The sequence below is a fragment of the Nicotiana tabacum genome, chromosome 1 (assembly GCF_000715075.1).
Source record: "Nicotiana tabacum cultivar K326 chromosome 1, ASM71507v2, whole genome shotgun sequence".
Lineage (NCBI taxonomy): Eukaryota > Viridiplantae > Streptophyta > Magnoliopsida > Solanales > Solanaceae > Nicotiana > Nicotiana tabacum.
The window spans coordinates 49,713,837-49,825,666 of NC_134080.1; the positions used below are offsets into that span (position 1 = coordinate 49,713,837).

The 111,830-nt window shown below is 38.4% G+C and overlaps 1 protein-coding gene across 1 annotated transcript; it reads right to left on the reverse strand.

The window, feature by feature from the left end:
- Positions 1-48,398: 48,398 nt before the first annotated feature.
- On the reverse strand, positions 48,399-91,217 carry LOC142162679 (uncharacterized). The gene is made up of 8 exons (XM_075219189.1): positions 91,041-91,217; positions 90,816-90,871; positions 51,159-51,483; positions 50,349-50,909; positions 50,178-50,282; positions 49,048-49,431; positions 48,793-48,914; positions 48,399-48,552 (listed from the first exon to the last, which is right to left on the reverse strand). Exons 1-8 carry the CDS (start codon positions 91,215-91,217, stop codon positions 48,399-48,401), a joined length of 1,884 nt encoding a protein of 627 aa, XP_075075290.1.
- Between the last annotated feature and the right edge of the window lie 20,613 nt (positions 91,218-111,830).

The following is a 111,830-nucleotide window of genomic DNA, read 5'->3' on the forward strand; positions in this document are numbered from 1 at the left end:
TTCATGTCTTAGATAAATAGGCGCCCACCTGTATAATGAGAGGAATATTTTCATGTCTTAGATAAATAGGCGCCCACCTGTATAATGAGAGGAATATTTTCATGTCTTAGATAAATAGGCGCCCACCTGTATAATGAGAGGAATATTTTCATGTCTTAGATAAATAGGCGCCCACCTGTATAATGAGAGGAATATTTTCATGTCTTAGATAAATAGGCGCCCACCTGTATAATGAGAGGAATATTTTTATGCTTTAGTTAAATAGGCGCCCACCTGTAAAATGAGAGGAATACTTTTATGTCTTAGATAAATAGGCGCTCACCTGTATAATGAGAGGAATATTTGTATGCTTTAGTTAAATAGGCGCCCACTTGTATAATGAGAGGAATACTTTTATGTCTTAGATAAATAGGCGTCCACCTGTATAATGAGAGGAATATTTTCATGTCTTAGTTAAATAGGCGCCCACCAGTATAATAAGAGGAATACTTTCATGTCTTAGTTAAATAGGCGTCCACTTGTATAATGAGAGGAATATTATTACGCATTAGATAAATAGGCGCCCACCTGTATAATGAGAGGAATATTTTTCAGTCTTTGCATTTTCAGGTCTTGAAACCAGCAACTCACCGGAAAACCGAAGGTTGCAACAAGAGATCCCAGCGCAAACTCAAGCACATGAGCCAAAAGGAAGATAAGACAAATCTCGAGAAGAGCGGCTTTTGAACATCAAATTATTCCCCAGCATGGTAAAATCTTAAGGAAGGAAGCCGTATCCCTAGCGAACAGAACCAGACAGTGGAAATTGGTATTCAGAGAAGCAAAAGACCGGTATCATCCCTGTCAGTTCTCGAAAGAAAAGAAGCACTGGAATAGACGCAAGCCGACAAGAAAGCAAGGCGTCAAGAACAAATGGAGGATAGATGGGCTATTGTAATCCGTTATCTAGCCTAGCTTCTTGATTTTCTTTTTAAGCACGATGTAATAAGGAGATCGGTAAGAAGTAGTAACAGCAGGCGGCAGCAGTAACAACAAATCACAGTCCCATGGTAGTCCCAGCTACCAACACTTCCCGAACTACATTAACCCGATTCCCCTTTAGCCAAGGATATGTAGGAAAACCTTTGAAGCAAAGGTTCGGTTAAATCTTCTTCTCAAAAAATGCTTCACATGGAGTACTCCAACAGGGCAAAAATCGTTCGTATCCGCTCACTTCATCTTTGCACGAAAGCTCTTTGTGTTTTCGGTCAAAGAGGGGCAGCTGGAGCACGTGATTTTTGCTTCACGGAAACTACTCCAAAAGAAATCGAAAAAGAAATAAAACAAGTTACCTTCTGGTACAATTTTGAGAATTTGTGTGACATTTTCATAATTGTCTATCCGTAAATGCTCGCCTTGATATAGTTAAAAAATACAAAAATACATGTTGCATGCATTTAGGAATTAGTGGTGCATTTACGAATTAATTAACCATAATTTGGTTAAAATAAAATCACAAAAAAATATGCACGTGTATTTCTTGTCATTGTGTGATTTTATTTTTTTAATATTGTGTGTTAATTATTATAGGTGTTAAATAATATGTATGTAATTGTATTTTTGATTGTATGACTTATTTAGGATTTTTGTTTAATTTTGATAATTAAAAGAAAGAAGGAAAATGGGTAAAAAATAAGGGAAATCGGGATTGGGCCACCCTAGATGGACCCAAATCCAGGCCCAAATCAACCCCATACCCGGTCCAATTTGGTCAAGCTCCCAGACGCCTCAAACGGCGTCGTTTTGGTTCCTTCTAATCGGAGCCATTGGATTAAATCAATCCAACGGCCAGGATCTCATCTCCCTTACCCATTCCCTGAACCCGACCCGTTGCCTGGTTCGAACCGACCCCCTACTTAACCAAACGACACTGTGTTGTTAAGCTCCCCTAATCCTGGCAATCGATCTTGATTGATCCAGCGGCCAGGATTAAACCACCCATCCCGTATATAAATCCCAATCTGTCACCCCACGCCCCAAACCAAACCCCCCTGCCCACTGTTCATCTTCGTCCCCAGAACCTCCATCTCAAACCCAAGCCGCCTTAGGATTCCCCCACCATAAACCCGGCCACCACGGCTCCGATGACTACCAAAATAACACCCCTAATACACCCAACCACCCTGAACATGAATCCATTAACCATTTACCTCGAATCACCCTGCAACTTCTCAAATCTTCAATCAAAGTTCGAGCAAAAACCAGATCTACACCCACCGACCCCAAACTCATACCACAACACCTCCTGGCCTCCCTCACACCCTAAACGCTGTTGGTTCCGTTCAAATCTGAGCAGAACTGAACGAACCCCAAATCAGACCATGAAGAACCCTAAAAAGACCAAAAGTTGAGGTCTGTCCGAATTGAAAGACGATGTGGGGTCTTATCGACCTTAGTCGAAGTGTTCTCAGTTGAGAACACTCGATTAAGGTCCGTTCGACCCCAAAAATGGTCGAGTCCGAGTTCAAGCCTGGTTCGTTTTGTTTTGAGCTCCCAAGATAAGTTTCCTTGTCCCTTCTGTCAGTGTTTGAATTTCTATTTGTGTTTGTTAGCATGTCTAGCTAATTTGATGATTCTTTCTGTCATTTTCTTTCAGTTCTGTCCATCTTCAAGTAGACCTCTTATTTAGTCAATTCTTTTGTTCATTTGTTAATCTATTGTGATGAACTGTATGTGCAACTTGATTAAAATCATCCAATAGTCAGTTAATACTTAGGTTCCCTGTTTTGCCCCAGAGATGTGAATCACTCTGTCTTTATGTTTTAGTCTGTTTGTTGTTATCCATTGTGTGCATATAGTCGATTGAATAAGTGTCGTCAATTGAGTTCACTTGAGAAACCAGAAAATCATGAGTCTGCTCATTTCAATGTGATTACTAGCATGTTCCTCTTACCTATGGTGAGTCTTGTATCAATAGGCCTGTTGCAGTAGTGCTTCGATCTTAGTTTGCATCCTCAACTGCCTATTGGATCAATTGGTTTTGAGTTGGTCAGGATTGACTCCCAATATGTCCAACTCATACCATTTGATTGGCACCCTTGTTTGATTGAGTTTGAATCATTGGTTGAACTTAGGATGAGAGTTGGGTATAGCTGTAGAAATCTAACAGACCAACCTAAAATCAGTATTGAGTTTAAGTTAGTAGTTAGTGATTAGCTAAATTCAGAGGGGTTTATATACTGACTATTAAAGTTAGGGTAATACAGTAATATGCAATTGTTAAAGGTAATTTTGGCATTTGACAGAGTTTAATCAGGGGTTAAGTTAAAATCATGTCAAGTGGTAATTAAAATACTATTAACCTAATGACAATAGGGAACAAAACAACAAGCATGGGAATTTAGTGAGTATTATAATACACCCATGACTCTTGATTAAAACAAATAGGACAAGCATGGGGAACAATATAGTGGGGCTCAAGAAAAGACACTTAGGCATGGGGGATTAAGGGGTATGGGCAGACCTAGAGGCTGTGAAGTTCTAGGCAGACCTTAGGGGGTCTTTTTCAGGTTATAAATAGAGTTATTTTTGGCTAAGAAGGGGCTGGAGAATTTTGCTGGAGAGTTAAGTTTAGAGGCTGAACAGCTTTGAGTGGGCTGGACAGTTTTTAAGTATTGAGAGATAAAAGAAAAAAGCAAAAAATAAGGCTGGATTTTCAAACCTTGAATAGGTCAGCCTAATTTCAGAGTAATAGAGAGTTAAGAGAGTGCTGGATTTTTGAACATAACAAATCAGAGGCTATTGCTTTTTGCATCTGTTTCCTTCTCTGCCTTGCCTGTACCTGTTTTGGGTGCTGCTGGGCTGCAAACTGATTTCTTTGTTTTGGGGTTTAAAAGATCTGACTGCTGGGTGGTTGCTGCTGATTGTTGTCTTTGTGTTGCTGCTTTTCTGTTGCTGCTTTTCTATTGCTGTGTGTGTGCTACTGCCTTCCACTGATCATTCATCTTCTTCTTTTGCTTTCCTATACCAGGTACACGACTGATACACTGACAATGTAAGCTAAAATTTGAAGCATGAATACAAAGAAAATTGGAAGAGTTGAAGTTATTTCAAATTAGCTTTAGAAATGTATTGGAAATAGGTTGTCTGCATGATAATTTACTTTCTCTAATAGAACTATGTAGTTAGCTGTGATGTAACTGAACCTTTGTACATATCATTTAGTTGGAAAACTCTATGTGTTGCTTATAATTAAAAGGGATTAACGTTGTAGTAGCCATGTTCTATTAGTTCATTATTGTTTTGTCGAGAAGCATGTTAGGTACCCAATAGTTACTTCCTTAAACAAATGGACTGTTTTAAGTTGGTAGGAATATGGCTTGATTAAGACAAGCAGTACATTGCATTTCAGCCCCCCCCCCCCTTTATAAATGTCAAACATATATCAAATAAGTTGAATAGGCCCAATTGGAATAAGGGTGGCCCAGGCCGAGTTTAACGTCATGCATATTGGGCCTGGGCCCGTAATATCTAAACGACTGCCCATATACACGTTCATGTTCGAATTTTGCAAATCATATTCGGAACCCGACTATAACTAACATGTAAGCATGTAAATAAAGTTGAATTGTTCTTCTTCTTTCATTATTAGAGACAAACTCAATAGAAAACATAGCCACTATAGGACGACCTTCTAAATAAAATGAGACGAGCCTCGCCAAATAAAACGCATAGATTGCGGGGGCCTCACAAAATGTATGTGTCGATTCCTTAGAACTCGGGATAGGCCGCTTAGCGAACTCAACGGCCTTACCCAAAATAACAACACGCTAGTTCTTTAGGATGCGTCTTAATTAATCTTACTCTCTTAAATTCGGGTGCACATTTATGTGACCCAAATCCAAATCTCAGCGGAATCGAAATGTGTCTCTAATCACGGGTACATTAATTGTGACGTGTTTTGAGATGCATGTCCATGACGTTGCAAATTCCTTTAAAAAATAAGAATGAGATGAGCCTCGTCGAATAAAAATACAAAATTGCGGGGCCCTCAGTAAATATTTGCTTTAAAATTGCTTAGACTTTGGGATGGACCGTTTAGTAAAATTTCACGGCCCTACCCACAGTAAATGATACGCTAGTCGCTCTAGGCACGCCTTTAATAATTTAATTTTCTTAAACTTGGGTGCACATTTATGTGACCCAAATCCAAATCTCAACGGAGTCAAAGTGTTTCGACGACCACGGTTACATTGATTGTGACACGGTTCGAGATACATTTCCACAACGTTGCAATTCCCTGTAAAATAATAATAAATAATAATAATGAAAGCGGTAAAGAGTAAAATCTGCACATAAGTTCGTATTTGTATAAAATCAGATAATCAAGCCGAACATGACAGTTGAGCGATCGTGCTAGAACCACGGAACTCGGGAATGCCTAACACCTTCTCCCGGGTTAACAGAATTCCTTATCCGGATTTCTGGTTCGCGGACTGTAATATAGAGTCATTCTTTTCCTCGATTCGGGATTAAATTGGTGACTTGGGACACCCTAAATCTCCCAAGTGGCGACTCTGAAATAAATAAATAAATCTCGTTTCGATTGTCCTTTAATTGGAAAAACTCTTTCACCCCCTCGCAGGGGCGGAAAAAGGAGGTGTGACAAAGTCATCGACTTCATTTGGGACCACATCATATACTGGTTGAGATCGTGTGCGACAACAGGAAAAAATTCATCGGCAGCAAACTGACCAAGTTTCTCGAAGACCATAAGATCAAAAGGATCATATCAACACCCTATCACCTTAGTGGGAATAGACAAGCAGAATCGACCAATAAAATCATACTCCAAAACCTCAAAAAGAGGTAAACCGGCGCCAAAGAAAAATGAAAAAAATCTTTCCCGAAGTCCTATGCGCATACCGTACAACCTTGAAGTCCAGTACCGGGGCCACCCCGTTCTCGCTGGTTTACAGCACCAAAGCTATAATACCGATTGAAGTCGGGGAACCAAGTGTCAGATTCTGATACGAAACAATGGAATCGAATGACGAGGCCATGAGTACCAGCCTGGAGCTATTAGATGAAAGGCATGAAGTCGCCCTTATCCGATTGGCCGCCCTAAAATAGCGAATCGAGAGGTATTACAATCTAAGAGTCAACCTTTAACATTTCAACGTCGGGGACCTGGTGCTAAGGAAGGTCACACTAAGCACCCGAAATCCCAACGAGGGGAAACTAGGGCCAAACTGGGAAGGGTCGTACCAATTCTCAAGATCATCGGAAAGGGATCGTACAAACCCGAGGCGATAAATGGTGAACGACTACCGAATAACTGGAATATAACTCACTTGAAATGGTACTAATGCTAAGGTATGACCCCATTCATTCCTTTTTACTTATTTTTGAACTAACACTTGTGGGTAACCAACAAGGAGCAACACAGATTTTTAGGTCTGAAAGAACGCGTTGCACTCTTTTTCCCTTGAACCGGTTTTGTCCCAAATGGGTTTTTCGCCAAGGTTTGTAATGAGGCAACAATAGATTGTGCTAACTTAGAATAGAAGGCCGGTCACAAATTGGTGTCAAATATCGCATCATTAGTATATGAGGTTTCTCTCTATGATCAACCTCAAATATTGGGGGGCATTACCCGCAGATATCGACTTTAGCAAGGACTGAAACTTCGTGATTGAAGGATCTCGATCGATAGAATGTCTTGTAAGGGCCAAACATTCAAATGAACCGTTCCCCCATAGACTACTCGAGCCCTGGCACAAAGCATGGGCACATGTATAACTATTATGCATAAGAATAAAAAGAAGTCCCTTCCTTACGAGTAAATATCCTGTCCCTTAAAAAAATTCTTGCATTTCTCAAGGAATTTCGTTCATCCGATACCCTAAAGGTATCGGGCCCAAGGGCCACCTTAATCCGAGTTCAAACAATCACTCTCACTCGGGGACTACCTTCCAAAAACAAACTCGAATGGTCTGGGTAATCGGAGCTCGGGGGCACAAGACCTATTAGAAAACGCCTGAATCTTAAAGGCTACGGCCATCCACACTTGGGGACTATTATCTTAGGCAATTTCGGATAACTCGGGGTGAAAAGCCCACTGGGAAGCACCTAAACTAAAAAGGCTACGGCCGAATTAAAATGGCTCGGAGACGTCTGAGACCCGTAACAAAAACATCAAGGCCTTAAAATTTCTTAACCGGTTCAAAAGGCTACCCCTGGAAAACTACAATCTAAGAAATTATAAGTATGTTGGGGAAAGAATTTCCGGTCACACCGAACCCCCATGATGCCTTAAGCAAAATAATGTTAAAGGCAAGGCTTGTTCAAACCTCCGAACATAACCTAACCATTTCGTGCTAAGACATTTTAATCTTTGCAACCATAAACAATAAAGCAAACGGAAAAATTCAGAAATTGCTAGAGGGAAAAAGCCTTATATACATATCAAAAAAATTCTTTACAAAGGGCCAAACAGCCTCGATGCAAATATTTACAAAGACCAAACGTCCTCAATAAAAAGGCAGAAAACAAAAACATCTTAAAAGAGCCTAAGTGGCCTAGTCTTCATCGAGGGACGCCTCTTCACCTTCGGGGTATCCTCCGCCCTTGGATCCGCTCAACCCCTCGGATTCTTCATCATCCTCGGTATAGGACAACTTCGTGGCCTCGACTTCAAGCTCCTTGGCACTCTCAATTTCAGCCAATAAGTCGAAACCCCGAGCATGAATTTCCTTGAGGGACTTCCTTCGGTATTACCGCTTTGCGTGCTTGATGATATCCTTTTCTCGAACCAGGGACGCCTTACTATCGTCCTTATAAATAGCCACCATCTCGTCGGCATCAAATTTAACCACTTCAGCCACTGACTTGGCCATTTCAAGCTCCTTGGCCAGATTTTCTCGATCGGAGACTGCCGAATTTAGTTGAGACTGGTGCTCCTCAATATTTTTGGCTTGCACCAAGGTTTTTTCCTTTATAGCTCGAATTTGGACCTCAGTCGAAGCCAATTGTGCCCGGGCAGTCTCCTTTTGCCTAGCCAAGCGGTCCATATTGCTTTTCCATTCTTTTGCCTCGGCTTTTACCATATCCACCTCTACCCGGAGCTTCTCAATCTGATCAAGCTTCTGTTGGACCTATGGGTTCGGACCGTTAGTCACCGTGTCTGACTCATCTTCACTAAAGCCAAATACTTTTCTTACCTGCTCAATCAGGTTGGCATGCTCTTTTCGAGCCACCTCTAGCTCAGCTCATAGGCTCTTAGCCTCCCCTTCACGTTGTTCACTGAGAAGTTTGTAAGTATCTCTCTCTCAGTAAGCCCTCGAATCACGACCTCATATTGGTTTAACTCCTCCCGATATCGGAGAAAAGTATCATGATGAAGCACTGAGGCCTACAAACACAGAGAAAAAAGTTATGATCATCTATAAATTGATCTAAGTACAAATTGGAAGTCATCCAGAGGTATCTAAATTTACCCGATTTAATGCCTGTTGAGCTTCATTGAACAGGAAAGGCGCTTCCACCTCGTTAATATTGGCTTATTCATCATTGATCACCAAGCACCAAAGGTAATTAGCCACCCCTATGGGTGAAGAGAGGACCCGGGCATCCTCCGGAATAGACATAATGACTGATCGCTTCCGGTCAGGATTCACAATCGGAGTTGGGAAACAGTTGAGTAGTTTTGGACTTGAGGAAGGCCTGTTCGTTCCCGAAGATGGACTCTTCCTCAGTACCTCTAAGTCACCCAACCTTGTGACGTCCTCCATTACAGTAGAGTCTACGCCATCAAAGAAATTGTGGAAGGGGTCTACCGACCCCTGGTGCCCCTCATTGGGGGTCCTTTCAGCATCTGAGCCTCGTTAAACATGGACTCATGTCACGACCCCAGTTCGCCCTCCGTGAACTATCGTGACGTCACCTAGTCTCTACGACTAGGTAAGCCTAACAAATACGGAAAAGAAAACAATTGCGGAAAGAAAATAATTAAAAACTGAGATAACAAAATGAAACAGTGTTTAAGATGCCGCCTAGCATATAACAGTACAAAATCTCAACCTAACACTCCCAAAATCCGGAACCCCATAAATCACAAGCTAAGAATTTACATAAAAAACTCTAACTCCAGAAATATCTATCAACAAGGAAAATACAGAAGGGCTATACTAGTACAAAGAATAGAAAGGGACTCTTCGGTCTGCGGACACGGCAGATATACCTCGAAGTCTCTATGAAAGCGCCTCGCCTCAAGTGTGATAAGACTGAGTGGAAGTACTTGGATCTGCACATGAAAAACATGCGCAGAAAGGGCATGAGTACACCACAGCGGTACTCAGTAAGTGTCAAGCCTAACCTCGGTCGGGTAGTGACGAGGAAGGTCAGGGCCCTAATGAGGTTACATAAAATACAAGGTATAACAGTATAGAATAAGACAGTATAATTAAGTACGATAGTAAAGAGTAACACATGATAGAAAGAACTACAACAATTATAACAGAGACAAGACAATCACGGAAAGGAATACAGCTCAACACAGAGATAACAACCGGGGATCTCTCGGTATCCCGAGGATCTCTTAGTATCCTCACTATGTGTGTCGGGGATCTCTCAATATCCCGAGGATCTCTTAGTATCCTCAATATATATGCTGGGGATCTCTCGATATCCCAAGGATCTATTAGTATCCTCAATATATGTTGGGGATCTCTTGGTATCCCGCATTACAGTCCAAATCAATACATATATATATATATATATATAGGATACCGTCCCGTAGTCCTAAAATAACCACGCAGCAACAACATGAAGAATACTCAATTAAATTTAATTGCACACCAAGGTAAAACAGGTATTTCTAACCTAGCATGCTACATATAATCCAAATAAGGCAGTTTGAGCAAGTAAAGCAATTAAGTCAATTAGACATGCTTCCCTAAGCTAACAACAGGCTTAAATTTCAAGTAGTATAAACAAGAAAGGAAACACAATTAAAATTACTTAATGAAAACAGGATTTTCAACAATTAGCACAAGTACGCACTCGTCACTTCACGTACAAGGCATTTCAAATATCAACAATACCAAATCCTAAGGGGAGTTTTCCCTCACACAAGTTTAGACAAGCTACTTACCTCGAACAAGCTCAAAATCAAGCTGAAACCACGTTCTTGCCATGAGTACTCGACTCCAAATGGCCTAAATCCATTCAAATCAATTACATAATGTAAATAGCACTTCAAGTAACTGATTCAACTAATAAATTCTAAGCTAATACGCAAAATTAGGTAAAATGACCAAAATGCCCTCCGGACCCACATCTCGAAATTGGGTAAAATTTACATTTTCAGAATCCTCATGCTCTCAAGAGTCTCACTATACCAAAATTATCCAAATCCAATGTCAAATCCCCAATAAAACTCGAAATTTAAGTCTAAGAACTTTCCCCCAATTTTCCTCCATAAATTCAAAATTAAAGGATGGATTTAAGTGTAGATTCATTAAAATTTTTCTAAACCGAGTAGTAATTGCTTATACAAATCGCCCAGGTGAAAATCTCTTCAAAAATCACAATTTTCCGAGCTCCCAAGTCAAAAATATGAATTATCGCTTAAACCCTCAATTTTGAAATTTAAGTTCTGCCCAGACGCGTTCTTCTTCGCGAATGCGAGACAACAGTCGCGAACGCGATGCAATAAAAATTCTACTGGACAGTCTTCCTCTTCGCGAACGCGATGACCACCTTCTCTTCTCCTACGCGAATGCGTAGGTATAAGGTCCCACAGCTTCGTGAACATGGGATTTCCTTCGTGAACGCAAAGCATTAATCCTTCACCAGCCCCAGCTCCTCTTCGCGAACAAGAGACCCCACTCGTGAACGCGAAGAAGGAAACCAGAATTGACTGCTGCAACTTTTTCTGCAATTTTTTAAGTTCCAAAAATGATTCGTTGAGCATACGAAACACACCCGAGGCTCCCGGGACCTCAACCAAACATGCCAACCAATCCTAAAATATCATTCAAACTTGTTCCAATCTTTGGAACGCTCAAAACAACATCAAAACACCAATTTAACATCGGATTCAAGCCTAAGAGCACCAAAAACTCTCAAATTATGCTTTCGATCAAAAAGTCTATCAAACCTCGCGCGAATGACCTGAAATTGTGCAAGCATGTCACATTCAACACTATGGAGCTATTCCAACTTCCGGAATTCCATTCTAACCCTGATATCAAAATCTCACTATCGAACCGGAAACTTCAAAAATTCAATTTTCGACATTTCAAGCCTAAATAAGCTACGGACCTCAAAAATACAATCCGAACATGCCCCTAAGCCCGAAATCAACCAACAGAGCTAACGGAACAGACGGAATTCCATTCCAAGGCCGTCTTCACACTACTTCGACTACGGTCCAAATTCTAAAGTTTAAGCTTTCATTTAGGGACTAAGTGTCCCAAAACACTCCGAAACTTAAAACCAAACATCCGGGCGAATCAAAATAGCAGAAAAAAACTCAGGGAAAGCAGTTAGTAGGGGATCGGGGCATAAATTCTAAAAACAACTGGTCGAGTCGTTACATCCTCCTACACTTAAACATTTGTTCGTCCATGAACGAGTATAGAGACATACCTGAAATAGTGAAAAGATGCGGGTAACGGCTGTGGATATCCTGCTCGGTCTCCCAGGTCGCCTCCTCAACCGGCTGACCCCGCCACTGAACCTTCACTGATGCAATGTTCTTTGACCTCAGCTTTCGAACCTGCCTATCCAATATTGCCACTGGCTCCTCAACATAAGATAGATCCTTGTCCAACTGGACTGAACTGAAATACAACACGTGCGACGGATCACCGTGATACCTCTAGAGCATCGAAACATGAAATACCGAATGAAATCCTGCCAAGCTGGGGGGTAGGGCAAGCTCATAAGCAACCTCCCCAATGCACCGCAATATCTCAAAAGGACCAATAAACCTCGGACTCAACTTCCCTTTCTTCTCGAATCTCATAACGCCCTTCATAGGCGAAATCTGAAGCAAAACCCGCTCACCAACCATATAGGAAATATCACAAGCCTTCCGGTTCGTATAACTCTTCTGTCTGGACTGGGCTGTATGGAGTCTATCCTGAATCACCTTAACCTTCTCTAAAGCATCCTGAACCAAGTCTGTGCCCAATAATCTATCCTCACCCGGCTCAAACCAACCCATCAGGGATCTACACCGCCTACCATATAAAGCCTCATAAGGTGCCAGCTGAATGCTGGACTGTTAGCTGTTGATGTAGGCAAACTCCCCTTATGGCAAGAACTGATCCCAATACCCTTCGAACTCAATCACACACGCACGAAGCATATCCTCAAGAATCTGAATAGTATGCTCGGACTGTCCGTCCGTCTGAGGGTGAAATGTTGTACTCAACTCCACCCGAGTACCCAACTCATGCTGTACGGCCCTCTAGAACCGTGATGTGAACTAAGTATCTCTATCTGAAATGATAGAAACTGGAATACCATGCAGACAAACAATCTCCCGGATATAAATCTCCGCCAGACGCTCCAAAAAATAGGTAGTACACACAGGAATGAAATGTGCAGACTTGGTTAGCCGATCCACAATCACCCAAATGGCATCGAACTTTCTCAAAGTTTGTGGGAGCCCAACTACAAAGTCCATGGTGATCCACTCCCACTTCCACTCTGGAATCTATATCTGCTGAAGCAACCCACCCGGTCTCTAGTGCTCATACTTCACCTGCTGACAATTGAGGCATCAAGCTACAAACCCAACTTTATCTTTCTTCATCTGCCTCCACCAATAATGCTGCCTCAAATCCTGCTACATCTTCGCGGCACTTGGATGAATGGAATACCGCAAACTATGGGCCTTCTCTAGAATCAACTCCCGAAGCCCATCAACATTGGGTACACAAATCCGACCCTGCATCCTTAATACCCCATCATCACCAATAGTCACATCTCTAGCATCACCGTGCTGAACCTTGTCCATGAGGACAAGCAAATGAGGGTCATCAAACTGACGCTCCCGGATACGATCAAACAAGGAAGATCGAGAGACCACACAAGCTAGAACCGACTGGGCTCTGAAAGATCCAATCTCACAAATTGGCTGGCTAAGACCTGAACATCCATCGCCATGGGCCTCTCTACTACTAGTAAATAAGCTAAACTCCCCAAACTCTCTGCCTGGCAACTCAAAGCATCGGCCACCACATTGGCCTTGCCCGGGTGATACAAAATAGTGATATCATAGTCCTTCAGCAACTCTAACCACCTCCTCTAGCGCAAATTAAGATCCTTCTGCTTGAACAGATGCTTCAAACTCGGGTAATCAGTATAAATCTCACAATGCACACCGTACAAATAATGACGCCAGATCTTTAAGGCATGAACAATAGCAGCTAACTTAAGATCGTGGACGGGATAATTCTTCTCATGCACCTTCAATTGTCTGAACACGTAGGCAATAACCCTACCGTCCCACATCAATACTGCTCCAAGGCCAATCCTCGAGGCATCATAATAGACAGTATAAAACCCCGAACCTGTAAGCAATATCAAAACTGGGGTTGTAGTCAAAGTTTTCTTGACCTTCTGAAAGCTCGCCTCACACTCTTTCGTCCACTGGAACAGAGCACCATTCTGGGTCAGCCTGGTCATAGGGGCTGCAATAGATGAAAAACCCTCAACAAAAGGACGGTAATAACCCGCCAAGCCAAGAAAAATGCGGATCTCTGTAGCTGAGGATGGTCTGGGACAACTCTACACTGCTTCCACTTTCTTCGGATCCACCTTTATCCCCTCACTAGATACCACGTGACCCAAGAATGCCACGGAATCCAACCAAAACACACATTTCGAGAACTTAGCATATAACTTCTTCTCTCTCAAGTTCTGAAGCACTATCCTCAGGTGCTACTCATGATCTTACCGACTCCGGGAATACACCAAAATATCATCAATAAAGACAATGACGAACAAGTTAAGATATGGCTAGAACACACTGTACATCAAATGCATAAAGGTTGTTGGGGCATTGGTCAGCCCAAATGACATAACAAGAAACTCGTAATGACCATATCGAGTCTTGAAAGTAGTCTTTGGGATATCTGGCTCCCGAATCTTCAACTGATGGTAACCTAAACGTAAATCAATCTTAGAACAGAATCGTACGCCTTGATGATGGTCAAACAAATCATCAATACGGGGCAAAGGATAACAGTTCTTCACTGTAACGTTGTTCAACTGGCGATAATCAATACACATACGCATATAACCATCCTTTTTCTTCACAAACAAGACTGGAGCACCACAAGGTGATACACTAGGCCTAATAAAACCCTTATCAAGCAATTCCTATAACTGATCCTTCAACTCCTTCAACTCAAGAGGGGTCATACGATACGGAGGAATAGAAATGGGCTGAGTACCCAGCAACAAATCAATGCCAAAATCAATATCTTTATTGGGTGGCATGCCCGGAAGATCATCTTGAAACACATCAGGAAACTCCTATACTACTGGGACTGAATCAACTATAGGGGTATCAATACTGACATCTCTCACATAAGCTAGCTACGCGTCACACCCCTTCTCAACTATTCGCTAAGCCTTAAGGAAAGAAATAACTCTACTGGGAGTGTGATCTAAAGCACCCATCCACTCAACACGCGGTACACCTGGCATAGCTAGCATCGCGATTTTGGCATGACAATCAAGAATAGCATAATGGGGCGACAACCAGTCCATGCCCAAGATAATATCAAAATCTACCATGTGGAGCAACAATAAATCGGCTCTAGCCTCAAAATCACTAAGAAAAACCAAACACGACCGATAAACGCAGTCCACAATAAGAGAATCTCTCATAGGAGTAGAAACGTAAATAGGGGAACTTAAAGAATCCCGAGGTACACCCAAATGCGGAGAAAAATAAGAAGACACATAAGAATAAGTGGAGCCTGGATCGAATAGAACCGATGCATCTCTGTGACAAACCAGGACAATCTGTGATGACAGAATCGGAGGCAACAGCCTCGGTACGGGCAAGAAGATCATAGTATCTAGCCTGGCCTCCCCCTTTAGGGCGACCTCTACCTCCCGGACCTCCACCTCTAGCTGGCTGAGTAGGTGGGGTAGCAACTGGAGCTATAACTATAGCCTGAGAACTCTGCGGGGCACGTTGTGGCTGAGAAGTCTGTAGAGGTGCACTCCTCCCTAGTCTAGGGCAATTCCTCACCACATGGTGTGTTTCACCACACTCAAAAAAAACTCGGGTAGGATGTGGCAGTTGTGATTGGCTCGGGCAAATCTACTGGACGGGCCTCTGAAAGCACCCCACGCAGGAGGCGCACTAGATACTGGAGGTGCATAATAAGGCTCTTGAGGCCTAGGAGGAGCTGGAATACCACTGGCTGTTGGAAGAGCTGAATGAACAAGGCGACTCATATAACCCCTATCATAACAACCTGCAGCTAGGGCACGGGCACCAGAATAATAGCCCGACTCTCGAGACCTCTTGGCCTTCCTCTCCTCTCTATCCCTAGCATGCATACCCTCAATCCTCCTAGCAATGCTCACCACCTGCTGATAAGAAATATCCATCTCCAACTCACGAGCCATGCTAGATTTGATGCTGGGAATAAGCCCCTCAATAAACCGGCGAACCCTCTCACGAACAGTAGAAACCAAGGCTAGGGCATGTCTAGCCAAGCTAATGTAACGGACAGCATACTCCGGGACAGTCATGGCATCCTAGCGCAAATGCTCAAACTCTGCGGGCCATGCTCCCTCAGGCTCTGAGGAACATACTCTCTCAGGAACATATCTAAAAACTGAGTCCAAGTTAGGGAAGCGGTGTATCAGGACTGTCTAACTCATAGGTGCGCCACCACTCATAGGTGGCTCCTCGAAGCTGGAAAGTAGTGAAGGAAACCCCGCTCGATCCTGATATACCCATGGTACGGATAATACGGTAACACTCATCTAGAAATCCCAGAGCATCATCCGATGCTAGACCACTGAATACCGGATTCTTGTACTTCTTGAACCTCTCAAGCCTCAGCTGCTCATCCTCGAAAACCGTCGCCCTGTCCTCGAGCTAATCTGGGACTACAGGCTATATAGGAATAATATCTGGAATCTGATCAACATGCACTCACTGCTCAGGAGTGAGGGCGGTGGGAGTTTGTGCTCCTCCCCCGGCCTGATATGTGGCTGCAGCAAGGGGAAGCAACCATGCCTAAGCCAAAGTGGTGTACATGCTCATGAACTGCGCCAGAGTCTCCTAAAGTCCTGGAGTAGTAGTAGCAATAGGCGTATCAGGTGCTTGGGCTCCGACTGTAACTGTTGGTGGCTCCTCGGTAGCAGCTCACGCGGGTGCTCTGGCTGCATTGTGTGCGCGTCTTCGGCCTCTACCCCGGCCCCGACCTCTAACGGCTGTAGTAGGAGGCGCGGGTACCTGATCATCTCGGGTAGCACGTGTCCTCACCATCTGTGGGAGAATAGAAGACAGAAGTTTAGAGTTGTGATATCAAAAAAAATCTCGCACGACAAGGAAATCAAATGAAATGGAATTTTCCTAACACTTACATAGCCTCTCGTAGATAAGTACAAACGTCTCCATACCGATCTACGAGACTCTATTAAACTGGCTTGTGATTCATGACTGCTATGAACCTATAGCTCCGATACCAACTTGTCACGACCTCATTTCACCCTCTGTGAACTATCATGATGGTACCTAGTTTCTAAAACTAGGTAAGCTTAACAAATTCCGAAAAGAAAACAATTGCGGAAAGAAAATAATTAAAAATTGAGATAACAAAATGAAATAATGTTTAAGATGTCGCCTAGCGTATAACAGTACAAAATCTCAATCTAACACTCCCAAAATCTGGAACCCCATGAATCACAAGCTAAGAATTTACATAAAAAGCTCTAACTCCAGAAATATCTATCTACAAGGAAAATATAGAAGGGCTATATTAGTACTAAGAATAGAAAGGGACTCTTCAGTCTGCGGACGCGGAAGATATACCTCGAAGTCTCTATGAAAATGCCTCGCCTCAAGTGTTATAAGACTGAGTGGAAGTACTTGGATCTGCACATGAAAAACATGTGCAGAAAGGGCATGAGTACACCACAACGGTACTCAGTAAGTGTCAAGCCTAACCTCGGTCGGGTAGTGACGAGGAAGGTCAGGGCCCTACTGAGGTTAAATAAAAAAAATATAAAGTTTGACAGTGTAGAACAGAACAGTATAAATAAGTACAACAATAAAAGTAATACAGGATATAAAGGACAACAACAACTATTACAAAGGCAAATAAAAACGGAAAGGAATACAGCTCAACACGGAGATAACAACCGGGGATCTCTCGGTGTCCCAAGGATCTCTTAGTATCATCAATATGTGTGTCGGGGATCTCTCAGTATTCCGAAGATCTCTTAGTATCCTCAATTTATATGCTGGGGATATCTCGATATCCCAAGTATCTCTTAGTATCCTCAATATGTGCTGGGGATCTCTTGGTATCTCGCACTACAGTTCCAAATTAATATATATATATATATATATATATATATATATATATATATATATATATATATATATATATATATATATATATGTGTGTGTGTGTGTGTGTGTGTGTGTGTGTGTGTGTGTGTGTGTGTGTGTGTGTGTGTGTGTGTGTGTGTGTGTGTGTGTGTGTGTGTGTGTGTGTGTGTGTGTGTGTGTGTGTGTGTGTGTGTGTGTGTGTGTGTGAGAGCAGGTATTTCTAACCTAGCATGCTCCACAAAGTCCAAATAAGGTAGTTTGAGCAAATAAAAGCAATTAAGACAATTATACATTATTTACTAAACTAATAGCAGGCTTAAATTGCAAGTAGAATAAACATGAAGGGAAAACACAATTGAAATTACTTAATGAAAATAGGATTTTCAATAATTAGCAAAAGTACGCACTCGTCACCTCACGTACAAGGCATTTCAAATTTCAACAATACCAAATCATAAGGGGAGTTTTCCCCCACACAATGTTAGACAAGCCACTTACCTCGAACCAGCTCAAAATCAACCCGAAACCACGTTCTTGCCATGAGTACTCGACTCCAAATGGTCCAAATCTATTTAAATCAATTGTATAATGTAAATAGCACTTCATGTAACTGAATCCACTAATAAATTCTAAGTTAATACGCGAAATTAGGTAAAATGACTATTTCACCAAAATGCCCTCCGGGCCCATGTCTCGGAATCGGGTAAAATTTATATTTTCAGAATACTCATACTCTCACGAGTCTAACCATACCAAAATTATCCTAATCCAATGTCAAAGCCCCAATCAAAACTCGAAATTTAGGTCTAAGAACTTTCCCCCTATTTTCCACCATAAATTCGAAATTAAAGGATGGATTTAAGTGTAGATTCGTGGAAATTAGTCTAAACCTAGTAGGAATTACATACCGAAATCACCGAGGTGAAAATCTCTTCAAAAATTGCAATTTCCCGAGCTCCCAAGTCCAAAATATGAATTATGGCTTAAACCCTCGATTTTGAAATTTAAGTTCTGCCCAGACGCGTTCTTCTTCGCGAATGCGAGACAACAGTCGTGAATGCAATGCACTAAAAATTCTACTGGCCAGTCTTCCTCTTCGCGAATGTGAGGGTCCACACGTGAACGCGATGACCAGCTTCTCTTCTCCTACGCAAACGCGAGACTACCTACGCGAACACGTAGGTATAAGGTTCCACAGCATCGCGAACGCGGGATTTCCTTCGCAAACCCGAAGCATTAATCCTTCACCAGCCCCAGCTCCTCTTCACGAATGCGAGACCCTACTCGCAAACGTAAAGAAGGAAACTAGAACTGACTGCTGCAATTTTTTCTGCAATTTTCTAAGTTCCAAAAATGATCTGTTGAGCATCCGAAACACACCCGAGGCCCTCGGGACCTCAACCAAACATGCCAACCAATCCTAAAATATCATTCAAACTTGTTCCAATCTTTGGAACACTCAAAACACAAATTTAACATCGGATTCGAGCCTAAGAACTCCAAAAACTCTCGAATTACGCTTTCGATCAAAACGTCTATCAAACCTCACCTCAAATGACATAAAATTTTGCAAGAACATCACATTCAACACTACGGAGCTACTTCAACTTCCGGAATTTCATTCCGACCCCGATATCAAAATCAAACTATCGAACCGGAAACTTCGAAAATTCAACTTTCGGCATTTCAAGCCTAAATAAGCTACGGACCTCCAAAACACAATTCGAACATGCACCGAAGCCCGAAATAACCCAACGGAGCTAACGTAACCGATGGAATTCCATTATGAGGCCATCTTCACACTACTCCGACTACGGTCCAAATTCTAAAGCGTAAGCTCTCATTTAGGGACTAAGTGTCCCCAAACACTCCGAAACTCAAAACCAAATATCCCAGCAAATCAAAATAGCAGAAACAAACTTGGAGAAAGTATTTAATAGGGTATCGGGGCGTAAATTCTAAAAACGACCGGCCGGGTCATTGCAACTCAGAGAACGAAGGCAACTCAGAGATGTCTATCACATCGAGTACATCCTTTGGTGCATTGTCCACTACCCGGGAAGCCCTGGACAAGGCTCTCTCGTCGACATCCCTAACTTAAGACAAAATGGCCTTGCCTCTCTCTGGTTCAAAATCCTCGATCACGGCCTCCTGGTCGGCCTCCCTAGCTTAAGGAAGATCGGCCTCGCCTCTCTCTGGTTCGGGGGCTCCTTGTCCCTCGAACTGTAACTGCATGCGGGCCACCAGCTCAGAGGCTTCTTCTTCTTCTTCGGATTCTTCCCTCAGCCGGCGGAGAGAGTCCGATGATGGTACTTGAGAACTGGTGCTTTCTTTAGATATGCGCACTAGCCTCCTTCTCGGTTTTTTCTTCTCCAAGTTTGGAGCCCTTTTTCTGTTCTTCTCCTCACCCTATCTCGGTGTAGGGGACTTGGCGGGCCTATCCTCGTCATCGGATGGAGGCCTCATTGAGACATCCTTGGAAAGACCTACAAAGGGAAACAAAACGAGTAAGAACTCAGCGACACAAAAGAAACCCGAATGTTATTCACCTAGGAAAGGAATCTCACTGTGAGAACGGGCCTCCCATCGGCCCTTCGAATGTTCGCGCGATGTGCCCTCGGAATATGGCTTTTGTGACACGATGCCCTCGACCCACTGCTTGAGTTGAGGGACTGTATTCGGGACCCGAGCAACAGCTACACCACTACCAAACATAGATAAGAAAGAAGGAGAGGAAAGTAAATTGAAGTGTTGGAGAAATAAAATTTTACTTACGTTTTATGTTCCACTTCTCGGGGAACATCATGCAATCAGTTGGGATCAGGTCTGAGGTCCTCACTCAAACAAAACAGCCTAGCCAACCTTGATCCTGATCTTTGTCAATGCTCGAGAATAGGTCCTTACTATCCCGGTGCGCGAGTTTGATCAGTCCCTCCCCCTCCCCCCTCCCCCCGAAAGAGTCGGGGACTCTATCGGCGCATGAGGTGGTCGAAGATGAACAAGAATCCATCGATTTTTCTTACGAAGAACCAGAAGAGGATTATGATCCTCCAAAAGGAAGGGTAAATTTGACAGAGGCATACCTCGTATCTTTTGCAAAAATGGATAATAACCGGGTCCAATGGGCCCAGCATAAAAGGATAAGTCTAAACACTTAAGTATCCCTCCATGTCGGTGGTGATATCTTCCTTGATTCTGGGAACCATCACGTGCTTATCAACCCAATTGCAATCCTTTTTGACCGTGGGGAGAATTACTTTAGTGATCGAGCAGATGTACCTCAATACCTTCTCACATCGGTTGGGTACGGAGGTCGGTTTCTCAATCTTGAAATTGGCGGCAATCGAGCACCCACCTGGTATGAACATGCTCAAGGGGGGCTCCGCTACTAGTTCCTCGATAGTAGTACACGGAACAGTCTCCTCGCCGGCCGGCCGTGATGTAGAAGTAGTTTCTTTTTGGGAAATAATTTTTTTTTGAAGTCTTCGCTATTTCTTTTTAAAATGAAGGAAAATAGAAGAAGAGGAAGTTAAGTAATACACTTGATGATTTGGGTAGAGACAAGCAAAATTCTTCACAAATGGTCTCAAGAAATCAGAATATCAGTGCTAGAAAATAGAGAAATTTCTAAGAAGCAATGGTAGAGAGTTTGGAAGTAAAGTGTGAATGAATGAAGAAGGGGTATTTATATTTTTCAAACGATGGTTCAAATCTAGGAGTGGCCGACCAGCAACTGACAAGCATTTAATGCCCTTAAAATGTGATTGACGAGACATTTCATTCATTTTGTCGTTTCTAACATAGAGTATCAAAGTGAAAATTGGAAGCTCATATCGTTTACTCTACAAAAAATGAGGGGACTATCTGCATACGATCGAAATCGGGCTCGTCTATTACATGATAGATCGAGCTCGGAACCTGAGGGATTGGAGATCAACCCCGGGTCCCACCGAGCAAGAACCCGAGATCAGGGTGTCCATCCTTAAGAACAATGAGTTTGTGATCCCGGACTCGACCCTGACCCCGAACGAGCTCGAGGAAACATTGTCAACAGAAGACCGAAATTATAGAAGGCCAAAATACCCATGACCGATTGGATATTACAACGTGAATCTTGGTTCGTATAAATATGGAACCGGCAAATCAGCAAATCAGGAGATCTTTTACCTTTTATAGAGTTATACCTAATATAGGATTTTCCTACTATATAAAGGAGGTCTGATTACTTGTAAAAGCATTGTAACACGCATCCCAAAGAAGTATAATATTATTTTATTTATGTAAGCTTTCCTATGTATCTTAATATCATTTGAATTTCATTCGGTTCAAGTATGATTGACTTGCCAAAGCTGTAAATTTTCAAGTTGTGCGGTTTGAATCTAATTTATTATTGCTTATTTTAATCATATTTTTAATTTATCACTTTGTGTCAATTTAATCCACGTATCCTGAAAACCACTTACATATTCAATTGTTATCCGATTTTGAGGGTAAACAGCACAAGAATTATTGAAACTTGGAGTTGCGAGCTTCCACCTTTTCTTTTCCTCATGTTCTGTGCGTCTAATTTATTTGTCAACATTTTTTTTCCTATTTGTCTTCTAGACATAATTCTTATTAGATTGAAAGAAATCCAGAAAATCATAGTGTCACATCTCCTTTTTTCACCTACACCCCCGTAAGGGAATATAAAGGAGTTTTTCCAATTAAAGGACAATCGAAACGGGATTTATTGTTAAAAGATTCAGAGTCGTCACTTGGGAGATTTATGGTGTCCCAAGTCACCGGTTTAGAATCCCGAATCGAGGAAAAATTGACTTTGTTTAACAGTCCGCGAACCAGAAATCCGGGTAAGGAATTCTGTTAACCCGGGAGAAGGTGTTAGGCACTCCCGAATTCCGTGGTTCTAGCACGGTCGCTCAACTATTATATTCGGCTTAATTATCTAATTTTAGTACAAGTTTAAAACCTATGTGCATTTTTGGTGTAACCGCTTTTATTCATTTGTTAAAGAGAATTGCAACGTTATTAAAACACGTCTCGAACCACGTCACATAAATGCACCCATGGTTTTGACATATTTTAACATCGTTGGGATTTGGATTTGGGTCACATAAATGCGCACCCGAGTTTAGGAAGGTAATGTTATTAAACTAACGCACCTAAAGAAATTACGAATTTGCAACTTTGCGAGGGCCATGGAAATTTGCTAAATGGCGCACCTCGAATTCTAAGGATCAAAATGAAGTTAATTAAAATGAGGCCCATGCAATTGTCATTTGTTCGCACACCTCGACTTCCAATTTTACAAGGGAATTTCAACTATACATAGAGGGCAATAAACTATTTGGTTTCGAATGGAATGCTTCCCCTAATTAAACTAACTAAATAAGATTTAGGGAATTATAGATACTTTTTAAAACACAGCTGAATTTAAATTGAGAATCTAAAGGGCTAAGACTAAGTGAAAATTACTTCATTTTGTTTCAGAATTTGGGCTTGGCCTAATGTGAGGCCCAGTGACCCAGTGAGCCCAAACAAGAAGCTCCCTTTGAAACACGAGCAAAGCTAGACGCCACGAGGATCCGCGCATCGAACCCGTGTAATTGCAGAAAAGCACTTAGATTTTTGTTCTCCATTTGTTAAGAAGAGAAAAATGCCACAGGGATTTACACATTAACAGATCTGAAAATGTGACAATAAGGAGCCACAAAACTAACTAACGATTATTAGACATTGGAGCCTTGATTGGAATTAGTTGATAATTGTTCCAAACCATCCTTTTCAAATTCAAACACATTCTTATGCTAGTCAACGAAACACTATAAGTTTGCAACTACTGAAACCCGCGAGACTAAACAATCACTTGTTCTTCAGTGTTCACATTTAAGCCAATCTGAATAAGCATTTCAACTTCTGCACCATTTCTAAACTAAAATTACTCACATGCCTTTTGACAATACATCAAGCAATATCACGATTACCCTTAGTAGCTCTAATCTCAGTTCAAACATGAAACTAACACCCAAAGCAACGATTATTCACTTCGACCAAGACTGAAGCCACTTTACTGCATTCATAACTTACTTAAAGCCCTTAATGCAAGGTTCCAACATTCCATAATTTAAATACAACATGAAAACTCAGCTAATCAAACAAAAACCTGCTAGACTACAATACGAGGAAAAACCATTAATACTCTTGATAGGCAATTTCGAAATCTGCTGAATAAACACAAATGTCTAACAATCACTCAAATAGGATAGGCTATAGAATTAAGATCTTATTCGAACTTCATACTAAAACATAACCAAACATGCGTGATTTTAATACAAGCTTCATTCAAAGTGACTAAAAGTATAAACATCATTGAAAGAAGTAGAGTTGTGGCATAAGTAGAACTATTGTCAAAACTTCAACATTGCCTTTATTCCCATCTTCGAATTGAAGTTTACATCATGAAGGATTTAGAATTTGTACCTAGAATATGAAATGAAAGAAAGCAAGGGAGGGTCAGTGGCTAAGCAGCAAAGCAGCAAAGCAGCAAAACTCGGCAATCAGCAATAACCCATGAAACCAAAATCAGACCCTAGAACGAAGTTAAGCAACCCAGAAAACAGTTTCGAATGAGTGGTCCCCCAGCAGACCTTCAACCAATGCTTAAAAAGATTAAAATTCAATCCATCTCAACACTAAAATGAACCAGAACTTGTTTCAGTAAAAAAACTTCAAGATTACAGAAAAGTTTATAGAACAGTAAAATTTTCAGTTGTTTTGCTTTCTGGATTTTTCTATCTCTGATTTTCTCCCCTCCAATTTGACTTGAATATCAAGTAATGATGCCTTTATAGGCAAGGCATTAGGGCTGTTGAAAGATATCATTCTTTGCACTTTGCCCCCTTTTGAATTTTTATTATAGCTCAGATGCCCTTAATTTGACTATCAAAATTTCAAAACAGCCCTCAACCCAGCTTCCTAGAAGCTTCTCAATCTGTTACAATGATATTCCCTACCATAGAATCCCTAAACCACCCTCCACACCCCCGTTAATTACCCTTCTAGCCAAACAAAACCTGGTCCAATTGGCCCAAGTTAATGGGTCCAAATAAACCCAAGTCAGTTCACTCCCGGCTATTCAATCCTTATGAGCCCAAACAAACGAATAGCCCAAACATTTCAGCAGTTAAAATCTAGACTAAATAGTTTGTTAACTAGAATTAACTAAGGTAGGAAACTAAGTTAATTAACGGCTAATTATACTGATTAAAGAAAAGTGTAGGACTAATCATGCACGAACAAATTACCCCGGAACAAATAAAAAGAGACACGAAGAAGAGAAGAAACAGAGCAGTAGAAAAGAACAATGAAGAAAAGGTTAAACCAGAGAAAGAAAAGAAAATACCCTAAAAAATTCGGAATCTGAAAGAGGGGACCTGGATCTTCAATTTTCTGATTTTCCGGCCAAATTTGATGTTAATTGTATGCTCTTATAAAAAGCACACGACTAAAATCAGATTAGACCCGAAATTGCGACAAAATCTTGGCTTGGGATTTTTATGCTCATCTTCGATCTAATATTCGAGAAACTCCAGAAAGATTCGAAGGGAACTGACCTGGGATTTGGGAAGAGGGAGTCGTGGTGGTTCTGTGGTGTATTTTTGGGGTCGATTGGGTAAACTAGGGTTCAGGTCCAATCTTTGATCTAATATTCGAAGGGTTTGGCTGAGATTCGAGGGAAACGGTTTGGGGTTTTGGAATGGGAAGGTGGAGAGGAGTCAGGGGTGTAAATTTGGTGGTGTTTGGACGCCGGCCGCCGCCGTAGGCGATTTTCGACGGGCGGCAGGCGGTGGTTTAGGCCGGGGCTAAAAGGGGCGGTCGATAGTGAGAGACGAAGATAGAGGGGGGGCAGCGTTTAGACATATAAATATTATAAGATCTCAGCCTCTCCATCGTTGGATCTAGGAAACCTCGACGGCCAGGATTTGTTTTTAAAGGAACGACGTCGTTTGGTCTCTAGATGGGGCGGAACGGATTGGGGCGGGTCTTGGGCCGGACCGGACGGGTCTTGGGTGTTCAGGACTTGGTTTGAGGGTTTTGATTGGATTTAGCCCAACTCAATTTCCTTTTCAAATCAATTCTCTTTTTAATTCTTTTTTTCTTTTCTCTTTTCTCTTTTCTTTTCTTCTCTTTTTTTTTAAAAACATTAAACCCTAAATAAAAATTAAAATTAAATTCAAATTAACCTACTAAAGTGAACTAATTAAATTCAAATAATAATTACCACAAATAATTACGAAACTAATTAAAGGAAAAATTACCAAAGTTCAAAAATTAAAATTAAAAGCGCAACAATAACTATTTTTGATTTTTTCCATTTTTTATAAAACAACTAAATTACTAAATAATTCTTAAAATGAAAAATTAACTCCTAAATGCACCTGCAACACATTTTTTGTATTTTTCACTAATTAAAATGTACAAACAAAAATACGAACAATTAACAGAAGATGCCACAAAAATCCACAAAATTGCAAACAATGGAAAAATTATTTTTTTTTTGAATTTGTGGGAGTAATTCATATATAGGGCAAAAATCACGTGCTCACACATAGCTGATGTACACTAAATCAATTCAGAACTTGGATTACGAAGAATAAGTGAGAAAGGTTTCAAGAAGATCAGATTACCTAAAACATGCATAGTACTAAATCGATCAGTTCAGGTGAATTATCTCTCTTCTTTTTAATTCTTTTTCCTTTTTAGTATATATGATTATTTTTTTGTTCCTGTAGCCAACAATCTGTATATGGCGGGATTTACTAGATAAAGGAGTTATTGTTTGGCTTAAGTTAAACGTATATTTGCAAAGTTTTATGTTTGGATGGAAGAATTTTTAAATTCTGGTGTTTGTTTGAAACAAACTTTTATTCGAAAATATATTATTTGATGTACTATATAGATAAGGTAATGTGATTTATGCATTTGTAATTTATTATATATAGTTATGATCATATTCCTACTGTAATTTATGGGGAGATTTTCTTGCAAACAACGTTAAAATTCTTGAAATTTTAAATATATAGGAATGATCATAGGCTTTTGGGATTTTAGAGTCTCAATTACAAAAATATTATGCCAACAATCTTTATGTATTTACATAACATAATTTATGGGGTGAAATTATACTAAGTTTCTTTATCTTTAACTATAGAATTTTGACAATAAGAGTTTTGCGTGTGATAGAGCAACCTAAACAACTGAAAAGGAACATATACTAGAAATAGCGTCTATAATTAAACCCTTTGATTCCTTTTTAGGTTCAATCGATATCCAAATTTTGACCTCGACAAACAATTAAGTTGATATATGACGATCCACATTGATCATTTATAAAATTTTATACTTTATTATTTTATGTATGATTATTTATTTACAACTTTAATATTTTTTATTAAGTTAACTCACACGTGCAATGCATATGGGAAGAAACTAGTAATTATAATACAAATGGTAAGGCACTGTTTGTGCATGTAATATGGAAATTAATGGTGTCAGATTTCAGAATGGTATATTATAACATCAGCTTTTACAACCATATATGGGAAACTTATCACAAATGGAGTCAGATTTAAGAGAGCACAGCTTGTGCATGTAATCCTCTTGTCATGAACTGAGGGACCTCTTTTTCCTATATAGGCCAAATTCTAAAAAAGGAGATAAATGATAAATGCACTGATGGAAAGCCCCTCTAGTCTACGTACTTTTTTTATTAATCTATTTAAAAATATATATTATTTTTATATATTTGAAAAAATGTTGAATTTTCAATTTTACTTTAACGGGAATACTTGTATAGTCACAAAAATATGGTATCACATTTAAAATCATAACTAAAAAAAAAAAAATTTCCTTGTTAAAACTTCATTTAGAGTCAAAGTTATCCTTATAAATTGAAACGGAAGGAATTCCCAGAACTATCGATAAGAGTAATTTTGGATTTATGTGGGTCCTCTGGTAAGTTAGTTAAGAGTTTTTGGGGAAATTAAAAAAGAAAAAAAATGGTTGATCGTTTTATCCTCTGTGTTTGTGTCAGTGCTGTGGGAATCTCCATAACAGTGCATGTGGGGATAGACTCATAAAGAAAGGGATAAACACACATTTATTCGTTACGTGATGCAAATGTCTGGTTCAATCTACCTATATAAAGGGCATAAGACTCTCCATTTTTCCTCACACATCAAATCATAAATCAAAATCATTATCATTCTGAATCAGTTGTTTCAGATCTAGGGTTTCTTATTTCTTCTGTCGGCCGGAGTGAATTGCAGGTTAACGATATAAAGGGGTAAATAAAGGGAGGTGACAGAAGAGAGTGAGCACAGATGGTGTTTTCTTGCATTGATATATGTATATGCTTGAAGCTATGCGTGCTCACTCTCTATCTGTCACCCCCACCACTCTCTCTCTCTCTCTCATCTCTATCTCTTTCTGTTTTATGTATCGCTTTTCTGTGTTTATTATCAACATTTGGTATTTAGGTTTGGAACTTGTTATATGTTGGATAAATTTTGAGGTGATTGCTTGTTCACGGTCTTTCCTTCACTCTGATTGGATTAATAGATGATGTGGATCTGATAATTAACAAACTGATCTTTATTTATCTGCTTTTATTAATTTTTACCTTGGGCTATTGAATGGTGAATTGCTTTCCAAAATTCTGTGTAGTCCTCCAAAGTTCTTCAGAATTATCATGAGTTTTTCTTTTCTTTTCTTTTCTTTTGGGTTGGGGGTTGGGGATCGGAACTGGTCAGAATCAATGTTAATGTGTTTTTCTATTCTTGTACTTCCAAGTCAGAAACCGCCTCTCTACTCCCTCGGGTAGGGGTAAGGTCACCCTAAACCCTAAACCCTAAGATCTGCGTACGCACTATCCTCCCAAACCCCACTAGTGAAATGTTACTAGGTAAAATGTTACTGGGTTGTTGTTGTATTTCCAAGTGAGAAACCCCAACAAAATTTCAAATAAAATTCTAATCGTTGTCTCTAGTGCTGGTGTTTGAAACAGATTTTGAAGTGATCAAGAACTTAGTCACTAAAGAGGCTAAGCAGGTGTGGCAGATCTCTCATTTTGTAATTCACAAGGTCAATCAGAACACTAGGTTGAATTTACACATATATAAATACCTGGAGAGAAGGAAATACAGTGGCAGATCAACTAGCTATGCTAATTGTGGGGAAAATACAAAGAAAAAGCCAATTTTCCCTGAAGCTCTCTCCGAATTCGCTATCTCCTTGCCTAGACACGTTATAGTTGCACTGAAGAATGATCAAAGCTACAATCTGCAACTTCAGAATTAGGCCGAGGAATGGATACTTTTTAAGTTATAGGATATCATTAGTTGAGAATAGTTATAGAAACCTGTCAAATTGTAATTTGGAATAGGCAATTGGCGTGTTGTAATCCTTTCTGTGTTATAAGATGAAACTCAAGTTTCCAGATGGGAACTTGAGTAACTTTGATTGACAAAAAAAAAGTGTAGTAATTTTTACAACAAAAAATAAAAATAAAAATGGAAATATTGTCAGTCAAGTCCACTCGAATTACTGAATTAACACCAGTATTACTAATACTTGAGACTGATCCATCAACTTTTAAAGATCCCCCTCCATTTATATTATTTTGGAGGAATACAACTCAATGGAGTTTCTTGACTTCCTCTCATATCGTTTTAGTGTTCTATCATCAAGAAATTATATACGCAAATGGGCAGCCATTTTTTGTGTGTAGTAGTTATCTTAATTTCTGAGCCTGTTAATTTTTCATGATTATACTCGACAAACATTTCAAGTGGATAATTGTTTCCTTGTTTAATTTGCTAGTATTCCAGACAAGAAACCTAACCGAGAAATTGAGGCAAAAATAGTTTCTTTTAGTATGTGAACTTTTCTCTATTTCTTATGTACTGTGTATTTAATCTGATGCTATTGATTGAATCATTCAATGCCTCTAGTTGTCTTGCGCCCGGAAGAAAGATCTTTGGACCCCCTTAGTCGGTAAAACCATTCTGTAGACATCACCCAGTCCCAATGCTTAGCCGCATGAGCTACTGCTTTGTTATTGCTTGTGTTCTTAAATATACCGTAATATTTGTGAATATACAAATGTTTCGATATAAAGATAAATTAAAATTTTAAAATTGAATTAATTTTAAATATAAGAATATATCATTCTATACGAATTAATGTCATATAAACTAAGTTGAAATGGAGGAAGTATACACAAAGTGTCCCGCATTCATATTGAGTTTCACGTAAACAGTCTAACCTAATACAAGTATTAATGACTGTTTTTTTGTATGGATGTGCTTTTATTAAGTCTCAAAAAGTATAAAAGTAGAGGAGATGGCATCCCAAAATCTCCTGTTCCTCCTGAGATGGAACTTGTTCCTAACTATACAAGTTTGTAGGTCAACTATTCAGCTCCCAAAAATTTTGCTCGGAGTGTTAGATTCTGTACAAGAATACTCTCTATACATACACGAGGGCATAACCTAAGTTGATTCAAGCAAATTAAGCTAGGGTCAATTAGAGCTTTTTAAAATAGTCTAGGATTGACTCATTAAAAAAAATTAATTTGCAAAGTACATCTCTCCCCATAATATGTACACTCTTAATAATGTTTTGGACTTGGATTGATCTGTTATGACACATTATTTAATTCATATTGACCTGATCCCTCTTGACCTGTAATTTTTGGTCGAGTCAATTGTATCATGACTCGTCTATTAACTCAACCGATCTTGTCCCCTCCAATTTTTTTTCATCTCACTCTATAAATTTAGAGAAGTGAGCCATGTAACAACGGTAAAGTTATCTCTATATGACCTATAGATCATGGGTTTAAGCCGTAAAATTAGCCACTGATGCTTGCATCGGTAGGGCGGGTCGTACATGAACACAGAATAATTTGTGTACCGGGCTGCTCACTCTATAAATTAACACCGGTAATTGTACATACCAACGAGGTAAGGATGCTACTACTAACATTCTCTTTTGGATAACTTTCTTTTTATCTTTTCTTTTTCCACCATTACAAATTCCAAAGTGGTTCTTACTGGTTGATAAAATGTGCAGTAGTATTGCTTGAGCTTCACTTTTGGAAAAGAATCACTATGTTCACATTTCAGATATGATGCTAGCTCACATGCATGACAGATTTAGTGCCCTCCAAACTTTGCTGTCTCAATTGAAAAAACAACCATTTTTCAGAGATCTTCTGACGATCTGATGGAAGTTTTTAGTGGCCGGTTGTTTAATAATTTTTTAGTGATTAAAGCTTACTTCATTATCTTCTTCTGATCTAAAGCAGCAGCAGTACTACTGTCTACTGTTGCTTTCCGGCGCGCTGTATATTATACTCAAGATATATGAATTAAATAAGTGAATACAGAAAAGCTCTGTGCTTTTTCTCAATCTTTTTTACAAAATTTGCAGGATCATGAACCATGGTTTAGTGATTAAGTTCCTTTGGGGTTAATAAAATGGTTTTTGGGACCAAACCTTATGTTGGTACTAAGAAAATAGTTGTAGAGGTAATAAGTGTTGGCGTGATTATGTCCATCATATTTAAAAGTTTAAGTTAGTAAAAAGAGTATACTTAATTATATATGTCCTTAACATGTTGCCTCAAGTATAAAATATGTAATGTTTTTATTTTTTTAATAATGAGTGCATGAGAGTAACTTTGGGCATCTGCCTACTCGGATACCAAAATTTGTTATGCTCCATCTTCCTGCACATAGTTTTACTTTGTTTAGCTAGGATTGCCCGAAGATAAGGTTTACGTCCCCTTTTTGTACTAACTTTCTCTAGTTATTTTATTTTATTTTATTTTAACTCTCTCTAGTTAATATACAAGGTAAATCCCACACTACGCGACAAAAGTGAAAGCATAGGTGGATATAGCTTTAGTTTTAAAAAAAAAACATTTCTTCTACTTAACTCTTGGGGAAAAAGGTTAAGGCACTAAAGTGACATACACTTAAATTGCTCCTGTATACTTGAACATTTGTGGTGATGTTGTGTTATAGTATCTAATAGTGTATAAACATAGTTAATGGAATCTAAACGTAAAGAAAAGTATTATATAAGCTCACTAATTAAATCGTACAAGCAAATCCATGTAAAAATATGAAGGGGCTAAGTGGATGGTTTATTTGGTGATTAAGACGCTAAGAGTCTGATGATTGGGTTAATAAGCATTGAGGAAACATATGATTACGTGAGATGGGATGCATGCTTATGAATAACAAATGCTTCATAAACCAATCATTTCAAAATTTTATGACATAAACTTCTTTTTCTTGTATTTCAGTTTCTACTTTTGCACTAAGCATCAATTCTAAGCTCCCACGCATAATGGGAGTGATGACTTTAATTAAACAAATAAGAGAAGTGTGAGTGGGCAGTTGGCTAGAACTTTCCACAACATTTGTCAAAGTTCTCTTTATCTTTTCTATACTCCATTTTTGCTGTTTATTTATTTATTTAATTAAAAGCCAAATACTCAGGTTTTCATCCCCGTGGTGTTGGGGGGTTTGGCTGGACCTCTACCATGTCTATTATATAAACAAAAAGTGTACGCTAAGTGCATATAAACCTTACCTCATGAATACTTTTCTACCTTAAGAAAGGTAGAGTCTATGGGCAAAAATACATATTAGACCATTTGCTCTCACTATACATCGAATTAACTTACAAAAAAATTTTATTTTCATATCTAGTTCTAAAAGAATGAACCTACCACATATCCATGAAGAAAGGGCCCTTAGCCGCCTTTAGAATCTGTCTGAAATCAATTTGTGTGATGCCTTCGTTAGCTGTGGTGGCCTCTTTAGCAAACCGATCTGCAACTTGATTTGCTTCACGGAGGCAATGGTTAACAGATGCCCTGCATATATCCAGAATATCCATTAATTTCTCGGCCTCTTGTTTTAGCTTGTTGTTGCTCAGATATTTGGCATGTAGTATGTCACAGATCATCCTCGAGTTAGTTTCCACAATGAAGTTCGATAATCCTTTGTTTTTGCACCAATCACACCCATACTTGATAGCTTTCAATTCGGCTGCACTGATGCTATTACAGAGAATAGGCATCGAGAATGCCATGACAAAGCCTCCCTCTTCATCTTTGAGAATCCCTCCAATCTCTGCTTTCCCATTTTATTTGTTAAGACTTCCATTTGTATTTAGCTTCAGTTTACCATGGGGAGGCCTCTCCCAAAACACACTCTCCATATAGGGATAGGTTTCAGATGCTCAATCATCTCACAATTTTTGTACCAGTGAGAGTGGGTGTTAATAGAGGGGTACTTCTTGTTGATCGCAACGTTAATATTCCAAATAATTTGGGACTTCATCTTGTAAAGAACAAATTTTTTACCTTCTCCAAACTTGCAAGATGTATAGCTTTTCCATAACTCCCAGGATATAGTGATAGGAATAATGTGAAGGATATTTATGGACCATATTCTTTGGTTTCCTCTGCCACCATTGGGTGAGAATACTACTAATGGAAGCAGCTTGATGCGGAATTCCCAGAGGATTTCAAAAGAATTCTCATAAATTTCTCGCGGCCTCACTATCAATGAAGACATGATGCAAACTTTCGGATTATGGACCGTTACAACAATTACACCTTGATGGGTATTGATTGCCAAACTTCCTAATGGTGTCATCAAAAGGGAGCTTTTCTTAGATCATTCTCCAAGCAAGGAATGACATTTTGAAGGGGATACAATCATGCCATACTTTACTCACAATTGGATTCCTCTAGTTGATAGTTCTAACAATGTGTCAGGCCGATGAATTAGAGTAATGCCCATTCTTAGTAAGATTCCAGATGGCCTGGTCATTATTGTTCTGCTTCCCTCTAGATATGTTGTTGATATGATGAACAATATGGCTGGGCAGGAGTTGCTCCAACTTGTGAGTATTACACTCCTTGTTCCTGAAAAAATGGGAAACTTGAATCTTACCAAAAGTGTTAGTGTGATTGACCACTTTAGCAAGTGGTCCTTTACCTGTCCAGTCGTCCCACCAGAAACTGCAGTTGCCTATATTAATATTCCAAAGAATATTATTTTTGCCAATGTCTCTGGCATAAAGAAGAGCTTTCCAAGAATGGGAGTTGCCAGAAACAATAGCTTTATTAACTAGGTGTTATCTACTACAATACTTAGCTTGGAGGTAGTCAGCCCATAAGGAAGGACAGATTCTGAACCTCCACCATCTTTTAATATTGCAAATTTCATTGATATCTTCCATTCTTCTAATTCCAATACCACTTTCCTCCTTAGGGACAAAGGTTTTTCCAAGAGCTCCAATAAAACTTATTTTTGTCATGAGTGGAACCTCAAAGGAATCTTGCAAAGTGCTTTTCAATCAGATTAACCGTAGCTTTTGGTGTGTATAAGGGGAGGGATTGTAATACATTATTAAAAATGACCACTCTACCTCCGTATGATAACAATCTTCCTTGACAGCCACTAATCCTTTTAATAATTTTAGCAATCATCTCCTCAAAGTAGCATATCTTCTTCCTTCCAACATATATAGGGCACCCCAGATAATTTATAGGAAACTGTTTATCCATGAAATTCGTAGCTTCTTTGATTCTATTAATTCTTCTGGCTTTGGTATTTGGAGCAGCTATGAAAAAACTTTTGTTTGCGTTGAGCTTCTGACCCGATGCCATTTCATATTTGTGAATCTATTTCATGATCAATCTGATTGTCTTGTTATCTCCAGCTGAGAAAACGATAATGTCGTCTGCATAAGCAAGGTGATTAATCTGAGGCCCTTTTGTTGGCATGGTGAATGGAGTAAATTTTTCATTCTCGTGGAGCTTATTGAGAAGTCTAGTCAACACTTTCGATCCCAATATGAATAATGACGGGGATAGAGGATCTCCATATTTCAACCCTTGGGAGGAAGTAAAGAAACTGTTCGTGGTGCCATTTAAGAAAATGGAATACCAAACATTGGATAAGAGATTCCGAGTCATGTTGATCCATTTCTCTAAGAAACCAAACTTCCTCATCACATCATTAATGAACTCCCGAGACATTCTATCGTAAGCTTTTTTCATATCCAGTTTAATAATAATATTTTCTCCCTTGTTGCAGTTGTTGATACCCTGGATGATTTCCTGAGCAAGGAGGACATTTTCCGTTATCAATCTATCTTTGATAAAATCGCTTTGATTATTAGAGATCAACTTAGGCAGGAGCGGATTCAATCTTCTGGATAGGATTTTGGAGACAATTTTGTTAGGGACATTGTTAAGACTGATAGGTCTTAGATCAGAGAAGGTCTTCGGAGCATCAATTTTGGGGATAAGGACCAGACAAGTATGAAAATAATACTTTGTGAGTTAAGCCCCATTGAAGAAAGCCTGCTCAAATCGAGTGATATCCTCTTAATAATATGCCAACAACTTTGATAAAAAGCCCCGTGAAACCATCCGAGCCAGCAGAACTATCACTATAGATGTTGAAAATAGCCTCCCTTATTTCCTCTTCTGTAGGCATCTTGGCCAAGTATTCATTATCTTCCTCGGTAACAATTTTGGGGATGCATTCAATGATATCCATCTTTCAATCCATCTCAGGGAGATTAAAAAGCTTCACATAATAGTTAATAACAGCCTCCGTAATCTTTTGTTCACTTCTAACCCAATTCCCTCTTTGATTTTTGATTTTGTGGATCTGAGTCTTCCTTCTTCTTTCTCTAATAACACTATGAAAATATTTTGTATTACAATCACCTTCTTCAAACCATTGAATCTGGGATTTTTTCTTAGCAAAGACTCATGCATAACTTGCCAATTAATATACTCTGCTTGGCCTTTATTGAGATTTTCTCTACTCGTCTTTGTATTACACAATAGATCCAGCTATTCTAAGGTTTCCACTTCTTTTTCCCATTTGATTACCATATCATAGAAATTACCAATGTTTTCTATGGACCATTTTGATAGCTTGTTGCTAAGAATTTTCATTTTTTGATGCAGTCTCCACATAGGATTACCTTGAATAGGGGTGTCCCAAACTTCTTTAACCAAGTCGTGAAAATGTGCCGGCACACCAAGTTAGACAAGATCAGAAAGGAGGTTATTCCCAATGAGGTGGGTGGCCCCTATTGAGGACAAGATGCGGGAAGTGCGGCTTAGGTAGTTTGGTCATGTGAGGAGCAGGAGCACAGACGCCCCGGTGAGGAGGTGTGAGAGATTGACATTGGAGGGCCTACGGAGAGGTAGAGGTAGGCGAAAGAAGAGGTGGAGAGAGGTGATTAGGCAAGATATGGCGCAACTTCAGATGACCGAGGATATGATCCTTGATAGGAAGGTATGGAGGTCCAGGATTAGGGTAGTAGAGTAGGTAGTCTAGAGTGTTCATAACAGTAGTATTGGCACACAGTCTCGCTTTCTGTTGGTAGTAGGTTCTTATGACTAACCGTTATTTTCTTTCATTGCTGATCACTTTACTATCTTGTTATTTTTATTCTACCTTTATATAATTTTTTGGTACTGTACCTTCTTGTCTATATTTTTATTAATGTGGTGCTTATGTCTTCTTAAGCCGAGTGTCTATTGAAAACAACCTCTCTATCCTCACAAGATAGGGGTATGTTGTTGTTGTTATTATTATATTATGTATAATTTATATAAGAAAATTATTATAAATAAAAACGTTACAATATATAGTTTTTTGTTATTTGATTGAGGTTATTTTATACCAATTAGTTCATAAATTATGATAATTTTCTCCATTCATTAATTAGTATATTTAACTTACTCTTCAACTTTAATTTTATCCATTTATATAGGAATTAAGTTGTATACATTGACAACATAATGAATTTTTTTTTATAATTTTCTCTGAAATTGCATGAACACAAAAGGATTCATGCACCGATTTTCATTTAGTGTAATTCAACATATTATATTAGATCATTTATAATTTATTTTCGATATTCACCAATGAGTGTTGCTTAATAAAATGAACTACAATTACTGTTTAGATTGATCAGAAGGTATAAATATTTTTGAAGATGTCAATGCTCAATACTTAAATTATTACGTTATGTACGTTGATTTTTTTTTTCTTGTTTGTGATGATAGTCAAATCAAAATTTTCACTTTGAATTCCGGACCCCAACATTCGCTAATCCACCACTTTATTCTTTGTGCTCTTCCTCTAAATTTTTTTTTTAAATTTGCTTTTTTATTTTAATTGATTAATTTTTTACTTAGAAAGATTTTTTTTATTAGTATAAAAATTTTATAAAATAAATTTAGGGACCTCTTAATATGATTTTCGCCTTAGACCACGAGAACTATTAAGCCGCCCCGGTACATCGACTGGTACCCTAGTTGTTTTAAGGTGTTAGACAAATTGCATCAATCATGATTCTCCCATTCACCCATTTCAAGATGCATTGTAACCTTTCTTTCGGTGGATATGTGTGCTTGGACCACCAAAATGAAATTAAATCAACAACTGATATTCTTCTAAATTAAACCATTTGTTTACTCCTTAGAGCATTAATTTGTACACGTCAATATCCTTTCTTCACTAAAAGAAGATAAAGGCCATCTAAATAAATGGTAAAACGTCAGCTTTCACAACTACTTACGGGAAATTATCCATTCCAGAAGGTCAGCCTGTCCATGTAATACCCTTGTCATGAACTGACCAGCCTCTTCTGTCCATATTAGGCCAACAAAATGAAAAAGGAGATAAATTAAAGGTGCTCATGGACAGGTATGACTCGATGGTCTCCCCAAAATAGTTTTTCCGTTTTCTTAAAAGTAGGGATAGATTCTGTGTGTATACTATCTTTCCTCCTATCTCACTTATAAAATTATATTGAATTTTTTATTGTTATGGTTGTTGTTCGTGGAAATATAAAAGATGTTCTCTCAATCTCAATTTATCGAATTTTAAAAATTAAATGAATATTTTTTTATCATAATGATTATGTTTTTTTAAATATTTTTAACTATTAATTATAGTGATTTATTCTAGTAATTTTTTTACAAACTTTTTAAATATTTTAAATTCTATATTAAAAATCTAAAGAACTTATGTCTGACTAAAAATTGGCACAGAGGGAGTATTTAGTATTACAAGAAGCACCGGTAAGAGTAGTTTGAATTTATGGAGGTCTCTGGTAAGTTCGTTAAGAGTTCAATTGCTTGTATTTTGCCCCTATTTCTCTCTCGGATATCTTTTTTTTTTTATGGAAAAATGCATATTATACGGTTACAGCTTGTTTGGATGGTTGTTACTCATTGTATCGTATCGTATTGTTACTTTAAATACAATGTTTGTTTTGATTGTTACTTAAATTTTATTGTATCGTATTGTTAAATTCATCGTTACATAACGACGAATTGTGCCACTTTATGTAACGACCGATTTGGTGTGGTCGCGTCGTTACCTTTCCTTTTTCTCTCAATCTCGCCCTTTATTATTATTAAATTATTTTATTTTATCATTTATACTATTCTTTTATATAGTAATTTTACCTTGTATCATAATTTTTCTTTATAATATTGCAAGTTTATTCTTCATATTGCTGGTGCGTGATATCATGAAACGATGACAAACGACAGAATCTATTCAAACATTTTATTTATCAAACGATACAATACTATAATACAGTACGATACGATACATTATGAAACGATGCATAACAATCATACAAACAAGCTGTTATGGGTTGATGCGATATATAATTGTATAATTCATTTTATGTGTCTGTGATCTGGGAAGTTCCAAAATCATATATTTGGGGGGATAGACTACTTTATGAAGATACCACATGAGTGGTTGGGGGATAGACGCATAAGGAAAGAGATAAACACACATTTATTCCTTACATGATGCAACTGTCCAGTTCTCTTCCTATATAAAGGCCGTAAAACTCCCCATCATTTCTCACACATCAAATCATAAATCAAAATCATTATTCTGAAATAGTAGTTGCTATTGTTTCAGATCTAGGGTTTCTTATTTCTTCTGTCGGCTGGAGTGAATTGCATCCCAATTAAAATCTAGGTTAACGACATAAAGGGGTAAATAAAGGGAGGTGACAGAAGAGAGTGAGCACACATGGTATTTTCTTGCATATGATATGCTTGAAGCTATGCGTGCTCACTGCTCTATCTGTCACCCCTATCACTCTCTCTCTCTAGATTTTCTTCTGTTCTATGTATGCACGCATCTGTGTTCGTGAACATATGGTATTATTTGTATGGTACTCGGGAGCGGACCTAGGGGCTGAAGGGGTTTAATCGAATACCCTTCTCGCCAAGGGAGGTGACAGAAGAGAGTGAGCACACATGATATTTTCTTGCATATGATATGCTTGAAGCTATGTGTGCTTACTGCTCTATCTGTCACCCCCACCACTCTCTCTGTAGATTTCTTTCTGTTTTATGTATATATGCGCATGTATGTTTATGAAAATATGGTATTATTAGTACTCAGGAGCAGACCTAGGGGGTGAAGGAACTTCCGAGCATCCTTTGTCAAAAAATTACTCAAATAAAAGGAGGTGACAGAAGAGAGTGAGCACATATGGTGTTTTCTTGCATGATATGTTTATCCCATGCCTGAAGCTATGCTTGCTCACTGCTCTATCTGTCACCCCCAACACTCACTCTATCTCTCTCTAGATTTTTTTATTTGTGTATTCTATGTATGGAGCTAATCATACATGGGTATCTATTGAGGTAATTGTTTTTTCTTTTCATGATGTTGATTCATATTAATTGGATCAGTGGACAATGGATTGATAATTTACATAGTTTCCTTGTTTTATTATTTGTGTATCTGTGTATACCATGGGCTGTTGGATAGTGAAATGCTTTGCAAATTTGTGCAGCTTTTCTATGTTTTTTTCCTCATTGATTCATCTCGAATCTCTCTGTTTTTCCTTATACACCTGGGTTTTAGGAGTTTTTGGTGGCAGCTGGGGTTTGTTAGTGAATATTCTTTTGGTGATAGGAAAAACCTAGTCGTTTACCCTTAAAACGGATAATATATGAATTTATACGTGGTTTCAAGGATATGTGGACTGATTCAACACAAATAAGATAATCAAAAAAGCTAGATAAATGAGTTAAAGACACGATGAATAATCAAACCAGTCGTAATGTTATTGCCTAGCTTGACCTTGCATTGGGTTGTGTCCTTGATTCGGAGCCAGTCAAGAACAACGAACAAAAGTAAAGTAAAGACTTTGCAATAGCTGGAAAGCAGAGAAATGAGCTTGTATTATTTGAAATAAAGGCTTCCCTTTTATATAGTAGGAGAGTTTCATCTTTAGTATATTTCTAAAAAAAGGTAAAAATCCTCCTTTCTCGTTAATTACCAATCTGTTATCAATATTGGGCGAGATCTGCGTCGTGATATCCGATTGGGTGCGGATATCACGGCCCTTCATTAGTTGTGTGCAACCATTTGCCATGTTTTCCGAGGTCTTGGAGCTCGTTCGGGATCCGAGGAGTATTGTCTTATCAGGCCCGATGGTAAGCATTCCGTTTGGGCCTCAGTATAATAAGTTCCCAACTTCGATTCCGATCCCATATATTCATACCCTTGCTTCGTTTGACCCACCGAGAAATCGAAGTGTGTTAGACCCGGTTTCACCCGTATACACTAGGAAAATTCTGTTTTTCAAGTTTAAATGGAATTCCAATGTTTCTGCTGTTTTCTTTTTCCAGAAGATTGAATTGATTGTCTAGCTAGTTTTTCACTTCAAGAATTGATGGTTTAGTAACTGAGACATGTCTCAGTGTCTTCCATAATTAATGATCCAAGAAGATACCAATCAATTCAAATGTAAAGTTGAGATCATGAAGATTTGCTGATTTTCTTTTTAAGCAGTTATATTTGACTAAACTTGTCGATGCCAAAAGGAAAAGAAACACGGTTTTATCTCAACAAGAAGTGGTGGTTGATGCAGACATCTCTAGTTTTTTGTTTTTTAGCTTAAAATAGTGGAGCTCTCTCTCTTTTTATGCATGCACCAACAGAAATCAAATTGTGGATTATCTTCTTTTTTCTAATAACGGTAGTATTCAAATCAATTTATATATTCTATCAGATATCACTAAGCAGTACAAAAATATCAGATAATTCTATCTATCAAGGCTTAAATAAATTTTTTTAAAAATCATCTTAGTTTTTATCTTTGTTAGTCTTGAACGGTGATCTGTTACTACACTTTTCACTCATTTCATTGGTTGTTGGCCACATCCTATTATAGATTATGACATCCAACAATAAGCAAATCCTCCTGACACTAATCGTAAATTCGATTCAACATGAAAAATCATCACTTGCTGTTGGATTCCAGCTTCAGATTAATCCATCATTTTCAAGATCCCCTCTTTGATTGATACAAATTTTAGTTGGACAAAACTCAATAGGATTTTTGGTTAATTTCCTATCTTATTATACCCTTTTTCGTGCTTTGTCATCTAGTACGTTTGTGTGTATGTGCTTCAATCCTTGTAAGTTTATCTAATTTTTATGAAGTGACTGGACATTAGTTCTAGCTATCATTAGTTAGCTTTAATTTGTTTCAATAAAGTTAATTATATGTGTCTGCATGACTTTTTCATAATTATTCTCGAGAAACTCATTTAGTTCATACTTGAAATATATTAAATTAAGCACATAATAATTAAGATATATGAATTCTAGCTTATTTTTCCAAAACATCTACCGGATTGCTTTTGTCTTCTCGTGTAGGAACATTTGATCAAGATTACAGTTTTCTGAACCAGAAACTATGCTAGTGTTTGGACATAGTTTGAGTTGAGACTTCAAAAGAGTTTTTTGTGATAAAACAATAAAAAGTTTGAGTTGAGACTTCAAAAGAGTTTTTTGTGATAAAACAATAAAAGTAGAAGAACAATATTACAGAGAAAGAGAGAGTAATTCTTATTGAATTTTGGGATTATTTACAATGGGATAAGACCCCTCTATTTATAGGGGAAAAATAACTTAGCCCCAAAGTCAAACTCTCTACAAGATAGACATTCACTCTAAATAGAATTCTATTCATAACACTCCCCCTTGAATGTCTACTCGATAATTAATGTGCCTCATTAAAACCTTAACTAAAATAAAACTCAATGGGAAAAAAATTCTAGAAAAGGAAAAAGAGTACACATGTTTAATAATACGCCTTTTGGTTGCCAAACCTTGCAAGGGAAACCCAGTGGGACAAAACCTTGTAAGAAAAAATGAGTGCAACGCGCATTAACTCTCCCTGATGAGAGCATCAATTCACATCCTTGAGCCTTCGCATCCCGATTTTGTACACTAGTTTCTTGAAGGTTGACGTCGGTAGAGATTTTGTGAACAAATCAGCCATATTATCACTTGAACGAATCTGTTGTACATTGATATCACCATTCTTTTGAAGATCATGTGTGAAAAATAACTTCGGTGAAATGTGCTTTGTTCTATCTCCTTTTATGAATCCTCCCTTCAATTGAGCTATGCATGCTGCATTATCTTCATACAAAATTGTGGGTAAGTTGTCACATTTCAAACCACATTTGTCTCGAATGATGTATTATAGACCCCAACCACACACACTCTCGACTTGCTTCATGAATAACAATTATCTCAGCATGATTAGATGAAGTAGCCACAATTCATTGATTAGTCGATCGCCAAGATATGGCAGTGCCTCCACAGGTAAATACATAACCTGTTTGAGACCGAGCCTTGTGTGGGTCAGATAAATACCCATCATCAACATAACCAACCAGATTGGCACTACAATTGTTGCCATAAAATAAGCTCATATCGGTAGTCTCTTTTAGATACCACAATATGTGTTTGATTCCATTCCAATATCTCCTTGTAGGAGCAGAGCTATATCTTGCTAAGACATTAACTGGAAAAATTATGTCAGGCCTTGTAGTATTAGCAAGATACATTAGTGCACCAATTGCACTAAGATATGGTACTTCAGGACCAAGTAGCTCTTCATTCTCTTCTTGAGGTCGGAATGGATCCGTATTCACATCAAGTGATTGAACAACCATCGGAGTACTTAATGGATGTGCTCCATCCATGTAAAACCGTTTCAATATATTTTCTATGTAGGCAGATTGATGAACAAAAATTTCGTTTGCCAAATGCTCAATTTGCAAACCAAGACATAATTTTGTCTTTCTAAGATCTTTCATCTCGAATTCCTTCTTTAAATAATCAATTGCCTTTTGGAGTTCTATAGGAGTTCCAATAAGGTTTATGTCATCAACATATACGGCAAGTACAATAAATTCTGATGTTGTTTTCTTTATAAAAAACACATGGGCAAATGGCATCATTTATATAGCCTTCCTTTAATAAATACTCACTAAGACGATTATACCACATTCGTCCTGATTGCTTTAGACCATACAACGATCTTTGCAATTTGATTGAAAACATTTCCCGGGACTTTGAATTATTTGCGTTTGGCATTTTAAATCCATCGGGAATTTTCATATATATCTCATTATCAAGTGAGCCATAAAGGTAGGCGGTAAACACATCCATTAAATGCATGCCAAGCTTTTCATGGACAACAAAACTAATGAGATAACGGAACGTTATAGCATCCATAACGGGTGATATGTCTCTTCATAATCGACACCAGGCCTTTGTGAAAATCCTTGTGCAACAAGGCATGCCTTATATCTTTGTACCTCGCTTTTCTCATTTCTCTTGCATACAAAAACCCATTTATAGCCAACAGGCTTAACACCATTAGGTGTTTGGACTACAGGCCCAAAAACTTCATGTTTTGCAAGTGAGTTCAACTCTGATTGGATTGCTTCTTGCCATTTTGGCCAATCAAGTCTTTGTCGACATTCTCCAACAGATTGAGGTTCAAGATCCTCACTTTCTTGCATAATGCTAGATGCAACATTATATGCAAAGACATAATCCACCACTATATCCACTCGATTCAACTTTGTCTCAATATCGATTGGATTTATTGATAGTTCCTTATTTTCTTGAGCCTCGGGCTTAGTGGATTCCTCATGAATCTCAGAATTTATTAAATCGTGGATTTCTTCATGAGGTTCTTTCGTAGTGTCATTTTGATCATTTGTTTTCCTTTTTCTAGGATTTCGATCTTTGGAACCTAATGGTCTGCCACGTTTTAGGCGCGCTTTTGACTCATTAGCTATGATACTAGAAGATTGTCCAACAGGGACATCAATACGGATTGGAACATTCTCTGCAGGGATATGTGATTTTGTTATCCTTTTCAAATCCGTAAATACGTCTGGCATTTGATTTGCGATTCTTTGCAAATGGATAATCTTTTGCACCTCTTTTTCACAAATAGAGGTACGTGGATCAAGATGAGATAATGATGGATTTTTCTACAAAATTTCCCGTTTGGTTTCACCAACTTCTTCCCCTAATTTTGGGAAAAGTGTCTCATCGAATCGACAGTCTGCAAATCGTGCAGTAAACAAATCCCCCGTCAATGTTTTAGGTAGCGAATGATGGAGGGCGATTCAAACCCAATATATATTCCTAACCTTCTTTGCGGACCCATTTTGGTGTGATATGGCGGTGCTACAGGCACATATACTGCGCATTCAAAAATTCTTAAATGGGATATATTAGGTTCATGACCCAAAACTAGTTGCAACGGGGAATATTTATGATAATTTATCGGTCTGAGACGAACTAGCATTGCTGCATGAAAAATGGAATGACCCCAAACAGAAGTGGGCAGCCTCGTTTTCATGAGTAACGGTCTTGCTATCAATTGCAGACGTTTAATTAAAGACTCTGCAAGACCATTTTGAGTGTGAACATGAGCTATAAGATGTTCTACTTTTATCCCAATTGATAAGCAATAATCATTAAATGCTTGGGATGAAAACTCAGCAACATTATCAAGTCTAATAGACTTAATTGGATTATCGGGAAATTGTGCCCGTAATCGAATTATTTGTGCCATTAATTTTGCAAACGCGAGGTTGCGAGATGACAATAGGAACACATGGGACCATCTAGAAGATGCATCTATTAAGACCATAAAATATCTAAACGACCCACTAGGTGGGTGAATAGGTCCATAAATGTCCCCTTGTATACGTTCCAAAAATGCAGGGGACTCAATTCCAACCTTTGTTGGTGATGGTCTAATAATTAACTTGCCTTGATAACATGAAGTGCAAGAAAATTCATCATTTAAAAGAATCTTTATATTCTTTAATGGATGCCCATTTGAGTTTTCTATAATTCGTCTCATCATAATCGATCCAGGATGTCCCAATCGATCATGCAAAGTACAAAAGTATTGGAATCAATAACCTTTTGGTTTACAATAGAATGTGCCTCAATTGCACTAATTCTTGTCCAATACATGCCACAAGATAAAGATGGGAACTTCTCAATAACCCTCTTTTGGCCAGAGACATTCTTGGTAATGATGAGATATTCAAGATTATTCTCATCTATTGTCTCAATATGATATCCATTTCGACGGATATCTTTAAAACTCAACAAGTTCCTCTTAGACTTGGAGGAGAACATTGCATCTCTATGATAAGTATTGTTCCCTTAGGCAGAGTTATAGTAGCTCTTCCAGAGCCTTCAATTAATTTACTACTACCAGAAATTGTAGTAATATCTGTCTTACACATATTTAAATGAGAGAAATATTTCTTCTTTTTGAATATTGTATGTGTCGTACATGAATCAATTAAACAAATATTTTACAATTGAACTTTGATCCAAGTTTGCTTTGAGAGATATCCATATTCGCTTCCCATTGTTTGACATACAAAAGAAATATACGAATTAATATTAGTATTTTCAGAGAAAAAGAAAAAATAAATAAAGTTAAATCAATGATTCAATAATGACCTTTTAATGCAATTTCGACCTTTTAATGCCTTTCTCAGTTTAGTATGTCTCTGCCAAATATGCTGCTACTCAGGTTCTAATCGTTTTTGGCGGACACTGACGGTGACGGTCAAGCACAAATTGCAAGCCCGCCAACTCATATAAGAAGTCCTTTTGAGTTAACTTGGCTATCTTCATAAACCTCTTGTATGTGAAATATAATCTACAATCACCGACTCTAGAAAATCTACTGAATCTTCTTGAGACGGTAGAGTCTCGTGCTGATAACGTGTGATAAAACAATAAAGTAGAAGAACAATATTACAGAGAAAGAGAGAGTAATTTTTATTGAATTTTGGGATGATTTACAATGGGGTAAGACCCCTTTATTTATAGGGGAAAAATGACTTAGCCACAAAGTAAAACTCTCTACAAGATAGTCATTCACTCTAAATAGAATTCTATTCATAACATTTTAAAGTTTTATGAGTGGAGAAATAATTTTCACCCAAAAACTTGCATAAATCAATTTTGGGAACTTGAAAAACAATTTCTAAATTTTTTTCAGGAACTGGTCAAATTCCCCGAACAAATAATGATTTTAATTTTTTTTTAAAATAGCCAAAATATATAGCCAAACTATATGCAGTCAGACATCTCTATAATAGTATCGATATATAACAATCATTCATTATAAAATCTAGTTATTTATGAAATCAATTTTTATGTTATGTTATAATATATGTTCTCTATAATAACATTTCATTATAACAAGCAAAATAATTAGGAGCAAATGAGGCTGCCACAGATAGATTTGTCTCACACTATCTCATCAACGTACTTTAGCTTGTACTTTTATTATTTTCTATTTTCTATTTTCCTTTTTGACAGGACAGTTTGCTATGCCGTACCTAGTTTGAGACAGTTCTCTTTCTACAACTTTTGCTCGCCTATTCAATTTATTTTAAACAATATATTTCTATGAGATTAGAGATAAAAAGAATGCATTAATAATCTCTTGCACAATTGGCTAAGCACCGCAAATAGGTATATTTCTATCCGTATTCGCACAATGACTAGGTTCAAGATCGTGGTCTATTCAATCATATTGCAATCAAGAATTACTTCTTTCAAGTTCAACTCAAGATTCATTTATTTAAGTTTACTGTTAGCTGGACAGTGAAATAATTAGGCTCAATATATGAATAAACAACTCAATATGATATATTAAATCATCAAATCAATCTTTGAATATCAACATTCATGTAAAACCATAATCCCAGAATAAATGAGTTTAGCCATGCATAGTCATTGTAGCAATCTTAATAGATTCCCAAGAATACATAAAAATCAATAATAGAAGGGAAAAAGAAGGACTCAAGATGAATTCCACGATTTCCGAACTGTATTATGGATTTTCTCTGCTTCCAAGTGTGCTCTTGCCTCTCCAAAGTCTTCTCTCCCTTCAAAAAGTGGCTAACTATCATATTTATATGATTTACAATTCAGTTGGGGCGAATTTGGCTTTTCCTAATTCGGATTAGAGAAGCTGATTTTTTTTGTTGCTCCCGTCCCGGTTTGGAGAAATGATGTCAAGAGGCTTCAGCTATGGCGGTGACAAGAGAAGAAATGTGAGTAAAAAGAGGAAATGAGAAAAAGCAGAAGCAATTATTTACTTCATTGAGCAGAAAAATAGTCATTGTTACATTGAGCTAAGAACTAAGCTACTATTTATTCATTTGTTAGTTATAACTAACTCAACTACTATGTATAGTGTAATACTAACTAATCTACTAACTGTAATTTAGTTAAATAGGTGGGGCCTATATTTCTCAACATTCCCCCTCAAGCTGAGGGATGAAATACATTCTTCATTCCCAGCTTGCTTAGTAAGTAGTCATGTTGTGGTTTACACAGAGCCTTTATCAACACATCTGCTATCTGTTCTGTTGTACCCACATGCTAAGTTTGAATAATCCCTTGTACTAGTTTTTCTCTTACAAAATGACAATCAATATCTATGTGTTTAGTTCGTTCATGAAAAATTAGATGTGTAGCAATTTGGATTGCTGCCTTGCTGTCACAGTGTAGAGGCACATGCAGAGCAATATCCACTCCTAACTCCTTGAAAAGTCCAACCAACCACACAATTTCAGCTACTGTGGTTGCCATGCTTCTGAACTCTGCTTCAACTGAGCTTCTTGATATTGTTCCTTATTTCTTTGACTTCCAGGAAATCAGTGCATATCCAAAATTAACCACATACCCTGTGACTGACCTGCTAGACTCAACACAAGCTTCCCAATCTTCAGAATCACTATCTTTCACTACTTGATCAAACTCAACAGAAGTAAGTTTTTGATTAAACTCCAGAGGTGTATAGGCTGGTTTACCTTCTGCTAGGCCAAGTTCAGATACCAATTCTAGGGCATATTTCCTTTGACACATTAGGATACCTTTCTCAAACCTTGAGAACTCAATGCCAAGGAAATATTTTAGCTCCCCTAGATCCTTCATTTTAAACTTCTCCTACAAATCTTTTCTGACTTGCTTAATAAGAAGTAAGTTGATGCTAGTTACCAACAAATTATCCACATAAACTAGGATGACTACAAGATCAGCTCCTATTCTTTGGTGAAGAGGGAATAGTCATAGTGGCTTTGAGTAAAATCCATGTCTAGGAGTGCCTCTGTTAGCTTAAAATTCCACTATCTAGGTGTTTGCTTCAATCCATACAAAGACTTATATAGTTTACAAACCTTTTGACTCTCCCCCTGGCTTGAAAAGCCATCAGGAACTTGCATGTAGACCTCTTCTTAAAGGTTACCCTGCAGGAATGCATTATGAATATCCATCTGAAAAATTTACCAACCAGATGCAGCAGCTAGTGCAACTACAGCCCTCCCTGTGACCATCTTGGCCACATGGGAGAATGTGTCTGTATAGTCCAGGCCTTCCTGTTGACTGTAGCCTTTGGCTACTAGTCTAGCTTTATATCTTTCCACATCACTATTTACACTACAAAAAAAACTGAAATTAGCTATGATCATCATCACTAACGCCCGTAGCTAGCAGAATTTCTTGATAATTCGTTGCTAATCCGTCGCTAAATGAGATTAGCAATGGATTTTTCTATTTAGCTACAGAAGTTGCTCGTCGCTAAAATCAAAATTTTTAGTAGTGTTAGACTTATACTTAACCTTGAAAACCCACTTTCACACTATAGGAACCTTCGCTTGAGGTAGATCAACCAAGGACCAGGTATTATTGTCTTGTAATGTTGAAATCTCAGCCTGCATAGCTTTAATCCACTTTGGATCAGCACTTGCTTCTTTGAATGTTCTGGGTTCAACAATAGCTAATATGCAGCAAGAGAAGCCCTGTAGTCTAAAGACAGTTGATTGTAAGAGACAAGTTGTGATACAGGATAGGGACAAGTAGATTTCATGGGCTAAACTACATAATCAGTTAGCCATATAGGAGGTTTAGAAGTCCTAGAAGATCTTCTAAGACCTTCATGAGAGACTGAGGGTGCAGGAGGAGGAATAAGGGGGGGGTTGGTTCAGAATTGCCACCATAGAGAGGACTTGAAGGAGAAGACATTTGTTGAGCATCAAAAGCAAGTAAATCTGAGATAGATACAGGTTGGCTAGCACTCTTTTTGATTGATGCATTAGCGAACTCTAGTATAGGAAATAAGGGAGAAGTTCCAAGTTGCATGTGCTTAAAGGGAAAAATGTCTTCCTTGAAGACAATATCTCTACTAACAAAGAAGCCCTTGGAATGTAGATCATAGAGAATATAGCTCTTTTGAGAAGATGAATATCCCATATGAACTGCTGGAATTGTCCTAGGACTGAACTTATCCCCCTTTTCACTTTTGTGGTGTAGCATAAGCTACCAAACACTCTCAGATGTTGTAAAGAAGGTATCTTCTTAAATAGTGCTTCAAATGGAGACTTACCTTGAAGAAGACCAGTAGGTAATCTATTTAGTAGATATACAATTGTAAACACATACTAAACCCAAAATCTTAGGGGTACAAAGGCCTGAAATCTGAGAGCTCTAGCCATATCCAATATAGTTCTATGCCTTCTCTCTACTACCCTATTTTGTTGGGGTGTATAGACACAGGAACTCTGATGAAGAATTCCCAGATTGTGCAACAGATGATGAACTTAATCATTCACAAATTCAATGCCATTGTTAGTTCTGAGGCACTTGACTGCAGTTAAACTGATTTGACACCATTGTAAGAAAGTTCTTTAGAACTACAATTGTGTCTGCCTTAGTAGTTAATAGGAAATCCAAATATATTTTGAGAAATCATCCACCAAGGTTAAAAAATATCTCTTGCCATCATGACTTGGTAGTCTATATAGACCCCAAACATCTGCTTGAACAAGATAAAAAATAGGAGTAGATCAAGATGTTCTAAGAGGAAAAGGTAGCCATGATTACTTTGCAATAGGACATACAGTACAATGCTAATGTTCAGTTATAAGCAACCCTTGAAGATTATGTAGTTTCTGCAGTACTTTTAGAGGAGCATGTCCTAACCTTCTATGCCACAAAGAGAAATCATTACATGGACTTGTATTATTCTGGCTACCAGTCTTATTTGTGCTAACAATAGTATTTACACTTGGTGATATATGATGTTCAGGAGTTCGTCTCTCTGCAGCCTTGAGGATAAAGAGTCCAAGTTCTTCTCTACCAATCCCCAGTACCTTACCACTGAAGATTTCCTAAAAGACACAAAAGTCAGGAAAGAATGCCACCAAACACCTTAACTCTTTTGTGATCTTAGATACTGAAAGTAAGTTATACTTGAAATCTGCAATGTGAAGTATATTCTGACTTTTCTTATTTATGAAGAAAGAACAAATTCCAATATGTGTAATAGAAGCTTGTTCGCCAGTAGGCAATTGGACTTTATTTTTATCCTTCTCTGATACTTCTTTATAAGAGTCCAATAGATTTAGACTATGCACCATGTGATTAGATGCTCCTGTATCTACTATCCAATTATGATCCACCAAAGTAGACATAAAAGCATGTAATATACTTGATGTCCATGTAGTAGCTAAGTTAGCAATAGGTTTAGTATCTTTGCCCTTGTTCAGCATCTGCAGAATTTGTTGATATTGCTCTGGAGTAAAGAACCGATCTGGAGCAGCATAATTCAGTTGATTTCCTTGTGTGTCTGAAGGCAGATTTCCATAATTATTCTCCATATGATTCATATTGTTGTTCACATTATTTGCTTGAGCATTGAAAGTACCTCCTCTTCTCTTATTCTTGAAATCACTAGGATATCCATGAAGCTTGAAACAGTTTTCCTTTGTATGACCTTTACACTTACAATACTCACACTGAACTGTTGATTTGTTGAAGAAATTCTTAGGTTTGTAACCTCCAGAGTAGCCAGTGTTAGTGTAACCTCCAGAAGTATTATATACTCCATTCTAACCACTATTATGGGCTCTATTACTCATCATGGTAGTAGCTTCATTGTTATCATTAGAATTATTCACATGTTTTCCAGTAATCCTTTAACTTTCTACATTGATTATTATGGCATAAACTTGGTTTAGATTGGGTATTGGTCTAGTCATAAGCACCTGATTTTTGGCATTTTTATAGGTGTCATTGAGACCTGTCAGAAGCTGATGGTGTTCTATATGTTTCTGTGATGCAAGACAACCACATGAAGGTGGTGGAGTAAGTGTTTCATACTCATCCCAGAGTTCTCTCAAATGAGAGAAATACACCACAGAGGATACTTCTTGTGTCAAAGTAGCAATTTCTTTATATAGATAAGCAGCTCTAGATGCATTTAATTTTTCAAATCGTTCCCTTAGATTTTCCCAGACAGTATAGGCATCAGATGCATAGATGACAGTGCTAATCAAGTTTGGTGCCACAGTATTCCTAATCCATGCAATACTATTGCATTACACCTCATAGATCATGAAGACTAACATCATAGTTACTTTTTTTGCAGGTGCCTAAGACAAAACCTGATTTGTTTTTACCATGCAACACAATTTTCAAAGATCTACTCCAAATATAGTAGTTTTTAGAACCTTGTAGCTGAATAGATATGAGAACAGAACCTTGTGTATCGGATGGATGAATGTACAGAGGATGATGATGATCGACTTGATCAACTGATTATGCGAAGGTCTGATTATCAGCAACTTCTTCATTGGCCAGCATTATTGCAGGCATTGAAGGAAAATATCTGAGAATTCTGAGATTGAATAGAAATGCAGCTATTGACAGTCAATTGAGGCTCAATCGAACAAATCTCTAAACCCTAGCTTGCGAGGAGTGAGATCCAGATTGAGAGTTGGCTCAATTTATCAGATTTACTTAGGTAATTGACTCAATTAAATCTGTCACAACTGAGCTAACACTCGTTTAACTGAGCTATGATACCATGTCAAGAGGCTTCAGCTATGGCAGTAACAAGAGGAGAAATGTGAAGAAGAAGAAGAAGAAGAAGAAGAAGAAAAAGAGGAAATAAGAGAAAGCAGAAGCAATCAGTTACTTCATTGAGCAGAAAAATATTCACTGTTACATTGAGCTAAGAACTAAGCTACTATTTATACACTTGTTAGTTGTAACTAACTCAACTACTAATATAGTATAATGTAATACTAACTAATCTACTAACTGTAGTTTAGTTAAATAGGTGGGGCCTACATCTCTCAATAAGCGAACCTTGCTTTGCTGTCCCAGATTTCTGTCTCTAGCTTTTCTTTCGCCAATTTTGATCATATTTGATCCTTTTCCGCGCAAGTTCGTTCCTACACATAAGAAACACGTAATGAGCATATTTTTACTTCAAAATAGTGTGAGCCCCCGCAACTCACACAAAAATTAATATGAAAACACATTCAAAACATGCACTTTTCACCCTTCATCACATTACTTTCTTTTGGTTTTTCTTTTCAAAATATTGCACGTTACAAAAATTTCTTAGTTAAACAGCGGTAGTTTCATTTTCTAATTAACATTTCTGTGTTCAGATTTGAGTAATAATGCTAATCACATGCAGGAAGATTGAGTGCCCTTCTGTTTTTGCTGTCTCAATGAAAAAAACAACCATTTTCTGAGATCTCTTATTAGGGAACCATACTGCCATTAATTCATAATCGTCTATGATCGATTGTTTAATATTTTTTTGGTAATTAAAGTTAGTTCCTTTTTCTACTTTAATATATTCTGTCGATCTAAAGCAACAGTATTGTTAACTACGTACTGTTGCTTTTCCGGCGCAATTATATTAAACTCAAAACGAATAGATAATGAATGCATAAAAGTTCTCTGCTTTTTGTGACATTTTTAAAGAAATTTGCAGGACTTGTGCATAGATGCTTAAGTTGTTTTGATAATTAACTTGACGGTGTTCCCAGCAAACTTTGCTGTAATAAGAAAATAGACCCTATATATTGGCTCTTAATTCTTACACTTGATTTTACGTTATAAACAAAACAAAAATAAGTACATAATGAGATGATTAATGTTGACATTTTCTGATGATCCTTATGTAGTTATTTCGTTTCGTGTGTATAATCTCAATCAATTCAGCTTTAGCGTCTATTGCTGGTTATATCTCGATAGACGTATTTCAGAATATATATTTTTTTCCACTTATTGGGAGTGGAATTAAGCTAGGTGTAAAAAGACCAGAAAATTGGACTTGGCCCAGCCAATTAAGAACAATTTGGACTTCTACTTTGCTGAAATTTAAAAATAGCTAGATTTACAAGTGGTCATTCAAAAATAGTCACAGTTTCAAAAGTCATCGAAATTTCGCCACTTTTCATGTAAAGATAAAACTAAACGAAAACATTATTCAAAATCCGGAAAATACTCTAGCATAATATACTAGAATTCTAGTATAATATACTGGAGCCAGCAAAGTATACCGATCCAGCATAATATGCTGGAAGTTCATACACAGGTGCACCTAACTCTAATATATTATACTGGATCGATCTCTGTTGCAGTAAAATAATGGCTATTTTTCAATGACTTGACAAACGATGGCTATTTTTTGAATGACCAGTCCGAAAACTAGCCCGTGCTATTTTGACTAATGGATTTGGATAAAGAACTTTAGGTCAAAATAACACGGGCTAGCCAATTTTCAGGCTGGTAATTGAAAATAGCCATCGTTTGCAAAGTCATTGAAAAATAGGCACTATTTTGCTGCAACACGGAAAGTGCAGCATAATATACTGGAGATTGGAGCAAGTGCGTATGAACTTCCAACATAATATGCTGGACCAGTATATTATACTAGAACTCCAGTATATTATTTGGAGTTCTAGTATATTATGCTGGAATATTTTTCGGATTTTGAACAGTGTTTTAGTTCCGATTTATCTTTACATGAAAAGTGGCTAAATTTTGATTATTTTTGAAAGTGTAGCTACTTTTCAATTACCACTTGTAAATATGGCTATCTTTGCATTTCAGCCAAACTTTAGCGGGGGAATTTGCATCTATACCCAGTTTTTGAGCCACCTTTTAACTTATACCCGCTTTGCAAAAAAAATTGCAAGCGTACCCACTTTTCGTGTAGCTTCAGGCATATGGGCATGAAGTAGCAAGAATTTATGTCTGAAGTTTGAACTTCAGATTTTTTTTCCTAAAGTGTGGCCTGACTTGCAAAGGCAATCACGCAAACTTCAGTTCATAAGCAAGGGCAAACTTCAGTTCAATTGTTTATGCCTGAAGTTTGAACTTCATAAATTTTTGCCTGAAATGTAGCCTTATCAAAGCAAAACTTCAGATATTTTTGCTTGAAGTTAGGCCTGACTTGCAAAGGCCATCACACAAACTTCAGTTTATAAGCAAGGGCAAACTTCAGCTCAATTGTGTACTTCAGATATTTTTCTATGAACTTCAGACATTTTGATATAAACTTCAGATATTTTGACATAAACTTCAGACATTTGGTTATGAACTACATATATTTGGCTAAGATTGTCAAACATATGGGATATATACTTCAGATACTGAAGTATAAACTTCAGACATTTGAGTCTGAAGTTAGGCACTGCTATTGGTTATCCTCGTTTCCATGGCTTATTACGCCATATGAAGGTGACGACATCTCAGATGCGATGTTGGATTTCAATGCATTGCATGAGACTGCAAGGTCAGTTGCGGTGAAAGCTTTTGCACTATTAAAGCGAGGTTGGAGCATACTTAATAAGGTTATGTGGAGACCTGATAAACAGAAATTCCCAAGTATCATTCTCGTGTGTTGTTTGCTTCATAGTATTATCATTGATTGTGGAGACCAATTAAATCCTAAGGTTGCCTTATCTGGTCATCATGACCCAAGATATAAGGGAAGATGACGGTTTTATTCTTGCATATTGCCATGAACTAAGAGATACAGTTTAGCGTGAACTCTCAAGATCCTAAACTGGGGAACTCATCAGAAAAGAAGAGGAGGAAGAAAGGAACGCATAGGTTCGGAGTAAGAAGAGGAGGCATCTGAAATTTTTAAAATTAGAGTATAAGTTAAATAATTTTAAAAATATAGGTATAGGTTAAATGAGAGCGTCCCGTACAATTTTTACAACTTTAGCTTACATGAGCTAAGCCCAACATCCATCTCTGAAACTGAAAGGCGAGTAAAAGGAATTATAGTCCCTGACTCAATCGTACAGGGTTTGTACCTCACACTGGCTAATTCACTCTTTCGATATAAACTTATATTTCAACAATTAGCATATCATAAAAATAGAAAGAGAATTACTATGATCACAAAGTACAAGAACAAGTCGAACATCAACTTAAAAAGTAATTGAATATGAGGAATATCATATTCATTATTTGTAGTAAGTATTCATGATTGTTAAAGCATTAGAATCAAAAACCAAACTGGCTGAAAATCTATTTGGATTCAAAAATTAGAATTTTAACAAGTCAATCAAAATTTATCCAATAATTGGTATGGAGAAGTATTAAATCTACATAATTTTAACTTTAATTAATACTCCTCTCGTCCCAATTTATATGACATAATTTCCTTTTTAATATGTTCCAAAAAGAATGTCATACTATTTTACTTTTAATGAGATAAAGTTATTTTGTATATGATTTGTTTTAAACCACAAGTTTCGATTTTTTTTACTTACTTAAATTTCGTACCCTGTCAAACACGCCACATAAATTGAGACAAATACAGTTAAACAAAAGTTATTTTTTCTTCTTATACAATATTTGAAACTTATTTATCAAAATTATCCATATTTTGTCTATTACCCGCCCTAAATAAATTTTTCTTACAATTTATTATTAGTGCCTTAAATTAGTGAATTCTTAGCTTCGAAAAAAGGCATAACTGAAGAAAACAACAGTGTTAACCACGTTTGAGTCTCTGACGGTGGCAATAACAGCTCTCATCATCGAAAAAGTGTAGGCCCACCAAGACAATTAAAACTTACAATTACGTATTGGACAATTCAACCTCTGATAAAGCAGAGTCTCTATATGGAAGAATTGAGCCAAAAACTTTTGGGGATCTCCCTTTGCTATATTTACCTATTTTAATAAAATAATAATGTATGGTACAATAACATACAAATCTAAAATAAATTTCGTACAAATTTAATATAAAATTGATATATCCACAACAACATACATACTAAAAATAAATTTCATACAACTAAGTATACAGTATACAACTTATTTATAACTTATGTACAACTTTCATACATTATTCTTATCCGGTTAAATACAATTACAATACCATACAACTTAAATATAATTTTCATACAAATTTTATACAATATGCCTTTTGTATAATTTTTGTATACGATTTGTATATATTTTGTATGTAGCGTGTTCTTCTTCCTCTCTTAATACAATTTTGATACATATCAAAAACTTTATGTAAGGAGATAGTATTTATAACTTAAATACAAATTTTATACAACGACTCATACATTATACAACTATTTTTCAACTTTCATACAACATTGAAATATATATATATATATATATATATATATATATATTGTAACGACCCGACCGGTCGTTTTGAGCTCTAGCGTGTCGTTCAGCCGTTTGACGCCCTGATTATTTTCACTTCAGGTATTATGACTTGTACGCATGGTCGGACTTGAATTCCGGGAAGTTCGGAGTTGATTTGGAGAGAGAATTCTCATTTCGAAAGCTTTAAGTCGAAAGAATTGACTAAGATTGGATTTTTGAGTAAACGGCCTTGGAATCAAGATTCGAAGGTTCCAGCAGGTTCATATGATGATTTCGGACTTGGGCGTATGTCCGGATCAAATTTTGGAAAACCCGGGAACGTTTCGGCACCTGCTGTGGAAGTTAGCATTTTTGAAAGAATTTCATAAGTTTGGGTTGAAGTGTATTTCAATGTTATCAATGTCTGTTTGGGATTCCGAGTCTGGGAATAGCTCCGTATGGTGATTCTAGTGTTGAGAGCGCGATCGGAAGAGAATTTGGAGGTCCATGGGTCATTTTGGAGTAATTTGGCTAAAGTTAGAAATTTAAAGGTTTTTTGAGGAGTTTGACCGGACGTGGACTTTTTGATACTGGGGTCGAATTCCGATTCCGGAAGTTGGAGTTCCGTAATGTCAAGTATGACTTGTGTGCAAATTTTGAGGTCAATCGGATGTGATTTGATAGGTTTAAACATCGAAAGTAGAAGTTTGAAATTTTAAAGTTCATTAAGCTTGAATCGGAGTGCGTTTCATGATTTTAGCGTTGTTTGATGTGATTTACAGCCTTGAGCAAGTCCATGTTATATTTTTAGACTTGTACGGGTATTTGATTTGGAGCCCCGGGGGCTCGAGTGAGGTTCGGAGTAGCTTCGGAGTGGTTTGTTAAGGAGTAGGATTGCTGGTACTGGTATGACCGCATTTGCGGTGTTTTGGTCGCAAATGCGACCCTCGCATTTGCGAGCTTGGGTTGCTGTGGGAAAAGATTGCATTTGCGAACTAAGGTCGCTTTTGCGAGGCTGGCAGCTTCGCATTTGCGAAGAATCTGATCGCAAATGCGACCTGGGCAGGAATGGCTTGGCTTCGCATTTGCGATGCATTTGTTGCAAATGCGGCCATCGCATTTGCGAGCTGGATGTCGCAAATGCGACATCTGCTACTGGAACCCAAGGCTTTTTATCCCGAGACTTAGCCCTTTCCCTTTATTTCCCACTTGGTCTTAGGCGATTTTTGGAGTTTTTGGAAGAGGGTTTTCACCTAGCACTTTGAGGTAAGTAATTTCTACACAACATGAGTTAAATACATAGATTATGGATAGATTAACATGTAAAAATTGGTGAAATCAAGGGTTTAGATGAAAACCTAGGTTTTGTATAAAAATAAAATTTGACCACAAAAATGGTTATGGAATTTGGTAAAAATCATATATTTGACTTCATAAGGTTATGGGTAACAACTTTCGTCGAAATTTTTTCGGAATCAGGGCACGTGGGACCGGGGGTGAATTTTTGGAACCTTGCATTTAGGGTCGGAAAATTGGTTTAATAATTAGAATATGGATCTTTGTGCATGTATTGACTAGTTCTTACCTCATTTGAATAGTTTTGGATCGTTCGGCTCTGATTTAGAGGTTTGGGCTCGTTTTTAAATTGGGATATAGGCTTCAGAGTGAGGTGAGTCTCCTTTCTAACCTTGTAAGAGGGAATTGTCCCCATAGGTGAATTAATTAGTTATGTATTTCTATTTGTGGGGGCTACGTATGCACGAGGTGACGGAAGTCCGTGCGTAGCTACTATTATGCTTAAGCCCGGGTAGTTTAGGACCTAAAAACATGCTTTACTTGTAATATTTGAAATCTTGTTGTCAATTTGAAAATTCTTAAAACATATCGAACGTATAAATGAATTTCTAAAAGACTAGTCATTGTTTCTTGATTTTTAGAAGAGAAATTGCATTTTCTTGGACAATTACTCCTTGATGAGTTCTTGATTGACTGTTTGATTGTGTTTATATATTGTGGAACAGGCTGAACACATCAGCAAATTAAATAGATGCATCTATGGTTAGCGCCATTCGACCCTTTGGCAGTGCACAATTTAACTATTGTTGGATCGACCCGTACGTCATTGGAATGATTTGCGCATGCTTGTAATGTCTGCTTTAAAATTTATTAATGTTGATATTTGTTCTCCCTAGCCTGAGATAAATGTATAAATGATGAAAAGGAATTTGGGAATTTCCTATAAAAGAAAGAATTGTTTACTTGCTTCATTCTATTGAGTTACAACCCTGTTTATAAAAATCCTTGATTTATTATAATATTTGGTGTATCATTATTGGACCACTAGCAAGTGTCGAAGTCGACCTCTCGTCTCTACTTCTTCGATATTAGGCTGGATACTTACTGAGTACACGTTATTTTTGTACTTATGCTATACTTGCTGTGAATTTTTGTTGCACAGGCACATGTACCTCTAGCGACCTGATGGGCATGGTAGCATGGATGATACAGAGACTTAGGTGAGTTGCATCTCTCGAGGCGGCCCGCAGCCGGCATAGTTTCTTTCAGTGTATAGTATCTACCTTCTGCCCAAATCTGTATTCCAGATAGTTATTATACTTCATTTGATTTTCCAAGAATATAACTGATGCACTTATGACACCGGGTTCTAGGATAAGTATGGGATTATTCAATATTTAGTTTGTTAAAGATATTATCTTATTTAAGGGAAATTCATTATTTTGTTTAATGTATAAAAGAAATATTTTCAATAAATACTAAAATGAAAATTTAATTAACGTTTTGGTGATTGGCTTGCCTGACAGTGTTGTCCGACGCCATCACGACCCTTAGTGGATTTTGGGCCGTGACAACATGGTATCAGAGCACTAGGTTCCCTTAGGTCTCATGAGTCATGAGCGAGTATAGTAGAGTCTTGCGGATCGGTACAAAGACGTTTGTACTTATCTTCAAGAGGCTACAAGGCTGTTAGGAGCACTTTCCTTCTTGATTCCTCATCGTGCGATTTGATTCCTTTGAGGCTTATGCCCTTGTTTCCTTCCTACTCAATCTTATGCAACACGAAACACTTATTATAAATCAGGAATTGAGGAATTGTAATAGTACTACAGATGTGGTGCAGGATGTTTATCCCTGCGTAGTTGTTTGGGCTATTGTCGTCACCTTGGAGAAGGCCGTTCTGTCGTTTCAGTTCAGTATCAATATTACCTAAGGTTTCGAGATTTGGCATCGATGTTATGACGATTCGTGCATTGCTATCGCCCAGTATTGATGTGATGGTAGGATACTTACCAATATGTCGGGGTAGTGAATAACTTGAAAGGAGCCCTACTCAGTGCATGATTCAGAGACTCGGTATTTTATTCCCGGCGTAGGAAAGGCAACCGGACTATAATTGTTCAGGATTGAGTCGATGTTTTTAATGTCAACATCTCGAGAAAACATGATCTTCGAAAAAGTATAAAGTTAGTAGCGGTCTATTGGTTCAAGTGCTACATAGATATAAATTGATCTAAGGCAAAAAAACTAAAAAATCTTGGCAGCAAAGGATGAGGAAGGATATGTGGAAAGTGTCATGCGGTGGTTAAACTTCTAGAAGGCTAGGTGTAAGAAGCAGAAGTCGAGTAGTTTCTTAAAGAAGTGAGTTTGCCCAAAGTGCGAGAGTGGTAGAATAGCATATGGGTTCAGTGGCAGGATCACTACACACCTTGAGGAAAAGTTAGAGTGGTTTGGGAATTTTAGTGGACGGTGATTGGGTCTACGAGCGTAATTTGAAATATTGGCTAGCATACGGTGGGAGATTTGATATGACGAAAAGGAGCTACTTGATATGAAGAAGGATACCTGTATTTTAGTGGATGTCCACGAGGAATGAACGGATTCGTTCAGCTAGTGAATGAGCATGGGCTCAAGATGGGTCACTGATTTTGTAGTAATGGTGCATTGCAGCGTTGTTGGGAGATAACATCATGTAATTTCTACAAAGTGTTATCTCCTATGAGCAGATCTGCAGTCGTGTGGTTGGCGAAGCTTCTTCGAAGAATCCTACTGGCTATCCAGTAAAAAGTCGAATATGTGAATGTTGCTAGAGATTCAGAGTGTTCATGAAATGCTAACGGAAGTATTTTAAGGAATTTGGCGGTAGATTGCACAAGGTCATGTCAATGAGAGATAAAGAATTTTGGTAGGTTCCGGAGTTGTGTAATAATGGCTTCAAGCTAAGTAGGAGAGTCCCACCACCTACGGTTGGATTACATGGTCGTCTATTTGTGGGATTTCAGGTTATTAGCATATAGATGGGTTATTTTAGCTAAGAGAAAGGAACATAAGAGGTAATTTGAGCAAAGGAATTGTTAAAGGTGTGCTATAGTTGGCCTTATTGACTCATGTTCAAACTTGAGGAAGGGTACAAGATTTAGGCCTTGGTAGATGCGGGTTTCAAGGAAAGTGATTTGGCTGGGTGCTTCGCCGAGAGGGTGTTCATATGCTAGAAGATTCATGGAGTTGATTATATTCGGGACCAAGTCAGAGTGGGTGGCTCTTAACAACGGTTCTAGTGAATTCAAAGGATTTAAAAATGTGGTGCCTAAGGATTCAAGCCCGCAGTATGGTTAAGAATTGAGCTTTTGTAGCAGATTATGATAAGAGGCTCGGAATGATCTATGATGTTTTTGATTTTTAGTGTAGCATAGGGAGGAAAAAGGGAAAAAGATTTCAGATTCATAGAGGTATTATCAGAATGGGTGCATCAGTTGAAGATGCGAATGTGCGTACAAGGAGGGTGTGAAGCGGTTCATGGGTTTGGAGACAATATGGTCTCATGGAATGGGGTCACTCAAGATGAGTGCGGATTTAGGTTGGTGATGTTAGGAATGGAGATAATATTATCTCTAGGCAAGTTAAGGATGAATTAGAGAAAGTTATATTGGTCAGCTATGGTTGAATTGGCATAGTGGTGGCGGTGTGCGCGAGGCTCAACGGCCGCCGTAATTGATTATATTTGGAAGTATTCAAGTATTATGGCCTGTTATGTGTAGGCGGATCCCGGAAGGGTTATGGTGGTTTAGACCACTACTTGAGGATTTGAATGTTCTACGGTTATGAGAAGTTACTCGCATGTTGCTATGGTCCTCTTGGAATGAGTTAAGTATAAAGTTTCCAGGTGAAGAAGTGTTTACCATATTAGTGGTTTAGGAGTTATGATGAAGATCTTGTGCTATCGCATATTGGCATGTTGGGTGCAGTGAGTGGTATGGAATTTGAAAGTGAGGATAAAGGTTGCAGTTCGGTGTTGACAAGGATGTCACGAGCTCGGATGAGCAGGAAAGGGATTTGAATGATTAGAGTAAGCTGTCATTGTCTTCAATGTCACTTGAGATCGGTGTTTTGTGAAAAAGGCTTTGCATCTTGGTTAAGGATTCTTGATCGCTTTTCAGCGTTAGTGCGACCGGTGGTATGGATGTACAGACCTGTTATCTGTTACGGAATGTCGTGGGAGCGTGCCCCATGGGAAAGTTGTATAAGTATGGCATGTAGTCACTTGATTGATTGAATAATTAAACCAAGTATGAAGATTGTGGTGATATCGTTAATTTGAGAATTGATGCCTGGAGGGCACTCGATTTATTGAGTTGTGGACTATGGAGAATTACTCCAGTTATGATGGTTGTTCTTGTGGGTTATGGGAAAAGGGGATATTATGGACCCAAGAAAGATTATGGACCTAGTTCGATACGATTAGAATCGGCTTGAGGTCTGTGAATGGATTTAAGTATGAATATGGGCTCTACATCAGGCCAGATGTGTTCATTTCAGCATAGCGACTCCTTATGGAAGAGTATTCAGACGTTGGATGTTATTTCGTCATCGGTTGTTTCATGTAATGTTATATTGTGCCGTGTGAGTTGTGAACGACTCATTAATTTTCTTATGTGTTGAGGCTCCACGTAGCGATGGTATTCGGTAAGCTGGATGGCTCTTTAGTTTCAGAACATATATCTCACCTCAGTTGTGCTTGAGTTTGTTAGCTTATGGCTATATGTCTCCCCAGGGATGGTATTATGCACTTAGCGTGCTTGTGACTGATACTCGGTATTTTGTTGTAATGAGCAATTTAGCTCGGTGTGTATCTCCTTATCTAAATTTATGTGTGGATCGTGTGGCATGCCACCATGGGTATGTTATTTGGATTGGGTTACACACCGCAACAGTGTGATTTTGAGTACAGTTCCCTATTTATTTCTATGTGTTTTGTTTCCCATTTTCTGAGGGAAGTTCATATTAGTCGCGTGAGTTGAGTAGTCACTTCCTGAGTTTGTTTTCCTTATGTATCACATTAGTTCTTGCAGCCTACTGGCACGTTGCGGCATCATATGGGACTTTTAATCATGACTAGGATGGCATATTGCCTGAGCAGTTCGTACGGGGTGAGATGAGATCATCGGATCTAGGATCGGTGCAGCCGGATTATATGAATTATAATAAAGAGCAAAGATCATTATTTGGCCAGAATGAGGTAATAGTTCTTGTCAGAGGTGTAGACTCAATGATTTGTTGACTCAGTAGTTGGTTATGAATTTCCACGCATCTCTTCCGTCCTGGCGGTATTTCAAGAGTTGGGACAAGACTTAAATATATCATGAGGTGCATTGTGAGCATCAAATTCGAAGAATGTCGGCTATTATGATCAGAGAAATTTATTATGGTCATGTGAATGACGTGGTACATAGTGTGAATTCAGTAAAGGTATGCAATCTTGTATCGATGCATCATGTGGTGACTTTTACGTTGTTCATATGTTGAAAGAAGGCATGGCAGATAATTTTGAATGTTGAAACAAGGCTCTAAGGCTTATGTACCTAAATGAAAGAGGTTATCTTTAGATTTGATCGAGTTAATGTGCTCAGCTGAGTTGTGGTAGCACGGGTAGGTGCACGAGGTGTTAAGTAGTGATTTCAGACTACTTCAGTGTAGTTCTCAGCACGTTCGAGGATAAATGTATGTTTAAGTGGGAGAGAATGTAATGACCTGATGATAGGCTATAATTACGTATTTTAGTCACTTATTACATTCAAATTTACTGCACTTTAATTGAGTTTGCGCTTTAATCGCTAGTGTTTTGCATCAATTGTGTATTTTATGCCTTGTAGGAGTGATTCCGAGCTATATAGATGTTATGGAGTGAATTCAAGTGATTTGGAGCTTTGAAGTCTGAATAAAAGCTCAAGAAATTAAGCCGGGATCGTATTCGGGGATCAACAAATGATAGAGCAACAAAACGAAGAATCGAGTAGGCATATTGCGCACTGTCTAGTAAAATGCACATCAATTTTCGCTCAGAACTCCGTTTGGATCCACAATATTTGGTTGGAAAGCTAACTCAAAGATCTACAACTTTCATGTTTTACGTTTTTCCAAATTCCAAACGAAACAGGGTGAAAAACACGGTCGAAACCGCGACCGTGGACCTGACGCGGACAGAAACAGTAGCCATGCAATGTACCGTGCCCGTACCAAGGTTGACCGCGGCCGCGGCTGTCCAGACGTGAAAAACTATCTTTTTTCGCCTGGGAGAATGTATAATTATTTGGGCCCGACCCTACTTGGTATATATACATGGAAAAACGGTATTTTAAGTGTTTGGACACACTTTTGACATAATTTAGACCTAATGAGACAGAGGAGACCAATTTTTGACACACATTCGACCTGAGGAGGCAGAGACACAATAGGACCAAGGCGGAGAATTCTTCTATGAGTAGCTAATTTGTTATCTAGGGTTTTGATGGAACCTTTTGTAGGATAAATTCTTGTTATGTTTTTATATAATTGAGTCGTTGAATTTCTCTACTTGTTCAACTACGTGTTTATTGTTGTTGATTGAATGGTCATCGATTGACTGTGCATATTTATTATGTGTTGCTTGAGAAAGGATACATATTTAGGTGGTTGTTGAACAACGTCACTCTTAACGTATGTGAGAAATCAATACGGCGGGTTTAAAAGCAGGTTTAGAAATAACAAAGCCATGAGGTAGTCATAAGGAGCGGTTAGATAAAGTCAACTAGCATAGTTCGAGAGCATGTGTCTAGTAAATTGTTGTAGTTGCTCGAGAGAGAATTACGACACCTAAAGTGCTCACGATCAGTAGAGAATAAATTGGCAAAATTGTAGGGAACATAGCTAGAAGGATTCCGACAATTAGGAAAATTATAACTCTAGACCTCCTTAATTTAGTCTCCAACCCTTTGTCTCGTTTGTTGATAATTTTACCGTTTTCTAGTATTTGCTAGTTAATTAGTTAGAAATATAAATCTCAATCTTTATAATTTAGAAAATTGTTCAAACTTGTCTTTTTATTGATATTAAACAGATATAGCTAAGCCTTAGTTCTCTGTGGGATTCGATTCCGGACTTTTAGATCGGATTATATTTGCAGCGACAACTTATCCTTTTTAGGACTAAAGTTGGGCATGATAACGACCCAATCGGTTGTTTTGAGCTCTAGCGTGTCGTTCAGCGGTTTGAGGCCCTGAGTAGCTTCACTTCAGGTATTATGACTTGTACGCATGGTCGGAATTGAATTCCAGGAAAATCGGAGTTGATTTGGAGAGAGAATTCTCATTTTGGAAGCTTTAAGTCGAAAGAAATGACTAAAATTGGATTTTTGAGTAAACGACCTCGGAATTGAGATTCAAAGGTTCCAGCAGGTTCGTATGATGATTTCGGACTTGGGCATGTGTCCGGATCGAGTTTTGGAAGACCCGGGAACGTTTCGGCACCTATTGTGGAAGTTAGCATTTTTGGAAGAATTTCATAAGTTAGAGTTGAAGTGCATTTCAGTGTTATCAATGTCCGTTTGGGATTACGAGTCTGTGAATAGCTCCGTATGGTGATTTTGGTATTGGGAGCGCGATCGGAAGTGAAATTTGAGCTCCGTGGGTCATTTTGGAGTCATTTGGCTAAAGTTAGAAATTTGAAGGTTTTTGAGGAGTTTGATCGGAAGTGGACTTTTTGATATCGGGGTCGGATTCCGATTCAGAAAGTTAGGGTAGGTCTGTACTGTCAAGTATGACTTGTGTGCATAATTTGAGGTCAATCGGACGTGATTTCATAGGTTTAAACATCGAAAGTAGAAGTTTGAAATTTTAAAGTTCATTAAGCTTGAATCGGAGTGCGATTTATGATTTTAGCATTATTTGATGTGATTTGCGGGCCTCGAGCAAGTCCGTGTTATGTTTTTAGACTTGTGCGGGTGTTTGGTTTGGAGCCCCGGGGGCTCCGGTGAGGTTCGGAGTAGCTTCAGAGTGATTTGTTAAGGAGTGGGATTGCTGGTATTGGTATGACCGCATTTGCGGTGTTTTGGCCGCAAATGTGACCCTTACATTTGCGAGCCTGGGCTGCTGTGGGAAAAGTTCGCATTTGCGAACTAAAGGTCGCTTTTGCGAGGCTGGAACCTTCGGATTTGCGAAGAATCTGGTCGCAAATGCGACCTGGGCAGGGATGGCTTGGCTTCGCATTTGCGAGCCGGATGTTGCAAATGCGACATCTGCGACTGGAACTCAGGGCTTTTTATCGTGAGACTTATCCCTTTACCTTCATTTTCCACTTGGTTTTAGGCCATTTTTGGAGCTTTTGGAAGAGGGTTTTCACCTAGCACTTTGAGGTAAATAATTTCTACACAACATGAGTTAAATATATAGATTATGGATAGATTAACATGTAAAAATTGGTGAAATCTAGGGTTTAGATGAAAACCTAGGTTTTGTATAAAAATGAGATTTGACCACGAAAATGGTTATGGAATTTGGTAAAAATCATATATTTGACTTCATAAGGTTATGGGTAACAACTTTCTTCGAAAGAATTTCGGAATCCGGGCACGTGGGGCTGGGGGTGAATTTTTGGAACCTTGCATGTAGGGTTCGGAAATTGGTTTAATAATTAGAATATGGACCTTTGTGCATGTATTGACTAGTTCTTACCCCATTTGAATAGTTTTGGATCGTTCGGCTCCGATTTGGAGATTTGGGGCCGTTCTTGAATTGGGATATAGGCTTCAGAGAGAGATGAGTCTCCTTTCTAACCTTGTAAAAGGGAAGTATCCCCATAGGTGAATTAATTGGTTATGTGCTTCTATTTGTGGGGGTTGCGTACGCACGAGGTGACGAGAGTCTGTGCGTAGCTACTATTATGTTTATGTCCGGGTAGTTTGGGACCCAAAATCATGCTTTACTTGCAATATTTGAAATCTTGTTGTCAATTTAAAAACGCTTAAAACATATCGAACGTGTAAATGAATTTCTAAAAGACTAGTCATCGTTTCTTGATTTTTAGAAGAGAAATTGTCTTTTCTTGGATAATTGCTCCTTGATGAGTTCTTGGTTGACGGTTTGATTGTGTTTATATATTGTGGAACGGGCCAAACGCCTCGATAGATTAAATAGATGCATTTATTGTTAGCGCCATTCGAACCTATGGCAGTACACAGTTTAAATATTAATGGATTGGGCCGTACGTCCTCGTCATGATTTATGCATGCTTGTAATGTCTGCTTTGAAATTTATAAATGTTGATATTTGTTCTCCCTGGCCTGAGATAAATGTATAAATGATGAAAAAGAATTTGAGAATTTCCTATAAAAGAAAGAATTGTTTACTTGCTTCATTCTATTGAGTTACAACCCTGTTAATAAAAATCCTTGATTTATTATAATATTGGTGTATCATTATTGGACCACTAGTAAGTGTCAAAGTCGACCTCTCGTCTCTGCTTCTTCGAGATTAGACGGGATACTTACTGAGTACACGTTGTTTTTGTACTCATGCTACACTTGCTGTGCATTTTTGTTGCACAGGCACATGTACCTCTAGCGGCCTGATGAGCGTAGCAGCATGGATGATACAGAGACTCAGGTGACTGCATCTCTCGAGGCGGCCCGCAACCGGCGTAGTCTCTTTCAGTGTATAGTATCTACCTTCTGTCCAAATATGTATTCCGGACAGTTATTATACTTCTTGATTTTCATAGAATATAGCTTATGCACTTGTGACACCAGGTTCTGGGATGAGAATGAGATTATTCATTATTTAGTTTGTTAAAGACATTCTCTTATTTCAGTGAAATTCATTATTTATTGTTTAATGTATACAATAAATATTTTCAATAAATACTAAAATAAAAATTCAATTAACTTTTTGGTGATTGGCTTGCCTGACAATGTTGTCCGGCGCCATCATAACCCTTAGTGGATTTTGGGCCATGACATATATATAACTACAACAGAATACAACTTAAATGTATTTTACATACAACTTTAATACATCTTCTTCATCTTCGAGTTTCAATATGAAAATTCATCCAAATTCAACTCTAATCTTCATCAAATACCCTCAAAATTAAGATATAAACTCCAAAGAATAATCCTGATCGTTTACAGTAGGACCCAATCAAAACAAATAATAATATTTTTCTTAAAAATCTAGTTCTCTTCTCTTTTCTAATCTCCTCCCCCCAGAGAATTCAATAATAGATGGTAATTTTGATTCTCTCTTTGAACGCAACTTTATCTGTTTCTCAAGTATATACTCGTTTGTGTGGGAACTTCCGAATGCAGATTAGTAGAAGAGATCAGAGCGTGAAAATAAAGAGAGAGGAGAGAGATATGGAATTTGATTTCCTCATTAAAAGGCTACAATCAAGGATACTTATTTAAAATTTATTTGTATATAAATAGTAAATTGTATATCAAGTTGTAATTAAGTAAAACCTAAAAAATAAGGGTAAATAAGTTTCTAATGTTGTACATATAAGTAAAAATACCTTAAAAAATTGCCATTATCCTTGTCGTATAAATATTGAAGACAATAGCCATTTTTATACTACTATGTTTAAGGGCATCGATGAGATTAACAAGTTTTAACAAATCTGTCTTATTTGCAAAATGTTGAAAGCAAATAAGGAGCACGTACGCACTAGAAAAGCACGTACATACGTTACAAATATTACTAGCTAGCTTATTCCATGTGATGGTGTCGATGAAAGTGATGAGAATTGGCAGCTTGCTTCTGGTGATTATTCTCAAGGTGGTGCTGATGTTGATGATTATGGAGATAATATGTACTTCTATTTGCATTATTTACTGATAATATTGGTCTACCCATTTCAGACCACCCTCTACTAGGGTTTCTTGTCAGCTCTAGCAAGGAGTCCCTCACATGATCAGCTTGAACCATTTCATTATCCCTTTTCTAGTTTAACATACTGTTGGGAATAAACGCCCTACAGAAATAATATTCACGATAATAAAAGCAGAATAATAACGTAGCACCTAAGATACGGTAATTAACAAGAATAAAAGAGGAACAACGACACCAAGATTTTTACGTGAAAAACCCTTCTTGAATAAGGAAAAAAGCCACGACACTCAGAGGATCAACTGATATCACTTTAGCAAGGGATTTTACACTTTGTAGTTCCGAGTAAAATACTCCAAAGACCACTACAAAACTCAAAAGAAATAACCATCTTTTGATATTTCCATCTCACTATAATATCGCTCACTCTCTATTTTTCTCATAGACTATTTCCTTATACCCTGTCTGTGAAACCTCACTCTTTCTTTCTAACTCTCAGATATATTTTCCTCTGAGATTGGGTGTATCGAGATGAGAGCTGAAGCTCTCCTTTTATTTGCAGAGCCTCACTCTCTCACGCCTACCCTATTTGCCATTTTCCTTTCTACATAACCTACCACATTTGACACAACCTACAATGTTGACAATGCAAAAACAAAGGTGGCTGACAATATACAAAAAAAAGACAAAGGAAGAAAGTTATCTTCCTTAATTGATGGGATGGACCCCACAAATCTCCCCCTCCAGTCCCATTCACCTGAAGGAGGTAACACCGGAGATTCTAGTTTGAGTGCATGCCGACAAGTTCTTTGCATAGCTCAAACTTGTCTCTTGGTACCACTTTAGTCAACATATCCGAAGGATTCTCACTTGTATGGATCTTCTTGACCTGCATAGATCCATCCTCTATCCTTTCTCGAATCCAGTGATATCTCACGTTGATATGCTTCGTCCTTGCATGATATATGGTGTTTCTGCTCAGGTCTATTGCACTTTGACTGTCACAATAGATGACATACTCATTTTGATGTAATCCAAGTTCTCGAAGGAGCCGTTTAAGCCAAACCATCTCATTGCCAGCTTTAGTAGCGACAATATATTTTGCTTCAGTTGTAGAGAGTGCAACACACTTCTGTAACTTTGACTTCTATGATATAGCTCCCTGAAAATGTGAACAGGTATCCTATAGTAGATTTATGATTATTAAGATCACCTGCCATATCAACATCCATATAACCCTTCAAGATTGGATCAGATCCTCCAAAACACAAGCAATCTCCTAATGTACCTCTTAGGTACCTGAGTATCCATTTGATTGCTTCCCAATGTTCCTTTCCAGGATTTTCAAGGAATCTACTAACAACACCAACTGCATAAGCAATATCATGTCTGGTGCATACCATTGCATACATCAAGCTTCCGACTGCTGAAGAATAAGGACCTCTAGCCATGTTCCCTTTCTCCTCCACTGTTATAGGACACATCTTCTTGATCAACTTTAGATGACTAGCAAGAGGTGTGCTAACTGGCTTAGAATTCTTCATGTTGTACTTCTCTTGAAATAGCCACAACTTTTTGCTTGTTCGCTCTCGAACTATCTTCATACCTAGAATTTGTTGTCCGGGGCCCAAGTCCTTCATATCAAATTACTTGGACGATCTCCCTTCAACTTTGCGATTAGCTCCTTGTCTTGTCCTACAATTAACATGTCATCCACATACAACAACAATAAAATAAAATTATTTTTAGAAAATATTTTGAAGTATACACATGGATCAGAATAGGTCTTTATGTATGTTTGACTTTTCATGAATGAGTCAAATTTCATGTACCATTGCATTGGTGCCTGCTTCAATCTATAAAGACCTTATTCAATTTGCACATCATGTGTTTCTTTCCAGCTACTTCAAATCCTTCTGGCTGCTCCATATAAATCTCCTATTCCAAATCTCTATGAAGAAATGCAGTTTTCATATCCAACTGCTCCACTTCAAGATATAGGCTAACTGCTAAGCTCAAAATTGTTCGAATAGAAGTCATTTTGAGAACAGGTGAGAAAATTTCATCAAAATGAATAACCTTTTCTATTCGAAGCCTTTAACCATCGATCGAGCTTTGTATCTAGTTAGCTTGCTATTTCCATCTTTCTTGAGTTTAAAGACTCATTTGCATTTGAGTGGTCTTTTACCTTTTGGAAGTTCAACTAGCTTGTATGTGCCATTTTTCTGTAGAGATTCCATCTCTTCTTGCATGGCTTTCATCCACAGCTTCTTTTCTGGATGGGACAACACCTCCTTAAGACTTTCTGACTCCCCTTCATCAATGATGAGGACATACTCTATGGAAGGGTACCTGCAAGACTCTACCCTTGGCCTCTCTGATCTCCTTAGAGGTTGAGGTTGTTCTTCTTCCTGAGTAGGCTACTCCCCTTGCTCGACATTATCATCAATTTGCTCCCCCTGCTCAATAACCTCACCAGGTTGCTCCCCCTGCCCGACAAACTCGTCTGTTGTACTTTTCACACTTGTGGGATAGTTAGAAGAAGAAGGAATGCTAACAAGGTTAGGGATTATACCATTCTTTGTCTTCTCTGACCGGTCATCTACAGTTTCACCTTCACTTTCTCGGAAGACTACATCTCTGCTTCTTATGACCTTCTTCTTTACAGGATCCCACAATTTGTATCCAAACTCTTCATCTCCATATCCGATGAATATGGAGGGAATGGATTTATCATCCATCTTTGTTCTTTGCTCCTTTGGTACATGTGCAAAAGCTCTGCAACCGAACACCTTCAGATGCGAGTAGGACATCTTATTGTTGGTCCAAACTCTCTCTAGGATGTCAAACGCCAATGGAACTAATGGAATCCTATTGATCAGGTAACATGCTGTCTGAACTGCTTCACCCCAGAATGACTTAGGCAGTTTAGCCATTATGAGCATGCTTCTCACCTTCTAAATAATGGTGTGGTTCATCCTTTTGGCTACGCCATTGTGCCGTGGGGTTCTAGGAACTGTCTTTTCATGTCTGATCCCATGACTTGAACGATACTCTTCAAATTCCCTTGAAGTGTACTCACCTCTATTGTCACTTAGGAGATGCTTTAGCTTTCGACCGTCTCCCTTTCTACCAGAGCATGAAACTTCTGGAAAACTTGAAACACCTGATCTTTGGTTTTCAAAATATAAACCCATAATTTTCATGAAGCATCATCAATAAAAGTAACAAAATATTTGGTACTACCCACTGATTCAATTTCCATTGGACCATAAACATTAGAATATACTAAATCAAGTATATTAAATTTTTTTAGATGATGTCTGAAAGGAGACTGTATGCTGCTTACCAAATAAACAGTAGTCACAAGGTTTTACCGTTGTACCTTTGGAATAAGAAATGACTGATTGCTTGGCAAGAATATGCAATCCCTTCTCGCTCATATGACCCATTCTTTTGTGCCACAAATATGCAGAAATCTCATCTTGCACCGCGTTCAATTCACCTTGGCATATTTCGGCATTTGTTCTGTACAATGTGCCACAAGCAATTCCCTTTGCAATCACCAATGATCCCTTGGTGAGTCTCCACTTTTTATTTGCAAAATAGTTCTCGTACCCATCTCGGTCTAAAGCAATTCTTGGGATCAAATTCATCCGCAAATCAGGTACATGCCACATGTCCTTTAGAACCAATATACATACGACATTTGTCTTTATACAAATGTCACCAATCCCTGCAATCTTTGAGTAACTTGTATTACCCATTCTCACAGTGACAAAAGCACCTGCTATATGTGTGTAAAAAATATCTCTTACCGGTATTGCATGGTAAAATGTCGTTGTGTCAACCACCCATTCTGACTCTGGACCTGACAGGTGCATGTATTACTCTTTCTCATTTATAAAGAGGACAACCTTATCATTGTTTTGCACCATGGCAGTAATGTTATCGTCATTCTTCTGGCCACTTGTTTCACCTTTGGCCTTTTTTGGATTTGGGCAATCTCTTTTGAAGTGACCTGGTTGATCCCAATTGTAGCAATTTCTGGCTCTTAATTTGGATAGGTTCTTAGAGTTCCCACGAGCTCCGGATCTACCATAGTTGCTCGAACTCTTTTGATAACTCATGCCTCTACCTTCCGTGATGAGAGCCTGTCCTTGATTTTCAGGCTTGTTTCTCATCATCTCATTGAGTAGAAAAGTCGATGTGACATCTTTTAACTCAATGGTAGTCTTACCGTACAGGATGGTTGTTGCCAAATTATCGTATGAAGATGGCAACGAGTTCAATAACAAAATCGCTTTATCTTCTTCCTCGATTTTCACTCGAAGGTTGGCGAGCTGCGTGATTCGTTCATTAAACACATTTAAATGTGCCAAAAATCCATACCTTCACCCATGTGTAGGGCGTATAACTGCTTCTTCAACTATAATTTATTTGTCAGTGTTTTGGACATGTATAGGCTTTCCAACGTTGTCCAAATTACACGTGCGGTGTCTTCATCAATGTTGTTATTCACCACATCATCTAATAAGTGCAACCTAATTGTACTAGTAGCCCTTTCATCCAAGTCATATCAATCCTCAGCTTTCATGGTATCAAGCTTTTTAGCATCATCATCTAGTACTTTGTGTAATCCTTGTTGGATGATCAGATCCCTCATCCTTCTTTGCCATGTTGAGAAACCGCTATCTCTATTAAACTTTGCTACCTCGTACTTTACTCTGGATATTTTTTCTTTTTCACCGAGTATAGTACTACCGAGAGTGAATAGTATTTCAATGAATGAGCAGAACCTGTGCTCTGATACCAGTTGTTGGGAATCAACCCCCTACAGAAATAATATTCACGGTAATAAAAGAGGAATAATAATGTAGCACCAAGATACGGTAATTAACAAGAATAAAAGAGTAACAACGACACCAAGATTTTTACGTGGAAAACCCTTCTTGAATAAGGAAAAAAGTCACGGTCCTCAGAGGATCATCTGACATCACTATAGCAAGGAATTTTACACTTTGTAGTTCTGAGTAAAATACTCTAAAGACCACTACAAAACTCAAAAGAAATAACCCTCTTTTGATATTTCCATCTCACTATAATATCGCTCACTCTCTATTTTTCTCACAGACTATTTTCTTATACCCTATCTGTGAAACCTCACTCTTTCTTTCTAACTCTCAAATATATTTTTCCTCTGAGATTGGGTGTATCGAGATGAGAGCTGAAGCTCTCCTTTTATTTGCAGAGCCTCACTCTCTCACGCCTACCATATTTGCCATTTTTCCTTTCTGCATAACCTACCACATTTGACACTACCTACAATGTTGACAATCCAAAAACAAAAGTGGCTGACAATATACAAAAAAAAAGACAAAGGAAGAAAGTTATCTTCCTTAATTTATGGGATGATGTCACGACCCCAAATATACTAAGGGTCGTGATGGCGTCGGACACCGCTGTCAGACAAGCCAACCATAAATACTTAAATAAATTCTCATTTAAACAATTGTGAATAACTCTGATTTTTTTTAATTTTTACTAGTAAAAGATACTCTGTTCAAATTAAATATACATGTCATGAAGTCAATACAAAATACCCCATCACTATCCCAGAACCCCGTGTCACAAGTGCATAAGCTATTTCTAGGAAGCAATACAATACAACAACCGTCCGGAATACAAATTGGACAGAAAATAAATACAATAATCCGGAAGAGATTCTGCTGGCTGCGGGTCATCTCGAGAAGTGCAGCTCACCTAAGTCTCCGCATCAACCATGCTGCTACGCCCGCCAGGTCACTAGTGATGCATGTGCCTGTGCAACAAAAATTCATAGCAAGTGTAGTATGAGTACGAAAACAATGTGTACCCAATGAGTATCCCGTCTAATCTTGAAGAAGTAGAAACGAGAGGTCAACTTCGACACTTACTAGTGGTCTAATAATGATACATCCGTAATATAATGAATCGAGGATTTATATAAACAAGATTAGTAATTCAATAGGGTGAAACATGTAAACAATTCTTTCTTTTATGTGAAATTTCCAAATTTCCTTTTTCATCATTTATACACATACTCTCAAGCTGGGAAGGGGCAATAACAACTTCAATAAGTTTCACGGCAAGACATACAAGCATGCGCAAATCATGTCGAGGTCGTACGGCCCGATCCAACAGAAATGTAAAATGTGCACTGCTAGAGGGTCGAATGGCACGAACCATAGATGTATCTATTTAATCTACCGAGACATTCAGACCGCTCCGAAATTAAACACAGACAGACAGTTAATCAAGAAGTCAACAGGGAACAATTATCCAAAGAAACGCCAATTCTCTTTTATAGATTTTTGAAAATGAAGTTTAAATCTTTTTAGAAATTCATTTACAAATCCAATATGATTTAAGCAATTCAAACGGTCATCAAGGTTACAAGTATTCCAAGTATAGCATGCTTTTGGGTCCTAGACTACCCGAACTTACACATAATAGTAGCTACGCACGGACTCTCCTCACCTCGTGCGTACGTAGCACCCACAAATAGGAGCACATAACCAATTATTTCACATATGGGGACAATTCCCTCTTACAAGGTTAGAAAGGAGACTCACCTCGCTCCGAAGCCTATATTTCAATTCAAGAACGTGCTCAAACCTTCAATTTGGAGCCGAACGATCCAAAACTATTCAAATAGGGTAAGAACTAGTCAATACATGCTCAAAAGTTCATATTCTAATTAGTAAATTAATTTCCCAACCCTAAATGCAAGGTTCATAAAATTCATCCCCGGGCCCACATGCCCGAATTCCGGAATATTTTGAAGGAAATTGTTACCCATGACCTAAAGATCAAGAATATATGATTTTTACAACATTCCCTAACAAACTTTGTGGTTAAATCTTGTTAAAATTCTAGGTTTTCCATCTAAAACCTTGATTTTTCCTAATTTTCACATGTTAATCTACCCATAATCTATGTATTTAACTTATGATGTGTAGAAATTACTTACCTCTTTGATGATGATGGAATCCCTCCTCAAATGCTCTAAAAAATCGCCTAAGGCCAAGTGGGAAATGAGGGAAATGGGCTAAGTCTCAGAATACTGTACCAGACGCAGAAGTCGCATTTGCGACTCCAGGCTCGCAATTGCGAGGTCACATTTGCGACGAATGCACCGCAAATGCGAAGCCCAGCTTGCCCTGCCATGGTCGCATTTGCGACAAAATTCTTCGCAAATGCGAAGAGGACATCATCGCAAAAGCGATGGCCCTCTCGCAAATGCGATCTCCCCTCAGCAGCCCCCAGGTTCGCAAATGCGAGCCCCCTCTCGAAAATGCGATGTCGCATTTGCGACCCAAACACTGCAAATGCGGTCATACCAGTACCAACAGAATCAAACCTTCTCCAAATTCCATTTTTGATCCGTTAACCATCCGGAATCCACCCGAGGCCCCCGGGACCCCAACCAATCATACCAACCAGTCCCAAAACATATTACGGACTTGCTCGAGGCTTCAAATCATATCGAACAACGCTAAAACCATTAATTGCACTCCAATTCAAGCTTAATGAACTCTAAAATTTCAAACTTCTACTTTCGGTGTTTAAACCTATCAAATCACGTCCGATTGACCTCAAATTTTGCACGCAAGTCATATTTACCATTACAGACCTACTCCAACTTTCGGAATCGAAATCCGACCCCGATATCAAAAAGTCCACTTCCGATCAATCTTCTCAAAAACCTTCAAATTTCTATCTTTAGCCAAATGACTCCAAATTGACCTACGGACCTCCGAATTCACTTCCGATCATGCTCCCAACTCCAGAATCACTATACAGAGCTACTCCCAGACTCGAAATCCCAAACGGACATCGATAACACTGAAATGCACTTCAACCCAAACTTATGAAATTTCTTCCAAAATGCTAACTTCCACAATAGGCGCCAAAACGTTCCCGGGTCTTCCAAAACCCGATCCGGACATATGCCCAAGTCCGAAATCATCATACGAACCTGTTGGTACCTTCAAATCCCGATTCCGAGGTTGTTTACTCAAAAGTCTAATCTTAGCTAATTCTTTCAACTTAAAGCTTCCGAAATGAGAATTCTCTTTCCAAATCAACTCCAAACTTCCCGGAATTCAATTCTGACCGTGCACACAAGTCATAATACCTGAAGTGAAGCTACTTATGGCCTCAAACTGCTGAACGACGCGCTAGAGCTCAAAATGTCCGGTTGGGTCGTTACATTCTCTCCCACTTAAACATACGTTCGTCCTCGAACGTGCTAAGAACTATGCTGGAGTTGTCCGAAATCACTATTTAATACCTCGAGCACCTATCCGTGCTACCACAACTCTGTTGAGAACCCTAGCTCGATCAATCTGAAGATGTCCTTTTTCACTTAAGCAACTAAACCTTAGAGCCCAATTCCAACATCCGGAATTCTCTGCCAGGCCTGTTTTAGCATACGCTCACCGAGTCAATAACTACACGCAACTCCAAAACATGACTGCATACCTTGGCTGAACTCACACCTTGCACCACTTTACTCACATGATCAGAATAACATTCTTCAATTAATTTAGTCAAAATTCCACGAATCTGATGCTCCCATTGCACCTCATGATATATATAAGTCTTGCTATAACTCTTATAATACCGCCACGATGGAAGAGATGTGTAGAAATTCATAACCAACTACTAAATCAATAAATCATTGGGTCTATACTCCTGACAAGAACCATCACCTCATTCTGAACCAAATAATGGTCTTAGCTCCTTAATATACTTCATATAATCATATTGCACTGATCCTAAATCCAATGATCTCGTCTCACCCAGTACGAACTGCTCAGGTAATAAGCCATCCCGGACATGATCAAAAGTCTCATATGATGCCACAATGTGCCAATAGGCTACCAATTCGAACGTGATACAAAGGAAAATGAACTCTGAAAAGGAAATCCAATTGCCCTGCTCACGAATCATACATGCGACGCTGTCAACATAATTAAACAAACACCCCGTTCGCGAATCATGCATGCGACGCGGGCACACAACTAATATGAGTTTTCCTCAGAAATATAGGAAACAAAACACATAAAAACATATATAGGAATCTGTACTCAACATCACGCTATTGCGGCGCGCAACCCGTTCCAAACAACATACCCGTGGCGGCGTGCCACCCGATCCACACATAAAATTCACAAAGGAGTTACACACCGAGCCAGATTGCTCATTACAACAAGATACGGAATATCGGTCACAAGCACACTAAGTGCATAATACCATCCCTGGGGAGACATATAGCGTTGTAGGCTACAAAACCCAAGCACAACTGAGGTGCGATATACGATCTGAATCTCGAGAGCCATCTTGCTCACATAACATCATCTCTGCGCGAAACCTCAACGCATAAGAAATTCACCAAGTCATCTCGCAACTCATACTATGCAATATATCATTACATGAAATAGCCGACGACGAAATAGTACCCCAACTACTCTTTCATAAGGAGCGCATTGCTGAAATGAACACATCTGGCCTGATATAGAGCCCATATTCACATTTAGATCCATCCACAGACCTCAAGTTGATTCTGATCACACTGAACTAGTCTAATAACCTTTCAAAGGTCCATAATAACTCCCGTTTTTCTCATAACACCCGAGAACTACCATCATGACCAGAGTAATCCTCCACAATACACAACCCAATAAACCGAGTGCCCTCCAGGCATCAATTCTCAATTTAGCGACATCACTACAATCTTCATACTTGGTTTAACTCTTGAATCAATCAAGTGACTACATGCCACACTTATATAACCTTCCCGTGGGGCACGCTCCCACAACCTTCTGTAACAGATAACAGGTATGTACATCCAAACCACCAGTCGTACTAAACCTGAAAAGTGATCAAGAATCCTTAACCAGGATGCAAAGCCTTTTTCGCAAAGCACCAATCTTAGGTGACATTGAGGACAATACCAACTTACTTTAAACATCGAAACTCCCTTCCTACTCATCCGAGCCCGTGACATCCTTGTCAACACCGAACTGCAACCTTGATCCTTACTTCAATTTCCATGCCACTTACTGCACCTATCATGCCAATATGCGATAGAACACGATTTTCATCATAACTCTCGAACCACTAATAAGTTAATGCTTCATCATATAAAAACTTTTCACTAAACTCACTTCAGGAGAACCATAGTAACACACAGGTGAATTCTCATAACCGTAGAATATGCAAATCTCTAAGTAGTGGTATAAGCCACCATAGCCCTTCCGGGATCTGCCTCCACATAATAGGCCATAATAGTAGAATGCTTCTGAATAACATCAATTACGGTGGCCGACAAGCCTCACACGTTCCGTCACAATAACTTGCATAACTTGATCACGCTGAAGGAACTGATCACTACCACCAATATTCCAACTCAACTATGGCTAACCAATCTATCTTCTTCAATTTATCCTTGATTGCCTTAGAAATAATAATAACTACATTCAACGCATAACGCACTCCATCCGCACTCATCCCGAGTGACCTTGAATCACGAGACCATGCTATCTCAAATCCCACGAACCATTTCATACTCCCCAATGGCTACACTGCAAGTCAAAACATCATAGGATATTCTATTCCTCATCTCATAAGCTGCTACAAAGCTTTCTTCTTAACCGTACCTATAGGCTCGAAATCATTAGGCACCACACTTTACCCCTTTGAATCCACTAGGGATATTGTTGAGAGCCACCCGCTCTGACTTGGCCCCGAATATAATCAACTCTATAAATCTTCTAGAACATGAATACCCTCTCAACGAAGCACCTGGCAGAATCACTTCCCTTGAAACCCGCACCTATACAAGGCATAAATCTTGAATCCTTCCCCAAGTCTGAACGTGAGCTAATAAGGCCAACCATAGCACACCTTTAGCAATTCTTTTGCTCAAATTACCACTTATGTTCTTTTCCTGTAGCTAAAATAACCCATCAATATGCTAATAACCATAAACCTCGCAATTAGTTAACCATGCAACCCAATCATAGGCGGAGGGACTCTCCCACATAGCTCGAAACCACTATTACATAACTCTGGAATTCACCAGGATTCTTTATCTCTTATTGACATAACCTTGCGCAATCAACCGCTAAAATTTTGGGAATCTTCCTGTAAAACCCTTTTTATACTCTGAATCATCAGCCACATTCGCACGACCGATCTCTTTGTTGTACAACCAATAGAATTCTTCACAAAAGCCTCACCAACCACGCGACCGCTAACCTGCTCATAGGGAATAACCCACCTGTGGAAATCACTTCCCGACATCTTCCAACGCTACTACACGGGGTACAATCACTACGACATCAATAACTCATCCTGAGTTCGGGCTCACTCTCTAGCTGCACAAGTCCATTCACCCCTCGTGGACATCAATTAAATGTGCGGCAACATCCTTCCAATTCAAAGTTATGTTGTATCCTTCTTCATTTCAAGAAGCTCTTTCCCGTTATATCAAATCTTCTGCCGCATAATAGCCCATACTTCAAATTAAATCCGTAGACCCAATCACCAATCACTAAAATTCCCAAATCATTCCGAACTCTCCTTAAGGTGCATAGTCATCCTACCACAAAGCCCACACGCAACTCCGCCACTATCCCACTTTGGAGGAACTCACCCCTTTAATCGACTACTCGGCCTTTGCTTCTTATAACTCGCCTTCTAGAAATTTTAACCACCGCCTGACATTCCTCACATGTCCTTTTCTCATCCTCCGCTGCTCAGTTGTTGCCTTAAATTAAATCTATCTTCGCAGCACTTGAACCCTCAAATCGCTAGTAACCTTAAACTTTTTCGAAGAAAATCTTTCTCGAGTCGTCAACATTAGAAACACCGATTCAATCCTGAACCACCGTACCCCGCGATCTTTGATAGTCGTTTCTCCCATATTATTTCATAATATCTTACCCCAAAGGCGAATTGCAGAAAACCATAACACCGGCGAAATTAACACATACAATCGAGGACAACGACACTACATCGGAGATGAAAATTCCACCACGCTCGAAAATACCAAGTCTCGTTACTCTACCACCCCAAATCTGGACATTCATAGGCCAATTGCTTTTCCTCCGCCGGAAATGAAATATCAGATCTCTGAACCGTGCACTGAGTAGACTTCCTTTCAAATTATTCACCGCCCCAACACATAGGCAAGTATCCTACCATCAAGTCAATACTGTGCGATAACCAATCATGAGTAATCATAGCGATCTGTGCATAGTCTCAAAGATCTCAGGAATACTGTTACTGACCTGAAATGACAAGATATCCTCCCGCAAGGCAACGACAATAACCCAATCAACAATATGGGGAGAAACATCCCGCACCATATCTGTAGTGCCATTACAATCCTTCAATTCTCAATTTATAACCAGCAGTTCGCGTCGCGTAAGATTGAGTAGGAAGGAAACAATGGCATAAGTCTCAAGGAATCAAAGCCGCACGATAAGGAATCAAGAAGGGAAGTACTCCTAACAACCCTGTAGCCTCTCAAAGATAAGTACAGACGTTTCTGTACCGATTCGCAAGACTCTACTACACTCACTCATGACTCATGATACCTAAGGAAACCTAGTGCTCTGATACCATATTGTCACGACCCCAAATGTACTAAGGGTCATGATGGCGCCGGACACCGCTGTCAAGCAAGCCAACCATAAATGCTTAATTAAATTCTCATTTAAACAATTGTGAAAAACTCTAATTTTTCTTCAATTTTTACTAGTAAAAGATACTCAGTTCAAATTAAATATACATGTCAAGAAGTCAATACAAAATACCCTATAACTATCCCAGAATCTGGTGTCACAAGTGCATGAGCTATTTTTAGGAAGCAATACAATACAACAACTGTCCGGAATACAAATTGGACAGAAAATAAATACAATAAGCTGGAAGAGACTCTGCTGACTGCGAGTCATCTCGAGAAGTGCAGCTCACCTAAGTCTCCGCATCAACCATGCTGCTACGCCCGCCAGGCCACTAGTGATGCATGTGCCTGTGCAACAAAAGTGCACAACAAGTATAGTATGAGTATGAAAATAACGTGTACCCAATGAGTATCCCATCTAATCTCGAAAAAGTAGGGATGAGAGGTCGACTTCGACACTTTCTAGTGTTATTAATGAATCGAGGATTTATATAAATAGGATTTGTAATTCAATAGGGTAAAACATGTAAACAATTCTTTCTTTTATGTGAAATTTCCAAATTTCCTTTTTCATCATTTATACACATATTCTCAAGCCGGGAAAGGGCAATAACAACTTCAATAAGTTTCACGGAAAGAAATACAAGCATGCACAAATCATGCCGAGGTCGTACGACCCGATCCAATAGAAATGTAAAATGTGCACTGCTAGAGGGTTGAATGACGCGAACCATAGATGCATCTATTTAATCTACTGACGCGTTCGGCTCGCTCTAAAATTAAACACACATAGACAGTCAATCAAGAATTCAACAGGGAACAATTATCCAAAGAAACGCCAATTCTCTTTTAAAGATTTTTGAAAATGAAGTTTAAATCTTTTTTAGAAATTCATTTACTAATCCAATATGATTTAAGCAATTAAAACGGTCATCAAGGTTACAAGTATTCCAAGTATAGCATGCTTTTGGGTCCTAAACTACCCGGACTTACACATAATAGTAGCTACGCACGTACTCTCCTCACCTCGTGCGTACGTAGCCCGCACAAATAGGAGCACATAACCAATTATTTCACCTATGGGGATAATTCCCTCTTACAAGGTTAGAAAGGAGACTTACCTCGCTTCGAAGCCTATATTCCGATTCAAGAACGCGCTCAAACCTCCAATTTGGAGCCGAACGATCCAAAACTATTCAAATAAGGTAAGAACTAGTCAATACATGCTCAAAAGTTCATATTCTAATTATTAAACCAATTTCCCAACCCTAAATGCAAGGTTCCTAAAATTCATCCCCGCGCCCACGTGCCCGGATTCCGGAAATATTTGAAGGAAATTGTTACCCATAACCTAAGGATCAAGAATATATGATTTTTACTCCATTCGATAACAAACTTCGTGGTTAAATATTGTTTTTACCAAATTCTAGGTTTTTCATCTAAAACCTTGATTTCCCTAATTTTCACATGTTAATCTACCCATAATCTATGTATTTAACTTATGATGCGTAGAAATTACTTACCTCTTTGATGATGATGGAATCCCTCCTCAAATGCTCTCAAAAATCGCCTAAGGCCAAGTGGTAAATGAGGGAAATGGGCTAAGTCTCGGAATAAAAGCACACTGCACCAGACGCAGAAGTCGCATTTGCGACTCCAGGCTCGCAATTGCAAGGTCGCATTTGCGACGAATGCACTGCAAATGCGAAGCCCAACTTCCTCTGCCATGGTCGCATTTGCGACAAAATTCTTCACAAATGTGAAGAGGACAACATCGCAAAAGAGATGGCCCCCTCGCAAATGCCATCTCCCCTCAGCAGCCCCCAGGTTCACAAATGTCTCGCAAATGCGATGTCGCATTTGCGACCCAAACACCGCAAATGCGGTCATACAAGTACCAACAACATCAAACCTTATCCAAATTCTATTTTTGATTTGTTAACCATCCGGAATCCACCTGAGGCCCCTGGATCCCAACTAGTCCCAAAACACATTACTGACTTGCTCGAGGCCTCAAATCATATCGAACAACGCTAAAACCATGAATCACACTCCAATTTAAGCTTAATGAACTCTAAAATTTTAAACTTCTACTTTCGGTGTTTAAACCTATCAAATCACGTCCGATTGACCTCAAATTTTGTATGCAAGTTATATTTGCCATTATGGACCTACTCCAACTTCCGGAATCGAAATCCGACCCTGATATCAAAAAGTCCACTTCCGGTCAAACTTCTCCAAAACCTTCAAATTTCTATCTTTAGCCAAATGACTCCAAAATGACCTACGGACCTCCGAATTCACTTCCGATCACGCTCCCAACTCCAGAATCACTATATGGAGCTACTCCCAGAATCGAAATCCCAAACGAATATCGATAACACTGAAATGCACTTTAACCCAAACTTATGAAATTTCTTCCAAAATGCTAACTTTCACAATAGGCGTCAAAATGTTCACGGGTCTTCCAAAATCCGATCCGGACATACGCCCAAGTCCGAAATCATCATACGAACCTGCTAGAACCTTTGAATCCCGATTTTGAGGTCGTTTACTCAAAAATCCAATCTTAGCTATTTCTTTCAACTTAAAGCTTCCGAAATGAGAATTCTCTTTCCAAATCAACTCCGAACTTCCCGGAATTCAATTCCGACTGTGCGCACAAGTCATAATACCTGAAGTGAAGCTGCTCATGGCCTCAAACTGTTGAACGATGTGCTAGAGCTCAAAACGACCGGTCGGGTCGTTACAGATAGAGCCCACACATCCAACAAAGTTTTCACAGTCAATATTAATGAAAACAAGAAACATAAAATTTTAAAACTTGGAAAATGTTAAGGAATGCAGTTTAGGATTGCATTATTAATGTTGAGGAAGTACTACCTTCGTTCAATATTATTTATCTTTTATGATTTTTATACAACCATTCAGAGTCGGATCTAGGATTTTAGTAGGATGGGTGCACTATTAAGAAGAGATAGATCTAGAATATAAATTTTACGGGTTCATCCTTTAGTTCTTACTATTGCGCACCCATTATGCAGTAGTAATTTTCTTACATTTATATCTATTTTCCATATTGAAAATATTGAAATTAGTTGAACTCATTGACTATATGCTACATCATATATGGTTACTAATTTTAAAATACACATTTTGTTTAACCATATAAGATTTTACAACGACAAAAAAAGAATAGAAATTTTAATATGTGAAAATTTTGAAAGAATAAACCTAACAATTAAAGAAATAAAAAGAAAAAGTACTTAATTAGTATCCAAAAAGTAACACCAAACACGCTCATCCCCAATGGGCGTCTAGTTCTAGAAAAGAAAAGAAGTTTAAAAATAAGATTGACATAAGAATTGAACTCACAATCTCACCTAGAGAGATACACCTAATAATCATCACATCATATAATACTTTGAGCATGGTCCACACATATACAATTAAATATATTTGAAAAAATATAACATTACTATACATGATTTAGGGATAGAAGTTTGGGTTCACGTGCCCCATGGAACCCTCCCCCCTCCCCCGATACACCCCTGCACCCAATAAGAAAGAAATTTAATATTTTAATTATAAGATTATTTATCTAACTTGCCCTTTATCTTAAACGTCTCACTTAATTAACGCTTCACTAAGTAGAGTAGTAAGGGTAAATTTGGGAAAATGTAATAAATACTTTTTGTTTTTCCTAAATAATAATACTTTAGAACAAATTCACCAAACGATTAATATTTTGGGATCGAAGGTAGTACAATAAAAGAGTTTTGTGTAAAGCATGAGAAATTATTCTTTGGTACTTGTACGGAATGGAAGCCTAAGCTAGTATCAGCAAACTTGATCACACAAGAAATCATTATATAATTTCTTCCCCAAGTTTATTTTTTTATTAGACCATGCAATACTTTTGCTAAAGTAGACCTTAATTTTTTTTCTTTTCCTTTTAGGTTGTGGAGTAGGGGGGTGGGGGTGGGGTGGGGTTGGGAATTGTTGAAAAATATATTAACACTTCATTAAGTGGAGCAATAAGGGTAAATTTTAAAAAATAAATATTTTTTTCTAAAATATTAAATACTTAAAACAAATTTAGTTTGACAAAACGATTAATATTTGAGATCGAAATACATCATACAAAGGTTTTATGTAAAGTATAGAGAGATTATTCTTTGGTACTTGTACGTAATGTGGAGCGGGGGTGGGGGTGAGAATTGTTGAAGAATAAGTTTGACTTCTACTTGAAGATACTTGATACCAAACAAGTATGCCTAGTTGCATTGACATTTGTAACCTCCAAACCCAATGAGTTCAAAGCCTCCAATATCCTCGCAAATCCACTTGCCTTGTGCTCACAAAATACATTTACAAAAAACTCATTCCCGTCCAATTGTGCTATTTCCACTTATGGCTACACATCAATAAATATATGCATTCACACCATTGTAGACATAATTGAAAATAAAAATAAAAATCTATTTGTAAGGAGTTTAATTTTTGTGCACTAACAATGTGAAAAAAATTACACTATGAGGTCACCAGAAAGAAAACATGAACAAGTTAGTATATGCTGATAATAAACAACAACAATAAATTCAGTGTGTGACGATGACTCGTTTTCTCTCGGTGCACTTTAACTAACGTGCGTTGATCATGGGGAAGAGGGCACATGTTCCATCTCAGAAGGCTCGAATGGTGAAGGAAACAACACCTAAGTACAATCAAAATCGAGGACAACGAGCTCAAAGCATCCAATTGATAGAAACCCTAGGTGAACAGGAAAGCAATGCAACAATAATTTCGGTAGGAGAATCAGAGAAGGCGGGCTAATTGAAAGCAGCTCAACAATGGAGTGAGATAGTACAGTCAGAAAATAAGCAGCAAAGTCCTTCGAGTAGCGGGAATAAGTCTTGGGTTGATCAGGTGGAGTAGGAACTCGAGCAACCAACAAAACATAGCTCGATTTAGGAGAATTTTAACATCTCAAAACTATCGAATGTATAATTAAAACTTGAGTATGTAGCTCTTAAAGTACAAGGCGAGACACCAATTGTAGACATTGTGTTAGAAGACATTGCATATGAGATTGAATATTGGAAGAATGTCGTGGTATATTATGTGTTGGGAGCTCGTCCCCCATTTCCGGTACTCAATGGGCATATACAGAGGATCTGGGCTAAACATGGGATCAATAAAATTTCAATGCTAAAAAATGGGATTGTACTAATGAGGTTTGATACAGAATTGGGGGGAAATGAAGCAATTCAGGGGAAAATCTATTACTTTGGCAATAAGCCATTCATTGTTAAAGCTTGGTACCTAAACATGGAGTTTATGAGAGAAGAATTATACATTGTGCCGATTTGTATAAAGTTTCATGGATTGGATTTCAAGTATTGGAGTCCAAAAGTCCTAACAAGATAAGTAGTCTGATGGAAAGCCATTGATAGTAGACCAAAATACAGAGTAGAATATAGGGCTCAATTTTGCTCGGTTACTGATAGAAGTGGGAATAGATACAGTATTACCAGAATATTAGAAATGAAAAAAGGATCAGTAACAAAACGAAAGGTGATCTATGTCTGAAAGCCAACATTATATAAATTCTGCAAGAAATATGGTCACTCCGAATCTGAATATTGAAAGAAGATGGGGCCAAAAACAGATGAGCAAGCAGGAAAGACAACACAAGAAGGAATAGGGAGTGATAAACCAAATTCTGAAGATCCAAAGGAGAAGAAGCAGATTCAAAAAAGTGGTGAAGGACAAAAAAACTTCCCCTGAAAGAGAAAATACAAGAGCATGCAAACTCTATATGGATAATACCATCAAGAAGGCATGCAGGAAGGATCCAAAACAAGCATACACAACATGTGACAAGTAGCAATACCTTTCAGGTTCTCCAAAGGACTAAGCCGGATTGTAGCGGTACAACAAATATAGGAGATAATTTAGGAGGCCAACCCATTCCTCATTCAGGGAATGATTACTATACTCTGCCGGAATGTTAGGGGCTCAATGCCCCAAATAAACAAAGGGAGGTCAAGTCCCTTTGTAATGTTGAAAAAGTTAATCTAGTAGGATTGTTAAAGATAAAAATAAAAAGTAACAAGTACGAAAAAATACCTAGTGGTATGTTTAGTGGATGGAATAACATAAATAATTTAGGAGATCATTACAATGACAGAATCTGGATAAGTTAGAGGCCAGACTACTATAATATTCAGCTTAAAATGAGCGCAGCTCAAGTAATTACATGTGAGGTAACATACACTCCTATGCAATTGAGGTTTTTGTTATCAGTAGTGTATGCACATAATACTAGAGATGAGAGGAAGGAGCTATGGGAGGCACAAGAGCAACAAAGCTCAACATGTCAGCAACCTTGGTTAATCTTAGGAGATTTCAATTTTATTTTGAATGTTGAAGATAGAATGAACGAATCCAGTAACTTGGGTAGAAGTTGTGGATTTTCACAATCGTATGGATACATGTGGTTAATTGAGCTTCCTCAATAAGGACAAAAGTACACTTGGAATGATAGAAGTGGTGATGATATAATTTTCTCTAAAATAGATTGGATGTTCATTAATGAAGTTTTGCTAAATATTATGCCTGCATGTAGAGCAACCTTCCTACCTGAAGGCATCAGTGATCATTTTCAACTAATGTGATGTTAAATAAGGTTAATTTCAGAAGGAATAGAGCTTTCTATTATAGCAATGTTTGGGCATAACACCCCTTATTTCTTGCTAAGGTCAGGAAAGTATGGGATGCACAAATTTATAGTTATAGAATATATCAACTATTGCAGAAATTAAAACAGTTGAAAAAGAAGATGAAAGAGTTGAATAAGAAAAAATGCAACAACATAGTGAAGGAAGCAGATGATGATAAAGTATCACTGAAGCAAGCTCAGACATTATTGCAATGTGATCCTTTAAATGCACAACTCCAAGAGGATGAGAAGATTAAATTTCAAAAGTTCAAGCAATCTTCTTTCTTAGCAGCGATGTTTTTGTGAATATATATGATAGAAACTTAGGGTTTACCAAACTGTATAGAAAAACTATTTTTCTATCAGTTTCCACAGTACACATACAATCAAGGATAAGTAAATGATATACCAGAGCTTTACGTGGAAAACTCCCAGCTCACGGGATTAAAAACCACGACCTACACTCGTAGGATTTCAACTTCACTACTGAGCAAACTTCAGATTACAAACTATTGTATCCTACGAATTAAAATCTTAATCCTTCACTCACTTGTAATAACTCTATTACAAGTCTCTTTGTAATAACTCTATTACAAAGCTCACAACTCGACTAACTCTATCTAAGACACAAACACAACATTTATGGTTTTACAAATGGTTTCATACACAATCCTTATTGCTAAAGCTAAGTAAGAATTACAAGTAGATTGCTCTAACAAAGGTATAACACATCTAAGGACATATGGTAACACGGTGCTAGAAACTAGTCCTTCGTTGTGTTGTTCTTTTATTCTTGAAGCCTTGAAGTCACTTGCAAGATGACAGCACACTTGAGAGAGAAGCTTGATGATTTTCCGAGTGTTCAAGTGTTTAGTTTTTCTCTTGCTTCATGTTGATAATATACAAGTGATGTCACTTGGATGATGCAAGCAATTTGTCCGATACAAAACATTCCTCATAAAGAGACAGCTGCACTGTTTGCCCTGTTGCTTGTGTGTAGAGGAAAAACTGCAGCGATTTTATAGCTGTGGGGAGTTGACTGGTATAGTCAGCTAGGGAACTGATGTCCATTTGTTCCCTCTATCATCTCATTGACTCTTGTTGTTAGAACTTGTGCCCGACTTGAGATTTATTGTTCTTAAGCACTTTGAGGGTGTGTAACAGGTTCCCGATTAGGTTCTTATCATTAAGTTTGTTAAATCATCAAAACATAACAAGGCACATAACTTATCAATTTCTCTCTTTTTCACGATGACAAACTTATAATTGAAGTTCCCCATGAAAACTAGATCACCATACAATTTTCCTGTATTCCCACTAAACTTGTTCGCCCTCTCAATTAATTTTCCCCTTTTTTGGCATCATAAAAAGATTAATCACAAGTAATAAGCAAAAAAAAGTCCAACATGGTTAACTCATGACACATGTGTGCACACAAGCATGGCTAAAAATAAAGCATAAGAGTATAGCATGCAAAGTAAAAGGATGAGATGCTCATTAATTTTAAAGAAAGGAGAACAGACATGGGGTGTGTTTGGTATGAAGGAAAACATTTTCCGGAAAATATTTTCCAATTTTTCCATGTTTGGTTGGCTTAAATGTTTTGGAAAACATTTTCCTTATCAATTCATTTTCCTCCAATTGGAGGAAAATATTTTCCTTATCAAGAGAAGGGACAACATTTTCCAAAGCTTCTTATCAACCTTCCCCACCCTCACCAACCCACCCCACCCCCTCTCCAAAAAAGGTTCTTTTTTTTTCTTTCAAATTTTAATTTTTCCGTTACTACCCATCCTACTAACCCTCCATCCCCCGCAAAGAAAATATTTTTTTACCTTATTTTTTTTTGTAATTTCAAATTTCTGTTTTTTCATTTTTCTGCACCACCCACCCCACCCCAACCCCACCTCCCCCCAACCCCGGAAAAAAAAATTTCAATATATTTTTCAGTTTTAATTTTTTTATTTATCAGTTTAAAGACTCAAAATTTTACAAGTTCCAAAATTATGAGTTCGGAGGTTTATGTGTTTGGAAGTTTACAGATTTAGAGATTATAAAGTTTACGGATTCGAAATTCCGCGCTTTTGAAAGTTTAGCGATTCGAAAGTTTATGAAATTTATGGGTCTGGAAGGTTGTTGGTTTCAAAGTTTATGGCTTCATGCTTATTATATTTAAATTATTTATGAATACTCTTCAGAAGTCATTTTCCTTAATTTGCGTGTCAAATACCGAAATAAGATTACTACTTGTTTTTCAAGAAAACATTTTCTTGAAAAACCTTTTCCATGGAAAACATTTTCCCTTATACCAAACACACCCATAGTAATACCATTTTTACACAAACATTCACAAAATAAAGCAACTTAAAAGTACCATCCACAAAAACAACAAACCAAAAGGGACCAAGGTGGTACATATAACATTTCTTGGACACTAGGAAGGGAACTGTTTTAAGGAGCATAGAAGGGGGAGGCAGGTATGAAGAAGCAAAGGTTCTGAGGAGAATATCCTTTCGAGCATTTGCAAATACTTTCTCGCAGCTGCTTCTTCAGGTCCTCGACCTGTTTCCTGAGATTAGCATTTTCCTTGGTCAGACGGGAAACCTCTGTGCCTTGTGCACTGATGGAACCAGGTGCGTCCTAGGCCTGACTAAGATACCTTTCAAGAATGGAATTCCGTGCCTTCAACCTCCTTATATCCTCATTTGCAGCATTCTGAACATCAATCAATTGAGAGACAATGGAATTGCTGCCAAACCCTCATTTCTTACCAATACACTCACATTCTTCTAAGGTGGTCTTTGAGAAGGCCTACTTGCGAGTTCCCACTATTGCATTTTTCAAAGGGACTTTGAAGAAGTTATACACTTTAGTGAGTAAGAACCCGTAAGGCAGCCCATGATTTACCATCCTTAAAGTCTGCCACTTTGTTCATATGCTTTATCATGAGACCAGGAAGATTGATAGTAGTGTAGGCATCTAGTGCTTCCATGTGGAATAGGTCTGCTCTTGACGTAATAGAATGCCTTTTTGCACGTGGAAGCAAGACTTTGTTCACCATATCGAACAACAATTAATACACTGGAAGTAGGGCCTTCTTGTGCACACTTTCCCCTTGCTCCACAACATCATCCTTCAGAATGGCATTTCTAAAATTGGGAGAATAAGTCCCCTCAATGGATGAGATCCTTCCAGCAGGCACTCCCAAAATTCTTCCCAACACAGCCTCGTCCATCAGAAAATCTACTCCGTTGACCTTTAAACAGATGTTGTCATACACCATAGGGCTTTCATTGGTGAATAATTGTGTCCACTTTTGAAACTCACAAATATCAAGTAGTTGATGCATCCCTGTCATGTCAAGAATGTCAGGAGGAAATGTTCTGCCCCATAGTACCCTCTGTTTTCTCAGGTTATGTCTGCCTTCATCCTTGGCCACACTCACTTTGGCCTTCTTGGAGGAATCAGGTTCCTCGTTGTCACCAGCCTTACTTTTCACAGTCTTTCTTAGACTATTGTCTTTCTTTGCAGACTTCTCAAACAATCTCTCACCAGACTTTTCAGACGCTTTTTCACTAGACTTTTCTACCTCAACATTTTTCACTTCCATAGTTTTCACGGATGTCTCTCTAATAGGTTTTGGAACCACAAATTTTTTAGAGGACTTACGAATTAAGGAACTAGGTTCCTCATTCACCTATTCATGGTCAACATCAACAACAAGTGTTGGAGGCACTTCCTTATCATTCACCAACTTTCCACCCTTCACCAACCTCTTTTTTTCTTCTCTTCTTTGTTTTTCTTCGGAACTGATTCAAGGGATTCCTTATTTTGCAACCTAGTAGTAGGTCTTTTAAGAGTGGGATCTTTGGGAGTTGACCTTCTACTCCTACCCGCAATGAAGCTTGCTACAGATACATTGTCAGTCCTCCTCACTATTTTCATTTTATTCTTCAGAAAGAGATCTTATCTCAGGAAAGACAATAGTTAACGGCTCAGCATTGAAGTGAGGAGAAGGAGCATGATCAGTACTGACCTGGGGCTCTTTTTAGGAGCAGGAGTTTCATCCCAAGTAAGAGCAGAGGGGTACTCTTGGGCTGAGGGATCAAGTCCCTAATTTATTTCCCCAATAGTAATGACAGGTGCCAGATTTTCAAGGGGCACCAGTTTCCTACCCTCCTCCTGATGACCTTCACCTTCCCCCTGAGACCCAATGGTCTCATTAATATCCTCATAACCACCAATAAAATCTCCCTCTACAACGATTAGTAACATGTTCTCAATGGCTTCTTATTCATTCACCCCCAAAGCAGAGTCAGGCGATATAAGAGAAACATTACCTATAGGATTGTCAATATTCAAATCAAAGCTTGGAACGAGCGGTGCTGAGTCTTCACTACTGTGAACGACATATTGTTGGGCTTCAGGACTCTCCACAACTTTCTGACTAGAAAATCCTTACCTTCGTCTTCGTCTATTATTTTGCCTTCTGCCATTTTTTCGGTGAGTTAGAATGAGAGGTCACAACAATAAATCTTTTGGGGTTCTGAGTCTTACGACTGCGATGAGAACCAAAACTCGATTGGGTTAGAGAGGAAGTAGTAGGTGTTTGTTTGTCTAGTAGGGGGTTTGATAGGGTGAAAAAGGGGACTCAAACTCTCGCTCCTGTGCTTCATGAGACGAAGACACAGTGGGGACTACAGTAGAAATATTTGAAACTTCTTAATTTTGAGACATAGTGGAGATTTGCAGTAAAGAAACGAGAAGTAGAGTGTTTCTTTGAGAGAGAAAAGAGAATTTTTGGCTTTGATGAGGATAGTGAGGAAAGCGACAGTGTTTGGGTTTATTTAGAGAAAGTAAGGGATCGGTTACAAACGAGTATGGATTGTTGAGTAGACGGATCGTTTAATAACGGGTATGACGTTTGAGTTCTAAAGAGATGAGAGAGAGAGACTAAATATTTTAATGACATGGCACTTTTTATAGCCATTTAAAAATGTGCATGAGAGTATAAAGGAACTGCTAACCTGAGTCTAGGGAACCAGGTTCCCTGACTTAGTTTTGTAAGTGTGAGCCTCATCCTTTTACCAAGATGCAATTTCATTAGCTGCTTGTTAGCTCTGTAATTTTTATGTGTGTCTGCCTGTCACAGTATACAAATGAGTTAAAACTTGCCAGAAAACATCTTTTAGTTGTTTTACCTGTTCATTCTTTCATAGCCAATCATGAGGGACCTGGTGCTCAGTTTGATTTTATCAACCCCAATGCCAACTGATTCTTTTCAAAGTACTCTCTACTCAGTGCTTTGGTGAAAATATCTACTACATGGTCTTCTATTTTGCAGAACTTCATGCAGATAAGACCTTTTTCAATATTGTCTTTGAGAAAATGATGTTGCACATCGATGCACTTTGTTCTCTTATGCTAAAACAAGTTCTTTGCCATGTTGAGAGCATTGGTGTTATCACGCATCAATGGCACACAATTAGAGAATACACCAAAGTCCTCCAGTTGAGCACAGCAAGAGGAAGATGCCACATACTCAGCTTTTGCAGTTGAAAGAGCCATAGAGTTTTGTTTTTTTGTATCCCTTGAAATGAGACACGATTCTAGAAAATGTGCCATGCCCGATATGCTCTTTTTATCCACCAGATAACCAGCATACCCAATTAAGTCAAAATTGTCTCCTAAAGGATAGTAAAGAACCAGGTCCTGCATTCCTTTGAGATACCTTAGAATTCTCTTGGCAACTTTCAGATAAGATTCCTTTGGCTGCTTTCTTACACTACTCCATGTACAAGGAAATCAAAGGTTAGACTTTGGAACCCAAACAAGTTTGGGTCCCTTGTAATGAGGAGAAGGGGGAATCAAACTTCTTTTGTCCAAGCAGGCATCATACGTTTTTTATTTGAGGGACCAAGTTCCTTAACAGTAGTTACTTTTTCAGCAAAAACTTTATTTTTCTGTTGGGACCGAAATTTAGCTTTACATGTTTCTTTAAAGTGGTCAGTGTTAACACAATGTGTACAAAGCCAGTTATCAAGGATAATAATGTACTTGCTCTGTGGATTCTAGGGAGTCTTTTCCTTTTGCAACCCGATTCCCTTCTTGTTCCCCCCATTGTTCTTATATATGGTAGTGATTGCATCAGAGGACTAGTCCCCCTAAGAGATTTTTCTAGTATTCTTAACTCTACCTAAATCTTCATAAAGTTGTCTATTTCTCTCATGTTCAGCACACATACTAGATTTCACCGTTTTAGCTCATTTTCAAGCTTAAGGTGTGCCTCACTTGCAACTTCCTTTCCCTTTTGAGTGTTCCCGAATCTGCTTTCCCTATTTAGTTCCTTAATTGTTTCTTTTAAATCAACCACTACGACTACTAAATTATCTCTCTCATGTTCTACTTCTCCAAGTTCCACAGTTAGCACATTTTTATCATTAATGAGATTGTGATATGTATCAATTAGGACATTTGCCAAATATATAAGTTTCTTTTGAGAATAGGACATCAAATTTCTTTGAACGTCTAAAACATTTACCTCATTGTCATCATCATCTTCATCATCATTATCAAATTTTGCCATTAGGGCAAAGACAGAATCATACTCAGCTACTTTGCTTTCAACGGCCATCATCGAGGTATCACCTTGTTCATCCTCTCCTTCAGATTCACTAGAGAAATCTCCCCATGCCGCAAGAGCTTGTTTCACAACATTGTCAGCAACATCTTTTCTCTTAAATCTCATGTCAGGAACCGGGTTCCTCTTGGCTGCTTTGTTTGTGTTGTGCTTGTACTAATTTTTCTTGTGTAGAGGACAATATTTGAGGAAGTGTCCTGTCTTCCTACATTTATGACACATGTCATAGCCTTTTGGTCAGCTGGAGCTACCCCTTTTTGGAATGCCTCCATTTCTGTGCACCATTTTCTGGAATCTTTTTGTTTGATTACTCATGCTAGCATCCTCTCCACTTGAGTCATTATTGTCAGCCTTGAGGACCAGGTTCTTTTCCTTCTTGGGTTCTCTCCTTTCATGGTCCTTCTTTTTCTTCATTTCATAGGTCTTCATATTTCCGATAAGTTCATCAATGGTCGACATTTGCAGATCCCTTGCCTCTGTGATAGCATGACCTTGCTTTCCCAGGAACCAGGTAGTACACTAATTATTTTTTAACAAGTTTGTTCCTTGGAATGTTCTCTCCCAGAGAGTGAAGCTCGTTGATGATGGAGGTGAATTGAGTGTGCATGTCCTGAATGGACTCATCGTCCTTCATCCTGAAGAGTTATGTCGATCTTTGACTGCTTGAGTTGAGTTGTTCCTTCGTGTGCTGTTTGGAGAGCTTCCCAGATCTCCTTGGCAGATTGACAAGCAGAGATCCTGTTATATTCATCTGGTCCAATACTACAGATGATGATTTTTTTTGCTCAGAATTCTTCTCTATAACTGTCATGACCCAAAATCTCTCTGAAGGAATCGTGATGGCACCTAGTCTCTATAACTAGGTAAGCCTAACGTTAACTGAAATAACAACAATATTTAACTAACATTGAACAATTTTGTAATAGAAATATGTATACAAATTTACAACCCCAAACCGGTAGTACGATTCATAAGCTTTTCCAGGAGTAATTATACATAATGAACACATCATTGTTCCGAAATAAAAGTAAACAATGGAAATAAATACAATAGAAGGTGACTTCGAGCCTGCGAACGCCCATCAGGTGTACCTTGAAGTCTCCAACCGCACCAAGCATAAGTCATAAAACTAACTCGATCCAAAGTACCTAGTTCTACACAAAAATGTGCAGAAGCGTAGCATGAGTACACCACGGTGGTACCTAGTAAGTATCAAACCTAACATCGGTAGAGTAATGACGAGGCTAAGTCAAGACACCTACCGAATATATAAACCTGTGCAGGATATGACATAAAGCTAGCAAGCAAGGAATATCAGAGTAATGTCAATAGCAGAAAGAAATCAAATTATAAACAATAGTAACGATAAGGGGAACACGAATGGCAACGAGAAATAACCAAGTAATCAAACAACAACATAGTTGGGGTATAGATGAAGTATAAATGTGCTCATGTAGGGAAAATGATGTCAACTCAACCAATCAAACTATTTCTAATACACAATTCCAACAATCCCAATGCTCGTAAACTCATATCATAAATCACAACTTCCAAACCATTAACACACATGGCACTTTGTGCCCGCATACTTCCATCTCACTTTGTACGGCAAAACCCACGTACTACTTGGTACATAATATTTGTGTCAATGCTAATTAAGATGTTCCACAGATTTTATTTATATATCACAAGGTCAAATTTCAGTTTCTAGAAAAGGTAGGAAGTCAGTGAGAAAGAGGAGTTTAAATTAGAAATCATTTGAGTGAAGAAAAATAACGTTTTCAAATAAAATACAACATCAAATAAGCTATTGAATTAAATGTAAAATTTATTAAATTAAATCATAATAACAATTTGTGATGACCCGGTCGGTCGTCTTAAAAATTTATGTCCAAATCCCCTATTAACTGCTTTCCCCGTATTTATTTCTGTTGTTTTGATTTGCCGGGATGTTCGGTTGTGAGTTTCGGAGAGTTTTAGGTCACTTAGTCCCTAAATGAGAGCTTAAGTATTGGAAAGTTGACTATAGTCAGAACAGTGTGAAGACGGCCTCAGGATGGAAATCTGATGGTTCCGTTAGCTTCATTGGGTGATTTCGGGCTTAGGGACGTGTTTGGATTATGTTTTGGAGGTCCGTAGATAATTTAGGCTTGGAATTCCAAAAGTCGATTTTGAAGTTTTCCGGTTCGATAGTGAGATTTTGATCCGAGGGTCAGAAAGAAATTTTGAAAGTTGGAGTAGCTCCGTAGAGTTGAATGTGATGTGTGTACAAAATTTCAGGTCATTAGGACGAGGTCTGATAGACTTTTTGATCGAAAGCGTATTTCTAGAGTTTTGGAGTTCTTAGGCTTGAATTCGTGGTTGATTCGCCATTTCGATGTTGTTTTAGGCGTTTTAAGGATTGGTATAAGTTTGGACAGTGGTATTAGACTTGTTGATGCCTTTGGTTGAGGTCCCGGGGGACTCGGGATGATTTCGGATGGTTGACAGAAGGATATTGGAGTTTGGAGTTGCAGCTTCAGCTGGTTTTCTATCATAACTGTACCTGCGGTTTGGGTTCCGCAGGTGCGGAGCTGCAAAAGCGGCAGAGAAGCCAGCAGGGATCGCAGAAGCGGGAGCTTTACTGCAAAAGCAGCCCCGCATTTGTGAAGGGTTAACCGCAGATGCGGAAGATGGCCTTTAAGTGAGAAGTCGCAGATGCGACCATTGTTCTGCAAAAGTGGGACCGCAGATGCGGTAACAGTTGGGCAGTAATATGAAATTTCAAGGATTTAGTTTCAAAAGTTGGAAATTCGATTTGGAGCTCGGGAGAGGACGATTTTGAGAGGAAATTGAAGAGGAGATCATTGGGTAACAATTCTTTAACCCTTTCTAGTTATATTCCATTAATCTATAGTTAGTTTTATCATTTAATTTCGGGTTGGAGATGACTATTGGGGAAAAGTTGGAAGAAAGTTCTTAGACCTAAAATTCAACTTTTGATTGGGAATTTGACCTTAGATTTGGATAATTTTGGTATGCATGAACTCGTGAGAGTATGAGAATTCTGAAAATATAAATTTTACCCGATTCCAATACGTGGGCCTGAGGGGAATTTTGGTCATTTTACCTAATTTCACGTATTAGCTTAAAATTTCTTTGTAGAATTAGTTACTTGAAGTGTTATTTACATTATGCAAATGAATTGAACAGATTGGGACATTTGGAGTCGAGTACTCGTGGCAAGAACGTGGTCTCGGGTTGATTATTGAACCGATTTGAGGTAAGTGGCTTGTCTAACGTTGTGTGGGGGACATTCCCCTTAACATTTGGTATATTTGATATTTAAAATGCCTTGTACGTGGGGTGACGAGTGCGTACTTGAGCTAATTGTTCAAAATCCGATTTCTTTAAGTGTTCCTTTTCCTATTTCATTTTACTTGCAATTTAAACCTGCTGTTAGCTTAGAATAAAAGCATGTCTAATTGACTTAACTGTTTATTTGCTTAAACTTCCTTAATTTAATTATGTGAAGCATGTTAGATTAGAATTACATGTTTACTTGATACGAAATTGAGCTTAATTGAGTATTCTTGTGTTGCTACTGTGTGTTTTACTTTGGGACTACGGGACGGCATCCCGAGAGATCCCCTATACGTATTTACAATTTGAACTGAGGTGCGGGATACCGAGAGATCCTTGGCACGTATATTGAGGATACCCAGAGATCCTCGGGATACCGAGAGATCCCTAGCATGTGTATTGAGGACACCAAGAGATCCTCGGGATACCAAGAGATCCTAGCATATATTGAGGATACCGAGAGATCCTCGGGATACCAAGAGATCCCTGGCATATATTGAGGGTACTAAGAGATCCTCAGGATACTAAGAGATCCCCGATTATTTCCTTGTGATTGTTTTTGCCGCTGTTTTAGTTATTGAATTCCTTGTTCTCCTGTATTAAATTCTTAGTGTTAGTTTTCAACTGCACTGCTTATCTTATACTATCATACCTTATATTTTTATTTTATCTCAGTAGGGGCCTGACCTTCCTCGTCACTACCCAACCGAGGTTAGACTTGGCACTTACTGAGTACCACTGTGGTGTACTCATGCCCTTTCTGCGCATGTTTTTCATGTGCAAATCCAGGTACTTCGACTCAGACTTATCATCCTTGAGGCGAGGCGACCCTTCAGAGACTTCAAGGTATATCTTCTGCGTCCGCAGACCGAGGAGTCTCTCTCTACTCTCTCTTATAGTTACAACCCTTCTGTATTTATTTTGTTTTAGACTATTCTGGAGTTAGAGCATTATGTAGTGATCCTTAGCTTGTAATTCATGGGTTTCCGGGTTTTGGAAAAGTGTATTGGTTTTAAGAGTTAATATTGTGTATGCCGAGCAACACTTTTAAATGCTGTTTCATTACTCTATTTCTGTTTTAAATAGTTTTCTTTCGCAAATTTAGTTTATCTTCTGCATCTTAGGCTTACCTAGTCATAGAGACTAGGTGCCATCACGATGGTTCACGGAGGATGAACCGGGGTCGTGACACAATTCCTTTTGAAGTAAGGTAAAAACCTTAGAAAGGTAAGAACCTCAGATAGGTTAAGGATATTTAAGTTGAAAATTCAATTGAAATAAAATATAATAATTATTAGAAATAGTAAATACCAAAATATACGACGAGTTTTAGCTTAGAAGTCATACAAGGTAGCATGATATTAATTCTTTTATTTTAAATCACTATATTACTAACAACTCAATAGGGCAAGAGGTAATGACTCAACGTAGTAATTTCACCTTGAAAATCAATTTACCAGAATAATCGTACTAGGAAAAAAGCTCAGAAAATGACGGCAAGGCAGTAAGTCAGTGACAATAACTCAATCTTCAGAGGACAGTGAAAACCGAAAATACAAATTCTCAGAATCTCGTACGAAGGAACTGAAGCCAATATAATAAAACAGGGGATACAAAATACACAAATATGTTATGGCGTGTATCCCGATCCCACTATATAATATCAGTATCATAGTTCACCTTTATTCCACCATATCAATTCACCCTTATTCCACCATAACTCTATCCCATTGTACAAAAAAAATATCTTAATAATAAACATAATATGTTGCGGCGCACAACCTCATCCCACCATATAACATTAATATCAAAATTTACTCCTATTTCACCATAACGATTCACCCTTATTTTGCATGTTGCGGCGTGCAACTTGATCCCACCATACAATCACAATATAAATATTCTCCCTTATTTCACCTGTTGCGGCGTACAACCCGATCCCCCGTACAATAATTTAAATCAACAACAACAATTCAATAACTCAATTTACAAGAGTTTCTACAATCGAGGTTATGAGTACACGACAACAAAGGAACCACGTAAAAATCAAAGGAATACAACAACCTTTACAAAAATAACAAGATATGTAAGGCACGTGATAATTAAGCATGCAATTACAACAATTTGGAGATGTAGCAGATATGCACAGATTCATAAAGGAACTCAACAATTAAGAGGTAATAAGACAATAAAGAAGGCAATAAGTTTGACCAAGGCATATAAGGGCCAAATAACGAGTAAGAGGTAAATAAAATAGCTAATAACATCATATAGAGCATGTAAGAGTAGACATTTGTTATGACAATTTAATCAAAGGCATGGGAAGAGACTAGACAATCTAAACCGGTCAATACCATATATAGACTATGTACCCACTCGTCACCTTGCGTACACGACTTCCACATAACAAAATAGCACAATCAACTCAATTCCTAAGGGGTGCGTTCCCCCACACAAAGTTAGAAATACCCTTACCTCAATTCAGCCAAATAAATAATAAATTTAGCTTTTCCTTTACAGATTCACCACCGCTTGGTTCAATCTAGCAAAATATGACTTAAATACATCAAACAATGCAAAATAAAACATTGCAAATGCGATGAAACTAGAACCAACACACAAAAAGTTAACAAAACACTCTGAAGCTAATCCAAAACTCACCCGAGCCCCCGAGGATCCAAACCAAACACCCACACAAGTCTAAAAGCACAACACAAACTCACTCGTGTGATCGGAACATGAAAATAACCTCTAGAATCACAAATCGGATGCCAAAACACATGAAAATCACCATAAACTTCAAGAACTTCTAGAATCGTAACCAAGTGTCCGAACCATATTAAATCAACTCCAAATGACACCAAATTTTGCAGGCAAGTCCCAAATGACATAACAGAGCTGTTCCAACTCTCAATATCGCATTCCGACCCCGATATCACCAAAATCAACTCTCGGTCAAACCTCTCAATCTTCCAAAACTTCACCTTTCCAATTTTTGCCAAATGCTTCAAATTATCTCCAAATCCATGTACGGACACACGCCTAAGTCCAAAATCACCTCCCAAGCCTACATAAACCATCGAAACTCCAATCCAAGGTCAAATACTCAAAAGTCAAACCTTGGTCAATTCTTTAAACTTCGAGCTTCTCAAATAAGAGTGACTCCTAAAAATCCTTTCCGAATTTCTCAAAATCCCAAACCGATGATGCACGCAAGTCATAATACACTCTATGAAGTTACTTATGACCTCAAACTGCCGAACCAGATACAATTGTGCAAAACAACTAGTCGGGTCGTTACATCTTACCCCCACTTAAACGTGTGTGCGTCCTCGAACGTGCTAGGAGTCGTTCCAAGGCTATCAAATCACTGCACAAGCTCACCATATATACACCTGGGGGTGATTCCCCATCACCCAAACCTATGTAGGACTGACAATGCAACTTAACTAAAGATCTCACTTCATCCTTAGTCTATAACCTTAGGACCGAACCCAACCCTCAACATCTTAAACTTATCATAGGACCCGAATCTCGCATCATCATATTGTATAAATTTGAACAAGCTGAATCAAGATACAATTCCAACCCAAGGTACAATCACTTGATGTTTCACATAACTTAAATGCGCGTAGTAATAACTTGCAACCACCATAGCTATCCCATAACAATCTTGGCACCAATAATACACTTCTCATCAAATAAGACTTTGTTCCGGACCTCCGTAATGCTGCCCATGGTAAAGAAACATGGGGGAATTCATAGTCGGCCATGAAGTCAACAAGTCAAGAAGCTCTCTCATTCGTACACCAAACAAGCAGCCCAAATGACAACTCATCACGAAACCACACAGATTCTCACACCACACGGTCACCCAACCAGCAATAACTCAGTTATGCAGTACGAATAGAAGGAAAGCAAGGTATGAGGAATTATAACAAGTACAACTGGTGTAACAACAAAAGTACAGTTCATTAAATTGTCCTATAGAGGGAAAACAAAACGTCGTATAAACACAAGGAAAGGGTATCCCATATAACATCCGCTACAGTGTGCAGACCGCTCCCAGATACTTATCGAGCCAACGTGCTCGGGTTCACTGATCACATGAATGCTGATATCAAGCACAATAGATTGCACAAGTATAAATGTGGGAAAATGAACAAAAATAATAAAACATGGAGGAAAGCAAGCACAACTAAGGTGCACTGCGCAAATCAACATCACGAGGGCCATATCGCCCACATTGCCATAAGATCTGAACGAAATTATAATATGCGTGGAGAATAATCATACAACCTCACAGCCCATCACAGCATAGAAGAGTAGCACATAACATAGGCCAATGGCACAAATAATATCCATTCTGCCTGGTAACATAACTGTGATATTAACTTCACAAGAATACCCAAACCTGATCTGATATAAAGTACACATTCCCATTGAGCTTTCAAATAGCCCCCGAAACAAATCTTGATCATTCCTAAATAGGTAAATATCCTTCCAAAAGTACATAGCAACCCGTCGATAATTTATGCCATCAGTCATCCTGTCACGACCCAAACCATGGGCCGCGACGGGTGCCCAAGTCCTACCTGCCAAACACCCCTAAGCATGCGTCTAAGATATAAACCTGAAACATCAGCTGAATTACGAGAATAATATACATGAAGGAAACCTGCCCAAAAAGGCATATGTACATATACGTGCAACATACATAGGGTGAGCCGACAAGGCTTCTATAGACAAGTATGTACCTCAAAACTGGAAGCCGGCACATACTATCCAACTAGACATACTGTCTATAGACCTCTAATAGAAATATAAATGTAAAAAGATGGGACTGAGCCACGTCATATCCATATATATACAAACATATTGTACCAAAATCAAAAGCAGCTCCAGATCAAGTGGAGAACGCCACCTCTCGCTGATCAAGAATCCTAAGAAGAGGGACATCCGGCTTGCCTACCTGCACCTGCGGGCATGAAACGCATTCTCCGTGAAATAGGGCATCAGTACGAAAAATGTACTGAGTATGTAAGGCATGAAAATCAGTACGTAAAAGACATAGATAAAACATGGAATAAAGAAATCCATCTGTAAATCTAAATAACTTTGTAAATTCTAAAACATTTATAATATCATGCATGTGCATATAAATGTCGTGTTATGCATGGGTATAGGTGTACATAATATCATCAAGCCTCTTAGGGCATCCCATCATATTGTCTCGGCCACTGCGGGCAATATAATCAACATATATCAACTGATCAGGTGGTGGTGCATATATAACGTCGTAACCTTTTTTCCGTATACCATATAAATGTAATACGCATATATAACGTCATCTGTACATGGGTCAATATACATGTATAAATGCATGAAATGCATAAAAATACGTTAATAAGATCTTCTCGAAATGCCATAAAACTCAATATGACTTTCGGATAAACTTTATCAAATACGTATTTTTCTAAGACCCATGAATAGATGATAGAATAATAAGACTTATGGGAGAATAAGTATATACACATCTCTAGCATTTCCACGAATAGAGTAATTTATAGAAGTTGTGTATTTGCTTGTTTCGTTTGTGTTGTATAGATCATGCCAAAATAAAGAAGGGATGGTCATTAACATACCTGGAGTAGGAAAAACTCCGTATAATATTCTTGGCAAAGATTGCACCGTACTCTTTTAGAATCACAAAATTTTATGTTGCTACGATTCTAACAATTCTCATTAGAATTGAATTTGGAACCGCAAAATTTGGATGGAATTAGGCTTCTGTTCTTTGAAGTATTTTGAACGAAAAGCTTTTGTTCTTTGAAGTAGGAAAATGGTGTATGTTTCTAGCTTTTTGGATTATGGACATTTGGTTCTTGTCCAAATGAAATGGACAAGACTTGTAATTAAGTCTTACTTGAAATCCTAATTGTCTCTAGATAGCCACCTAGACATGGAATGACTAAGCGTCATTTCCTTAATTTGTGGCCTTCTGCCATTTCTTTTTTTTTTTGGGGGGGGGGGGAGCGGAAATTAATCTTTATCTTATATTTTAATAATTAACTAGGTAATGTCTCGTTATTCGGTAATTAATCCATTACCCGCATAATTAAGAATTATCTCAAATTACCTAAAAATATTACTCATTTTTAATATACTTTATATATCATATTATCACGGTCATATGGTACCTTATATGGTACTAGTTCATAAATATCGGGTATTATCGCTCGACCCGTATTGTATCCCAAATCGGCAACCTTCAATGAAATCCATTTTCTTTAATTCGTGTACCCTTTATCCTTCATGACACTTACTTATCGCTTGTTATAAATAGCGTAAATACGTTAACCTTAAGATAATCTCATCCCCGAGTTTATGTCGATTAACTGAAGACGAAACTTTTTACGTACGAAAATGTGAAATGTAACATCCTTTCCCCTTAGAAACATTCGTCCTCGAATGTTTAATTCTCCAGGATCTATATAACTTTAGCAGAGCTGCCTTTGTAACAATGCTACTGCGAACTCTTCCTGTAGAAACCTAGTAATTTAATGCCACATAGGACCACAATTATCAATAACGACGATGGCCTCACACGACCAATGACAATAGCTAATACAAGAATCCGTACACGTACCTTGAGGTTATGACATCCTAGTCAGACCCTTCTCTAGAGGAGGAAATAAGTAGGGATATCTAGACTTCATATCTTTCTAGGCCTCCCAAGTTATTTCTTCCACATTGTTGTTTCTCCAAAGTATTTTCATGGAGGCTACCTCCTTATTCCGTAGCTTACGAATTGTCGGTCTAGAACAGCAACCGGAATTTCCTCGTATGATAAGTCATCTATAATCTGTACATCACTCGGGGGCACCACTCGGGTAGGATTGCCAATACACTTTCGCAACATGGATACGTGGAAAAATGGATGGACAGACTCCAATTTCGAGGGTAGTTCTAACTCATAAGCTACTTGGACCACTCTACGAATGATCCTATAAGGCCTAATATACTATGGGATAAGTTTGTCTTTCTTGCCAAACCTCATAACACCCTTCATAGGTGACACTTTTAAGAATACCCATTCATTAACCCCGAACTCCAAATCTCGTCGTCGCACGTCAGAATATACTTCTGACTACTTTGAGCTGCTAATAGCCTTTCCTATATAAGCTTAATTTTCTCGATGGCCTATTGTATCAACTCTGGTCCTACTAATGTAGCTTATCCAAAATCGAACCACCTTAAAGGCGATCTACACTTCCGTCCGTGAAAAGTTTCATATAGAGCCATCTGAATACTGGAATGGCAGATATTATTATATGCAAACTCAATAAAAGGCAGATGATCATCCCAACTACCTTTTGAAGTCCATTACACAAGCGCGTAACATATCCTCCAGTTTCTGAATAGTACGCTCAGCATGTCCTCTGTTTGGGGATAAAATGGTGTACTAAGACTTACTTGAGTCCTCAATCCTTTTTGGAAGGACCTCCAGAAGTTAGCTATAAATTGAGCTCCTCTATCTGAGATAATAGATACAGGGACACCATGCAGTCGTACTATCTCCTTAATATAAGCCTTGCATAATCCTCAGGGGAATATTTAGTTCTAACGAGAATAAAATGGGCTGACTTTGTAAGCCTATCAACAATCACCCATATCGAATCAAACTTACGCTAGGTACGAGGTAAGCCTACGATGAAATCCATATTGATTACTTCCCATTTCCTAGTCGGAATCTGCATAGCCTGCAATAATCCACCGGGTTTTTGATACTTAATCTTAACTTGCTGATAGTTAGGACACTGAGCAAAAAACTCTGCTATATCCTTTTTCATTCCGTCTCACCAATATACTTTCCTGATATCATGATACATCTTTGTCACTCCTAGATGGATAAAATAACGAGAATAGTGAGTTTCTCCCATAACCTGCCGACGCAGCCCTGCAACATTAGGGACACTTAATCGTCCTCGATATCTGAGGACCCCATCTTTTGTAATTTCAAATGGTCTCTTCTCCTTCTGAGGGGTGGTATCCCTATAATGAGCTAACACATGATCCTCGTATTGGCGTTCATTTACTTCAGTTACTAAAGAGGATGTTGTTGTATCCTGAATAGTAATTCCAATATCACTTGAGTCCAATAACCGAACTCCAAGACTAGCTAGCTAATGAACCTCATGGGCTATTCCCCTCTTTTTTGGCTGTAAATATGACAAGTTGCCCATAGATCTACGGCTGTGGGCGTCGACTACCACGTTTGCCTCACTAGGATGGTATAAAATATCAACATCATAGTCTTTAAGTAGCTCCAACCATCTCCTTTGATGTAAATTCAATTCCTTTTGCTTGAAGATATACTGGAGGCTCTTATGATCCATATAGATATCAACATAAATGCCAATAAAGTAGTGCCTCCACATCTTTAGTGCATGAATTACCGCGGCTAGATCTAAATCGTGGGTCAGGTAGTTCTTCTCGCGCTTTCGTAGTTGTCTAGAAGCATAAGCTACAACCTTACCATGCTACATCAGAACACAACCCAATCCAATGCCTGAAGCGTCACAATAGATCACATAACCATCGGACCCTTCTGGGAGTGTTAGAACCAGTGCTCAAGTTAATCTGTCCTTTAATACATGGAAACTCCGTTCGCAAGAATCAGTCCATTGAAACTTTTCTCTCTTCTGAGTCAAGCTTGTCAAAGGTGCTGAAAGGGAAGAAAATCTCTCTACAAATCTCCTGTAATAACCTGCCAAATCGAGAAAGCTACAAACCTCCGTCGGTGTTGTAGGTCTAGGCCAAGTCTTTACTACCTCAATATTTTGTGTATCCACCCAGATGCCTTCACCCGAAATGATATGCCCAAGGAAAGCTACAGAGTTCAACCAGAATTCACATTTAGAGAATTTTGCATACAACTTCCCTTTTTGTAGAACTCTGAGCACAGTATGCAGATGATCTGCATGCTCAGCTCTGAACGAGAATACACCAATATATCATCGATAAATATAGTTACAAACAGATCCAAAAAGGTCCTGAACACACGGTTCATCAAATCCATGAACACTGCTAGGGCATTGGTCAAACCGAATGACATAACATGAAACTCAAAGTGCCCATATCTGGTCTTGAATGTTGTCTTTGGAATATCTTCCTCCTTAACCCTTACCTGATGGTACCCAGACCTTAAGTCTATCTTTGAAAAACACTTGGCACCTTGCAACTGATCAAATAAATCATCAATCCTTGGGAGCGGGTACTTATTATTGATCGTCACCTTATTCAACTGCCTATAATCAATACATATCCGTAAAGAACCATCTTTTATTTCTCACAAATAACATAGGTGCTCCCCACGGTGACGTACTAGGTCTGATAAAACCTTTTTCAAGCAAGTCCCTTAGTTGTTCCTTTAACTCTTTCAGCTCTGCGGGGTCCATTCTATAGGGGATAGATATTGGATGAGTATCCGGTAGTAGGTTATTGCAAACTCAATTTATCGCTCTGGCGGAAAGCCCAAAAGCTCATCGGAAAACTCATTAACCACAGGGATGGACTGAATGGTTGGTGACTCTACTTCTATATCCTGAACCCAAACTAAGTGATAAATACAGTCCTTACTGATCATCTTCCTTGCCTTGAGATAGGAAATAAATCTACCTCTCAGCGATGCCATATTACCTTTCCACTCCAAAATAGGCTCCCTAGAAATTGAAATCGGACTATCTTTGATCTACAATCAACGTTGGCATGACAAGAAGCCAGCCAATCCATACACATTATAACATCAAATTCTACCATATCTAACTCGATTAGGTCCGCTATGGTAGATCGACCATGAACAACTATTATACAACCCTTATATACTTGCTTAACTATCACCGAGTCCCTAACAGGTGTAGACACCTGAAAAGGTTTAACCAATTCAGGTGGTATTCCAAACTTACTAGCAACCAACAGAGTAACGTATGATAAGGTGGAACCTGGGTAAATTAGTGCATATACACCATATGAGGAGACTGCTAATAAACCTATAACAAAATCACGTGATGACTCCTGATCCTATCGTCCTGCCAACGCATAAATGCGGTTCTAAGGACTGCTTGAACTAGATGCTCCGCCTCTGCCTTTATCACGACCCATTGGTGCTTGTAGACCTTCCCTAGGGGGCGTACTGATTATGACAAACCAGCTACAGATCCCGTTGGTTGAGCTATGCTTGCATCACCTCTTGTCAGACAATCCCTCATAACGTGGCCTGGATAACCACAAGTATAACAAACACCCAATCCCATATGGCACTGCCCGACATGCTGCTTGTCACACTAAGCGCATCGTGGCAAGGGCGGCCTCATCTGACTTGACTTACCCCTATACTGAGAACCCGAGGCCTTGAAATTTTGACCAGGCCCTGAATATGCATAACGATCAAATCTCTTACCGCCAAACTGAGGGGGTACGCTAGCCGATGGCTGGGCTAGATACCTTAGGTACTATTGTCTCTGACCACCTCGAAACTCACCAGAAGGACCTAAAGACCTTGCTCTTTTATTCTGGGCCCTATCATGCTCACGATTGGCCCTATGTTTCTGATTACGCTCCTCTACACCCTGAGCATTTGCCTGAATACGAGAAATATCCATGTCTAGCTAAAGTGAGACCGACATACAATTGTTAAGCAAGTGAGGCTCTAATCCCATCATGAACCGGTGCACCCGATCCTCCATCTTAGATACAATAGTGGGAGCATACCTAGCCAACGAATCAAAGTGAAGACTATACTTCCGAACACTCATGTTACCCTACCGAAGGGTTAAGAACCTATCAACTCTGGCATGTCTAAGCTTTGGTGGAAGATAATGACGAAGAAAAGCTTCTGTAAACTCCTAACATACTGCTGGAGGGGCATCCTTACCTCTAGACAATTCCTAAGACTCGTACCAATTAACTGCAACATCTCGGAGTTTATAGAAAACTAGCTCAACTGACTCAGTCGTAGTGGCCTTCATTACCCTTAACATCCTCTGCACTTTATCAATAAATACCTAAGGGTCCTCGTTTGTATCTGCCCTAGTGAATACCAAATGGTCTAAATTAATGAAGTCACAAACCCTCACCCTAACGGACCTATCTGCATGACCAATACCTACTTCCTGACGCTGAGCTTGTGCGGCTACTAATCGGGTTAATAGCTAAATAGCATCTCTCATCTCCTGACTCGGTGCATTCGGCTGAAGAGCTGGACGTACAGGGGCGGGTGTTGGAGCTAGTGCCCCTCGAAACTCTTCTGGAAAGGGCGGGGTATGTGAAGTCTGAGATGGAATCTCACTATGAGACTTTCCCCGAGCCCTGGTAACTCATGGCGCTCAACTAGTAGTCTCACCAGCCACGTACTTTCCCTTTTAGGCTATTGTAGTCTTTGGAGGCATCGCTAAAAATATAACATATCGTTAGGAACATGAATTCTTACATAGCACGATCTAAGATAAGAAGAGAGGATAACATCCTATATGTCATGTAGCCTCCTGTCTATAAGTGTGGTGCACAACACACCTATAAACAAGACTCTACTAGACACGGTCTGTAGACAACCCTAGGACAGAATTGCTCTGATTCCACTTTTGTCACGACCCAAATCGATGGGCTGCGATGGGTGCCCGAGTCCTACCTGTCGAACACCCCTAAGAATGCATCTAAGATATAAACCTGAATAACATCTGCTGAATTACGAGAATAACATACATGAAGGAAACCTGCCCAAAAGGCATATGTACATATACCTGCAACATATGTAGGGCGAGCAGACAAGGCTGCTATAGACAACTATGTACCTTAAAACTGGAAGCCGGCAAGGCCACATACTATACAACTAGACATATTATCTACAGACCTCTAATAGAAATATAATTGTACAAAGACAGGACTAAGCCACGTCATACCCATATATATATACAAACATATTGTACCAAAATCAAAAGTAGCTCCGGATCAAGTGGAGCACGCCAACTCTTGCTAATCAAGGATCCTAAGAAGGGGGACCGCCAGCTTGCCTACCTGCACCTATGTGCATGAAACGCAGGCCCCGTGAAATAAGGCATCAGTACAAAAAATGTATTGAGCATGTAAGGCATGAAAATTAGTACATAAAAGACATAGATGAAACATGGAATAAAGAAATCCATATGTAAATCTGAATAACTTTGTAAATTCTGAAACAATTATAATGTCATGCACGTGCATATAAATGTAGTGTCATGCATGGGTATAGGTGTGCATAATATCATCAAGTCTCTGAGGGCATCCCATCATATTGTCTCGGCCACTATGGGCAACATCATCAACATATATCAACTGATCAGGTGGTGGTGCGTATATAACGCCGTAACCTTTTTTATCATATCCCATATAAATACAATATACATATATACGCGTATATAACACCATCTGGTTGTGGGTCAATATACATGTATAAATGCATGAAATGCATAAAAAATACGTTAATAAGATCTTCTCGGAATGCCATAAAACTCAATATGCCTTTCTGATAAATTTTATCAAATACGTATTTTTCTGAGACCCATGAACAGACGATAGAATAATAAGACTTATAGGAGAATAAGGATATACACATCTCTAGCATTTCCACGAATAAAGTAATTTATGGAAGTTGTGCATTTGCTCGTTTCGTTTGTGTCGTAAAGATCATGCCAAAAGAAATAAGAGATGACCTTAACATACCTGGAGTAGGGAAAACTCCGTATAATATTCTTGGCGAAGATTGCACCGTACTCTTTTAGAACCGTAAAATTTTACGTTGCTATGATTCTAACAATTCTCGTTAGAAATGAATTTGGAACCGCAAAATTTGATGAAATTAAGCTTCTGTTCTTTGAAGTATTTTGAACAAATTAAGCTTCTGTTCTTTGAAGTATTTTGAACGAATAAAGCTTCTATTCTTTGAAGTATTATGAACTAGGAAAATGGTGTATGTTTCTAGTATTTTGGATTATGGACGTTTGGTTCTTGTCCGGCTGAAATGGACAAGACTTGTAATTAAGTCTTACTTGAAATTCTAATTGTCCCTAGATAGACACCTAGACATGGAATGACTAAGAGTCATTCCCTTAATTTGTGGCCTTCTGCCACATTTTTGGGGGAGAGGGAAATTAATCATTATCTCATATTTTAATAATTAACTAAGTAATGTCCCGTTATCCAATAATTAACCTATTACCCGTATAATTAAGAATTTTCTCAAATTACCTAAAAGTACTACTCGTTTTTAATATACTTTATACATCATATTATCACGGTCATATGGTACCTTGTATGGTACAAGTTCATAAATATCCGGTATTATCGCTCGACCCGTATTTTATCCCAAATCGGCAACCTTCAACGAAATTTGTTTTCTTTAATTCATGTACCCTTTATCCTTCATGACACTTACTTATCGTTTGTTATAAATAGCGTAAATACGTTAACCTTAAGATAATCTCATCCCCGAGTCTACGTCGATTAACTGAAGACCAAATTTTTAACTTACGAAAATGCGAGATGTAACTTACGATTAACTGAATAGTCTCCATATTAGGTCATCCAGCCCCAAAACCTCAGGAATACCAGAACTCCCGTACCCAATCTCAACCACGCTATTCAAATGGATGATAC

What these genes read in the sequence shown, in the direction of transcription:
- LOC142162679 (XM_075219189.1), bottom strand. Translation starts at nt 91,217, where the DNA reads ATGGTGAACAAAGTCTTGCTTCCACGTGCAAAAAGGCATTCTATTACG. An exon ending in ACCCTCAGTCTCTCATGAAG is followed by an intron (nt 48,915 to 49,047) that starts GTCTTAGAAGAT and finishes TTTAGACTACAG; the next exon opens with GGCTTCTCTTGCTGCATATT. An exon ending in TTACAAGACAATAATACCTG is followed by an intron (nt 48,553 to 48,792) that starts GTCCTTGGTTGA and finishes TTTTTTTTGTAG; the next exon opens with TGTAAATAGTGATGTGGAAA.